This window comes from Manis javanica, chromosome X, assembly GCF_040802235.1.
Source record: "Manis javanica isolate MJ-LG chromosome X, MJ_LKY, whole genome shotgun sequence".
NCBI classification, from domain to species: Eukaryota; Metazoa; Chordata; class Mammalia; order Pholidota; family Manidae; genus Manis; species Manis javanica.
In genome coordinates this window covers 105,630,604-105,774,782 of record NC_133174.1, presented here as the reverse complement: position 1 = coordinate 105,774,782, position 144,179 = coordinate 105,630,604, and the positions used below count along the sequence as shown (strand labels likewise).

Here is a 144,179-nt window from a genome sequence, read left to right as displayed (position 1 = left end):
ATTGAATAAACATAACTTAGTGGCCGGATTACAATTTGGTTGTGATATCATTGCTACTCTCATTTTTTCTGCTGAGTGACATTTGGACTCCTTTGTAAATCCATGGACAGACTGATTGGAAGATTTGTGTTCAGTGTGCATAGCATTTTAAACTTTATTTAAAATGTCAAATTAGAAATCTTAATAACAAATTACAATAATATCTCACTGGACGAACTTTGATATGTTTAGGAATTGGCCTATATTTCATTTATTAATTGCAGTACTATAAAATTAACAAAGCAGTATTGTAAATGTATAATGAAAATGAATAATCAGTATTGCCTTTTTTGAAAACATAAGCCTAACATCAGCATGCTTGACTTGAGAGGACATTGTGTATAACATTGTAATTGCTAAATTACAATCTAGTTGTATTTCTTTTCCTTTTTATTTTTAAAAATTTATTTTTGAGATATAACTGACATATAACTTTGTGTAAGTTTAAGGTATGCAGTGTTTTGATTTGATACACTTATATATTGGATTGTGTTTGTTAAACTTTTCAACATTGTCATAATAATCTACTCTACAGATTCCACTTTAACTTATTTCCTCAAGTGAATAAATATAATTTATATAGAGAGAATCATTGAATTATTGATTTGGAATTTGGAAACTAAGTGCTGTCTTCTAATAACCTGTTCTCTATGCTTGACATGATGTTTTAAAACTTTGGGGGATTTTCAGTATATTTCTTCTTTATTTTATTGGAGTATAGTTGATATACAGTATTATGTTGGTTTCAGGTGTACAACATAGTGATTTAATAGTTAGGACATTATGAAATGCTCACCACAATGAGTTACCATTTGTCACTGTACAAAGATGTATATAATGTAATAATCACTAGAGAAAAGCGTTCCTAAGTTTTCTGTTTCCTCACTAAGTGATTAAGAGTACAAAAAAGAAAACTAGCATTAAAATGTTTAAGAATTAAGTTTTCAAGATGTGATGTCAGGCATAGAGAGGTTATGGACTCAGCCAAGGACACACCTTTAGTAAACAGTAGAGCCAAGCTATGAACCCACATGCTCTAACTCTAGAACCCACCCTCTAACTTGAATATTTCTATTCTTTCACGTAGAAGTAAAGACAGTCCAATAGACATCAAGCATCTGCTTGATACAGTAGGGAAAGAGGAAAATTAGGAGGGTTTTATGAAAGCTATTCTACTTTACATGCTCTTAAGAGTCTTCTCTCTCCAGCTTGTTCTAGGGCAGGGTTAGTGCCCCACACATGCTCACCATAGGGATAGCAGGGAGGGACCCATCATCAATTCCCATTTTCAAAACTCTCTGCTACTGATAGCAAGGAAGGGAAGCTTCATTTTTAGCTTCAGTTTGGTTTTCCCTGACATGTAAATGGTAATATATAGTCAACTTTTTATTTAATTTTTTTCATTTTATACTTTCATATTTTAATAGCTTTATTGAGGTATAATTGACATACAGTAAAGTGCATATAAAGTGTAAAATTTGATCTGTTTCATACACCATGAAATCATCACCATTGTGAAGAGAATGAATATGTCTATTACTCCCAAAATTTCCTTATGTCCCTTTGCAATTTTTCATTCCCTAGGCAACCACTAATTTGTTTTCTGTTATAGTTTAGTTTGCTTTTATCTAGGTTGTATGTAAATGGAGTGATAAAATGTGTATGATTGTTTCTGGCTTCTTTCACTCAATATAATTAACACATAAATTTTGTATAAATAGGTCATTCCTTTTATTGCTGAGTAGTATTTCATTATTAATATACCAGAATTTTTTGGTCCACTGGCCTGTTGATAACAATTTGGATTGTTTCTAATCTTAGGGACTTCTACAAATAAGGCTGCTGTGAACATTTATGTACAAATCTTTAGATATATACATTCTTTAAGTTTAGGTAGATACTTAGGAGTGGGATGACTGGAACATATGGTAGGTATATGCTTAATATTATAAGAAAGTACAAAATTATTTTCCAAACTGGTTGTACCATTTTACATTCTTAGCAGTGTATGAAAGTTCTAATTCTTCCATATCCTCAACAATGTTTAATATGGTCAGCATTTTAAAAAATTTTAGCCATTCTAGTAGGTATGTACTAGTTTGCCACTTTAGTGTTAATTTGCATTTCCCTGAAGACTAATGATTTTGATCAGCTTTCATGGTCTCATTTGCCATTTGTATGACTTGTTTATGAAGTATCTATTCTGATTTTTGGTCTTTTTAAAAATTTGGTTGCTTATCATTGAGTTTGAGATTTCTTTATAAATTATGGATAAATTCCTTTATCATATGTGTGATTTACAAATATTATATCCCAGTCTTTAGCTTGTCCTTTCATTCTAATTATGGTATCTTTCAAAGGCCAGAAGAGTTAAATATTTTGAAGTAAAGTTAATCACTTTTTAAAATTAATTGTGGTTTTAGTGTCAAAGAGAATTGAATAACTCAAGGTCACAAAGATTTTCTCTGTTTATTTCTGGAAGTTTTATAATTTATTTTACATTTATGTCTATGATCAAATTTTAGTTAATTCTTATATGTTGAAAGATATGGATTCAAGTTCTTTTTTCTAGGCCTGGGATTGGGCACACTTTGATTTTCTTTAAAAAACTATTACTGAGATATAATTAATGTATGGAGTCCATGGAATGCACTCATTTAAAGTATATAATTCAGGAGTTCTAGAGGAGTGGTAAAAAGATGGCAGAGTAGGATGGCAAGGTGAAAACCTCCTTGTAGGAATGCACTGGGGAAGCAACTGCAACTAAACCTGAAAATGACCTGAAGATTGCAGAAGAGACCATCTACACCTGGTGAAGAAGAGAAGACCACATTGAGAAGGGTAAAGGGGAAGAGCTGGATTGATCAGGACCCAGATCCTACCCCTACGCTAGCCCACAGGTGGGAGGGAGAGGAACAAAGTGGGGAGGGGATAAGTGCTCAGGAATCTTGCACACCTGGTCTTGGAGATGTGCTCCAGGAATACAAGTCCACATTGTCTTGGGCTTTGGTGATGAATGGGGCTGGATGCCAGGGAGAGTTGGAGCGCTTGTGGAGGAGGAGTACACTCTGTTGGTCCTAGTGAGACCCAACACAGAGGTGGCAGTTTGAAAGGTTTACCAGCATCAGAAAGTGTACCAGAGGGGCTGGGGTTGGAACTCTGGAGGAGAAAGAGCAGGCAGATGACACTTTACCAGCCACCCTCAACCCAACTGTTTGGGCACCTGTGGGAGCCAGCTCAAAAATACTCCATCTCCCTTGCTGGCATGTCAGCCCTGCAGCAGCATTCCCATGTACCCACCCTTCCCAGCATCCTCAGCCTGGCAGTGGTCCAATATTTCTGACTGTAGGCTGAGGGCAGACTATACTTTCCTGGCTATCCCAGCACTCCCACAGCTTAACTGGCCAAAACCTTCCAGGAGACAACTCTTAAATCTCGACCTTTCCACCTACCTCACTGGCTCTACTCCATTGCCCCACTCTGTACCCACTCAAGCTGGCATGCTTGACCATTGCTGACCAGTAGGCAGAGGATGGCCCCACATGCAGTGAATCCCAGCAGAAGTGCCTCACATCAAACAAAGGGTATGCAGAGGGTAGCTGTGGGGATCAGCCATTGTTGACAGACAGCCAGAAAGGTGGGCATTGCCCACAGCCCACCAACTCCAATTGTGGCTTAGCTGTAAAAGAGAATCAGACTTTGGAAAGCAGAGTGTCTTGAGCTTTTGGGCACCACAGGACACCCACTTCATAAAGCCATTACTTTAGAGACCAGGAGGCATAGCTGATCTGTCTGATACAAAGAAACACAGAAAACCCAATAAAATAATGAGACAGAGGAATATGTTCCAAATAGAACAAGATAAAACACCAGAATGATGGCTAAATGAAATAGAGTTTATCAATTTTTGTGATAAAGAATTCGAAGTAACAGTCATAAAGATGCTCACTGAACTGGGGAAAATAATTCATGATCTCAGCGAGAACTTCAACATACAGAAAATATGAAAAAGAGCCACTCAGAGCTGAAGAATACATAACTGAAATTAAAAATACAATAGAGGGAATGAATTGCAGGCTGCTGTAAGTAGAGAAAAGAATCACTGTGATGGAAGGTAGAGAACAGCAGAGTAACCAAGCAGAGGAACAGAGAGAAAAAGAATTTCTAAAATGAGAAGATGCTAAGAGAGCTGTGTGACAGCCCCAAATAAAACACTATTTGCATAATAGGGGTCCTAGAAGAAAAGAGAGGTAAAGGATTACCAAATCTCTTTGAAGAACCAAGTCTCAATGGCTGAAAACTTTCCCAGTCTGGAGAAGGTAATAGACATCCAGGTCCTGGAAGCCCAGAGAGCATCTAATAAGATGAACTCCAGGAAGAAAACACCGGTACACATAGTAAATAAAATTGCAAAGATTAAAGATATAGAATCTTAAAATCAGCAAGAGAGGCAGGTTCCATAAGGCTATCAGCAGATTTTTCAGCAGAAACTTTAAATTGAGTGACCATCAACTTAGTACAGACATATATATTTAAGAAACTATAAACTTAGTAGACCAATTCCTTATAAAGATAAGGGTAGTAGATCAATTACTTACAAATCAAGCATGAAGTTCAAAAAACAAAAGTAGTAAAAGCTATACATAAAATTAGTCAAGGTATAGACAAAAGATGTGGATTTTGACATGCAAAGTGTGGAGGAGGAAGAAGAATAAAAGTGTAACACATTTAGAATGTGTTCAAAGTCAGGCAACAATCAACTTAATATAGTAGACTGTTAAATATCTAGGAAATGATCTATGAATGTAATGGTAATCCCAAAACTAAAGCCTATAATACATAAACACACACACACACAAGGACTCTAAGCATAACACTAAAGAAAACCATAACAAGGGAAGAGTGTGATAGAGGAAGAAAGGAAGAGAGTGGAAATAGAAAAACAACCAGAAAAAAATTAGTAAAAAGGCAGTAAAATTTGATAATGTGGGTGAATGTTGTAATCATAGTGCTGCTCAGGTAAAACTCATGAGATTGTTTATCAAGGATACCTTAATAGAAAAAAAAAGACAATGTGTACATACCTATCAGTAATTACCTTAAATGCAAATGGACTACATGCACCAAAGGATATAGGGTGGCAGAACGGATAAACAAGACCCATCTACATGCTGCCTACAAGAGAGTCATTTGAAAACTAAAGACATACATGGACTGAAAGTGAAGGGATGGAAAAAGATATTTCATGCAAATAAAAGGGAGAGAAAAGCTGGAGTAGCAGTAATCGACAGAATAGATTTCAAAACAAAGTAATAAGTGACAAAGAGGGACAAAACATAATGATAAAGGGATCAGTCCAGCAACAGGATATCATAATTGTAAATATCCATGCAACCAACATAAGAGCACGTAAAGCATAAAGCAGATGCTGATAAACCTAAAGAGGGAAATAGCAGCACAATCACATTAGGATATTTTAACACCCCACTTACATTAAAGGATAGCTCATACAGACAGAAAATAAATAAGGAAGCACTGACATTGAATGATATATTAGACCATATGGACTTTACAGGTATATACAGAATATTCCACCTCAAAGCAGCAGAATACACATTTTTCTCAAGTGTACATGGAATGTTCTCCAGAATAGATCACATATTAGGATACAAAAAAAAAACCTGTCAATTAAAAAAGATGAAAATTGTATCAAAGCATCATTTTAGACCACAATAGTATGAAACTGAAAATTAACTACAAGAAGAAAACAAACAAAAAAACCCCACAAGCACATGGAAGCTAAACACATACTTAAAAATAATCAGTCAATGACCAAATCAAATAGGAAATCATACAATACATGGAGACACGTGAAAACAGAAACATGGTTCAAAATACATGGGATGCAGCAAACGTGGTTCTAAAAGGGAAGTACATTGCAATACAGGCCTACTTCAAAGAACAAAAACAATCCCAAATAATCTGACCACATACTAAAGGAGCTAGAAAAAAAAAAGAACAAAACCTAAGCCTAAAGTTAGTAGAAGGGACATAAAAAAGGTCAGAGCAGAAATAAAAAGAATAAAACAACAGAAAAAAATCATTGAAACCAAGAGCTGGTTCTTCTTGAAGACTGATGAAAGACAAACCTGAAGACAGCCTGACCAAGAAAAAAGAGGACACAAAATCAGAAACAGAAAAGAAGTTAGAAATAAAAACAATTATTAGATAATTCTGTATAAAATTATATACAATAAATTGAACAACCTAGAAGAAATTGACAAATTACTAGAAAAGTACTACCTTCCAAGACTGACCCAGGAAGAAACAGAAAATCTGAACAGACCAATTACCAGTAACAAAATTGAATTGGTAATCAAAAAACTCTCAGCAAACAAAATCCAGGACCAGATGACTTCACAGCTGACTTCTACCAGATTTAAAGAGCTAATTCCCATACTTCTTAAAGTATTACAATATGTAGAAGACAAAGGAATATGTCCAAACTCATTGTATGAGGCCAGCATCACTCTAATACCAAAACCAGACAAAGACACTACAAAAAGGAGAATTATAGACCAGTATCTCTGATGAACATAGATGCAAAAATCCTCAACAAAATATTAGCAGACCAAATTCAAAAACATATCAAAAGGATCATCCATCATGACCAAGTGGGATTTATTCCAGGGATGCAAGGATGAAACATAATTGATAAATCAGTCAATGTGATACACTACATTAAAAAAAGGAAGAATAAAAACCATATGATCAAGAAGAACCAGCTCTTGAAAAAGCATTTGACACACTTCAACATCCATTTATCTTAAACTCTCAACAAAATGGGTATAGAGGGAACATACCTCAGCACAATAAAGGCCATATACAACAAAGTCACGGATAACATGATACTTACTGGTGAAAAACTGAATGCTTTCTTCTAATCTCAGAAAGAAGACGAGAATGACCAGTCTCACCACTTTTATTCAACATAGTCCTGGAGGTCCTGGCCGCAGTAGTAACACAAGGAAAAGAGATAAAAGGCATCCAAATTGGTAAGGAAGAAGTTAAACTGTCATTATTTTCAGATGATTTGATACTATGTATGGAAAACCCTAAAGACTCCACCAAAAAACTATTAGAACTAACAAGTGGATTCAGCAAATTCGCAAGATACAAAAAACAATCTCCAAAATATCTTACGTTCCTATATACTAACAGTGAACCATCAGAAGAGAAACCAAGAAAACAGTTCCATTTAAAATTGCATCAAAGAATAAAATACCTAGGAATAAACCTAAAGAAGCAGGTGAAAGAACTGTACACTAAAAACTGTAAGAAACTGATGAAAGAAGCTGAAGAAGACAAAACTAAAAAGGTGATCTTGGGAAAACTGTACAACTACACACAAGAGAATCTTGATCACTGTCTAACACCTTATACAAAACTCAAAATGGAATAAAGAGCTAAATATAAGACATGAAAACATAAAATTCAAAAACACTACAGATGGCCAACTGTACCACATTGCTAATCATTAGGGGGATGGAAATCAAAACCACGATGAAATACCGGCTCATACCAGTCAGAATGGCCACAATCTGAAAGATAAATAACAAGTGTTAGTGAGGAAGTGGAGAAAAGGGAACCCCTCCTATAGTGTAAATTGGTGCAGCTACTGTGGAAAGAAGTATGGAGGTGCCTCAAAAAACTAAAAATAGAACCACCATATGACTCAGTAATTGCACTTCTGGGAATTACCCAAAGAAAGCAAAATCTCTGACTCAAAAAGATATATGCCCTTCTACATTGACTGCCACATTATTTACAACAACGAAGATACAGAAGCAACCAAAAGTACCTATCAACACATGAATGGATAAAGAAGAAGTGTTACATGTATACAATGGAATATTATTCAACCACAAAAATGAAAGAAATCTTGTTGCTGGGGACAACATGGATGGAACTAGAGGGTATTATGCTAAGTGAAATAAGCCAGGTTGAGGAAGACACATACCACATTATTTCACTTACATGTATAATCAAAAAACGAATGAAACAGCAGTGGATTCTCATAGACACTGAGAAGTGACTGGTGGTTATCATAGGACAGGGATTCGGATGGGTTGGTTAAATAGGTGATGGAGATAAAGAGGCCCAAAATCTCAGCCACAATACAAATTAGTCAATAGTATGAAAGTACACCATAGAGAATATAATTGATAGTTCTTTAACATTTTTCTGTGTTGAGTGATAGTAACTACACTGGTTTGGGTGAGCATTTAATAATGTAGATAACATATTTGAATCACTATGTTGTGTATTTAAAACCAATAAAACAATTGTCTATCAACTATACTTCAATAAAAAAATAAAATACATATGTAAGTGGTTTTTAGTGTACTCACAGAGTTGAACAATAATCACAAAAATCTAAGTTTGGAATATTTTTATCATCTTAGGTGAAATCTCTTACCCAATAGCAGTCCTTGTTCTGTGTCTAGAGATTTTCCTATTGTGAACATTACATATAAATGAAATCCTATAATATATGGGTCCTGTGTGTCTGGCTTCTTTCGTTTAACATAATGTATTCACGGTTTATCCATGTTGTAGCATAAAGCATTACTACATTTCTTTTTTTTATTAAGCTATTATTGATATACACTCTTATGAGGGTTTCACATGAAAAACAATATGGTTACTACATTCACTTATATTATCGAGTCCCACCCCCATACCCCATTGCAGTCACTGTCCATCAGTGTAGTAAGATGCCATAGAGTCACTACTTGCCTTCTCTGTGCTACACTGTCTTCCCCATGATCCTCCCCCACACCATGTGTGCCAATCATAATACCCCTCAATCCCCTTCTCCCTCCCTCCCCACCTACCCTTCCCTACCCCTACACTTTGGTAACTGCTAGTCCCTACTTGGAATCTGTGAGTCTGCTGCTGTTTTGTTCCTTCAGTTTTGCTTCATTGTTATGCTCCACAAATGAGGGAAATCATTTGGTACTTGTCCTCTGCCTGGCTTATTTCACTGAGCATAATATCCTCCAGCTCCATCCATTTGTTGCAAGTGGTAGGATTTGTTTCTTTCTTATGGCTGAATAGTATTCCATTGTGTATATGTACCACTTCTTCTTTACCCATTCATCTACTGTTGGACACTTAGGTTGCTTCCATATCTTGGCTATTGTAAATAGTGCTCCAATAAACATAGGGGTTCATATGTCTTTTTGAATATGAGAACTTATATTATTTGGGTAAATTCATAGGAGTGGAATTCCTGGGTCAAATGGTATTTCCATTTTTAGTTTTATGAGGAACCTCCATATTGTTTTCCACAGTGGTTTGAAGTAGCTTACATTCCCACCAGCAGTTTAGGATGGTTCCCCTTTCTCCGCATCCTCACCACCATTTCTTATTCTTAGTCTTTTTGATGCTGGCCATCCTAACTGGTGTGAAGTGATATCTCATCTCATTGTGGTTTTAATTTGCATTTCCCTGATAATTAGTGCTGTGGAGCATCATTTTATGTGCCTGTTGGCCATCTAAATTTCTTCTTTGCAGAATTGTCTGTTCATATCCTCCACCCATTTTTTAATCAGGTTATTTGCTTTTTGGTTGTTGAGGTGTGTGAGTTTTTTTATATATTGTAGATGTTAACCCCTTGTCAGATATGTCATTTACAAGTATATTCTCCCAGACTGTAGGATGTCTTTTTGTTGTGTTGATGGTGTCCTTTGCTGTATAGAAGCTTCTTAGTTTGATGTACTCCATGTGTTCATTTTTGCTTTTGTTTCCCTTCCCCAAGGAGATGCATTTAGGAAAAAGTTGCGCATGTTTATATGCAAGGGATTTTGGCCTATGTTGTCTTCTAAGAGTTTTATGGTTTCATGACTTACAGTCAGGTCTTTGATCCATTTAGAGTTTACTTTTGTGTATGGGGTTAGACAATAATCCAGTTTGATTCTCTTGCATGTAGCTGTCCAGTTTTGGCAACACGTCCCTTTAAGGAGGTTGTTGAAAAGGTTGTCATTTCCCCACTGTATGTCCATGGCTCCTTTATCATATATGAATTGACCATATATGCTTGGGTTTCTATCTGGGCTTTCTAGTTAGTCTATTCCATTTATCTATAGTTCTGTTCTTGGCCACTACAAAATTGTCTTGATTACTGTGGCTTTGTAGGATAGCTTGAAGTTGGGGAGCGTAATCCCCCCAGCTTTATTCTTCATTCTTAGGATTGCTTGCATTGAATCTGTAGACTGCTTTAGGCAGGATGGCCATTTTGGCAATATTAATTCTTCTTATACATGAGCATAGGATGTATTTCCATTTGTTTGTATCTTCTTTAAATTCTCTCATGAGTGTCTTGTAGTTTTCAGAGTATAGGTCTTTCACTTCCTTGGTTAGGTTTATATTCTTTTTAATGCAATTGTGAATGGAATTGTTTTCCTGATTTCGCTTTCTGCTAGTTCATAGGTAGTATGTAGGAATGCAACAGATTTCTGTGTATTAATTTTGTATCCTGCAGATTTGTTGAATTCAGGTATTAGATGTAGTAGTTTTGGAGTGGATTCTTTAGGGTTTTTTATGTACAATATCATGTCATCTGCAAACAGTTACAGTTTAACTTCTTCTTTACCAATCTGGATGCCTTTTATTTCTTTGTGTTGTCTGATTGCTGTGGCGAGGACCTCCAGAACTTTGTTGAATAAAAGTGGAGAGAGTGGGCATCCTTGATTTGTTCCCAATCTTAAAGGAAAGGCTTTCAGCTTCTCACTGTTAAGTATGTTGTCGGCTGGGGGTTTGTCATATACGTACTTTATTATGTCGAGAGACTAGCCCTCTGTACCCATTTTGTTGAGAGTTTTTATCATGAGTGGATGTTGAATTTTGTCAAATGCCTTTTTGGCATCTTTGTCCTTCTTGTGGTTTTCGTCCCTCTTTTTGTTGAAGTGGTGGATGATGTTGATGGATTTTTCTAATATTGTAATATCCTTGCATCCCTGGAATAAATTCTACTTGATCCTGATGGATGATCTTTTTGATGTATTTTTGAACTTAGTTTTCTAATATTTTATTGAGTATTTTTGCTTCTGTGTTCATCAGGGATATTGACCTGTAATTTTCTTTTTTTGTGGTGTCTTTGCCTGGTTTGGGTATTAGAGTGATGCTGGCTTCATAGAATGAGTTTGGAAGTATTCCCTTCTCTTCTACTTTTTTGAAAACTTTAAGGAGGATGGGTATTAGGTCTTCACTAAATGTTTGATAAAATTCAGCCGTGAAGCCATCTGATTGAAGAGTTTTGTTCTTAGGTAGTTTTTTGATTACTGATTCAATTTCATTGCTGGTAACTGGTCTATTCAGATTTTCTGTTTCTTTCTGGGTCTGTTTTTCTAAAACGTTGTCCATTTCTTCTGGGTTATCCAGTTTGTTAGCATATAATTTTTCATAGTATTCTTTAATAAGTTTTTGTATTTCTATGGTGTCTGTAGTGATTTTTCCTTTCTCATTTCTGATTCTGTTTATGTGTGCACTCTCTTGTTTTCTTAGTAAGTCTGACTATGGGTTTTTCTGTTTTGTTTATTTTCTCAAAGAACCAGCTCCTGGTTTCATTGATTCTTTCTATTGTTTTATACCTCTTGATTTTATTTATTTCTGCTCTTACTTTTATTATGTCCCTCCTTCTACTGACTTTGGGCCCCATTTCTTCTTTTTCTAGTTTTGTTCATTGGGAGTTTAGACTGTTCATATGGGATTGTTCTTCTTTCCTGAAGTAGGCATGTTTTATAATATACATTCCTCTTACCATGGCCTTTACTGTGTCCCACAGATTTTGCAGTGTTGAATTATTGTTGTCATTTATATGTCCATATATTGCTTGATCTTTGTTTTTATTTGGTCATTGAGCCATTGGTTATTTAGGAGCATGTTGTGAAGTCTCCATGGGTTTGTGGGATTTTTCATTTTCTTTGCGTAATTTATTTCTAGTTTCATACCTTTGTGGTCTGAGAAACTGGTCGGTACAATTTCAGTCTTTTTGAATTTACTGAGGCTCTGTTTGTGGCCTAGTATATGATCTATTCTTGAAAATATTCCATGTGCACTTGAGAAGGATGTGTATTCTCCTGCTTTTGCATATAGAGTTCTGTAAATGTCTGTCAGGTCCATCTGTTCTGAAGTGTTTTTCAGTGCCTCTGTGTCCTTACTTATTTTCTGTCTGGTTGATCTGTCCTTCAGAGTGAGTGGAGTGTTGATGTCTCCTAGGATGAATGCATTGCATTCTATTTCCCCTTTTAATTGTTAGAATTCGTTTCACATATGTAGGTGCTTCTGTGTTGGGCGCATAGATATTTATAATGGTTATATCTTGTTGGATTGACCCCTTTATCATTATGTAATATCCATCTTTGTCTCTTGTGACTTTCTTTGTTTCAAGGTCTATTTTGTCTGATACAAGTACTGCAACTCCTGTTTTTTTCTCCCTATTATTTACATGAAATATCTTTTTCCATCCCTTCACTTTTAGTCCATGTATGTCTTTGGGTTTAAAGTTAAGTCTCTTGTATGCAGCATATAGATGGGTCTTGTTTTTTATCCATTCAGTGACTGTATGTCTTTTGATTGGTGCATTCAGACCATTTACATTTAGGGTGATCATCGATAGGTATGTACTTATTGCCATTGTAGGCTTTAGATTCATAGTTACTGAAGCTTAAAGGTTAACTTCTTTACTATCTAAGAGTCAAATTTAACTCACTTAGTATGCTATTACAAACACATTCTAAAGGTTCTTTTTTTCTCCTCTTTTTTCTTCCTCCTCCATTCTTTATTAGGTATTATATTCTGTACTCTTTGTCTATCCTGTGACTGACTTTGGGGGAGTTGATTTAATTTTGCATTTGTTTAGTAATTAATTGTTTTCCTTCTTTACTATGGTTTTATTACCTGTGGTGACAGCTATTTAGCCTTAAGAACACTTCCATCTATTGCAGTCCCTTCAAAATACACTGTAGAGATGCTTTGTAGGAGGTAAATTCTCTTAGATTTTGCTTATCTGGCAATTGTTTAATCCCTCCTTCAAATTTATATGATAACCTTCCTGAATAGAGTATTCTTGGTTCAAGGCCCTTCTGCTTCATTGCATTGCATTAAATATATCCTGCCACTCCCTTCTGGTCTGTAAGGTTTCTGCTGAGAAGTCTGATGATAGCCTGATGGGTTTTCTTTTGTATGTAAGCTCTTTTCACCCTCTAGCTGCTCTTAATAGTCTGTCCTTATCCTTGATCTTTGCCATTTTAATTATTATATGTCTTGATGTTGTCCTCTTTGGGTCCCTTGTGTTGGGAGATCTGTGGGCTTGCATGGTCTGAGAGACTGTCTCCTTCCCCAGATTGGGGAATATTTCAGCAATTACCTACTCAAAGACACATTCTATCCCTTTGTCTCTTTCTTCTTCTTCTGGTACCGCTATAATGCAAATATTGTTCCGTTTAGATTGGTCACACAGTTCTCTCAATATTCTTTCATTCCTAGAGATCCTTTTTTTCTCTTTGTGCCTCAAGCTTCTTTGTATTCCTCTTCCATTTATCATCTCCTCCACCATATCTAATCTGCTTTTAAAACCCTCCATTATATTCCATAGTGATTGGATCTCTCTGTCTCCTGATTTCATCCCTGAGTTCTTGAATATTTTTTATACCTCCATGAGCATGTTTATGATTTTTATTTTGAAATCTCTTTTGGAGAGATTGGTGTGTTCAGTGTCACTTGCCCTTTTTCTGTTGTTGTGGGATTTTAGTTTGAACCAGGTCCCTTTGACATTTCATATTTTTATATCTTGCCCTATAGTGCCCAGAAGCTCTACTCTATTGCTGCTTAGCCCCTGGAGTGATATTGGTGGTCTTAGGGGAGCAGTACTGTTGCCTGGGGGGAGGAAAGAGCTGTTTCCTGCTGCTCAGCTGCTAAATCTGTCTCCACTGCGAGAGCCAGTGGGCTGACCACACAAGTGTAAACCTCTATGCTTTGCATGTGTAGTTGCCATAGTCAGGGCTTCTCTCTGGCTGGCCTGACGCCAGGGCAGGGGCTGCAGGTTTGGGAGCCAGGTGCAGAATGTCCAGTAGGAATGTGCTACAGGCTGCGTATCCGGGCGGGAGGCCTTGGAGCTGCGTAGCCAGCCAGTGGGATGGAACGCCTAAAGCTCCTGAAAGTTCCCAGCCTGCTGGGCAGAGTGAACCCGCACAATTTGGCCTACCTGTCCTTTCTCCTGAGCTGCAAGCTCTGTACAATCCTTGCCCCTTTAGCAGCCCTTTCACTGTTAGGAAGTCTCTCAGACTGCCTACCTTTCTTTTGTCCCAGAGCATCTGAATATGGATCCCTGTTTTCCACAAATGCCTGGAATCTCAGTCTCTCCAGGTATTCCACCTATTTTAGCTTTCCACCCCCACTAATCTCCAGAGCACCATGCAGTGTGGTTCGTGCTCCCAGAGCACATCTCTAGGGCTAGTTGTTCAGCAGTCCCAGGCCTCTTCTCCCTTTCCGCTCATTTTTTCTTCTGCCGGTGAGTTGGGGTGGGGGAAGGGCTCGGGTCCTGCCAGATCACAGCTTTGGTATGTTACCGTGTACCATCAGGTCTGTTCTTTTCTCCAGGTGTATGCAGTCTGGTGCCGCCTTCTTTCCTGTTCCTCTTCAAGGATTAGTTGTATTAATTATATTTTCATAGTATATGTGGTTTTGGGAAGAGGCCTTTGTCTCACCTCTCACGCTGCCATCTGTAATCTCCCCTACTATACTTCTTTTTATCATAACAATCTGTTGTATGTATATACCATAATTTGTTTATAAGTCATCATTTGATAGCCATTTGGGTTGTTTCCACTCATTTTTATTTACTACACTGCTGTGAACATTCATGAGCAACTTTTTGTTGGAATGCTTGTTTAAGTTCTCTTGGTTAAATTCTTAGGAGTTCAGTTGCTAGGCTATATGATAACTCTGCTTATCTTTTTGATAAACTGCCAAATTATTTTCCAGTTTAAGTTGCTACCAGCAATATATGAGGGTTTTATTTTCTCCACTCCTCACCAACAATGATTATCATGTACCTTTACACATCATTGTAGTGTGAAGTGGTAACTCTTTGTTTTAATTAGCATTTCCCATATGGGTGATGATGTTGGGCATCTTTTTGTGTGCTTCTTGTCTATTAGTATATATTGTTTCATAAATATCTTTTCAAATCCTGTGCCCATTCATTAATTGGATTATTCACCTTTATTGAGTTGTATGTGTTCTTTATATATTCCAGATACAAGTCCCTTTTGAGTATGATTTACAAATGTTTGCTGTTGTTTTTTCATAGATGATGTGTATCAGATTGTTGAAATTCCTTTCTATTCCTAGTTTGCTGAGAGCTCTTATCAGGAATGGATGTTTAATCTTGTCAAATGCTTTTTCTACATCGACTGTGATGATAGCATTTTTTTTCGCATGTATTGAATTACATTGGTTGGTTTTTAGATGTTAACTCAAAACTGGATTCCTAGTATAAACCCTACTTGATCATGATAGATTTTGTTTTTATTGTTGTTATGTTGTTGGATTCAATTTGTTAAAATTTTGTTCAGACTTTTTGCAGTTGTGTTCATGGGAATATTGGTCTTTATTTATTTTTTGCTTTTTTTATTTTTAATATCTTTGCCTGGCTTTGGTGTCAAGTTAACAAAGACCTCATGGAACATGTTAGGAAGAATTCCCTGCTCTTTATTTATTGATGATTTTGTGTGGAATTTATATTTAGTTTATAAAATTTAGTCAAATCCATTAGTGAACCCATCTGGGCCAGTAGTTTACTCTGTGGAAAGATTTTTAACTGCAATTTCGGTGTCTTTATATAGGACTATTCTGTTTTTTTTTAATTTCTTGCTTGAGCTTTGGTATAATACAGCTTTCACAAAATTTTTCCATTTCATCTAATTGTTCAAACTTACTGTTATAAATTTGTGTTTGTGTCCCCTTATTAATCATTTTAGTATTTGTAGAATCTCCTGTGAGGTCACTTTTCTTCTTAATATTGGTAATTTGTGATTTTGTCTTTTTCCTGATTATCCTAGCTAGAGGTTTATAAATTCTTAAATTCTGCTTATCATAAGTTTTATTTCATTGTGCTTATCACTAGTTTGATTTCATTGATTCTTTATTGTTTTCCTCTCATCTTTATTATTTTCATCTTTCTACTTGCTATTGGTTTAATTTGCTCTTGTTTTTCTAGTTTCTAAGGTACGTGCTATGGTCATTTATTTGAAACCTTTTATTCTTTTCTAACATATACTTCAGATGTTATTTCCATAATTAAAATATTAGGAGGCCAACAAGTCTTAACAGTGAAAATGGAGATAAAAAGATAGATTCTGAGAACTCTTGATAAATGGGAAATTATCAGTAGTATTTGGTGAATGAGTTATGGGAATAAGGAAGAAAGCCTATTGTAATTCCCAGGTTTATGTTGAGAGACATTGACTATTGTATTACTGACTGAGGTGTAGAATACAGAAGAACAAGTCTATTTAGTGAGGAAGTCATTCTGTTGTGGACATACTGATTTTGATATGTCTGTTGGACATCCTTTTGGCTGCATCTGGAGTTCAATAAAGAGATCTTGATAGAAGGAAGCATTTAAACATCATCAAGATGGAGGAATATTAGTTGTTGCTATTTGGGAATAGGGGCTCAATCTTGCTAAGGCTTCAAACACTGGATTTAAAAAATGCAGTGTTCCTAGATTTGTAAACCACTGTGCTAAAACACAGTTGTGAAGTAGATGGGGCCTATAGATGTTCTGTTTGTCACTGACTCTATTCATTACTAGCCTATTTTTTTGAGGTGAATGGGCATCCCAGCTGAAGCAGGGACTGCAATGTTTATTCAAAAATATGTGCTGAATTTATTTGATGTGTACATGGATGAAAACCTTCAGTTAACTCTTGCAGTTTTGATAAGGCTTTGAGAATACCAAGGAGGAGGATGTGTATAAGAGAGAAGGAGGTGAAGGCAAAATCCTTAGAAACATTAAAGATGTAAGAAGAGGATCTGCTAAGGCTAATGAAACCTAATGCAAAGTTGTCTCTAAATCTCTTCCTCATAGAATTGTGAAAATCAAATGACACTTGTGATGTGCTTAGAAGAGGAGGTAGTTGTTACTTATTGAATTTTAGACTAATTGGAACTATGAAGCAACACAACACCACTACCAGCTGGATGGAAGTCACCTTAAGACAAGAAAAGTACCATGGCCTTTAGATCTGGCTTGAAATATAGTGTGGTCTCTACTCCAGCATAGGAGTTTAGAGAACATCCAGCACAACTGTCTCACTTTAAAATATTTGCTTATTATTTGGATCTTACCATCCTCAGATCAAAAGAGAGTCTGCAAAATATAATACCACATCATAAAAGTCTATTGAATCATTCATTTTAAAATTAGAATTTGCACACTAAAATAGCATCTTACACCTGTTAGAATGGCTATAATCAAAAAGACAAGAAATAACAAGGGTTGGTGAGGATGTGGAGAAAAGGGGACCTTCATGTACTGCTGGTCAGAATGTAAATTGGTGCAGCAACTATGAAAAAGGTGTGGGAGTTCCTCAAAAAATTAAAAATAGAATTACCATATGATGTAGCAATTCCACTTCTGGATATTTATCCAAAGAAAACAAAAACACTAATTTGAAAGGATGTATACACCCCTGTGTTCATTGCAACATCACTTACAATAGCCTAGATATGGAAACAACCTATGTGTCCATTGATGGATGAATGGATAAAGAAGATATGGTGAATTTACAATGGAATACTATTCAGCTGTTTCATCTTGCCATTTGTGACAACATGGATGGACCTTGAGGTTATTATGCTAAGTGAAATAAGCCAGGTGGAGAAAGACAAATCCAGTATGATTTCACTTACATGTGGAATTTAAAAAACAAAAGAAATGAACAAAATGAAACCAATCCAAAATTATAGATACAGGGAGCACAGGGATGGATGCCAGAGGGTAGGGGTGTTGGGGAGTGGGTAAAAATGAGTGGAGGATTAAGAGGTACAGACTTATAGTTATAAATGAGTCATGGAGATGTATTGTACAGCATAGTGACTGTAGTCATTAATACTGCAGAGCATACTTGAAAGTTGCCAAGAATAAACCTTAAAAGTTAACTTTATATGGTGACAGATAGTAACTAGAATTTTGCAATGTATGCAAATGTCAAATTATTATGTTGTGCACCTGAAACCAATGTTATATGTCAGTTACACCTCAGTAAAATGTGTTTTTTTAATGGAATTTAATTTAATTAGAATTGTATACTTTTTACTTCAAGTTTTACAGAAAACATGTTGTAAAAATCTTATTCTGACTTATTTAGGCTTTATTGACCTAGTAGAAAACATATTCAGATGTTACTTATTTTGCTTTTCAGGAAAAACTCTGTTTGCCTCATCATATTTTGGAAGAGAGAGGTCTTGTGAAAGTTGGTGTCACAGTTCAGGCTCTTCTTGAATTACCTACAACCAAGGCATCTCAGCTTTCCACAGCTTGATAGAACATATGAAAATCCTAAGTGTGTAGTTTCATTTATTTGAAGTGATTTCAGATATCTCAAATTAATGAATAAGAATGTCTAATCAAAAAATATTTTTATTAGTTCAAACCTTCAGTTTAAAAAAAATTAGGTTAAACTATCAAAATTAAATTTTGAGTTACCCAAACTTCTCTTGGGGAAAACTCGATTAACCTAACAAGAGTTTCTGATAAATTCAAATTCTTATTTTACCAATCAGTTGATAGCCTTGATTATTTTTCAGAAATCAGATTGATACTAAATTTAAAGTGGGGTTTCAATTTAATAATCACATTAGGTTTATTTTTTTTTATATCATAGCATACTAGTAAACACCTGGATAAGGTAATCATTTTTTACCAGTTTAAGACAATTCTATGTTTGAGTTATTTAATATACTTTTAATTCTAGTTTATATACAACTTCTTCAATCTTTGGTCTTAGTTTTCTAGAAAAATATGAGTAGCAAATAAAGAACTCTGACTTTATATTAAATTCCTTTAGTAGTATAGGTTGGTGCCAAAATATTTTCAGTTGTACTTTAGATTGTTTACATGTGAAGTGCCTGTGTAATTGATCACTCTTATATAGTCTTAAGCATTTTTGCAATTTCTTTTTATGTAATAATGAAATAAATGGAACTTTAAAATATTTTGGTAGATTTTGTAAGGTCAGTAATATGTGAGGATTTAAATATGCCTCACATTGTGACATTTGTGGTTTTTTATTTAGTCCATTGCAGTTTTCCTTAAATTGGTTATTTCATGTTATCAAAAAGAAATTAATATGCTTAATTTATGCTATTTAATTTTGCAAAACTTAATCATCTTTTAAGGTGTATTATTTGAAGAGTATTTTATTTCTGTATTGAAAAATGATACACAAAGCAGTAAGGTTTTTGAGAACTAGTAAATTTGGCTTTATGTCATTCTTGACTTTCAAGGACATTACATTAGAGTTGCTGCTTTCAGTTGCATTCATGTTCAGGGAGCAGCAATGGAGGAACAGATTTTTATTCGAAATCTGGCTGTTTGTGGATCCTGTAAAGATTATGCTCCTCAGTTAACATGATGTTGAATCAAACACAGACCATTCTATAAATATTTTCATAAGTACACTGTGTTACATAAAGTCCTTGTTTAATTTAGAGATGAATAAATTTACATTGGTAGTAGTGGAAATTTTTCAAAAACATTACTGTAATGAATAACTTTGTTTCCTATTGAAGAATCTTAGTATAATTACTTTTGTAGTAGCTAAGCAAGTGTTATATCTTAAATATGTGATTATTTGCACTTGTTACCTCTTAATATGGATGCAACTTATTAAAAATGTTAGCCTGGGTATTTCAAAGGGTATATATAAAAGGTAAAAACTAGTGTGCCAAATGGTATAATAAGGGTTGGTTTAGTAACAACTCTACTTTTTTTCATCAGTTGGCATGAAGCCATATAATTACATTTTGGTTTTAGAATAGAGATGTGTTCTTCATAGTCCTCAAAGGTCAAATTGGAGCTTAAACAATTAAAGCCTCTTATGATGACATGGTTTACAAATTAAATTATTAGTAATTTATTACTTTAAATATTTGAGCTAATTAGTTACTGTTTTTCAGTTGGATCTAAAAAAACTCTCATTGACATAATCTCCCTAGTGAAAACTTGGGTAATAAAGGTAAGGAATAGCAAATAAATATCTTAAGTTACTAGTTTTTATGTAGAAGTTTCACAATGTTAAAAATAAGTGACCATTAAAAACTATAGCCATCATTCATACTGCTTTCATAGTTATCATGCTATAGGATTCTTCTTATTAATGAATCTAGATGTTAATTATTTTACAAGTATTTTCCTGTTTCATGTCATTGAAATATTAGTGAAAATATAGGTCATTTAGTTACTGCATTTTTCACTTTCTTGACACTTAATTATTATTTTGAAGAGAACATACACCAGAATCTCACTCTAACATTGTTTACTGCAAAGCAAAATTAACCATTTAAGTTGGGTCCATCTGAGGTCCATACAATGGCAGTTTACTATAGTGCCAAAAGACAGTACCACCTCTAAGGCAGTTTCATACGTAGTCCCCAAGGACACATTATATCAAGAGTCTGATGTATTTCTTTTAGTAGTTTTAAAAGTGTAAATTTGATTCTCAATGGTTTTTATGTATCTGCTTCATCAGTTATTGAGTTAGGAATGATTACAGCTGCTTGAATTGGGTTTGTGCTTTGAAGAGGGTTAAATAATTAAACTAAAACATTTCATTAGGCCCTTAAAAATGCAGTAGGAAGTTATTTCTGCTAAATTTTATTGTTGTATGGCACAAGAGAGAAGTGATGTTGGATATGTTAGAATTCAAACAAGTGAAAATGCATTACCATTTGTTTAATAATTATCTTTACAGAATGCTAGTTTGTTGACTTTTCTAACTGAATTTTTTGAATTCAGAAATCTTTGTATTGGTCACAGGTCTATTATGATTGATTTTCTGATGCATTTAAAAATAAATGGAACACTAAATGTATATTACCGATGCAAACTGTGGATAAAGTTGAACGAAAAATTTAAAGTGTGTGATTTATTTTCTCTCTCTCTACCTCTTCTGTCAACATCCCAGTATCCATTTTTTGTAGGTATTTTGATTGCTTGTGTTTGTTTTTTACTGTGGAAAAGTAGACTTCAAGAAGATACTCAAAGGTAATGTTTTCTTTAAAAAACAGTAATTTCCTAGGATATCTTAACAAAATAAAGCCACCTTCACATAAGGTAAACTCTGTATAACATAAATGTCAGGTGAACCTTTACATAAAATAACATTTAGGATAGGTCAAATTGTGATTATTGTAGATTTTGTGTGCAGTATATGATTGAATTACCTTAAGCTGTTAGATTAAAAAATTTAATCTTTCATTTTCAAGTAATCCTAATTTTTTTAAAAGTCTACATATTACATTAAAATGGTGTTATTTATTTGTTATTCTTATTTATCCTAAAAGTAGAAAGTTGTTCAGTAAATGCTATTAAAAATTTACCTGTTTTACAGTTACTCACCTTTAAGTCTCAGATTTAAAGAAGTACTTAAGTAAATATTTGGCATAAGTCGTTTGAAAACTATTCTGTGTTTTTCACAGAATTTGAACTGTCTTTAGATAATGGTATTAAACTTGTTATTTGTTTTAATAAATTTTGATATTCTACATGCAATGGTCCTAAGATTCTCAAGAACCTATTCCAGCATCCAGAATGCTCCAATGACTGGGTTCCCTTTGATAACATTACTATATATTAGATTAACTTGGAAATGTCTAGATATCTTTTGTTCTTTAAGGTATATTAATGTTTTCTATTCCTGTATTTTAAAACATGAAGAAAAAAAACAACCTATGCTTATGGTGTTTAAATAGCTTACATTTTCTGCAGAGGTGTGTGTGTGTGTGTAAGTGTATGTATGCACGTAATGCAAGGTTTCAGCAGTTTTAGCAAAGAAAGTCTTACTGCATTGGCAAACCAGAGTTTAGAAGTTTGAGAATTTTGACGTCAGTAGTTTAGGTTGGGAAGTTTATGATTTGAATCATTTGAAAGTTACCAAAATTTGTAAAAGGAGAAGATTCTTTAAAATGTGATCTTTAAAAAGTTTGAATTATTGCATACTATATTCTTGGCCTCAAATACCTAATTTAGGATTAAGCAATTTTAGATTTTAAAAAAAATTTATTTTTACTCTAATCCATTGATGTGCATCAAGTATCCACCTGAACAGGTGAGAAATTTATTACGTCTATACATATGTAAATACATAAATTGAAATAGATTTTTCAGATATCAGATCAAATTTTCTGAAACTTTGTTCAGATATCTCAGCCACTTCTAATGCAAAGAAATACAAAACTATTTTATAATTTATAAAGCAGTGATTAAAATTATACCTTAGAGCAGTGATTCTTAAACTTGATGTGCATGTGTATCACCTGAAGGTCTTACCAAATACCAATTGGTTCAGTAATTCAGGGATGAAGTTTGAGGTTGTGCTCCCAAGTGATGCTGATCCTGCTTGTCCAGTGACCAACTTAGTAATAAGGCTTTACGGTTGTTCATGCTTCATATTAATAACAGTTTGCTGTACAGTAGTTTGATATGTTAAGGGATGCTTCTGGGTCTTTAAAATAGTACTTAACATTTTTTAAAGGTTTCTAATTCTGGACTGTGTTCTACATTATTAAGAACTTTTGGATTTTCTTTTATGATTTGAAATGATTCTTTATGCTCTGATCCAATATTTCATATTTTTATTTTCTTTTAAAAATTATTTTAAACTCAAATGGCCATATAATTTTAAGGATAAGATGTGATTATAAAATGGTCATTTATATCCAGAGAAGTTAGTATAATGTTAAAGTAGCAAATATTAATGCATAACACCTCCCTTTTTGTAGTGCTTAGAAAACTACATTAATTTTTTATGGTGTCAATGTCAGTTTATTTTCTACTTGCCAGGCAGCAACTCTTTCCTTAGTTTTCAGTTCAGAGCACACTTATTCTTTCAGGCTACCCCAATAAATGTAAAATTGAGGCCATATACAAATATATATTTAATTGTAAGTATTTATGATTTTTGATCAGAGCTCAAACTTTCAACTAGAGCTTATCTCACCTCCCAATAAATGAGTAAAAATATTTATCTATTTCATTCCTATTTATAAAGTTAATTGTATAGATTTAAAACATTTGGAATCATGTTACTTATTTTAATGCCTTCCTAAGCATGTGGCTAAATTGTTAGTTAAAAAACAAATTAAAATCCAGGTTGGCCTGAAATACTAGAAAGTCAGCCAAATGTCTGCCATGGCAACATAACTCATTTACTTGGTGAAAGTATGGGAAGAAAATTAAGTATATAAAAGGGAAGGCAGAATCATGTGAAACATTGAAACTAGTTGCTTTTATATAATTGAATTATAAACAATGAAATTTATATATTTTCCCTCGTTTCTCACTCATAATCTTCAAAATCTGAGATTAACTTGATAATAGTAGAAATTACTATTGTGCTTAACCCAGATTTTAAAATGGCATTTAATTGTATGTAATTGTGCTTATTAATGAAAAAAAAAATATATATATATATAATACACATTTAAAAATATTGGTATAATTTGTTACATTGTACCATCAATATTTTCAGTTTTTCTATATGTAAGATAAGGGAAGAAAGAGTTCATAATATGCTCCTAGGTAATTGTAAAAATATTATGGATTTAAAATTTGCGTATTGCCACTCTCATTGTTCAGACTAGGAAGCTGAGGCCCAGAATTATAGTTTGAACAAAATGAAATTCTTTGTAACCACCTCTGGATTATTTACCTACTGTGCTAAGACTTATTATGCATATAAGATTTTTGTTTGATTCCTAGTCCTTTGGAAAATCATTATAAATTGGTTAATTTAAAACACTTGTTTAAGCACTTACTACATACCAGGGATTAGTTTTGCCGGTTAGTGGCATGAGGATAATTAAGACATGGTATTTTTGTTCAGAGTTGTGCAAAGTAAATCTGTTGCTGGTTTCCGGCTTTTGCGTTAAAATAGATACTTAATCTACATTTATTATATTAAATTTTGCTATTGAAATTTATCATTCTTCATAGTCATATTTTGTACGTAATTTTTAACTTACCTCTCAGTACCATATTTGTCATGGAGTATTCATTTGATGGGTTGGTCCCAGAAATATTTATTTTTGAAAAATAATCTTATTTATTTTTAATGATTGTATATTATATTTGCATGGAAAAAATGAATGTATCTGTTCCACAGATTTATAAAATAGTCTCTATATAAAACAATGTATTTCATAAAATTTTATATTTTCCTGAAACAACTTATTTCTAAAACAATTACTTTTGAAATCTTCCTCAGTGTGAAGTTTTAGAATATTTCATGGTATTTTAAATGAAATGCTTTTATGTCCATGTCTTGTTCTATTGTAGATATAACATTAATACAACTCTGAAGCTCTGGTAGTTTTAGCCTATGGAAATGTTAATCAAAAATAATTTTTTAAAAAATCATTAAAAAAAATAAATTATAGCTGTAATTAAACTACCAGAAGAATTTCACTACTTTCTGGACTTGTTTCTAGGTGCTTCTCATATTATTTCAAAACCTTAGTGATAAGATTATGTCAGTAGGGATCTGATTCTTTGACTTTTTATTCATTTGACCTGTCAGTTATTTCCAAATTGTTTTCATTTTCTTTCTCCTACATCTTTTCATAATTGAAGGTGTCTCTTTAAAGTTGCTTCTGTAATTGCAGCCTAGTTAATCTTACAGGAATGAAGAAGGGAATACCACAGATGATGATGTTTTGCCTTGTGGCCTAGACCCAAGTATTTTTAGCTGGACTTGATCAAATTAAGTTTTGTTGATAAAGGTATAAAGTGATGCTGCTAAATAATAAGACCTATTATTTATTGAATTCTTACTATGTGCATATATTGTATTGTGTCTTTCCAAGTATTATCTAATGTAATTCTCAGAATAACCCTATGAAATGACCTGTAATTATCCTACTTTTACAGATGAGGAAAATTAGGCCGGAGATTAAGTAATCTGCCCAAGTTTACCCATGCTGTAGGTAGAAATGTAGGACTTTAAGTCTTTCCAACATCAGAGAAGGTTTTTTCTACCACATCACCTGTTGGAAATAAAGTTCTGTGTTCTTCCTAATGAACTGTTTTATATCCTTCACTTGTTTATTTTGTGAACTATATTTGCTCTGTGGCATATGTATATATCTATTTTCTGTGTATAACTATACAGGATACTAACCCATATATATATTTGTATTTTTTAATTATTTTTCTTGTATTGAGAAATTAGACACCATCAAATGTCTCAACACTTGAATTGTAAATCATTCAGGAAATACTGAGTATCTATTATATGCCAAGCATTGTATACTGGGTGCTGGGTATGCACTGGTGAATAAGACCTCAATAGGCTCACAATCATTGTCCTATTCCATATATAGTGCCTTTTTAAATTATTCTGCTTTCTAAGCCTTCTATGACTATTAAAAATGTAAATATACTTCACAGAATTTATCACTTACTATTTGATTTATACCACACCTTCTCTTAAAACTGGCTTGCAATGAAAATCGTGAAAACTGTCATACATCCAGTTGGTAAAGAACAAGAGCCAAGTAATGAATGGGATGGGGTAACAATTATTGCAGAAAATCTAGATGCAAATCAGTTACTGCAGTTTTATTCTAGATGCAAATCAGTTACTGCAGTTTTGTCCAAAACTTTACTCTGAGCCTTCTGCCAGATAAGGATTATATTAAACATCAAGAGAGTTGTTTCCCTAGGTTTTGAAGATCATTTAATACTACATTCACTGAGCCTGAAGTTCACAATAATCTGTTAGGTATTGTTCACAGATCATAGGCTTTGTAGGACAGACCCTTTAATTCCCATTTCCTTTACTAGCTGTGGAACTTTGTATGTGCTCACTTTACCTGTCTGTATGGCTGCTACATAGCATTGAGTAGATGAAATGGGAATTGTGTAGATTGCCTAGCACCTCATGTGAAGTAGGTCTCCTCTATTGGGACATTAAATGTACAGAGCCAGAGATACTTTGTTGTGAAAATGGAAGCCTTATGTTTGTTGGCCACAGGATTACATAGGTAGGAGCCAAACTTCTTTATAAATATCTTCTATTTGAAAGTCTAACAGTTGCTCAGTTGAAATTGCAGATATCTCCCATAATGCAGAAGAGATGGCTTTAAGCCAGAAAATATTATCTTTCTTAGCAACAAAATAACTTTAATATGGTTCCTACAGCATACTTAATTTTTGAGCTGGAATGCTATCTTAATGGGCTAACTAGAAGGAATTTATACCCTTTCTCAGATTCATCCCCACATTCTCTTTGGTTGACAAAATTGCTTTATACTACATTGAGAAAATGAAAACCATCAATTGGGGACTCCCTAATCTTGCCACTTGTGAACTTAATTATCCTACACCTGTTGGATTACTGAGTTAAAATGGAAGATGTGTCTTTCCTCTTATCAAAGGCCACATATTCTCTTAAAAACAAACAAAAACCCTCCTGTGTACTTCAGTTTTTGGTTGTTTTTTCTTTTTGTATTGTTGATTTCTGCCTCCCACCTCCATTGTTACCATCAACATAAAAGCACGCGCTAGTGTTTTCCATTTGAACAACCACAAAATTCACATAATCCTCAGTAATTGACCGGTTTTACTGCTTGCCTACAAACCAGATCTCTTTAAGAACAGTACTCTATGCTGTCTTCCTTCCTTAACTCCTAGTCATCCTCAAACCAGCCTATTCTAGCTTCCTTCCTCATTGACTACCTACTGACATTGATTACTCCTATCAAAATCACAATGACTACATTGCCAGTGGAAATCAGTTCTTTGTTAACTCTTTTCACCTGCTTTCATCATAGTTGACCCCTCCCTCCTTGAAATACTGTCCTTTCTCATCTTTTTATGGCACTCTATTTTCTCAGTTTGCCTTCTTATCTCCTTGCCTACTCCTACAGTACTAATAAATGAGTGGTTGTCAAACTTTACTGTACATTAAAATTACCTTGAAAACTTGTTAAAAATATAAATTTATGGCCCTTATTCTCAAATTATGATTTAATAGCTCTGAATTAAGTTTAAGAATCTGTACCTATGACTAGTATTCCAAAAGATCATGATGTAGATGGCTCATGAATCTCGTTTGAAAACCTTTGCTTCTGAGGTCTCATTTCTGTACCTCCCCTCCGTCTACCCTTTCTCCTTTGGAGAGCTTGTCCATTTCTGTCTATGTCAATGCTTCTTAGTCCTAGCTGCATATAGAATCACCTAGGGAGCTTTTGAAAAATGTCAATGCCTATTCCAGACCAATTAAATCAGAAACTCTGGGAATGGAACCTGGGCTTTAGTATTTTTAAATGATTCCCAGGTTACTTACATTGGCAGTCAGGTTAAGAACCACTATTCTATAGACTTAACAACTTTTATCTTCAACTTTTTCCTCAGTTTCAAAAGTATATATCCAATTACCAATTTAACATCACTTTGCTATTTCTTGGACATCTCAATCCTGAAAAGACCAGTAAAGAAATATTGATTCTGTACCCTGACCTCAGACATGCTCAAACCCATAGATGTAAATGTTAATGTTATTCGTTTAGTTTCTTATGACTGGAAGCAGGAGTCATCTTTGATTTTTTTCATATTCAAGTCATTAGTAAGACTTGTCAGTTTTAGAATATGTATAAACTCTGTCTCATTCTCTTCTTCTCCACTGAGGACTAGCCCAAGTCACCACCATCTGTTTGGACTGCTGCAATAGATTTGTAGCTAGCTTTGCTTCTGTCGTTGCTTCTCCAGTCCATACTCTATGTGGCAAACTCAGGTGACCTATTAAAGACATGCATTATCATGTCATCTCCCTACTTAACATCTCTCAATAATCCCTGGCTTTTTACTCTCCAACTTCAACTCTACTAATCTCCTCATGCAGTTCACCATACTCCAGCCACATGAGTCTCCTTTCTGTTCGCTGATCCTCACAATTTATCAGGACCTTTTGTATATGGCCTAAAATGTAATTCCCGCATGGCTGGCTGGCTTATCCTTTAGCTTGGAAGCTGCCTCTTCAGAGAGTTCTCTATTATTCTATGACATAACATGCTGTTTATTTCTTTCATAATACTTATTAATATGACAGTTTGTGCTTAGAATATTTTCATACTGAATTGTATTATTAGGGCAGGGATCTTAAAATGTCTTGTTCATTATTGTATATTCAGTTAACAATGCCTGGCACCTAGTAGGAGCTCAGTATAAATTTTGAGCTATGAATAAATCAGTTTGATATCCCCAGCTAAGTAAACAAAATGAGTCCTTGAACCTTGTCTCCCTACTCAATTCATCATTCAGGTGCAGGATTTCTCAGGCTCTCTTTGCCAACTGCCCTTCCCCCCATTAGATTAAGCTCCCTTTTCCACATTCTTCTGCAGTATTTAAAAAATTATTTCCATAGTATTTCTTCAATCAAGGAGTGATATGTTAAAATACTCTTAAGACTATACCAAGTTACTTAGAAATGTTAGACATGGTATTATTCCTACCTATTCCAATTTCAAGATAGTATTACAATAAAGACTGAAGAAATACTAAATTCTGGGAGCTGTATCTAGATTATTTAGCATAGTTCATAGAAGGCTCCATTCTATATTCACAGGTCAAAAGTTTTTCCTTAAATTCTGTAAAATTCTTACATAGTTGTTAACTTCTCAGTTGTACGAAAATAGATAATAGGAGACAATTTGTATTTTTAAAAGCATTTTAGAGGAGGGAAGGAAGCAAAGTTTGGAGGAAGAGGAGGGAGAAGACATTTCTGAGTAGATACATAGAAAATTTATGAAGTTTAGTTTTGGAGACAGCATTAAGAAATGGCCTGAACTGTACTTTGATTCCATCCTGCCTAAGTTATTACTGACAATTAAGAGTAAAATGTTTTCCAAAGATTGGACTATTCAGTGATTTAAATAATTCTATGACAGCAGATCGTCTTCACGGTTTTTAAACTTAAGCATAAAGTTTTTAAAATAGTTCCAACTTTAGACTTAAAGTGAACTGTAACTGGTGGATTGATGTAATTTTCTGGCAGGGGTAATTCTGGAATTTGTGAAACATGGGGCTATAAAACCAGAAGAAATAGCTTCCAGCCTCCAACAGGCACTGGATTCTGATACTGAATGAGATCAAGGGACATGTAATTATAGTAATGATCAGTAGAAGACTAATTACTAATAATTTTTGTCATTTGATTAAAAATGTGAGTGAGCTTTCTCGACCTAGTCCACAAATTATCACTTAACAAGATTAAGTTGTGATTAGCTAAATACTGTATCAAGCATCTACATCTTTTTTTTTTTAACTTGGAAGCCCTCTGAGCCATCAAAGAAGTTGTGTTTTGTTCACATTAACTATTTATTAAAATAGTACTTTCTGTAAGCAATTAACACTACTCTGTTCAAAAATATTAACCAATGGTGGTAGAGTTTCCAGATGCTGTAACAGAAGTTGTGACATTGCAAAGAAGGTTATTTGCTAGTTGCAGAACAGTGGTACAAGAGTAGACCTTGTACTGTGCTTATGGTTATATTGTACTTTAAAATGCTTTATGTTTAACATGCATTTTAAATGGGTTGTGATTAGGGAAATACTATTGTGTTTTTATAAAGACAAATTCTTTAAAATTGGAAAGGATTGGTCAGAATGGAGTTCTCAGACCTGCTTTCGATTACAGGGACAAACTTGGGAGGCAGAGACTTTATCATTGCAACACAATGACAATGATTTTTCTTCATATAGAGAACATGTTTTCTCAACACCCACTACTAAATAACCCATTTTTCCTTTGATTTGTGGTGCCACCTTCCTTATATTTCAAATTCTCATTATACATATTTGTATCCCTGAGCTTTCTCTTTCGTTCTATAGGTCTACAGTTGTGCAAAAATATCACAGCTTTTTAAAAAGTGAAATTATTATGGTCCTTTTCTTCATCTCACAGTTGACACAGCAATTTGTGGACCTTTTACTGTATCCAATCTTAGCACTTTTATTTACTTTTTTAAAAAAGCTGGAATTTTTGTTGAATTTAAATATTAATTTGGGGATAATTGATATATTTATACAGGTACACCTTGTACTTTCTACTATTCACAGATACTGTGCTTTTTTTACAAATTGAAGATTTGTAGTAACCTTGCATTGAGCAAGTCTATCAGCGCCATTTTATCCAACCACATTTGCTCAGTTTATGTCTGTGTCACATTTTGGTTATTCTCACAGTATTTCAGACTTGGTCATTGTATTTGTTACGGTTATCTGTGATCAGTAATTTTGCCTCAAAACCTCAGATGATAGCATTTTTTGGCAAAAAAGTATTTTAAAATTACATATATATATTTTTAGAAGACATACTGCTATTGCACATTTAATAAACTACAGTATAGTGTAGGCATAACTTTTTTTGTGTACTGGAAAACTACAAAATTCATTGGACTCACTTTATCACACTATTTACTGTATTATGGTAGTCTGGAATAAACTCACAGTATCTCCAAGGTATGCCAGTAATAAGTAACCCATTCAAGAACATGGACAGTCTCTTTTTAGCTCATCTGTGTCAGCTATCATAATTTACCATTTTCTCCATAGAGGTCTTGGGCTTTCTTGATTAAGTTAATACTTAGATATTTTATTATTTTAATGCAATTGTATTTTTTAAATTATATTTGTGTTTACTGCTGACATGGGAAAATGGTATTTTGTATCTGAAAATCTTAGTAACTCCTCTAAGCTTTAATTGTTTGCTGATTGTTTTACATAAATGATCATTATCATTTTCAAATAATGATGGTTTTAAGATTTCCCTTCTATTTATTAAACCTTTCATTTCTTTATAACATTGACTAGGACCAGAAATACTATGTTAAACTGCAGTGATAGCTGACTGCTTTGTCCTTATTTCGGTCTTAACAAAAATGAAATTAGTATTATATTCCATTAAGTATAATATTTTCTGTATGTTTTTGAACATTTATGAAGTATCCTAGTTTTCTAGAATTTTAAAATAATTAAACAGATGTTAAACCTTTTCAAATATTTTCATCAATTATAATTTAATCCAGTAGCCTATTATATGGTGATTTGTATTAATAGATCTTCTGATGTTGACTCAACCTCATATTGCTGGGATAAATCCCACTTGATAATGATTTTTTCAATAGCTCATACTTCATTTGGCTGCCCTGATATTAGCCCTGTTGTCATGTAGGTGCTCTCATTACTGTAGTTTAATGATTAACTCAAAGACAAGCAGAGCAGAGGGAAAAAAACAAAACATAAAGCTCTTTTTTCCTAACGATTCCTTTTGCTGCTCTTTCCAGCTAACTTTTTTATTTTTTTATTTTTTTAATTTTGATATCATTAATCTACAATTACAAGAAGAACATTACGTTTACTAGGCTCCCCCCTTCACCAAGTATCCCCCACATACCCCTACACAGTCACTGTCCATCTGTGTAGTAAGATGCTATAGAATCACTACTTGTCTTCTCTGTGTTGCACAGCCCTTCCCGTGCCCCCCACGCACTATACATGCTAATCGTAATGCCCCCTTTCTTTTTCCTGCCCTTATCCCTCCCTTCCCACCCATCCTCCCCAGTCCCTTTCCCTTTGGTAACTGTTAGTCCATTCTTGGGTTCTGTGATTCTGCTGCTGTTTTGTTCCTTCAGTTTTTCTCTGTTCTTATACTCCACATATGAGTGAAATCATTTGGTACTTGTCTTTGTCTGCCTGGCTTATTTCACTGAGCATAATACCCTCTAGCTCCATCCATGTTGTTGCAAATGGTAGGATCTGTTTTTTTCTTATAGCTGAGTAATATTCCATTGTGTATATGTACCACATCTTCTTTATCCATTCATCTACTGATGGACATTTAAGTTGCTTCCATATCTTGGCTATTGTAAATAGTGCAGCGATAAACATAGGGGTGCATCTGTCTTTTTCAAACTGGAGTGCTGCATTCTTAGGGTATATTCCTAGGAGTGGAATTCCTGGGTCAAATGGAATTTCTATTTTGAGCATTCTGAGGAACCTCCATACTGCTTTCCACAATTGTTGAACTAATTTACATTCCCACCAGCAGTGTAGGAGGGTTCCCCTTTCTCCACAACCTCGCCAACATTTGTTGTTTGTTTTTTGGATGGTGGCGATCCTTACTGGTGTGAGGTGATATCTCATTGTGGTTTTAATTCGCATTTCTCTGATGACAAGCGATGTGGAGCATCTTTTCATGTACCTGTTGGCCATCTGGATTTATTCTTTAGAAAACTGTCTATTCAGCTCCTCTACCCATTTTTTAATTGGATTATTTGCTTTTTGTTTGTTGAGGTGTGTGAGCTCTTTATATATTTTGGATGTCAATCCTTATCTGTCATTTATGAATATATTCTCCCATACTTTAGGATACCTTTTTGTTCTATTGATGGTGTCCTTTGCTGTACAGAAGCTTTTTAGCTTGATATAGTCCCACTTGTTCATTTTTGCCTTTGTTTCCCTTGCGAGGGGAGATATGTTCATGAAGAAGTCACTCATGTTTATGTCCATGAGATTTTTACCTATGTTTTTTCCCAAGACTTTTGTGGTTACATTACTTACATTCAGGTCTTTGATCCATTTTGAATTTACTTTTGTGTATGGGGTTAGACAGTGACCAGTTTCATTCTCTTACATGTAGCTGTCCAGTTTTGCCAGCACCATCTGTTGAAGAGACTGTCATTTCCCCATTGTATGTCCATGGCCCCTTTATCGTATATTAATTGGCCATATATGTTTGGGTTAATGTCTGGAGTCTCTATTCTGTTCCACTGGTCTGTGGCTCTGTTCTTGTACCAGTACCAAATTGTCTTGATTACTGTGGCTTTGTAGTAGAGCTTGAAGTTGGGGAGGGAGATCCCCCCCACTTTATTCTTTCTTCTCAGGATTGCTTTGGCCGTTCGAGGTCTTTGGCCATTCCATATGAATTTTTGAACTGTTTCTTCCAGTTCATTGAAGAATGCCATTGGTAATTTGATAGGGATTGCATCGAATCTGTATATTGCTTTGGGCAGGATGGCCATTTTGACAATATTAATTCTTCCTAGCCAGGAGCATGGGATGAGATTCCATTTGTTAGTGAACTCTTTAATTTCTCTTAAGAGTGTCTTGTAGTTTTCAGGGTATAGTATAGGTCTTTAACTTCAGTGGTTACGTTTATTCCTAGGTATTTTATTCTTTTTGATGCTATTGTGAATGGAATTGTTTTCCTGATTTCTCTTTCTATTGGTTCATTGTTAGTGTATAGGAAAGCTACAGATTTCTGTGTGTTAATTTTGTATCCTGCAACTTTGCTGAATTCCGATATTAGTTCTAGTAGTTTTGCAGTGGTGTCTTTAGGGCTTTTTATGTACAATATCATGTCATCTGCAAATAGTGACAGTTTGACTTCTTCTTTACCGAACTGGATTCTTTGTATTTCTTTGTTTTGTCTGATTGCCGTGGCTAGGACCTCCAGGACTATGTTAAATAACAGTGGGGAGAGTGGGCATCCCTGTCTTGTCCCCGATCTCAGAGGAAAACCTTTCAGCCTCTCGCTGTTCAGTATGATGTTGGCTGTGGGTTGATCATATATGGCCTTTATTATGTTGAGGTACTTGCCCTCTATACCCATTTTGTTTAGAGTTTTTATGATGAACAGATGTTGAATTTTGTCGAATGCTTTTTCAGCATCTATGGAAATGATCATGTGGTTTTTGTCTTTCTTTTTGTTGATGTGGTGGATGATGTTGATGGGTTTTCGAATGTTGTACCATCCTTACATCCCTGGGATGAATCCCACTTGGTCATGGTGTATGATCCTTTTGATGTATTTTTGAATCCGGTTTGCTAATATTTTGTTGGGTATTTTTGCATCTACGTTCATCAGGGATATTGGTCTGTAGTTTTCTTTTTTGGTGGGATCTTTGCCTGGTTTTGGTATTAGGGTGATGTTGGCTTCATAGAATGAGTTTGGGTATATTCCCTCCTCTTCTATTTTTTGGAAAAACTTTAAGGAGAATGAGTATTATGTCTTCTCTGTATGTCTTGATAAAATTCCGAGGTAAATCCATCTGGCCTGGGGGTTTTGTTCTTGGGTAGTTTTTTGATTACTGCTTCAATTTCATTGCTGGTAATTGGTCTGTTTAGATTTTCTGTTTCTTCCTGGGTCATTCTTGGAAGGTTGTATTTTTCTAGAAAGTTGTCCATTTCTCCTAGGTTTTCCAGTTTGCTAGCATATTGGTTTTCATAGTATTCTGTAATAATTCTTTGTATTTCTGTGGGGTCTGTCGTGCTTTTTCCTTTCTCATTTCTGATTCTGTTGATGTGTGTTGAGCCTTTTTCTCTTAATAAGTCTGGCTAGAGGCTTATCTATTTTGTTTACTTTTTCGAAGAACCAGCTCTTGGTTTCATTGATTTTTGCTATTGTTTTATTCTTCTCATTTTTATTTATTTCTTCTCTGATCTTTGTTATGTCCCTCCATCTGCAGACCTTAGGCATCATTTGTTCTTCTTTTTCCAATTTTGATTATTGTGACTTTAGACTATTCATTTGAGATTCTTCTTCCTTCTTTAAATATGCCTGGATTGCTATATACTTTCCTCTTAAGACTGCTTTTGTTGCGTCGCACAGAAGTTGGGGCTTTGTGTTGTTGTCATTTGTTTCCATATATGGCTGGGTCTCCATTTTAATTTGATTGTTGATCCACTGATTATTTAGGAGCATGTTGTTAAGCCTCCATGTGTTTGTGAGCCTTTTTGTTTTCTTTGTACAATTTATTTCTAGTTTTATACCTTTGTGATCTGAAAAGTTGATTGGTAGGATTTCAATCTTTTTGAAATTACTGAGGCTCTTTTTGTGGCCTAGTATGTGGTCTATTCTGGAGAATGTTCCATGTGCACTTGAGAAGAATGTGTATCCTGTTGCTTTTGGATGTACAGTTCTATAGATGTCTATTAGGTCCATCTGTTCTAGTGTGTTGTTCAGTGCCTCTGTGTCCTTACTTATTTTCTGTGTGGTGGATCTCTCATTTGGAGTGAGTGGTGTGTTAAAGTCTCTCAAAATGAATGCATTGCATTCTATTTCCTCCTTTAGTTCTGTTAGTATTTGTTTCACATATATTGGTGCTCCTGTATCAGGTGCATATATGGGTATATCCTCTTGTTGGACTGAGCCCTTTATCATTATGTAATGTCCTTCTTTATCTCTTGTTACTTTCTTTATTTTGAAGTCTATTTTGTCTGATACCAGAATTGCAACACCTGCTTTTTTCTCTCTGTTGTTTGCATGAAATATCTTTTTCCATCCCTTTTAATTTGTGCATGTCTTTGGGTTTGAGGTGAGTCTCTTGTAAGCAGCATATGGATGGGTCTTGCTTTTTTATCCATTCTATTACTCTGTGTCTTTTAATTGGTGCGTTCAGTCCATTTACACTTAGGGTGATTATTGAAAGATATGTACTTATTGCCATTGAAGGTTTTAGATTCGTGGTTACCAAAGGTTCAAGGTTAGCTTGTTTACTACCTTACTTTCTAACTTAACTCACTTATTGAGCTATTATAATCACAGTCTGATGATTATTTCTCTCCCTTCTTATTCCTCCTCCTCCATTCTTCATATGTTGGGTGTTTTGTTCTGTGCTCTTTTTAGGAGTGCTCTCATATAGACAGTCCCTCTAAGATACCCTGTAGAGGTGGTTTGTGGGAGGCAAATTCCCTCAACTTTTGCTTGTCTGGGAATTGTTTAATCCCTCCTTCATATTTTAATGATGATCGTGCTGGATACAGTATCCTTGGTTCAAGACCCTTCTGTTTCATTGCATTAAATATATAATGCCATTCTCTTCTGGCCTGTAAGTTTTCTGTTGAGAAGTCTGATGATAGCCTGATGGTTTTTCCTTTTTAGGTGACCTTTTTGCTGTCTCTGGCTGCCTTTAATACTCTCTCCTTGTCCTTGATCTTTCCCATTTTAATTATTATGTGTCTTGGTGTTGTCCTCTTTGGATTCCGTCTCTCGGGAGTTCTGTGTGGCTCCATAGTCTGAGCAACTATTTCCTCCCCCAGTTTGGGGAAGTTTTCAGCAATTATTCCTTCAAAGAGACTTTCTATCCCTTTTTCTCTCTCTTCTTCCTCTGGTACCCCTATAATGCAGATATTGTTCCTTTTGGATTGGTCACACTGTTCTCTGAATATTGTTTCATTCCTGGAGATCCTTTTATCTCTCTCTGCATCAGCTTCTATGCGTTCCTGTTCTCTGGTTTCTATTCCATCAATGGCCTCTTGCGTCTTATACATTTTGCTTATAAATCCTTCCAGAGTTTGTTTCACTTCTGTAATCTCCCTCTGGACGTCTGTAATCTCCCTCCAGATGTCATCCCTTAGGTCTTGCATATTTCTCTGCAGCTCTGTCAGCATGTTTATGATTTTTATTTTTAATTCTTTTTCAGGGAGACTGGTTTGGTCTGTCTCTGCAGATCCTCTCTCAGGTGTTGTCTGAACTATCTTGGACTGGAGTAAATTTTTTTGCCGTTTCATGGTGATAGCGGTGGCTGTAGGCAGGTTGCAGGTGTCTTAGATGGGAGAAGAAAGTCCTTTCCTACTTGCTGGATGCTTTGCCCTTCTCCGCTGCCTGTGTTGGTTACCTGCACTCCTGGAGCAGCCACCGGGTTAGTCCCCTAAGCTGCTGTGGGGGGGTCTCCGTCAGAGCAGCACGGAGCCCTGCAGGGAGTGGCAGGCATGCCAGGTGTGCTCCTCCATGAAAGCGGCGCCCCTGCCAGGCAGCTGTGCACCAGCAACAGCCTTTTGGTCTGGCCCGGGTGGCTGTGCGTTGGGCTGGGATTCCGGTTGTCTGCTGGGAGCATGCCTGCTCCCTCTGGCTCTACTTCAGGTGCATGCGGGGCTCTCCTACGCATGCCTCTACTGGGCTCCTCTGGCTCCACTGCTGCCGGTGCGCATGAGCTGCACCCGGGCTGTTCAGTTGCCGCCGCTGCGGGCTTGCACAAGCCTCTCCTGGTCCCCTCTGCTGCCATTGGTGCACACGATCTGCTCCCAGTCCCTTCCAGTGCCACCACCCCAGGCACCCACTGCCACTCTCCCACTACTGGGCCAGTGCATCGGGGTCTGCACCAGTTGGAGGAACGACTGGCAGGCTGCTTAGTGCCATGAGGGGCTTCAGAGCTGTGCTGCCTCCCCGGGGTTTAGAGCGCCTAAGGTTTCCCGGGATTCCCAGTGGCTGGCCAAGTGTGCCGGGATGACTTTGTGCAGCTAAGGGGTCCCTGTATCTTTAAGACTTGCAGAAAGCGCTCACTTATCTTTTGTCTCAGGGGTGCTGGTTGCGGGGATCTGCCCACAGGTTTTGCTTTTCCATTTCTCTAATATCAAGCACCCCGTGCACCTTGTGTCTGTGCTCCAGGTGCGGATTTCTAGAGCTGGTTGTTTAGCAGTCCTGGGCTTTCACTCCCTCCCCATTCCGACTCCTTTCTTCCTGGTGGCTTCTGGGGTGGGGGAGTGTTTGGGTCCCGCCTGGCTGCAGCTTGTATCTTACCCACTTCATGTGATGTTGAGTTCTCACAGATGTAGATGTATCCTGGCTGTTGTACTGCATCCACTGGTGTCTTTTTTAGGAATAGTTGTATTTATTGTATTTTCCTAAATATATATGTTTTGGGGAGGAGATTTCCTCTGAACTACTCATGCTGCCATCTTCCCGTGATCCCTCCAGCTAACTTTTGCATCTGTTCTATTCCATGTACATAATTTTGTGTCTTCACAGGGGGTTTTCAGGGATTTTCAAAATTAGTTTTTGGGGTCTATGTTTCCTCCTATAGTGTCTCTAGAATTAATTTCAGGGAAGAAACTAGTTATTGTGCTAGTTTTCCATCATTGACAGGATCTTTAGAAGTCTTGATTAAGTATTTTACGTATGAACTGCTATTGAGCCAGATTTATCCTCTTCTCTATTTGTATAATTTAGTTTTTGAACCTGTACAGTTTTTCTCAATGTATTTTATCTTGTCAGAGCTTTCCAAAATACTTTTGAGTCTTGACTCTACAGCCTAGCATATTAGCAATTGTAACTTCAGATTTCATAAGTGGATAGTTCATATCTTCATCTAAGTCTTTATACATTGTGGTTTTCATCATTTAGTCAGTGTAGTGTTCTGGTTGAGAACTAATTTGCTATTGATAGTTCTCAACACTACAAATGTAGTTTGTCAAGCAGCTGTGAATGTACTTAAGTCATCTAGTCCAGTGCTTCTCAAACTTTGATGTGCGTATAGATTACCTGGGAATCTTGTTAAAATGCAGGCTCTGGTTCACTAGGTCTGGGGAGGTGGCTGAGAATTTGCATTACTAACAAACTTTTATGTGTAATTGATGCTGATGGTCCTTGGAATACACTTTCAGTCATGAGGACCTAGGTATATTCTCATTCTCAACTAAAGTAATCATATACAGCTTTATAAGTAAGTTTTTCAGAAATAAGATACATTAACAGTAAAGTTTTTCACTTATTTGCCTTACTGGTAAGACCAATAAAAAGAAATAAGCTCTCTCTATAAACTGTCATGCAAGCTGCCTGCTGATCTGCTTGTATGTTGCCCAGGCTCCTGAACACACTGCTTTGAAGATGCAGTTTTTGGTAACAGTGATATTAGTAATGAGTCCTATTTTGGACCAGTTAGGTTTCTGCTAAGTCTTCAATAAACTCAAGCTACAAATTAGACCAAAATACTTCAGAATTCTCATTCACTTCTTTCCATCTATTTACCTGCATGTTTCTAGGCTCCTGGTTGTGATGGAAATGTGGAGAAATGCATGATATTCAGATAAGATTGATTAAAAATCATCTAGATAATGGTAAGTAGGTGCTTCTAAAGTGTGTTAGGGTACTTATAAACAGTTTCCACATATTTTAAACATTTCATGAAGGGCTACTTTTAGTTAGCCTAATTCATTTCAGTTATTTATAGGAAAATATTTGTTAAACAAAGACAGAACAATCAAACTTTTGTCTGGAATATTGGTATCAGTACAATCCAAATATCTTGATAAGATTTAAATATTAAGAACAGTACTTTAAGATATCTTTTTTCCTATCTTATAAATGAATAACATGAGAATCATCCTCCTCCTGAAAGTAATTAGGAGTGCTGGATTAAAATATAATGTATCTATATATTGCTGAAGACCTTGCTGAGCTGATACTAAGGAACCCATAGGTGCAAACCAGCCTGAGGGTTTCTGACAAAATTTGCCAGTTCATAGGACTTGGGGATAGGAGATAAAACCTGAAGTTCTTCAGAGTTGACATTCTAAAGGGAGAATGTGCATGAAGCTTGGACTTCAAAGGTTGTGTGATGTACAAAAGAAGATAAGGAAACTTGTCTTACTTGACTTTGACATTGAATGGAAAGAAAAAATATCTCCCATAAGTATTTATTTATAACCTTAAATTAACCATTTCCAGCATGGGTTAGTGCCTTATTACACATTTTTTGTGTATATTCTATAAACCTCAAGATAGAATATAGTAGGTATACCTAGATTGTTAGTATTTCCAGGTGATTGAACAAACGCATATGCCCTTTGGAGGAGAGCATCTTCAACCTCAAATTCCCACAGCTTGGGTTCTATAGAATATGAGCTCACAAATTTCAGAACAAGCCACAAGAAAACAGAAGTTCATCGGAGATGCAGAAACATTGTAAGACATGAAGACTTAGATATTGGATTTACTGGGTACAAAATAAAAGATTTTTAAAAATGTTTAAAGAAATTAAAAATGTAAATTGACATGAATAAAGGACAAGTGACTATAAAGAGGATAAAGCAGATTGTGAAAAATCATTTAAATGATCTAGAAATTAAAGTTATAATCACTAAATTTAAGACTCAGTTGAACAGACCTGGGAACATAGTGAAGGCAGCTGAGGAGAGGAGTTAATGAAGAAATTCCTGGGAATTCATCATAGTGAGACAAAGATAAATTAAGACATGGAAGATAAAAACAAAAAGATCTAATCTTTATATAATGTGATTTCCAAAAGGAGACATGAAACATTTGAATTGAATAGGTGGAACCTGGAATTTTAAAAAATGGAAGAAAGAGTACAATTTCCTAGATTAAATGAGTCCAGTAAATCTCCAGCAAAATAAATACAAAGAAATCAACATCTAAATTTGTGGCAAAATACAGAACACGAGAGGAAAAGCAAAAGACAAAACACCTAGTGTGAAAAGAGCTACAAAGCATCAGTGATTAGGCTGATTATTTCTCTAAAACGAATGAAAGCTTGAAGATAGTAGGATAATATCCTTAGAATTACATAGCCAATGAGATCATTTATTAAGACCTAGAACAAAACATTTATAGACATAACAACTAAAATTGTTTACCACCCATAGAGTCCATATTAGTGAAAATTGTAAAGGAAGCACTTTTGGCAGAAGAAAAATCACCTGAGATCATTTAAACAAATGACAAGGATAGAGATAAATGTATGGGTAAATTACAACATTCACTATATTAAGTGATAACAACAATGGCTAATTAAAATAAAATGCAGGGTAGTACTAAAATGCCAGACCATATTAACATACCTTATGAGGAAGGTGTGATCTTAGTTAATGTACTGTGGTTTTTGTCTTTCAGGAGGAGGTAAGATGTTTAACTTTAGACTTTAAGCATGCATGAGAACATACCTAGGCTAACAACTGAAAGATCAAGGAAAAAGTATTCTAAAATTAGAGGGGTATATGGCATGAGAAAAAAGTTAGTCAAAATGGAAGGATGATGTGAGAAGCACTCCCACATTGGTGGAGTAAGAATTTTTCAGAAGTCTATTCCTTTATAAAGAAAATGAGAATACTATCAAAAATTGTCAAAATTAACTTTCACAACTCTGAAAATTTACTAAAGGCCTGCAACAATCTGAGGAGCTTTAAGGAAATTTGTTGAATCTCAGTAAAAGAGCATTATGAAGTTTTAACTTGCCCTTTACCCACTCTCCTCTCCTGACAGCTCTGGTAGCGAGCCTTGAAAACCAACAGCTTCCAGGTCATGTGTACCTGTGAATAACTGCAGCCTAGCAGACATAGAAGGGGACACAATGGGGTTGGAGCTCCCAAAAGAGCCTCATCCCCAGATATACGTCACTGTTTAACCTCTGTGCCCGCAGAAAATGAAGGCTGAGGCAGAGTTGCAAATTGCCAGAGCATTGAAGGCACCAAACAGAGCACCTCAGTAAAGAGTAGGGGGCTGACTAGTTTGAGGCATTTGAGATAATCTCTGTTCAATGATTAGCTGACTGCTAAGCTATCTGAGCAGAGATAGACTTCAGTTGCTACAAAGGCCAATGAATATAGGCTGTAAAGAATTAGATCAGGGAAGTCACTAAACAAACAGCAGCAGCAATAAACAGTGACAGTAACAAACCCTGGGGAGGGGAGATCTGATTTCTAGTGTTGTCCCATTATATTATTTACAATGTCCAGTTTCCTACAGTAAAAAACTGTAAGACAAACAAAGAAACAAGGAAGTTTGGTTCGTACACAGGAAAGAAAAAATGTAGTCAATAGAAATTATCCCTGAAGAACTCCTGATGTTTGATGTACTATACAATGACTATAAATAAGCAGTTATATGTTCAAAGAACCAAAGGAAACCATGTCTCAGAAATAGAAGTATGAGAATGGTGTTCATCAAATAATATCAATAAAGAGAACTTATAAGAGAAAACCAAATAGAAAGTTTGCAGTTGGAAAGTACAGTTCATTAGGGGGAGGCTCAAAGGCAGATCTAAGCTGGCAGGAAAAAAACCAGGGAAGTTGAAGGGAGGACAATTGAGATTATCCAATCTGAGGAACAAAAATAAAAAGATGAAAGATGAATAAAGCATCTTGGACACCATTAAGCATACTGACTTACACGTAATGGAAGAGTAGAGGGAAAAGAAAGAGAAATAAGGTCATTACATAATCTTGAAGAAATAGTGACTGAAAATGTCCCAAATTAGATGAAAACATCAACCTACACGTCCAGAAAGCTCAACAAATTCCAAAAAGGGTTAAACTCAGAGATCTACCCCAAGATAAATCAAGTCAGACTGTCAAAAGGCAATGAGAGAAACCTGAAAGAAGCAAAAGGAAAATGATCATGTATAAGAGGTCCTTAATATGATTAGTAGCTTATTTCTCATCAAAGTAATGGAAGCCAGAAAGCAGGGGTGACAAAGTGCTGAAAGAAAAATTCAATCAAAAATTCTATAGCAAAATTATTCTTCCAAAAAGAAGAAGAAATTAAGATATTCTGAGAGAAAAACAGAAATACTCACTAGCTAAGCTGCTGTACTAAAGCCTGAAATAAAGGCACTGGCCAGGAGCTTGAATTCACATGAAGAAATAAAGAGCACCCTTAAAGGTAACTATATAGATAAGTATAAAACTCTTTGGAAATGCGATTTTGTTTGTAACTTTTCTTCTATGAGGTTTTAAAGACTCTTGTATATAGCAATAATTAAAAAACCACACTGATGGGCTTATAAGGTATAATATATAACTTGAATAACAATGACAGAATAAAGGATGGTGAAAGACAGTAATATTGGAGCAAAGTTTTTGAATAGTAATTCAATTTGAATATTTGAGTAGTAAGTTGGTATTAATCTGAACTAGATTGCTTTAAGGTTAGATGTTAATTTTAACTCCCATGATAGCCAATAAGAAAATAATTTTAAAAAATGGATTAAAAACTACAAGGGAATTAAAATGGTACACACACAAAAATCTAAAAGAAGGCAGTAATTCCAAAAAGGCATGACATAAAAAAGATTATATTTACATTAATAAATACAAAACAACAGTAAGATAACACTTTGCTCCCACTAGGATGCCTATAATTGACAATAACAAATGTTGGTGCAGATATAGAGAAACTGGAACCTTCATATACTGCAGGTGGGAATATAAAATAGTGCAGATGCCTTGGAAAACTTTAATTCTGACAGTTCCTTAAGTGGCTAAACATAGAATTATTGTATAACCCAACAATTTGACTCCTAAGTATATACCCAGGAGAAATGAAAATATGTCTATACAAAACGTTGTACATGGTTTAGAACAGTATAATAACCAAAAAGAAGATACAACCCAGAGGTCTATTAAATGATGAATGAATAAACAAGAAGTTGTAAATCCATACAATGGAATATTATTAGGCACTGAAAGGGAATGAACAGGTACATGGTGTAATACGGATAAACCTTGAAAACATGCCAAGAAGGCAGTCACAAAAGACCAAATATTACATGAATCCAATTATATGAAATGTCTAGAATGGGCAAATCTATAGACATAGACCCTAGATTAGTGGTTTCCTAGGGATGACAAGGTGGGGAAAGAGGTGTATGTTTACATGCTTATGTGTATGGAGTTTCATTTTGGGGTGGTGAAATCTTAAGTTCATAGTATTGATGTTTGCTCAATTCTATATCCAAACTTATTGTACACTTCAAAAGTGAATTTTATGATGCGTGAATTATCTCAATATAGCTTAAAAACATAAATATAGAGAAAAGCAAGACAAAAGGTATAAAATAATTTTAGACAATAAATGTAGGCAGGGCTAAATTTCTAGTTAAAAACTCAGATTGCCAGACTGAATCAGTATATAAAATGCAAAAATGCATAAGTATATGTTTATAAGATACACCGAAAGGTTGAATGTAAATCATGGTAAAGTTAGGCAAATTTTGACAAAAAAGAGTTTTTGTATTATACTGAAGCAAAATAGACAATGACACATTTCTAGAAAGTTACATAATAAAAGTTTCAACTCATCATGAAGATAGAATAGATCCAAACGTGTGTACCCAGTATCTTAGCTTTAATATCCATAAAGCAAAATCTGTAGGTAGAAAATAAAAAGTTAAATCTACCACCATAGATATTTTAACATATCCTTCTCAGTGTTTGATTCATCAAGAATGACTCCCAAAAGTGAGTAAGGTTGAAGAAGATTTTAACAGCACAATTAATATACCTGATTAAATGCACTTTCTCTATAATTAAGGTATCATTGATACACATTCTTAAGGAGGTTTCATGTGAGCAGCATTGTGGTTTCAACATTCACCATATTATCAAGTCCCCCCACACACACCCCATTGCAATCACTGTCCATCAATGTAGTAAACTGCTATTGAGTCATTACTTGTCTTCTCCATGCTATACTCCCTTCCCCATGACCTACCTGTGATGTGAAGGCTAATTATAATGCCCCTTAATACCCTTCTCCCTCCCTCTCCACCCACCATCCCCAGCCTTCCCTTTGGGGTCATTCCCTTCTTGGAGTCTAAGTCTGCTGCTGTTTTTCTTCCTTCAGTTTTGCTTCGTTGTTATACTCCACAAATGAGTGAAATCATTGGGTACTTGTCTTTCTCTACCTTGCTTATTTCACTGAACATATTACCCTCTAGGTCCATCCATGTTGTTGCAAATAGTAAGATTTGTTTTCTTCTTATGGCTGAATAATATTCCATTGTGTATGTGTACCATATCTTCTTTATCCATTCATCTATGGATGGACACTTCGGTTGCTTCTATATCTTGGCTATGGTAAATAGTGCTGCAATAAACATAGGGGTGCATATGTCTTTTTCAAACTGGGTTGCTGTATTCTTAGGGTAAATTCCTAGAAGTGGAATTCCTGGGTCAAATGGTATTTCTATTTTGAGCTTTTTGAGGAACCTCCATACTGCTTTCCACAATGGTTGAACTAATTTACATTCCCACCAGCAGTGTAGGTAGGTTCCCCTTTCTCCACATCCTCGCCAGCATTTGTTGTTGTTTGTCTTTTGTATGTTGGCCATCCTAACTGGTGTGAGGTGATATCTCATTGTGGTTTTAATTTGCATTTCCCTGAGAATTAGTGATGTGGAGCATCTTTTCATGTGCCTATTGGCCATCTGTTTCTTCTTTGGAGAAGCGTCTGTTCAGATCCTCTGCTCATTTTTTAATTGAATTATTTGCTTTTTATTTTGCACGTAAGCTCTTTATACATTTTGGATGTTAACCCTTTATCAGATCTGTCCTTTATGAATATATTCTCATACTGTAGGATGCCTTTTTGTTCTGCTGAAGGTATCCTTTTCTGTACAGAAGCCTTTTAGTTTAATGTAGTCCCATTCATTCACTTTTGCTTTTATCTCCCTTGCCTGAGGAGATGTGTTCCGGAAAAAATTGCTTATGTTTTTATTCAAGAGATTTTTGCCTATGTTTTGTTCTACAAGTTTCATGGTTTCATGCCTTAATTCAGGTCTTTAATCCATTTTGAGTTTACTTTTGTGAGTTAGAAGGAACTGCCTGTCTTTTGGTATATGTCTCTCTTGTTCTCTTTAAAAATTATAGTAGTAGTTACTGCATACAACCTATAATCAGGCAATATAGGAAGCATATGGAAGGCATCTCAAGCCACAGCTACCAGGACTGTGACTAAATGCCAACAGGCAAAAGCAAATCTCAATATTTGTCTTAATATTTTCATAGTGAGCGCCTAATTGCAGGGCATGACTTCTACTGAAATCAATGGGACTTGCCTTACCAGTCACTGAAAGAAGAATCCTACCTGAATATCATATCCTGTTGGACAAGGAAATGGTGGGAACTGGGAATTTTATCCGTGTATTCTTCCAAAATTCAACTTGAAAATTTGCTAAAATGACCCAGAAAAGTGATACCTGAAACAGATGTTATCAAGGAGGCTAATCAAATGTCACCCTTCCAATCTAGATTAACCCAAGCAGAAACCTTGATGCCAAAGCCAAGTGGAGGGCAGCCAGTTTTAAAGCAGAAGGATGTGTTTGGATTGTAATAGTGACGTCTCCCTAGCTTTAACTTATAGATAATAGACCCCTAAGAAAGCACATGCCGTACCCAAGCCTATGCCGACCTCAGCACCCAGGCAAATATAGAGCCTATGTAATAACTGTAACTAGCAAGTATCTGTGCCCTGTATGCTCTGGGCTCTGGCCAGAGGGTGTCTGCTTCTGGCATCTTTTCTAGGTTCCTGTCGTCCCCTTTCTGATGTTTATTCATCACAATGCAATATTGTAACAATATCAAAGAACATTTTGAAAGCAAAAAAAAATTTCACATCATCCCACCACCCTAACACAACTGATTTCAATTATCTGTGTTCCCAGTCTTTGTCCATATGCAAACTTATTTTACATGGTTGTAATCCCTATTTGTGTTATTTAAAAGTGATTTTATAGATGCTCTCTGAGAATTGGCAGCCTCATTAGAAATGAACAACCCATTCAGCAAAGGAATTTAATTACATGATTTTTGAGCTGAGAAATATCCTTTATAGACAAACATCTCAAACTATCAAAACAGCTATACAGATGACAGGAAGCAATTTCATATTTCTTTTTCCCTTAGCAATGGAATATGCTTTACAGGGGAAGGATAGATGTGGGGATCAAGTGGTTAAACTCAAACACTGGGGTGCAATTCACAAGCCTGAAAGGAATCTGAATAACACAATTAAGGAATAAATACTTGAGTTAAGTCTTCTTACATGACTTGGCCATCCAGTAGCCAAAATGGAACATAGACACACAAATATTTATGATGGCACATGGACAAGATCAGCAAGAACAAAGTCATTACCCAACATGGTGACTGATTTAAGAGGATTATGTTATCTGAAAATCCTCATGGGATTATGACAATGCACCAAATCCTTACTACAACATTAATGTTCTTTCTTCAATAAGTAATCTCTACTGTGCTTCCCACCCTTCCCTGACTTTCCCATGGGCCTCTCCCTATCTCAGGACGTTTTAGATTTAACATTCGACTATGTGCTCCCATTATCTCAGGGCACACCAACTTTAAAGATCTGGGTAAACTCACCTGTGTCAAGATGAGCTTAAAAAAAAATCCAGGCAAAGGGAATAAACTATTAACCATGGTGGGGGAGGGGAGAGAAGAAAGGAATATAAAGAAACTCTTGGGAGGAATGATTATATTCATTATTTTGGAATCTCTCTGTATCTTGATTGTTAATTTGGTTACACAACTATGTGCATTTTTCCAAACTCAATCAAGTTTCCTGTAAATAAGTTTTTAAGGGCTGAGGCCTTATAACCCCTTCACCCTCCTCCTCTAATCTTCTAAAGTTTTCATAGGTATCATATCTGAATACATTAAAAGTGCCTCAAGACCATGTTATACTTTTTGCTGTTAGCAGTCATACATATTTTAAAGAACTTAAGAGAAGGTAAATAGTCTTTTATATTTACTATTTCTGTTTTTCTTTATTCCTCAAGTTCCAAGATTCTCTCTGGTATCATTCATGTTCAACATGAATTTTCTGTAGTATTGCTTGGAGAGATGTCAATGAATTCTCTTAAGTTTTTCTTTATTTAAGAATGTCTTTATTTTAACTTCATTCCTGAAGTACATTTTTTACTGGATATACAATTCTGGTCTGGCAGTTCTCTCCTTACAGCAATTTAAAGACATTGTTCTCTGACTTCTGCCCTCCATGGTTTCTGATGAGAAATCCACAGTATTTCATTTTTTTTATCATGTATGCTATGTTTCATTTTCCTCTAGCTTCTTTCAAGATTTGTCTTTATCTTTGGTGTTAAGCAGTTTTATTCTCTGTCTAGGAGTGATTGTCTTTAAGTTTTTGGGGTTTAGAGTACTTGAATCTGTGAATTGACATTTTTGATAACATTTTGGAAAGTTTTCAGCAATTATTTATTCCCAAATGGCTTTCTGCAGCAATCCATTTTTCTGCCCCCTTTGGGCCTTTAAAAATGACATGAATTTTCCACCTTTTGATATTGTTCCAGAGATCTCAGAGGCTCTGCTCAATTCCTTTTTTTCATTTTATAGTTGGCACTCACTTTTTTAATTTTTAATTTCAAAAATTTACATGCAGTGAATGATTTGATAGAAATAAACGCACAGAGCTATTAGACACAAAGGATAAACACCAAATCCCAGGGGTCAGGGAAAGTGGTGGAGGTGATATCTAAGAGAACTGTGATGGATGAATACAATTAAGCAAGAATGGAGGGACCAACAACTGCAGACCTGAGAATGATGAGTGCAAGTGTACAGACATGTAACAGAGCAGGGAATGTTTGGAGAAAAATGACTGGTTTGTTACAGCTGAGACATATGGTGCCAATGGGAGAATGATGAGAGATGGTAAAGTAAATGGAACAAACCATGAGATTTTACATGTAACAATGAAGATTTTTGACTTAATCAATCCTGAGGAGAATTGGGAAGCAACGTTTTTTGAAAATGTGAGCTTTTTCTCGTTTTGACTCTTCTAAGTTTTCTGTTTTTATAATGGACACGTATCACTTTTTTCTCAAAAAAGCTTTAGCGAAACATAATTCACAAGCCATACAGTTCATCATTTTCAAGTGTTCAATCCAGTGGTTTTCTAGTGTATTTACAGAGTTGAACAACAATCACCACAATCTATTTTACAACAATTTCATTACTTCCAAACAAAATACAAAAAACCCTGTGCCCTTTAGCAATTACTCCCTACTTCCTCCCAGCCCTCTTCCCTTTCACCCTAGGAAACCACTTATCTGCTTTCTGTCTGTATGGATTTGCCTATTCTGTACATTTCATATGAATAAAATTATAAAATACGTGTCTGGCTTCTTTCATTTAGCAGAACATTTCCAAGATTCATTCATATTGTAGCATGAATCAGTACTTCATTCATGTTTATTGCCAGATAATATTGCATTGTGTAACTATACTACATTTTATTTACTCACTCGCCAGTTGATGCAATCTTGTGTTGTTTCTGCATTTTGGCTGTTATGAATAATGCTGCTGTGAACATGTGTGTACAATCTTCTGTGTGAACATAGTTTTCAGTTTTCTTGGGTGTTTACCTACAAGTGGAATTGTGGGATCACATGATAACTCTATGCTTAACTGAGTAACTGACAGATTATTTTCCAAAGCAGTTGCCCCACTTGCATTCTCACCAGCAATGTATAGGGTTCCAAACTCTCCACATCCTTTCCAATATTTCCTTTTTTTTTCATTTTAATATCATTAATCTACAATTACATGAAGGACATTATGTTTACGAGGCTCCCCCCTTCACCAAGTCCCCCCCACATACCCCTTCACAGTCACTGTCCATCTGCGTAGTAAGATGCTGTAAAATCACTACTTGTCTTCTCTGTGTTACACAGCCCTCCTCGTGCCCCCCCCAACACTATACATGCTAATCGTAATGCCCCCTTTCTTTTTCCTGCCCTTATCCCTCCCTTCCCACTCATCCTCCCCAGTCCCTTTCCCTTTGGTAACTGTTAGTCCATTCTTGGGTTCTGTGATTCTGCTGCTGTTTTGTTCCTTCAGTTTTTCTTTGTTCTTATACTCCACATATGAGTGAAATCATTTGGTACTTGTCGTTGTCTGCCTGGCTTATTTCACTGAGCATAACACCCTCTAGCTCCATCCATGTTGTTGCAAATGGTAGGATCTGTTTTTTTCTTATAGCTGAGTAATATTCCATTGTGTATATGTACCACATCTTCTTTATCCATTCATCTACTGATGGACATTTAAGTTGCTTCCATATCTTGGCTATTGTAAATAGTGCAGCGATAAACATAGGGGTGCATCTGTCTTTTTCAAACTGGAGTGCTGCATTCTTAGGGTAAATTCCTAGGAGTGGAATTCCTGGGTCAAATGGAATTTCTATTTTGAGCATTCTGAGGAACCTCCATACTGCTTCCACAATGGTTGAACTAATTTACATTCCCACCAGCAGTGTAGGAGGGTTCCCCTTTCTTCACAACCTCCCCAACATTTGTTGTTGTTTGTTTTTTGGATGGTGGCGGTTCTTACTGGTGTGAGGTGATATCTCATTGTGGTTTTAATTCGCATTTCTCTGATGACAAGCGATGTGGAGCATCTTTTCATGTGCCTGTTGGCCATCTGGATTTATTCTTTAGAAAACTGTCTATTCAGCTCCTCTACCCATTTTTTAATTGGATTATTTGCTTTTTGTTTGTTGAGGTGTGTGAGCTCTTTATATATTTTGGATGTCAATCCTTATCTGTCATTTATGAATATATTCTCCCATACTTTAGGATACCTTTTTGTTCTATTGATGGTGTCCTTTGCTGTACAGAAGCTTTTTAGCTTGATATAGTCCCACTTGTTCATTTTTGCCTTTGTTTCCCTTGCGAGGGGAGATATGTTCATGAAGAAGTCACTCATGTTTATGTCCATGAGATTTTTACCTATGTTTTTTTCCAAGACTTTTGTGGTTACATTACTTACATTCAGGTCTTTGATCCATTTTGAATTTACTTTTGTGTATGGGGTTAGACAGTGACCAGTTTCATTCTCTTACATGTAGCTGTCCAGTTTTGCCAGCACCATCTGTTGAAGAGACGGTCATTTCCCCATTGTATGTCCATGGCCCCTTTATCGTATATTAATTGGCCATATATGTTTGGGTTAATGTCTGGAGTCTCTGTTCTGTTCCACTGGTCTGTGGCTCTGTTCTTGTGCCAGTACCAAATTGTCTTGATTACTGTGGCTTTGTAGTAGAGCTTGAAGTTGGGGAGGGAGATCCCCCCCCACTTTATTCTTCCTTCTAAGGATTGCTTTAGCTATTTGTGGTCTTTGGTGTTTCCATATGAATTTTTGAACTATTTCTTCCAGTTCATTGAAGAATGCTGTTGGTAATTTGATAGGGATTGCATCGAATCTGTATATTGTTTTGGGCAGGATGGTCATTTTGATGATATTAATACTTCATAGCATGGGATGAGTTTCCATTTGTTAGTGACCTCTTTAATTTCTCTTAAGAGTGTCTTACAGTTTTCAGGGTATAGGTCTTTCACTTCCTTCATTAGGTTTATTCCTAGGTATTTTATTCTTTTTGATGCTATTGTGAATGGAATTCTTTTCCTGATTTCTCTTTCTATTAGTTCATTGTTAGTGTATAGGAAAGCCACAGATTTCTGTGTGTTAATTTTGTATCCTGCAACTTTGCTGAATTCCGATATTAGTTCTACTAGTTTTGGAGTGGATTCTTTAGAGTTTTTTATGTACAATATCATGTCATCTGCAAATAGTGACAATTTGACTTCTTTACCAATCTGGATTCCTTGTATTTCTTTGTTTTGTCTAATTGCCATGGCTAGGACCTCCAGTACTATGTTGAATAACAGTGGGGAGAGTGGGCATCCCTGTCTTGTTCCCGATCTTAGAGGAAAAGCTTTCAGCTTCTTCGCTGTTCAGTATGATGTTAGCAGTGGGTTGATCATATATGGCCTTTATTATGTTGAGGTGCTTGCTTGCCCTCTATACCCATTTTGTTGAGAGTTTTTTTCATGAATGGATGTTGAATTTTGTCAAATGCTTTTTCAGCATCTATGGAGGTGATCATATGGTTTTTGTCCTTCTTTTTGTTGATGTGGTGGATGATGTTGATGGATTTTCGAATGTTGTACCATCCCTGCATCCATGGGATGAATCCCACTTGGTCATGGTGTATGATCCTCTTGATGTATTTTTGAATTCAGTTTGCTAATATTTTGTTGAGTATTTTTGCATCTATGTTCATCAGGGATATTGGTCTGTAGTTTTCTTTTTTGTTGGGGTCTTTGCCTGGTTTTGGTATTAGGGTGATGTTGGCTTCATGTAATGAGTTTGGGAGTGTTCCCACCTCTTCTATTTTTTTAAACCTTTAAGGAGAATTGGTATTATGTCTTCTCTGTATGTCTGATAAAATTCCGAGGTAAATCCATCTGGCCCGGGGGTTTTTTCTTGGGTAGTTTTTTGATTACCGCTTCCATTTCATTGCTCATAATTGGTCTGTTTAGATTTTGTGTTTCTTCCTTGGTCAGTCTTGGAAGGTTGTATTTTTCTAGGAAGTTGTCCATTTCTTCTAGGTTTTCCAGCTTCTTAGCATATAGGTTTTCATGGTAGTCTTTAATAATTCTTTGTATTTCTGTGGAGTCTGTCATGATTTTTCCATTCTCATTTCTGATTCTGTTGATGTGTGTTGATTCTCTTTTTCTCTTAATAAGTTTGGCTTGAGGCTTATCTATTTTGTTTATTTTCTCAAAGAACCAGCTCTTGATTTCATTGATTTTTTTCTATTGTTCTATTTTTCTCAATTTTATTTATTTCTTCTCTGATCTTTATTATGTCCCTCCTTCTGCTGACTTTATACCTCATTTGTTCTTTTTTTTCTAGTTTTGATAATTGTGATAGTAGACTATTCATTTGGGATTGTTCTTCCTTTAAGTGTGCCTGGATTGCTATATACTTTCCTCTTAAGACTGCTTTCGCTGCGTCCCACAGAAGTTGGGGCTTTGTATTGTTGTTGTCATTTGTTTCCATATACTCCTTGATCTCTATTTTCATTTGTTCATTGATTATTTAGGATCATGTTGTTAAGCCTCCATGTGTTTGTGAGCCTCTTTGTTTTCTTTGTACAATTTATTTCTAGTTTTATACTTTTGTGGTCTGAAAAGTTGGTTGGTAGAATTTCAATCTTTTTGAATTTACTGAGGCTCTTTTTGTGAGCTAGTATGTGGTCTGTTCTGGAGAATGTTCCATGTACACTTGAGAAGAATGTCTATCCTGTTGCTTTTGGATGTAGATTTCTATACATGTATATTAGGTCCATCTGTTCTATTGTGTTGTTCAGTGCCTCTGTGTCCTTACTTATTTTCTATCCAGTGGATCTATTGTTTGTGGTGAGTGGTGTGTTGAAGTCTCCTAAAATGAATGCATTGCATTCTATTTCCTCCTTTAATTCTGTTAGTATTTGTTTCACATATGCTGGTGCTCCTGTGTTGGGTGCATATGTATTTATAATGGTTATATCCTCTTGTTGGACTGAGCCCTTTATCATTATGTAATGTCCTTCTTTATCTCTTGTTACTTTCTTTGTTTTGAAGTCTATTTTTTCTTATACTAGTACTGCAACCCCTGCTTTCTTCTCTCTGTTGTTTGCATGAAATACGTTTTTCCATCCCTTGACTTTTAGTCTGTGCATGTCTTTGGGTTTGAGGTGAGTGTGTTGTAAGCAGCATATAGATGGGTCTTACTTTTTTATCCATTCTATTACTCTGTGTCTTTTGATTGGTGCATTCAGTCCATTTACATTTAGGGTGACTATTGAGAGATATGAACTTATTGCTATTGCAGGCTTTAGATTCATGGTTGCCAAAGGTTCAAGGTTAGCTTCTTTAGTATCTTACTGCCTAACTTAGCTCGCTTATTGAGCTGTTATATACACTGTCTGGAGATTCTTTTCTTCTCTCCCTTCTTATTCATCCTCCTCCATTCTTTATATGTTGGGTGTTTTATTCTGTGCTCTTCCGTGTTTCCTTTAACTGCTTTTAGTGGGTAGTTGATTTTTTGCCTTTAGTTAGTATTTGGTTGCTCTGCTTTCTTTGCTGTGATTTTATTTTCTTTGGTGACATCTGTTTAGTCTTAGGAGTGGTCCCATTTAGAATAGTCCCTCTAAGATACCGTATAGAGGTGCTTTGTGGGAGGCAAATTCCCCCAATTTTTGTTTGCCTGGGAATTGTTTAATCCCTCCTTCATATTTAAATGATAATCGTGCTGGATACAGTATTCTTGGTTCAAGGCCCTTTTGTTTCATTGCATTAAATGTATCATGCCATTCTCTTCTGGCCTGTAAAGTTTCTGTTGAGGAGTCTGATGATAGCCTGATGGGTTTTCCTTTATAGGTGACTGTTTTCTTCTCTCTAGCTGCCTTTAAAACTCTGTCCTTGTCCTTGATCTTTGCCATTTTAATTATTATTTGTCTTGGTGTTGTCCTCCTTGTGTCCTTGCTGTTGGGAGTTCGGTGTACTTCTGTGGTCTGATTGATTATTTCCTCCCCCAGTTTGGGGAAGTTTTCAGCAATTATTTCTTCAAAGACACTTTCTATCCCTTTTTCTCTCTCTTCTTCTTCTGGTAACCCTATAAAGCGAATACTGTTCCATTTGGATTGGTCACACAGTTCTCTTAATATTGATTCATTCCTGGAGATCTTTTTATCTCTCTCTGCATCAGCTTCTATGCATTCCTGTTCTCTGGTTTCTGTTCCATCAATGGCCTCTTGCATCTTATCCTTTCTGCTTATAATTCCTTCCAGAGGTTGTTTTATTTCTGTAATCTTCCTCTGGATGTCTGTAATATCCCTCCAGACTTCATCTCTTAGCTCTTGTATATTTCTCTGCATCTCTGTTGGCATGTTTATGATTTTTATTTTGAATTCTTTTTCAGGAAGACTGGTTAGGTCTGTCTCCTCAGGTGTTGATTCTGTGATCTTTGTCTGCCTCAGATTTTGCCTTTTCATGGCGATAGAGATAGTTTGCAGAGCTGGCACAAGTGACGGCTGGGAGAACATCCCTTCTTGTTGGTTTGTGGCCTTCCTCTCCTGGGAGAACAGCGACCTCTACTGGCTTGTGCTGGGAAGCTGCACATAGACGGGGCTTCTAATTCTTTCCCGGCAGCTATGGAGTTTATCTCCGCTGTTGCGGTGAGCGTGGCCTGCCTCGGGCTGCTGCTCCAATATGGCAGAGCTGCGTTTGAGGGGAAACGTCCGGGAGGCTGTTTATCTCCATGGGGAGCCTCTGAGCTGCCCTGCTATCCAGAGGGTTAGGGTGCCTGGAGTTCCCTGGTTTCCTTGCCGCTGGGCTAAGCATCCTGGGACGCTTCTGTCCAACTTTGGGGTCCCTGTCCCTTTAAGATGTTCAAAAAGCACTCGCTTTTCTTTGTCCCTGGGGCACCCGCTGCAGGGACCCACTCACAGTTCTTACTGTTCTGTTGCCCTGGTTTTCATCACCCCACGCATGCACTGTATCTGCGCTCTGGTGCAGAATGCTAGGACTGGGTGTTTAGCAGTCCTGCACTCCCTCTCCCTCCCCGCTCTGACTCCTCTCCTCCCGCCAGGAGCTGAGGTGGGAGGTGCTCAGGTTCCGCTGGGCCGGGGCTTGTATCTTACCCCGTTTGAGAGGCGCTGGGTTCTTGCAGGTGTGGATGTATTCTGGCTATTGTCCTGTGTCTTCTGGTCTCTCTTTTAGGAAGAGTCGTCTTTGTTGTATTTTCAAAAATATATGTGGTTTTGGGAGGAGATTTCTGCTGCTCTACTCACACTGCTATCTTGGCTCCACCCTTGGGTCTTGCTATTTTATCCATTCCATTACTCTGTGTCTTTTGATTGCTGCATTCAGTCCATTTACATTTAAGGTGGTTATTGAAAGATACATACTTATTGCCATTGCAGGCTTCAAGTTTGTGGTTACCAAAGGTTCATGGTTAGCTTCTTTACTATCTTACTGTCTAACTTAATTTGCTTATTGAGCTATTATAACCACTTTCTGATTATTCTTTATTTCTCTCCCTTCTTATTTCACTTCCTCCATTCTTCATATGTTGGGTGTTTTGTTCTGTGCTCTTTTTAGGAGTGTTCCCATCTACAGCAGTCCCTCTAAAATACCCTGTAGAGGTAGGTGGTTTGTGGGAGGCAAATTCCCCCAATTTTTGTTTGTCTGGGAATTGTTTAGTCCCTCCTTCATATTTAAATGATAATCGTGCTGGATACAGTATTCTTGGTTCAAGGCCCTTTTGTTTCATTGCATTAAATATATCATGCCATTCTCTTCTGGCCTGTAAGGTTTCTGTTGAGGAGTCTGATGATAGCCTGATGGTTTTCCTTTATAGGTGACTGCTTTCTTCTCTCTAGCTGCCTTTAAAACTCTGTCCTTGTCCTTGATCTTTGCCATTTTAATTATTATGTGTCTTGGTGTTGTCCTCCTTGGGTCCTTTCTGTTGGGAGTTTGGTGTACTTCTGTGGTCTGATCGATTATTTCCTCCCCCAGTTTGGGGAAGTTTTCAACAATTATTTCTTCAAAGACACTTTCTATCCCTTTTTCTGTTTCTTCTTCTTCTAGTACTCCTATGATGCGAATATTGTTCCATTTTGATTGGTCACACAGTTCTCTTAATATTCTTTCATTCCTGGAGATCCTTTTATCTCTCTCTGCATCAGCTTCTCTGTGTTCCTGTTCTCTGATTTCTAGTCCATTAATGGTCTCTTGCATCTCGTCCATTCTGCTTTGAAGTCCTTCCAGAGATTGTTTTATTTCTGTATTCTCCCTCCTTAGTTCTTGCATATTTCTCTGCAAGTTCATCAGCATGGTTATGGCTTTTGTTTTGAATTCTTTTTCATGAAGATTGGTTAAATCTATCTCCCCAGATTCCTTCTCAGAGGAAGATGTGGAAGATGTCTGAGTTAGTCTGGTCTGGATCAAATTTGTTTGCCTTTTCATGTTGATAGATGCAGTGCTATGCTGTTGACTCGTCTGTCAGCTGGGAGAGCCAAGACCCTTTCCACTTGCTCCTGGCCTTTCTTTACTGGGACAACGGTGACCCCTAGCGGCTTGTGTTGGGTAATTGCATGTAGACTGGGTCTCTGTTTTTTGCCCAGCCACTATGAAGGAAGCTCCCTTGCTGTTGGTTTGGCCAGCCTCAGGCTGTTGCTCTGCTATGGTGGGGCACCGGAGGGGGAATGGATGGGGGGCTGTTTTTCACCGTGAGGTGTCTCAGAGCTGCTGCCCAGGAAGTTAGGGCACCTAGAGTTCCCCGGGATTCCCAGCTGCTGGGCTAAGTGTCCCGGGACACTTCCATCCAGGGATCCCTGTCCCTTTAAGACTTTCAAAAAGTACTCACTTTTCTTTGTACCAGTGGCGCCGGCTGTGGAGTCCCGCTCACTGGTCTTACTGTCCTGTTTCCCTAGTTTCCAGCACCCCACGCATGCACTGTGTCTGCGTTCTGGTGCAGATGTGTAGGGCTGGCTATATAGCATTCTTGGGCTCCCTCTCCCTCCGTGCTCTGACTCCTATCCTCCTGCCGGGAGCTCGGGTGAGGGGCGCTCAGGTCATGCAGGGCCGCGGCTTGTATCTGACCCCCTTCACCAAGCACTGGGTTCTCGCAGGTATGGATGTAGTCTGGCTGTTGTCCTGTATCTTCTGGTCTCTCTTTTAGGGATAAGTTGTATTTGTTGTATTTTCAAAAATATATATGTTTCTGGGAGGAGATTCCCACTGTCCTACTTATGCTGCCATCTTGGCTCTGCCCTGCCAATATTACTTATTATCTCTCTTCTTTGATTACCAATATTACTGAGAAATAACTTACATACATCACTGTATAAGTTTATGATGTACAACATGATGGTTTGATTTACACATATTGTGGAAATGATTACGACATTATATGTAGTTAACATCAATCATCTCATATAGACACGGTTAATAGAAAAAAAAGATTTTCCCTGTGATGAGAACTCTCAGGATGTACTTTTAACAACTTTTTTGTATGTATCATATAGCAGTGTTAACTATAGTCATCATGTTGTACATTTCATCTCTAGTACTGATTTAACATAACTGGAAGTGTGTATCTTTTGACCTGCCTCCCAATTTTTCCTACCCTCAGCCCCACCCCACCTCTGGCCTCTGGTAACCACTATTCTGATCTTTTTGTCCATGAGATCTACTTTCTTGATTACTTCCATCCTATTGGGTGTGAAGTGATACCTCGTTTTGGTTTTGTTTTGCTTTTCTCTGGTGGATAATTATGTTGAGCATCTCTCTATGTGCTTATTGGCTATTTGTATACCTTATTTGGAAAAATGTCTATTCACATACTTTGCCATTTTTTAATTGGGCTATTTGTCATTTTATTATTGAGTTCTAGGTGTTCTTTATATACTCTGTATCTAAGTCATTTAACAAATAAGTGATTTTGAAATATTTTCTCCCAATCTATGGGGTGTCTTCTATTTCCTGATGGTGTCCTCTGAACACAGAAGTTTTTCATTTTGATTATCTCCAATTTATCTTTGTGTTTGTTTTTTTATGGTTTTGGTTTGATAGATAAGAAACCATTGCCTAGTCCAAAGTCACAAAATTTATACCTATGTGTTCTAAGATTTTTATAGTTTTAGATCTTATGTATAGATCTTTGATCCATTTTGAGTTAATTTTTCATTAACTATGTCAATATGTTATTATTATTATGTGCATAAGGCAAGGGTCCAGATTCTTTTGTTTGCATGTAGATATCCAGTTATCCCAGCATCATTTATTGGAAAGACTATCTTCTCCCGACTAAATGGTCTTGACACTCTTTTTGAAAACCAATGGACCACAAATGTGTGGGTTTATTTCCAGGCTCTCAGTTCTATTCCATTGATCTATAAGTCCATCCTTATGGCAATATCACAGCTTCTTAACTACTGTAGCTTTGTAATGAGTTTTGAAATCAGGATGTAGGAGACTTCAGCTTTTGTTATTCTCTTTCAGCATCATTTTAGCTATTCTAGGTCTCTTGTGCTTCTGTATAAATTTTAGGATAAGCTAGCAATTTCTGCAAAGAAGCCAGTTAGAAGTTTGTTAGTGATTGCATTGAATTTGTAGATCAATTTGGAAAATATTGCCATCTTAACAATACTAAATAGCATGTAACTTAACAACATCAAAATGAAGATGGAACATGTATTACATTTTTAAATTTATTTTTTATTTTTCTTAAAACACTTTATTAAATGTCAACAACTTTGCCCAAGGCACCAGCCAGTCTGGGACTCTGCTGGCTGTGAGCGGACCTGGTACCTGTTGGCCCAGGCCCAGGGACCCAGGTCGTGTTGAGCAAGCTACTGCCTGGCTGAGGCCACATGTGAGAAGGTAGTCTCTCTGAACAGCTGCTGAGTAGCCGGTTGCTGTGGAGCATCATGGCCACGATCTCTGGTGTGATGCACCTACTGCCCTGTGTCTGGGCCTTGTTGCCTGCCAGCTCCAAGACCTTGGCTGTCAGGTACTGGATGACGGCTGCTAGGAAGACTGGCATGGAAGGGCTCATGTGCTGGACATAGTGGCCCTCCTGCAGGATGCATTCCACATGGCTCATGGAGAGCAGCAGCTCTGCTCAGTTGGTGCGAGAGCGGGTCATCCTCTGGCCACCAGATGATGCTTGATATCTCCTATGCCTGTGCCATGGCATGTTGGGCATTGGTTGTGCTTTCTCCAACCAGCCTAGCTCTGCAGTGTGGCGGGGTGTGATGCAATAAGGTGCAATCTGGTGTGGTGTGATGCACTGCGACGAGGTGCAATGCAGTACAGTGCGCTGGTTGGCCCAAACCTCTCAAGACAGGAGGTACTCAGGAGGCAACTCTGTATCCTAACAACCACAGACTGGCCCCTCATTCCCTCATTGGTCAAGGAGCACGCTTTGTGACGTACATCCCATGAGGTCACTGCTCTCATTGGCCCCTGGTGAGCCTGGGCCTGCAAGGGTAAGGTGCAGACATGAACCTTTGCATCCTGCTCCCTGGCACCTCTCTCTGAGAGAACTCTCACTTCCCGCTGAACAGGAGAAACTCAAACAGGTACGGTCCGGTGGCACCAAGTATCCACCTGCAGTGTTGGGCATCCATCATAGCTATCTAGTCCTGAGACATCGGCAACACCCCAAAAAGAAACCCCTGTACTCTTCAGGCAGTCTTCCTTCTGCCGTCTCTTCCCCAAGGCAGCCCCAAACCTGCTCCCTTTCTGTAGAGGTTTGCCTGTTCTGGAGACTTCCTACAAATGGCCTCACACCGGTAAATAGGTGGCCTTCTGTCTCTGGCCACTTTCACTCAGCATAATGTTTGCCTTGTGGCTCGTGCATGCTGTACCATGAATCTGCTTTCTGTTCCTTTTAATGGCTGAATAATATTCTCTGTACCAAAGGTTGACCTTGTGTTGTGTATCCGTTCATCACCTGTTGACGTTTGGATTTCCACCTTGTAGCCATCATGAATAGCACCACGGTGATGATTCCTGTACAAGGTTCTGTTCCAGCACGTGTTTTCAATTCTTGTGGGTATATAGCTAGGGCTGGCATTGTGAGATCATACAGTAATTCCATGTTTACCTTACTCGGGAGCCACCCAACTGATTTCCCACAGTGCCAGTACCATTTTGCATTCCAAGCAGCAGTGATGTGGGTCCTGGTTTCTCCACATCCTCAGCCAAACTTGTTAATTTCTGCTTGCCTTGCCTTGTGGATAATAGCCCTCCCATTGGGTGTGAAGCACTATCTCATGGTGGTTTTGGTTTGCATTGGCCTATCTGTTAATGATACTGAGCATCTTCATGTGCCTCTTGGCCATTTATAACTGCTTTCCAGGAACACCTATGCAAGGCCTTTGCCCATTGTTTCACTGGGTTGCTGGCCATTTTTTTTTTTTTTTTTGCTGTTGTAAGGGTTCTTTATGCATTCTGGTATATAGACCCTTATCAGATACATGATTTGTAAATGTTCTCCCATCCTGTGGGCTGTCCTTTCATTTTCTAGGTAGAGTCTTTTGTTGCACAAAAGTTTTTGATTTGGATGGTGTACAATTCATCTTTTTTGTTTGTTTGCTTTTGGTGGCTGTGCTTTTGCTGTCATAGTCAAGTAACCTTGCTGTAATCCGAGGTCATGGGGAGTTACACTTATGTTTTATTCCAAAAGTTTTATACTTGCAGCCCTTACATTTAGGTCTGTGATCCATTTTAGAGTTAATTTTTGTACATGGTGTGAGATTGGGAACCAAATTTGTTATTTTGTCTGGATATCCAGTTGTTCCAGCACCACCATTTGTTGAAGAGGTTGTTTGCTCCTCCATTGAATGGCCTTGGAACCCTTCTTGAAAATCAACTGCTGATAGACATATGAGCTTATTTCTGGTCCTAATTCTAAAGCATTGACCTATGTGTCTATAATTATGCCAGTATCACACTTTTCAGGATTGCTGTAGCTTTACAGTAAGTTTTGAAATTGGGAGGTATGGTTCCTCCAACTTTGTTCTTCTTTTTCAAGATTCTTTTGGCCATCTGTGCCCCTTGCATTTCCATATGACTTTTAGAATAGGTTTGTCCATTCTTTTCTTTTCTTCTTTTCTTGCAGGGGTTGTCTGGCCCTTACTCCCCATACATTCAGAATCCCAGTGTGTTACCCAAAGTACCTGTTGAGACAACTCTCTCTCCTTCACTTCTTTTTTTTTATTAAGGTATCTTTGATATACACTCTAATGAATGTTTCACATTAAAAACAATGTGCTTACTACATTCACCCATATTATCAAGTTCCCTCTATACCCCATTGAAGTCACTGTCCATCAGTGTAGTAAGATGCCACAGAGTCACTACTTGTCTTCTCTGTGCTACACTGTCTTCCCCATGACCCCGCCACACCATGTGTACTAATCACAAAACCTCTCAATCCTCTTCTACTTCCTTCCCCACCCACCCACTCCAACCCTCCCTTTTGGTTACTGCTAGTCTTTTCTCGGAGTCTGTCAGTCTGCTGCTGTTTTGTTCCTTCAGTTTATCTTTGTTGTTATACTCTGCAAATGAGGGAAATCATTTGATACTTGTCTTTCTCTGCCTGACTTATTTCACTGAGCATAATGCGCTCTAGCTCCATCCAAGTTGTTGCAAATGGTTGAATTTGTTTCTTTCTTATGGCTGAATAGTATTCCATTGTGTATATGTACCACTTCTTCTTTACCCATTCACCTACTGATGGACGCTTAGGTTGCTTCCATATCTTGACTATTGTAAATAGTGCTGCAATAAACATAGGGGTGTATGTGTCTTTTTGAATCTGAGAACTTGTTTTCTTTGGGTAAACTCCTAGGAGTGGAATTCCTGGGTCAAATGGTATTTCCATTTTGAGTTTTTTGAGGAACCTCCATACTGCTTTCCACAATGGTTGAACTAATTTACATTCCCACCAACAGTGTAGAAGGGTTCACCTTTTTCCATATCCTCACCAGCATTTGGTGTTCCTGGTCTTTTGGATGTTAACCATCCTAACTGCTGTGAGGTGATATCTCATTGTGGTTTTAATTTGCATTTCTCTGATAATTAGCAGTGTGGAGCATCTTTACATGTTCTTGTTGGCCAACTAAATTTCTTCTTTGGAGAATTGTCTTTTCATATCCTCTGCTCATTATTTAATTGGGTTGTTTGCTCTTTGATTGTTGGGGCATGTGAGTTCTTTATATGTTTTGAATGTTAACCCATTGTCAGATATGTCATTTACAAATATATTCTCCCTTATTGTAGGATGCCTTTTTGTTCTACTGATGGTGTCCTTTGCTCTACAGAAGCTTTTAAACTTGATGTAGTCCCATTTATTCATTTTTGCTTTTGATTCCCTTGCCCAAGGAGATGCGTTTAGGAAACTGTTGCTCATGTTTATATTCAGGAGATTTTTGCCTATGTTTTCTTCTATGAGTTTTATGGTTTCATGGCTTACATTCAGGCCTTTGATCCATTTCGAATTTACTTTTGTGTATGGAGTTAGAGTAATACAGTTTCATTCTCTTACATGTAGCTGTCCAGTTTTGCCAACACCAGTTGTTAAAGAGGCTGTCATTTCCCCATTGTATATCCATGGCTCCTTTATCATATATTAATTGACCCTATATGCTTGGGTTTGTTTCTGGGTTGTCTATTCTGTTCCATCATCTATAGATATGTTCTTGTCCCAGAACCAAATTGTCCTGATTGCTGTGGCTTTGTAGTAGAGCTTGAAGTTGGGGAGCATAATCCCCAGCTTTATTCTTTCTTCTCAGGATTGCTTTGGCTATTCGGGGTCTTTTGTGGTTCCATATGAATTTTAGAACTATTTGCTCAAGTTCATTGAAGAATTATAGGGATTGCATTGAATTTGTAGATTGCTTTAGGCAGGATGGCCATTTTGACAATATTCATTCTTCCTATACATGAGCATGGGATGTGTTTCCATTTATTGGGATCTTCTTTAATTTCTCTCATGAGTGTCTTGTAGTTTTCAGAGTATAGGTCTATCACTTCTTTGTTTAGGTTTATTCCTAGGTATTTTATTCTTTTTGAAGCAATTGTGAATGGAATTGTTTTCCTGATTTCTTTTTCTCCTAGTTCATTGTTAGTGTTTAGGAATGCAACAGATTTCTGTGTATTAATTTTGTATCCCGCAACTTTGCTGAATTCAGATATTAGATCTAGTAGTTTTGGAGTGGATTCTTTTGTTTTTTTATGTCCAATATCATGTCATCTGCAAACAGTGACAGTTTTTCTTCCTTACCAATCTGGATGCCTTTTATTTCTTTGTATTGTCTGATTGCCATGTCTATGACCTCCAGAAACTATGTTGATTAAAAATGGATAGAGAGGGCATCTTTGCCTTGTTCCCAATCTTAAAGGAAAAGCTTTCAGCTTCTTGCTGTTAAGTATGATGTTAGCTGTTGATTTGTCATATATGGCCTTTATTATGTTGAGGTACTTGCCCTCTATACCCATTTTGTTGAGACTTTTTATCATGAGTGGATGTTGTATTTTGTCAAATGTTTTCTCGGCATCTATGGAGATGATCATGTAGTTTTTGTCCTTCTTTTTGTTGATGTCATGGATGATGTTGATGGATTTTCGAATATTGTAACATCCTTGCATCCCTGGAATAAATCCTACTTGATCATGATGGATGATCTTTTTGAAGTATGTTTGAATTCAATTTGCTAATATTTTGTTGAGTGTCTTTGTATGTATGTTCATCAGGGATTGTGGTCTGTAGTTTTCTTTTTTTGTGGTGTCTTTGTCTGGTTTTAGTATTAGCATGATGCTGGCCTCCTAAAATATATTTGGGAGTATTCTCTCCTCGTCTACTTTTTGGAAAACTTTAAGGAGGATGGGTATTAGGTCTTCACTAATGTTTGATAAAATTCAGTGGTGAAGCCCTCTGGACCAGGACTTTTGTTCTTAGGTAGTGTTTCGATTACCAATTCTATTTCATTGCTGGTATTCAAAATTGGTCTGTTTGGATTTGCTGTTTCTTTCTGGGTCAGCCTTGGAAGCTTGTATTTTTCTAGAAAGTTGTCCATTTCTTCTAGGTTATCCAGTTTGTTAGCATATCATTTTTCATAGTATTCTCTTGTAATTCTTTGTATTTCAGTGATTTCTGTAGTGATTTTTCCTTCCTCATTTCTGATTCTGTTTATATGTTTAGATTTTTTTTTTCTTGATAGGCTGGTAAGGGACTTAGCTGTTTTGTTTATTTTCTTTTAGAACCAGCTTCTCGTTTTGTTGATTCTTTCTATTTTTTTATTCTCAATTTTGTCTATTTCTGCTCTAATCTTTATTATGTCTCTCCTTCTACTGACTTTGGGCATCATTTGTTTTTCCTTTTCTTGTTTCATTAATTTTGAGTTTAGACTGTTCATATGGGATTGTTCTTTCCTGAGGTAGGCCTGTATTGCTATATACGTCTGTCTTAGCATGGCCTTTGCTGTGTCCCACAAATTTTGATGTGTTGAATTATTGTTGTCATTTGTCTCCATATATTACTTGATCTCTGTTTTTATTTGTTCATTGATCCATTGATTATTTAGGAGGATGTTGTTAAGCATCCTTGTGTTTGTGGGCTTTTTTGTTTTCTTTGTGTAATTTATTTCTAGTTTCGTACCTTTGTGGTCTGAGAAGCTGGTTGGTACAATTTCAATCTTCTTGAATTTACTGAGGCTCTTTTTGTGGCCTAGTATATGGTCTATTCTTGAAAATGTTCCATGTGCACTTGAGAAAAACGTGTATCCTGCTGCTTTTGGATAAAGTGTTCTGTAGATGTCTATTAGGTCCATCTGTTCTGATGTGTTTTTCAGTGCCTCTGTCTCCTTACTTATTTTCTGTCTGGTTGATCTGTCCTTTGGAGTGAGGTGTGCTGAAGTCTCCTAAAATGAATGCACTGCATTCTATTTCCCCCTTTAATTCTGTTGGTATTTGTTTCACATATGTAGGTGCTCCTGTGTTGGGTGCATAGATATTTATAAAAGTTATATGCTCTTGTTGGACTGACCCCTTTATCATTCTATAATATCCTTCTTTGTCTCTTGTGACTTTCTTTGTTTTAAAGTCTATTTTGTTTATACAAGTACTGTAACTCCTGCTTTTTTCTCTCTATTAGTTGCATGAAATATCTTTTTCCATCCCTTCACTTTTAGTCTGTGTATGTCTTTGGGTTTAAAGTGAGTCTCTTGTCAGCAGCATATAGATGGGTCTTGCTTTTCTATCCATTCAGTGATTCTATGTCTTTTTATTGGTGCATTCAGACCATTTTCATTTAGGGTGATTATCGATAGGTATATACTTATTGCCATTGCAGTGTTTAGATTCATGGTTACCAAAGGTTCAAGGGGAACTTTCTTTCTATGTAAGTGTTTAACTTAACTCAATATGCTATTACAAATACAATCTAAAGGTTCTTTTTTTGTTTTTCTTGTCCTTTTTCTTCCTCCTCCATTGTTTATATACTAGGTGTCATATTCTGTACTCTTTGTGTATTCCTTGACTGACTTTGTGTATAGTTGATTTAATTTTGCATTTGATTGGTAATTAATTTGTCTACTTCCTTTTTAGCAGTTTTATTTTCTCTAGTGACAGTTCTTTAGCCTTAGGAGCACTTCCATCTATAGAAGTCCCTTTAAAGTACACTGTAGAGATGGTTTGTGGGATGTAAGGTCCCTCAAGTTTTGCTTATGTGGAAATTGTTTAATCTCTGCTTTAAATTTAAATAATAATCTTGCCAGGTATAGTATTCTTGGTTTGAGGCCCTTCTGTTTCATTGCCTTAAATATGTCATATTAATATGCTATTCACTTCTGGCCTGTAAGGTTTGTGCTGAGAAATCTGCTAATAACCTGATGGGCTTTCCCTTATACATAGATTTTATCCCTCTTTTGTAATACTCTCTCATGTCATTGATCTTTGCCATTTTAATGATTATTTGTCTTGGTGTTGTCCTCCTAGGTTCCCTTGTGTTGGTAGATCTGTGCACTTCCATGACCTGAGAGATTGTTTCCTTCCCCAGATTGGGGAAATTTTGAACTATTATTTCCTCAAAGATCCTTTCTTTCCCTTTTTCTCTCTTTTCTTTTTCTGCTTTCCCTGTAATGTGAATACTGTTCTGTTTGGTTTGTTCACACAGTTCTCTTATTCTTTCATTCCTAGGATATTTTTTTCTCTCTTTGCTTTAGCTTTGTTTTCCTGTTCTCTAATTTGTATTTCATTTGCTGTCTCCTCTACCTCATATAATCTACTTTTAAATCCCTCTATTGTATGTTTCATTTCAGATACTGTATTTTTCAAAGTTTCTTTCTCTTTTTTGAAGTCCTCCCTGATAAATTGAATATTTTTCTCTGGTACTGTTAGCATGTTTATGTTTGTCAAGAATTTTTTTTTTAAATCTTTATCAAGAATATTGTTGATTTTAGTTTCACTTATTCCTCTTTCTGGTGTTTGTATTTTTGTTTGTACAAGTTTTTTTGCCTTTTCATTCTAGTGATTCCTATGGAATAATATCTCTGTGCAGGCAGCGCCCTCTAGTGCCCTGAAACTCTCATCTCTGGAGGTGTCAAGCACCTGGACTAATGGCGGATGTCGCAGGTGAGCAGCACCAGTGCCTGCTAGGTGGAAAGGGCTCTTTTCTGCTTCCCGGCTGCGGTGCCTGCCTCCACTGCCAGGTGCTGTGGGCTGTGCTTGCAGGGAGGAACCTCTGCATTACACCCCTGTAGCTACCATAGGGCCCGCCCTCTCCTGACTGGGCACAATGGGGCCAACAGGTGTTCCACACCAGTACCTGCTGGGAGGAAGGAGCGGTAGGAAGGAGCGGTAGGCTGTGTATCTCAGTATGGGTCTTGGAGCTGCATTGCTAGCCAAGGGGTTGTAGCTCCTGTAGCTCCTGAAAGTTCCCAACCTGCTAGGCTGAGTGTGCCAGGATGATTTTGTCCACCTGTCCTCTCCTGAACAGCAAGCTCGTGTAATCTTTGCCCCTTTAATGCCCCTCTTGCTGTTGGGAAATCTTTCAATGTGCCCACCTTTCTTTTGTACTGGAGTGTCTGGTTGTATGTACCTGTTCTCCACAAGCAGCTGGAATTTCAGTCTCTCTGAATATTCTGCCTGTCTGCTTTCCAACCTTACTAATCTCTATGGTACCATATAATGTGGGTTTGTGCTTCTGGAGCAGAACTTCAGGACTGGATGTTTAGCAATCTTGGTCTTCTACTCCCTTCCTGCTTCATTTCTCTTCCTCCTTTCCATGAAATGGAATGGTGGGAGGGTATGGGTCCTGCCAGATCACTGCTTTGCTACTTTACCCTTTTCTGTGAGGTCGTCTCTTTTCCCCAGATGTAGGCAGTCTTTTGCAGTCTTCAAGTCGCTCTTTCAGGATTAGTTGTATTTGCTGTATTTTTGTGTTATATGTGGTTTGGGGATGATGTTTCTGCCTCACTTCTCATTCTGCCATCTTTTTCCCCTTCTTTCTTTCTTAAGTTCTCTTTTATATAGAACAGTGCATCAAGCAAGTGTTAGGCCACAAAACGTGGGAATTGATAGTCAACAGAGGGTTGAAGTGATGGACTATGCAATCTAAAGTTGATAAGGAAAGGAAAGACAAAAGTTCATATGGTGAAGTAGACGGGTCTGTTAGATGGTGATTGAAGAACTGATGCCTTGAGATTGGTAGAGTGAGAATCCTGAAGATCCTCTCAAATGGTATAATGACAAAATTTATTTCAGTTAATTATTGCTGGGTGAGTGTAAGGTCCGGAATATTACTATGTATTTATGTGGCTATAATGGGTGTAGAAGTCAAATGATATACAGAATAAGGTAATGAAAAGTACAGAGTGATGGATAAATCATTGACCTATATTTGAAATACCCTAGGATGTTGGGACTTGGAGTGAAAAAGAATATTGAACTATGAGTCAAATCTTTATTGAATCCAGGAACGTTAGAAGCAACTTAAAGTTCTGCAACCAAAAGATGTGTGGTTAGAGATGAATGGCATAAGCCACATTTTTCACAGGAAGCCAGATGTGTGAAGCTCTCACAATAGTATGAAATGAAGAGGACACTGATCTCATCACTTCATGCATCGCTGAATTAAATGTGGGAGAAATAGCCTCTACTTGATCATATGTCAAGAGAAGTGTTACCCAGAGACAAATCTATTTAAATTAAGGTCAGAGGAGAAAGTTAAATTGTAGTCCAGTTAAGTGTAATGGATGTTTAAAAGGAATAATGAAGACATAAGAGAGAAAAATATCAGTGGTAGATTTAGTCAGATGAAAAGAATCTGAGAATAGATAGCTAAATGAATTTATGTTCTGGTTGTTGATCAAGGATGACAGAAATGAATGGATTAAGTTGTTTCACAGGTACAAGACATCCTGGCTTTCTCCTAAAGGATGGAAGCAAACAGGTATAGGTCCATTACACTTCTGAGAGGATTTGAGTCTTTGCTGGATTCATGGGAGGGGTCTACTATTCAGCTTGAATGGTGAGGAGTCTGGCTCATAGCTCTAAGGATTCACAGAGTAGATGTGAGGTTCCCATTACTTTTCTTCTTTTTCATTTCATTGAATCTTTTGAAATAGTCCAAGTTAGATGTTCTATAGAATGTCTCACATTCTGGATTTATTTGCATGTTTCCTTATCATTAGCTTCTTGTGAAACATCTAACAGAAAGATCACATGAGTGGTATACATAATTCCCACAGTATCACTTCAAGGAGCACATACTGTCAAGGCATTTCAATATTGTTGAGGTCAAACTTGATCACTTGGTTAATAATGTTTACCACTATGTCTGTCCATTATAAAGCATTATTTCCCCTTTGGTCCAATGATCCATAGCTTAAAGGGGAACAGATCATTCGGTATAGACAATGATACATACTCAGCAGGGATGTGAGAAATAGGTAATAAGCTAAGACTAGTATACACTTTTAATCCATGTATTACAATGGATTATAGTGTATAGTGTATAGAGCTCTTATAGCTCCAATCAATGTTATACATTAATTAGAGCTATAAGAGAAGTGCTTGCAGGACCATACATGAGGGAGCAATTATTTCTGTGTGCCTAGAGCAAGGATGCTGTTAGAGGAAAAGAATAGGAAAGATTTGGAGCTAAGGTGGTACTGGAGAGTTGGAACTTTTAAAGTGAGTGAGAGTTTATTAGTGGCCAAAAGTGGTGAGGGTTTCCCAGCCAGAGAGAAAGGATGTGAGGGAAAGCAAAAACAGGTGCATGGAAATGAGTGACTAGATATGAGATTGGAAAAGTAGACTAGGATAGGTTATGAGAAATGCTGAACTTTGCTGTAATTCTGTAGTAATGATTGCTAATGAAGGTTTCTATGCAAAGGAATATTCAGTTTGAGCACCGTGGCAGATAAGACAAGGTGAAAGATTAGCAAAAAGTCAGAGGTTTTTATGAGAAATGAGGGCAAAGACTAGGTCAGTGGCAGTGGAGTAGGAAAAGAAGGGACTGATAGGAGATTTTTTTAGGGATTAGAGCAACATAATTAGATGAGTGGCCACATGTGAGCACTGGAGAATTTAAGAATATATCTGTGCTTTCTGACTTGAATCATACTGATGGTGATGCCATTACCAATTTAAGGAAGATATGAGAAGCAGATTTGGGACAGGGGAGGTAAGTTTTACTTACATTGAATTAGAGTTACCTAAGGCATACAATGTCCTATTGTAATTTCATTTGATTTTTTCCTCTTTATCTAATGAATCTTTTTTCCTCTATATATTACATATTACTACTTCAATCACAGAGAGTAAACTAGAGTGATATGAACAACACAAGTTCCAGGTAAAAATATGTCTTTTGACCTAAATATAACTGGGAAGGAATCAATCATTTGTTTCTTGGGCTGCACATTGGCACTCTGACTTTGTGATAGCTGAACAAATTTGGATTAAAACTCTAGAGAAGAACTGTTCTCAAAGGATTTTGTACCTAACTCTTCCATATGCTTTGTGAAGTGACTTAAGCCATTTATTTTTCAGTCAAATGAGAATAATCAACCCACAGATGGACTCTTTTAACTTTTAAAGATTTGAAAGTTAATTAGGTAAAATGTTTCTCTTTCCTTAGAAGCCAAGCGTTTGTTATAGTGGTCCCAACCAAGACAAATTATGTGTTTTCTTTTTCTTGAATTTCTTTTTCTGACAAAGCTGTTTTTGTTTATTATATCTAATTCCACCGAACTCTCTAATTTCAATAGATACTAAAAATAAAACCCCTAGAGCAGAAAAAAAATGGACAAAGAGAAAATAAGCCAACAATATGACACAGAGTTCATGCACAGCTGGCTACAGTCTAATAAGCAACGTCTAAGAACACTGGATTCTTAAGAACATTTCCCTGATTATGGTCATGATCTGTTCCTTCCAAGAATAATATAGCATGTGCAGTATTTTAATAAGGGTGGAGAAAAACACTGGTAACAAGATCTCTATTTTCATTAGTATCTTCAGGTCATGACATGTAACCAAAGATATCTATCTTATGTATTCGTTGGAAAGTAACTTAAGAAATCTTTAAGCTATAAAAGGTTGATAATTTTGAAAATATATTTAAACAGAAATGATAGATCTGTGAAACTTTAAATAAAACCTGAAGATTTCTAGGATGCCTGGGAGTTTCAAGTTGTGGGTGTTTTTTCCCCCTCTAATCCAAAGCAAGTTTCTCCTTGGGGAAATTCGACTGCCAATTTCCTTGTTTAGGTTATATTCTCTACTGGGCAGGGTTTATAACTCAGTCTTCCCAGATATATTTTAATGTTTTCTCTCCAAGTATCTCATAGTTTTTTTCTAGCCTAAAGAGTGTGTAATGTAGTTTTTGTTCTGCATGTCACTTGGGATGAGAGGAGAAACAAATTGAAACACTGCATTGGGAAAAAGAGTAAGAGCCATATACCTATTTGCCTATACTTCATATTTTCCTGCTTATAACTTGGCTTTCTACTGTTGTATACTTCCACTTTTTGTACCCAGAAATTTCACGCTGATTCTTTATCTTCCAGTCTGCTAGATCAACCCCGTCCAGATTAGAAATTAAAGAACAGAGATTAGGAAATGAAGTATAAGAATAGAATGAGGAATCTGCAGGAAAAGAAATACAAGGAACCAGAAGATCTGGAGATGAATGTAATCAAATATATGAAGCACACATGTACTTGTCTTTGGTATCTTCTATTTTCTTTGTTCAGCCTTTCTCTCCACCTCCACCATCCTTCATTTGCTCATTCATCCCCTTCTTGCCTGGTTTGAGTTTCTTTTCTGTAGAGCTTTGCCCTTTTCTATCTCATCAGCTGTTTCCTCTAAGATATTAGTGGATACATCTAAAAGTATTATCTTCCCTGCATGCATTTGCATTTACTAAAACTCTGTTACAAACTAGAATTCTTTCTAGGCCCAAGAATGAATTCCTAATGGTTTAATGGAATTTGCTTCACTATTTGTATTAGTGTGTTCTTTGAACCCCTACTTCCATATTTATCAGTTTCATACTTCCTTCCCTCCAGAACTTCATTCTTCCAGCTACTGCAGTCCACTTTGTACATGCTCAGTTTCAAGATTAGTACTTCACCCAGATAGCCAAAGTGAAGTGTTGTGGATGTGTGTATAAGGAGAGTGGACAGTACCTAAATGTAGACACACACACACACACACACACACACACACACACACACACACACACACACAGACATTTGAAAGCTTTACTGACAGCTATAATTCCAGTCTAAGGAATGGAGACTCTTCCAATCAAAACAACAGCATAAGACACTCTCTAACAGGGATCTGCTTCACCACTGCTTTTAGGAAAAGAGTATTTTATCTTGGGAAACTTGTATCTATGGTCACTTAGTTGCTAGGTTCTTCTTGGACTTTCTAGCAGTGAAATATCAGCTATGTGATTACAAGCTTGAAAGTAAAGTTTTTTTAGTTACTCAGAAGCTATTTAGCAAGTGTGTGTGTGTGTGTGTGTGTGTGTGTGTGTGTGTGTGTGTGTACATTCCCTTTGAATTAGCTTTTCTCTTTTCCAAGGGAACAGTCTGTTGCAGGGGGCAGATACTTATGCCCTATTGCTCTAGGAAACTAATGGAGGCAGCCAAGTTGGCTTTGGGGAATACAGGTGCTTATTTCTTTTTAAGGACACTCAATATAAATGTAGACTGGAAAAAAAAGAGAAAAAGGCAATATAAACTTTGCCAGACCATGAGGAAATCACCTGCCTTAATATGATGTTCTTTGATTCCTTTGGAAAATAATAGTTTGAATGAATAAAGGTACAGATAGGATTATAATAAATTGAAAGATAGGTAAACACAGTGATCTGGTTGTGAACCTTTTCTACAATAGCAAGAGTGTGAATATGTTCCCCCAGCCTTTCTATAAACTGATAACCTATGCATATGGACATTGTTGTCTTTCTAATATCTTTTCAAAAATCAGCTGCAGACTGATAGCTGTCTACCAATCTCTGTTCTCCCCTTCCTCCTGTGCACATAGCTAGACTACATTTCCCAGCTTCCCTTACAGTAAGGTTAGACCATCTAAGTTCTCTTCAAAGGAATGGGAGCATAAGTTGTATGTTAATTCCAGGACTTGCCCATAGAACCTCCACACATGTACTTCAAGCTTTATTTGCCTCCCTATGGGAAGGAATGGTGGCAACCAAAGCAAGATTGGACACCATGTGCAAAGTAGAAAGTCTACTTAGGGACCTGACTACCCACTCTGGATTGTTCCATGGCTAAGAATTAAGGCTTTGTTGTGTTTAAGTGTTACACACTTGTATTTATTTCTTAACAGTTTAATTTACCCTACTACATTATAGTAGGAGAGCACTGTATCCCCACAAAATCAGACTTTGTCGAACATAGGGTAGGTACTTGGGAATTGTTGAATGTACAAGCCGCTACACTAGCCCATCCACGAGAGATCTCCCAGAAGGTATAATTACCATGGGACACTAAGCTACAATATTCCCCTACTTGCACATAATCTCATTTTAAGTGGTTATTGATATTCCGGTATTGAGCACTTACTTGCAAAAAATCCTGTTGAGGGAGATGATGTTACTTCCATTTAATACATGAGGAAACTGAGGTTCAGAGAATTAAACCTCTTTAGCAAGGCTGCACAGTTCCTAAATGGCTGAGCCAGGATTAAAATTCAAGACTGAGTTCAAAAATTTTTCCATTACATCATGCTTCCTTAAATATGTGTATGGTATAATATGCCATGTTTCTTTAGATTTGTAATCTTGAGACTATAATACGATTCAGAACAAAGTATGATCACTTGGAATTTAGCAAATCTCTCAGTAAAGTAATAACACAAGAGATATGTAATTGTAACCAGTTAATAGAGCCATTTAATTAGTCTCATAATCAGCTTATGATCACCTCTTATACTCTTTCTTCCTAAGTGACTTTTAAACCTACAGAGTAAATACAGTAAAAACTCAGGTAGAAAGTATGTTGGTTGAATTTGAGACACCATGATTAGATTATTTCCTGGTTAGAGATCAGAAAACAACAGACAACATTTTTTATTTTAGTCCTTACTTTATGGAAAATCTTAAAAAATTTAGAAATTTGTTTTCTGACCATTGAACAGACTGGTGCAGTGGTATCCCAAATTAGAGTAATGTACTCTAGGGGTTGTTTTAGATGGACTTTGGGTATTGAGGGGTTGAGTACACATATAAGAATGTCTATTTATTTTAATAAAAAATCTATATATAATAGCAATATATAATTACATAAACATATATATACAAAAATAATGTTATTCTTTTTGACAGTAGAGGATCACATGTGATGTCATATGAGTTATGCTGGAGCAAAAGTGTGGAGGACTGGACAGGTATTTATTAGTTTAATTTTGCCATATTACAAGATATTGAAGTTTACAAGTTCGTAGTTAGATTTCTCAATCACATTATCAAGATTTTTAAAAAACAACCTTTGCAAAATGACTAAAAGATTCCTGCAAAGAATATTGATGATATTGCTAATAATGTAAGCACAAGTGAATAAGAATTTCACAGCATTCTTTGTCAACTACATTATTAATGTAGATGCAAAACGAATAAAAAAACCATCAAGGTCTAATTAGACCAGCCAAAATATCCTACAAAGTTCAAAATTAACAAGAAGACTTCGATACATGATTTACATCCTGTGTAGTAACAGTAAATTTCACCTTAAATGTTTTATGCCTTAGGATATTAGCGAATTATGACACTACGTATACATAATTTCTAGATATATATCTGCTGAGAGCATGTGTTTAAAATAAGAAAACACAATGAAGTTTGTTTGGGGACCCTTACTACAACCCTTTATCGTACTGCATTGGCAATATTCATTTACATGTCTGTTTTCTATACTAAATACTAATTTCCTTGAGGCAACAGGGACTATGTTGTATGTTTGTATCTAGAGTATGTAGCCTTTGACTTTGCAGTGGCAGTTGCTCAGTGCTAAATGGAAATAGAAGTTCACAGCCAACATTAAAAGGTGAAAAGGACTAAAACCACCTGCATTCTCTCACCAAATATTGTAGACAGTTTTTGGTCATGTGATCTGGAAAAACGTAGTTTTACTTTTCTCATCTAGAAACTAGGGTGAATACTTGCTCTACCTATCTTGGTGGTTTCTTATGAAACTCAGATGTAAATATCAGTGTAAATTTTAAAGCCATGTACAGCTGTGATATGTTTATATTTTTGAAATACAAACTACTTTGGAGGCTTAATGTCTGAAAAACTTAAGAAAATGACCGAGGAGAAAAATGTCGATGTCCTGAAAATTAAATGCCTTTTAATATGTTCACCCTTTGTAATGCTGACACTTTCTTTCAACTGTTCAAATAAATTGAATGTACATGCTATTGTTAATGGAATTTTTTGAAAAAGAGATGGGAATGTAGACATTGCTTAATGTTTCCAAGTGCAACCTATGATTCATGTGGTTTCAGCATTCCCTTTGTTCTTGCTTTAGTTAGTTATGCTTAAAAAGAACTGATACAGAGATAAAAAATGGAAATAGAAAAACTAAAGGAAAACCAATGGGCAGCTTCCCTGTTCTGTTTGAGAGCTCATTTCCTAAGAATATCAAGATTTATAGTCACATATGAAGGCAAGTCTAGTACTTCATTTCTATTTTGTTATCTAAGGTAACTGAGTATCTTTGGATTTTGTCTTTTTTTTTTTTTTTGATTGTGAGAAAACGCACTATAACGGTTTAATGAAACCAGGGACATATGGCACCTTGGGAGAAAGGAGTTTGGCATTAAAATCTCAGGGCTTTAATAGGTAGGGATCCCAGGAGCAAGGATAAAAGGAGCGAGGTTTGTGTGGAATTAGGCTGACCTGTGCTACTTGATCAGAGTTAAAATGCTTGAGACTTCAAGTGAGACATTTCCTGATTATGTTCTGATACCACCTCTCGATGTTTTCCTGAACATGTTTGTACTCTCTTCATTTCCCCACAAACCATTTGCTGTCCTTCCCCTACACAAATCGTCCATGGTTGTCTCCTTTTTATGTTAACTTGCCTTCTACTATTCTTCTCCTTTAGTCCTTTTGTTTCTTGCATGTGTGGCCTTGTCTAAGTGTTTATATATTATGCGTATGTGATTGTGATATGTGAATAGATTTGTTTAAATGATGATGAAGTGCAACTTGTAAGGTCTGAAGAAATGTTTTGAAATAGAAGCAACATCCACTAATAATTTGCAACTGTATGAATTATACTTGCTATTTCTGTTTTCACCTTAATGATTTAACTGGATACCTTCACTAGTATATCAAAATAGAGCATCTCACAGTGACAGTTGTTATGCTAGCTGTCCCTCATAGGGATTGTTCTACTCATTCATTGATTTAGAACATACTTATTGAGCACGTCATGTATGTCAGGTATTATTTTAGGTACTTGGGCATCATCAGTGAACAAAATAGACAAAAATATCTTGTATAGAGTTTAAAGCCTAGAGGAGAGAGACAGCCAATAAATGACAAAACCAACGAATTAATTAGCTAGCTAAATAGATGATACTGTATATTAGAAGGAAATACATGCTTTCAAAAATACAGAAATAATAGGTGTACTGGGGGTGGGGAATGGGGGCAGGTATTGGTACAGATTGCAATTCTATATAGAGTGTTGACAGTGTTGGTTTTATTAAGAATGAGACATTTGCAAACCCAAAGGAGCAAATCAGGAGCTGGACCAGATGGATCATTTAGGGCCCCTAAAATCTCACTACAAATGTGATACCTATTCTGCCTAAGTGTAGGGTTGGTCCCAGTTTAAGTCACAACAGGGTTAAATCCAGAGGACACCATTCATTTCTCTTGGCTGTGTGATTCAGCAATAGAAGACAGAATCCTTAGAGAGGCATTGGTTCTCATGCTAATGTGTAATATATAGGAAGACAAATTTTATATTGGTAATACCTTCATACATTCCACAAATTCAAATTTCAAATATATAAAATATGGCAATTAGGCCATAAAAATGCACCTTGGGATACACTGTGTAATTCTCCAAAGAATCTAACTTCACAAAATGAAGTGGTCTGGAAATAGGACAAGTATCTAGTGCTTAGCCAAAATATTTCTCTGGTGACATAAGAACTGGGGGGCCAAGAACGGCATCACCCACTCCAGATTTCTGGCTTCCTCCCAGGAGTCTAAATATTTGTTTCCTGAGAAATACCACTTGAATAATTTTTTGACCTCTGGACAGGATACCACAAAGCTAAAGCTGCATTGCCCTTATTTTGTTAGCTGGAGTCAGGACTTAATTTTTTTTTTTTGTGTGTGTTTTTTTGCACTGTGGTAATGCAGCTATATTTTGGATAATCTGGGTAATACTGCTTACTATTATTCTGGGAGATAAAATCCTAAGGAAGGAGCAGAATCTGTAGACCCCATGGAAATTCTAAATACATTCTGAAGAGTTTGAGTGCAAAACATAAAAAGAGAAACTCAAATCCAGGCAGACCTTAGCAGAATCCTGATGCAAGACATTTACCTAAAGAAACAGAAGATAGGTCACAGCATGAGTTGTGCCCTGAGGGGGAATGTTGAACTACAGTATTCATTAACCCAGTATGAGAGAAACCTGAGACGTTGTTTAAAAATATCCATGACTCAGATCAGAAGGTAGTCAATAAATACACTCTTTCTTCTTAGATGATTAAATAGACCCAAGAAAAGTCATGGGAGATTTTGGAGAGACTTTAGGAAGAATCTTATGAAACATTGGAAATGGTTCATGAGGAAAGTTGTGGAATCTTCTCTCGAGAGGTTTATAAGTAGGGGAGAGTCTCATCTGTCTGTGATGGTTTGAGTGCAGCAGCAAGATGTAGCAACCCTAAGGTTTCCTATGTAGTACTACATTTGGTACACCAGCTTATTGGGAATCATGTTGTCTTTATATAACATTGGAGTGTACTGGCATTTGCACTTAATTTATTGGTTAAGTGATATGTTTTTTAAAAATGAACAATCTATAAACAAATTCTAACTTTTAATAGCTTCCTCTCTTTTCCAGACATAATATCATGACAGTCTGAGTATGTTTTTTTACTGTGTCAATCATAATTATAAAATTTGTGATGATTAATATTAACATCACCCATTCTTCTTAGAAGGAGGGAAAGTAATGTGGACTATGCCAGTCCTCATAAGCCCTGTTACCTAAACCATTTTATAAAAGAAAACAGTGTTTATTTAAATAATTTTATTTTCATTGATATCAGGAGGTTACCACATTTAATGCTCTTTTGCTGTAAGTTCATTTGCTTTTAACCAATATTACTCTCCTTACATAGGGCTTGTAGAGACAATTTATAAGAAGCAGCTGGATCTCACATTTGGAAAGGTAAGTTTTAATTTTATTAAACTTCATAATAAAATCGCATAAATGTATTTGTAATAAAACAAAAATTTAAAGTATTTTTCAGGGAATAATTAGAGCTAGACTGGGAAGGTCATCAAGCTGATTTTGGCTATTGAGGAAATTAAGATCCTGAGAAAGGGAAGTTTGTATCTAATATTACAGTGGTGGCATTAGGGCCAAAACTCAGGTCCCCTAACTCACAGTCTAGTGCTCTTTACAACCCACATCACTCAGTCTTTCTCAGTACTGGTGGTTCTGTGTCTGGTCGGGTAGAATGAGATGTAACATCTGTTAGGGCTAAGAATCTGTTGGCTCATAGAATCATGATAACCATATGAAAGTGTAGCGGCAGAAACATGTTCCTCTTCCTTGTAGGTTCTTTGGTCTAATAATCAAACTGCCATAATACAGATTAATAAGAGAAAAAATTTCATACATGTGGGGAGCTCCATAAAAATGAGGCCCAAAGGACAACTGAGATAACTGAGGCTTATAATAACATCCTGAGGAAAGGAGAGCGGGCTGGGGATACAAAAGGGAGGAAGGCCTTTCAAGGAAGGTGAGAGAAGATGGTTGGAAAACAAAGGTTACCCTGGTATCTCTGGTAATAGCTCTCTTCCTGGTACATGCCCCCTTTCCAATGTAAATTAGGCAATTGAGGGGGAGATAAAGAGCTTTTCCTGAATCTGCAGTTAAAAAAAAAAATCAGCGTGAAATGATCCTTATGCCAAAGGGACATATTTTGGGGTGACAAATTCTCCTCCCCTTGAAAAGTGAGAGATGACACAGAGTATATTCTTTGAAGAAGAGGCACACAGGAAGGGTACCATGGCAGAGGGAGACTAACACAGAAGTATTTCTTATGAGTTTAGAGATGACTTTGTTCTTTTAGGATTCTTTTAGAATAATGAGTTAGGAGAAAGGAGAGATACTCATTTACCATGCATGGAAATGCAAACAAATTTGGTATCATGGGAATTTGCCTTACATTAAATGTCATAGGCAATAGTTAAGAAATTAAATGTGGCATATATTGGCCACAACAGTATCCCACCAAACCTTAGAAAAATATATATATTTATAGTTGTTGAATTTTTGTTTGTTATTAATCTACAATTACATGAAGAACATTATGTTTACTAGGCTCCCCCCTTCACCAATTCCCCCCCACACACACCCCATTACAGTCACTCAGCGTAGTAAGATCCTGTAGAATCACTACTTGTCTTCACTGTGTTGCACAGACCTCCCCATACCCCTGGCACATGCAAATTAAACATGCTAATCGTAATACCCCCTTTCTTTTTCCCCGCCCTTATCCCTCCCTTCCCACCCATCCTCCCCAGTCGATTTATCTACTGATGGACATTTAGGTTGCTTCCATTACTTGACTATTGTAAATAGTGCTGCAATAAACATAGGGGTGCATCTGTCTTTCTCAAACTGGGCTGCTGCATTCTTAGGGTAAATTCCTAGAAGTGGAATTCCTGGGTCAAATGGTATGTCTATTTTGAGCTTTTTGAGGAACCTCCATACTGCTTTCCACAATGGTTGAACTAATTTACATTCCCACCAGCAGTGTAGGAGCGTTCCCCTTTCTCCACAACCTCACCAACATGTGTTGCTGTTTGTCTTTTGGATGGTGGTGATCCTTACTGGTGTGAGGTGATATCTCATTGTGGTTTTAATTTGCATTTCTCTGATGACTAGTGATGTGGAGCATCTTTTCATGTGTCTGTTGGACATCTGAATTTCTTCCTTGGAGAACTGTCTGTTCAGCTCCACTGCCCATTTTTTAATTTGATTATTTGCTTTTTGTTTGTTGAGGTGCATGAACTCTTTATATATTTTGGATGTCAACCCTTTATCAGAGCTGTCATTTATGAATATATTCTCCCATACTGTAGGGTATCTTTTGTTCTATTGATGGTGTCCTTTGCTGTACAGAAGCTTTTCAGCTTGATATAGTCCCACTTGTTCATTTTTGCTTTTGTTTCCCTTGCCCGGGGAGATATTTTCATGAAGAAGTTGCTCATGTTTATGTCCATAAGATTTTTGCTTATGTTTTTTTCTAGGAGTTTTATGGTTTCATGATTTACATTCAGGTCTTTGATCCATTTCGAGTTTACTTTTGTGCATGGGGTTAGATAGTGATCCAGTTTCATTCTCTTACATGTAGCTGTCCAGTTTTGCCAGAACCATCTGTTGAAGAGACTGTCATTTCCCCATTGTATGTCCATGGCTCCTTTATGGTATATTAATTGGCCATATGTGTTTGGGTTAATGTCTGGAATCTCTATTCTGTTCCACTGGTCTGTGGCTCTGTTCTTGTGCCAGTACCAAATTGTCTTGATTACGGTGGCTTTGTAGCAGAGCTTGAAGTTGGGGAGTGAGATCCCCCCCACTTCATTCTTCCTTCTCAGGATTGCTTTGGCTATTCGGGGTCTTTGGTGTTTCTATATGAATTTTTGAACTATTTCTTCCAGGTCATTGAAGAATGTTGTTGGTAATTTGATAGGGATTGCATCAAATCTGTATATTGCTTTGGGCAGGATGGCCATTTTGACGATATTAATTCTTCCTAGCCAAGAGCATGGTATGAGTTTCCATTTGTTAGTGTCCTCTTTAATTTCTCTAAAGAGTGTCTTATAGTTGTCAGGGTATAGGTCTTTCACTTCCTTGGTAAGGTTTATTCCTAAGTGTTTTATTCTTTTTGATGCAATTGTGAATGGAATTGTTTTCCTGATTTCTCTTTCTACTAGTTCATTGTTAGTGTATAGGAAAGCCACAGATTTCTGTGTGTTAATTTTGTATCCTGCAACTTTGCTGAATTCCGATATTAGTTCTAGTAGTTTTGCAGTGGTGTCTTTAGGGCTTTTTATGTACAATATCATGTCCTCTGCAAATAGTGACAGTTTAACTTCTTCTTTACCAATCTAGATTCCTTGTATTTCTTTGTTTTGTCTAATTGCTGTGGCTAGGACCTCCAATATTATGTTGAATATCAGTGGGGAGAGTGGGCATCCCTGTCTTGTTCCCAATCTCAGAGGAAAAGCTTTCAGCTTCTCGCTGTTCAGTGTGATGTTGGCTGTGGGGTTATCATATATGGCCTTTATTATGTTGAGGTACTTGCCCTCTATACCCATTTTGCTGAGAGTTTTTATCATGAATGGATGTTGAATTTTGTCAAATGCTTTTTCAGCATCTATGGAGATGATCATGTGGTTTTTGTCTTTCTTTTTGTTTTTGTGGTGGATGATGTTGATGGATTTTCGAATATTGTACCGTCCTTGCATCCCTGGGATGAATCCCACTTCGTCATGGTGTATGATCCTCTTGATGTATTTTTGAATTCGGTTTGCTAATATTTTGAGTATTTTTGCATCTACATTCATCAGGGATATTGGTCTGTAATTTTCTTTTTTGTAGGGTCTTTGCATGGTTTTGATAATAGGGTGATGCTGGCTTCATAGAATTAGTTTGGGAGTACTCTCTCCTCTTCTATTTTTTGGAAAACTTTAAGGAGAATGGGTATTAGGGGTATTAGGTCTTCTCTATATGTCTGATAAAATTTGGAGGTAAATCCATGTGGCCTGGGGGTTTTGTTTGTGGGTAGTTTTTCGATTACCACTTCAATTTCATTGCTGGTAATTGGTTTGTTTAGATTTTGTGTTTCTTCCTTGGTCAGTCTTGGAAGGTTGTATTTATGTAAGAAGTTGTCCATTTCTTCTAGGTTTTCCAGCTTGTTAGCATATAGGTTTTCATAGTATCTCTAATAATTCTTTGTATTTCTGTGGGGTTCTTCATGATTTTTTCCTTTCTCGTTTCTGATTCTGTTGATGTGTGTTGAGTCTCTTTTTCTCTTAATAAGCCTGGCTAGAGGCTTATCTATTTTGTTTATTTTCTCAAAGAACCAGCTCTTGGTTTCATTGATTTTTGCTATTGTTTTATTCTTCTCAATTTTATTTATTTCTTCTCTGATCTTTATTATGTCCCTCTTTCTGCTGACTTTAGGCCTCATTTGTTCTTCTTTTTCCAATTTTGATAATTGTGACATTAGACTATTCATTTGGGTTTGTTCTTCCTTCTTTAAGTATGCCTGGATTGCTATATACTTTCCTCTTAAGACTGCTTTTGCTGCGTCCCACAGAAGTTGGGGCTTTGTGTTGTTGTTGTCATTTGTTTCCATATTTTACTGGATCTCCATTTTAATTTGTTCATTGATCCATTGATTATTTAGGAGCATGTTGTTAAGCCTCCATGTGTTTGTGAGCCTTTTTGCTTTCTTTGTACAATTTATTTCTAGTTTTATACCTTTCTGGTCTGAAAAGTTGGTTGCTAGGATTTCAGTCTTTTTTAATTTACTGAGGCTCTTTTTGTGGCCTAGTATGTGGTCTATTCTGCAGAATGTTCCATGTACACTTGAGAAGAATGTGTATCCTGTTGCTTTTAGATGTAAAGTTCTATAGATGTCTATTAGGTCCATCTGTTCTAGTGTGTTGTTCAGTGCCTCTGTGTTCTTACTTATTTTCTGTTTGGTGGATCTGTCCTTTGGAGTGAGTGGTGTGTTGAAGTCTCCTAAAATGAATGCAATGCATTCTATTTCCTTCTTTAGTTCTGTTAGTATTTGTTTCATATATGCTGGTGCTCCTGTGTTGGGTGCATGTATATTTATAATGGTTATATCATCTTGTTGGACTTCCCCCTTTATCATTATGCAATGTCCTTCTTTATCTCTTGTTACTTTCTTTGTTTTGAAGTCTATTTTCTCTGATACTAGTACTGCAACACCTGCTTTTTGCTCCCTGTTGTTTGCATGGAGTATCTTTTTCCATCCCTTGACTTTTTAGTCTGTGCATGTCTTTGGGTTTGAGGTGAGTCTCTTGTAAGCAGCATATAGATGGGTCTTGCTTTTTTATCCATTCTATTACTCTGTGTCTTTGGTGCATTCAGTCCACTTACATTTAGAGTGATTATTGAAAGATATGTACTTATTGCCATTGCAGGCTTTAGATTTGTGGTTACCAAAGGTTCAAGGTTAGCTTCTTCAGTATCTTACTGCTTAACTTAACTCACTTATTGAGCTATTATAAACATTGCCTGGTGATTCTTTATTTCTCTCCCTCCTTATTCCTCCTCCTCCATTCTTTATATGTTGGGTGTTTTATTCTGTGCTGCCCCGGCCGGCGGGGAGTTCAACAAGGGCTCAAGGGGAAGTTAACCTGCATGAGAGACAAACCAGACACAAAGGAGACCAAGTCGAAAGTATGATCAAGGTCTCAAAGTTTATTTTTACAAGGTAGATTATATAGGAGCTAGGAGGAGGAAACAACCCCAGCTGAAGTGGCAAGAGTTATCTAGGTTGCTAGGATACCTTAACTGAAGAATGTTCTCTGGAAAAAATCATGGGTGGGGGATTTCTGAGAAAAGACAAAATGTTTTACTAAGGAGGAGATGTTATCACAGCAACTGCTTAATCTCTACCCCAGCGGTCTAATAGCAAGCTGGGTCAATTGATCTTTGTAAACGGGGCAGGCTTGAGAAATTAGAGACCTAGGCGAAAAGGGCGAGACCATTGTTTCTATGGCCTATGGCTCCCGACATCTCCTCCCTTCTTTTATACAAAAGAGGGGGAGGCCCACTATTTAGCGGTGGGCATTAACCAATTGGGGGAGTAGTGACCTGGCTCCTCCGAGACTCCCCAGTGATGTGGGTCAATGTTGGCCCTTGGTGTCTTTTGTGGAGGGGAGGAAGGGCGTATTTATTTTATATACCAACCTCCATGCAAGCCAGGTTTTTCTCTCAGGGAATTCAGAGGCGGTTCATGGACCTTCCCTTGTGATGCTTAGATTCACACCCACATTGGTGCCCATATCGCACTCAGTTTATTGTGAGCCGATATGCATAGGTCTGAATCTTATGCAGCCTCTAAAGGAGGGGAGTCATCTGGCACATCATAGCCTTGGTCCGCCAGGTCAAGCCAGTGATAGTGGACTTGTATCTGTCTGCCGAGGGCAGTATTGATCTGTTCTCTAATGAAGGTGGTAATTCTCTGGAAGGCCCAAGGGCCAAGGGAGAGCACAAGCATGAGACCAAGGAAGGGTCCTAGTATAGGGAGAAGATAAGGAAGAAACCCACTCTTCCCAGTCTATAGGGGATTTTCAAACAGTTTTTTCTTTCTTTGCACAAGATCTTCTTGGAGTCTTTTTATTTTGTCATGAACTACTCTGGACTTGTTTGCGTAGAAGCAGCATTTCTCTTCTAAGGCTAAGCAGATGCCACCTTGTTCCGCGGTGAGAAGGTCTAGGCCACGCCTGTTCTGTAAGACTACTTCTGCAAGGGAATCTATTTGGTCTTGAAGATCTTGTAAGGTTCCTGAAACAGCTTCAATATCATTAATTAATTGATGGGATAGTTGGTTATATTTGTGTATGGCAACGCCCATTCCTGTGGTACTGGTCGCCAGATTGCCTGTGACTCCAAGAGCAATTAACAGAGGAAGGACAGTAACTGCTCTTTTATGCCTTACGGGGTAGTAATCAAAGGTTGGCAAAGGGACCGGTTCTTTTCCGTCAACTAAGGACATATCAGGTAAAGGGCTAGCAGTGGTGCACTGCCCTGTCCAGTTGGTGGGTAGAGAGGTGTATGCCATGTTAGTCCCACAAACAAAGAGTTGGTCTTTGGGGGGGCATAGGACACTGTTTGTAACATTAATGACAAGAATTTCTGAGCAGTGGCCGAAAGAAATGTTCCCTAGGTCAATATCATAGGAATTATTTTGAAATCTTTGGTACAAGCAGGTTATGTTATCTAATGATACTGGTTGTACTTTAAAAGGAGAGGAAATGAGCAATTGTTATTATTTTGGAGATTTTGTGTGGTATTGGGTGTGAGAATAGCTAGAGGCATGGGTGTTCCCCAAGGCAGACAAAGCTAACAATCGGACGCAAGGTCAGGGTTGGTAAGATTAAGGAGTTTGTGAGTTTCTTCAAGCAGGTTGCTCATAGGTGAATTAAGATCGATTCCTCTGGGTTTTGGGAGAGCCAGGGGATGATAAAGAGGAAAGGAGTCTTGTATGATTTTCTCTATTCGTTTTTGAACATACTGCTCACGAGCCTTATCTGTTGGGCCTCCTCCATCAGATACGTGGATTGGCACTGTGGTTTTCTAGCAGACATTTTTACCTACCTCTCCTCTGCAGGAGGCTTGCACAAGTGAGTTTGTGTCATCAATTTTTCCTAACATCCTTTTTAGCAGAATGGCTTGGTAATATGTCTTCCCATTATACTTACATAGATGGCTATCTGTATAACAGCTGGAATGCATTTGATCATAAACTACAAGTGATCTGCATTCAAAACATTTACAAGGAGAGCCATCCAGAGATTGCATAACCTTTTTTACACATTTCCAGTTTCGTTGTTGCCAACCTCCAGCAAAATGGCCTTCGGCAGTGAGGTAAGCTGTTTTATCTCCACAATCTATAGGCCCCTTGGTGGTAATTTGGGAGGTAAACTTAGGTGGCACATTTATGATTTCTTTACAATCACAAGGTTCCCCAAACAATTGTTTATAAAGTTGAGCTCTTGAAGGTGGTGGCTGAAAACCCCCTAAGCAATGATTAATCAACAAAGGGCTTACCTGGAAGAGGAGGAGAAAAGGGCTGGTGGATTTCATTTGTGGGCAGAGTTTTTTCTAAAGGAAGCAATTAAGCCAGGCAAACACGTTGATGAGGAGCTGGTAGAGAATTATGAGGATGGCTTGCTGCCAAGGCGTCCACTGCTGCGGGGTGAAGGCGGCAAGTCCTATGCCTAAGATAAAGGCAAGGAGTAAACCGGTGGCCAGAATCTATGGAGAGAAGAAGAAAAAGGATGTCTCAGGGGGTGTCACCACCCTGGACAGTTGGATAAGATTTTTTAAAATCTTCTGGTAAATCTATTGGTTTAATCAAACGCTCTGTCGAAAACACAGGCAGATCCCCGGCCCCATATGAGTATGGGGTCGGGGCCATTCCAATGGGAAGTGAGGGGGTCTCTCCACATGACAGTGGCATAATTTTTATCAGTTTGTGGGTGCCAAAGGTGATCAGCTGCAGATTTGCCATGAGCGTCCAAAGTTAGAAAATTAAGAACAAACAAGGCATGATGAAGAATATTTCTTGGAGAGTCTTTCATGGGATATAAATCCCCCATTTTTAATTTGTGAAAGGTATGTTTAATAGTTAGATGGGCTCATTCGACAATCCCTTGACCCTGGGGATTGTATGGTATGCCTGTAACATGCTTAATTTGTAATTGGCGACAAAATTCTTGGAATTTTTTTCCAGTATATCCAGGACCATTATCAGTCTTGATAATCTCAGGTTTTCCCATGACACTAAGGCAATTGAGTACATGAGCAATAACATTTTTTGAAGCTTCTCCAACATGGAGGCTGGCAAAAATAAATCCACTAAAGGTATCTACAGTAACATGAAGATATTTAAGATTTCCGAATGAGGGGACGTGTGTTACATCCATTTGCCAGATCTCATTGGGAACTAGGCCCCTAGGGTTCACACCCAAGTGAGGAACAGGCAGGAGAGTGACACAATTTGCACATTGTTTAACAATCTGACGGGCTTGTTCTCTAGTAATTTTAAAAAGAAGACGTAAGGTTTGAGCGTTAAGGTGGTGTAAAGAGTGAGCTTCTTTGGCTTGAGCCACAGGATCGAGCTCAGCGAGAAGGGCAAGTTGGGTGGCTTTATCAGTCACAGCATTGCCTGTGGCTAGAGGTCCAGAAAGACCAGAATGGGCACGAATATGGCTTATATAAAAGGGATGTTACCTGGAACGTATGCACTGCTGGATGGAAAAAAACAGAGGGGTGGCATTCATAGTGGGTTTTATATAGGGCACGGTCTCTAAAAGGGGAATGGATTGAGCAATATAAGCACTATCAGAATATAGGTTAAATGGAGTATTTGGGAGTTGTTGAAAAACTTGTAAAACAGCAAAGAGTTCAACCAATTGAGCGGAGTGGAATGGGGATTGTAGGGAAGTGGTTTGATTATCTATGGTGAAGGCTGCCACTCCGTTGGAGGAGCCATCGGTGAAAACTAGAGGGGCATGAGGAAGGGGTTGGGAGGAGGTCAATGTAGGGAAAACAAATGGTTGGGTCCTTAGAAAATGGAGAAACTTGTTAGCAGGGTAATGATTGTCAAGGACTCCCTGGAAAGAGGTGCAGGATGTTGCCTATTCATCGTCATTCTCTATCAACCACTGGATTTGGGTAGGGGAATAGAGTAGGACAATTTTGTCGGAGTCTTTACCGAATATTTTCCTGCTGTGGTCTCCTCCGATTTTTATCAGCTCAGCCACCCAGGAGGTATAGGGGATAAGGACTTTGGGTGGCAAGACAGGTAAATGGACCCAAAAAAGGGGCCCCCCTTGTCAGAATACTCCGGTGGGTGTAAAATCAGTAGCACAAATGACTAGGAGAAGAGGCTTCTCATAAGAGATAAAGGTGACCCTTTGGTTTAGAATTGTGGCTTCCACTGCTTTTAGGGCTTCTAGGGCGGGGGCTGTTAATGAGCAACTGGAAGTAGGATCTGGGTCCCCTTTAAGGATATCAAACAAGGGTTTAAGCTCTCCAGTAGTTAGCTTGAGATAAGGCCTGAGCCAATTGATATCTCCTAGAAGTTTTTGAAAATCATTCAAAGTTTTTAAGCAATCGGTTCTAAGTTGAACCTTTTGTGAAAGAATCTTATTATGAAAGAGTTCAAAGCCTAAAAACAAGTAAGGGGGTTTTAATTGAATTTTATCGGGGGCTATCTGAAAACCAGCTCTGGTAAGGGCCCTAGAAAGCTCTCGGGAATAAGCAAGGAGTTCAGTGGGGTTAGGACCAGCCATGAGGATGTCATCCATGTAATGAATTAAATATGTAGAAGGCCATCCTTGTCTAAATGGGTCTATAATTTGAGCTACAAATTTTGGCACAGCGTAGGGCTGTTTGCCATTCCTTGGGGCAGAACTTTCCATTGGAATCTTGGCATAGGGCCTTTAAAATTAATCACCGGCAAACTAAATGCAAAATGCTTGCGGTCTTTAGGATGTAGGGGGATTGTGAAAAAGCAATCTTTTAGGTCAATAATGATTTTACAATATCCCGCAGGAATCGCCACAGGAGTGGGGAGGCCTGGTTGAAGGGCCCCCATAGGTATCATAGCTTTATTGATTTCTCTAAGATCTTGAAGTAACCTCCATTTTCCTGATTTTTTCTTTATGACAAAAATAGGAGTATTCCAGGGAGAGGTGGTGGGCTCGATATGGCCTGCAGCAAGTTGTTCCTGTACTAACATTGTGGCTGCAGCCAGTTTTTTAGAAGTTAAGGGGCCATTGATCAACCCATACAGGCTCTGTTGTTTTCCAGGATATTTTATCTGCATGGGGTACAGGTATGTCTGTTAGGGTCCAGGAACTCAGGGTTTTCCTGAGAGAACAAAGCACACAGGCATGGAGATGTAAGTACAGGCAAAGTCTTTATTCAGCCAGCAAGCTGGGGTCGACAGCACCTCCCCTGACACGCAGGCCGAGTCCGAGCTGCCGACCCCCAGGCAACTTTAGGTATTGCTTATATAGGATTTCCACAGCTGTTACACCGAAGCCCGCGCATTTCTACAACCAGTAATTTTAAAACACATTCTATATTGTAACCTTTTAGGGAACACTCCAGTTGCCTGACCGCTTCAATTGTTATCTCTTGCTTACCCAAGCGTGTCTATGTGACTTATCACGGATCATGCCCCCAGGCTGTTGCCCACTTCTAGTTATCTAACTTAAAGCAGGTGCATTTCTAAGCTTAGCCTCGGGTTGTTTATTCAAAACTGGGTGGCCCATGCTTTAGGCAGTTAGGTTAAATGTTATTAGTCCTTTTTCCTGACTCTTGATGCCCTCCGCCCTCCTTTACAATGGGTTCCAAAGACAGGGAGAATGAGGTATATATGTCATCCTAAACCAAGGAGAAGGGGTTAGGGATCTGAGACTTAGAAGGAAATTGGAAGTAATTCACAGGAATATGAGAAGAGTAAATGTTTGGTAAACAAAATACTTGATGGGCGACACAGAAACAATGGGACACAGAGAGAAATTTTAACATATACTTCTGGCATTCCTTCCTGTTTGTCACCTGTAGTTTACATTTTAATATAGCTCTCCTTCTGGAATAGTTCTTGCAGGATAGGACGTCAAAGTTATCTTCCTGAGTCTTTTGAGCTTTGATGGTTTCTAGCTCAAAATAATCTGCATGTCAAAATGGCACATCTTGGGGTGGCCTGCCCTTGGTCCCTACAGCTACCTCACCACTGAGGTCATTCAGTAAAAAAATGACACTTTAATACTTACTAAAAGGGGCAAAGGATATTTAAATCTTTATAAATAGCTATAGATAACACAAATCAGGTTTACATGTGTGACCAATTTTACTTGAAAAATTTGTAGGGTAGTCTCCACTAGCCCTTTCCCCTAATTTAGGTATTCCAAACTTCAGGAAGAAGTGGAAATGATACCTCATTTTCTACATTGGCTTCCTTAAAAATCCTTAATTCCATCTTCTGGTTCCCTGAGATTCTGCATATGGAATTGATAATCCAGAGAAGGGGCCTGGCCATTGTTACTTAATGTTTGGGAACTTAAAAATTATATGTGGATATTTGTGTAGGGGGAGCGTTGTATATTTTCCTTGGTCCTTGTCCCCACCACCACAAAGAATTGAAGGGCAGAGACACAGTAGTGAATCAGAGTAAAAGTTTAATTTAAAGTTACTTAAGAAGAGAAAAAGTGCAGCAGGCAACCTCAGTGAGGAGAGGCGGCCTGAAAGGTTGGAGAGAGAAAATTTAATATTAAAAGGTTACACACTTACAAAGTGTGGGAGACCTCAGAGAGAGGGATGCCCCGAAAGGTTGGGTGTTCCCCCTTTTAAGGATTTTTCAGGAATGTAACTAAGGCCTGGGGGTACAGACCTGTTAAGTGGCCTTTGAATACTTAGAATTAACACAATCAACTTCCTGCTCTGATTTCTCTGGAGTCTTGGTCCAGGAGCTTATCAAAGAAGGCTGCCCGCCCAACCCCCAAGGTGGGTTGAGTTATTGTCTCTTTGCAAATAAATTAAGAACCTTACTTCTTAACTTCTTGGGTATTAAAATACAATGTTCAAGATGGAATCCTTCCTGCCTTTTACTATGTTGTTTACAGCTGGGCCTGCATGCTAAATTAGTAGCCTAGGTTACAAACTACTTGATTAGGGCAGGAAGAAGGAAAAAAACAGCATTTAGGTAAAGTTAAAAAATAAGCTGGGCCTGCATGATTAACACAATAAAGACATGGGCTATGCTGAGGTACCCTCCTTTATGTGGGGAATATTCAAACATTCCAGGCCAAGTTGCTCCTGGCTTTTTGAGCTTTAATTGATTAACTTTGGTTCTTTTTAGTGGACTTTCCTGGCCTTTTTCTCTTTCCTCCCCACTCATATGTATTTTCCTGCCTAACATTTGTATCCTGAGACACTTTCTGCTTCATTTTTCTCCAAAGGAGGGGCCTCTTTTGTATCAACAATGGAACTTGATGGATTTCTGTTAAGCATTTACAGAAAAGGGTTCTTGCTACTTAAAAAAAAAAATTGAGGAGGCTTAGGCTCACTCACCAAGTGTGGGAAGGAGGTCTTCAGTGGTTTAGCAGTTCTTGTTGTCTCATTTCCCTCCCTTTTGGTCATTTTTCATTATGTTTACCCTTCCTCTTCAAGGATTTTTTTATTCATTTATGCATACAACTGTGTATTCACACATTTATTCTGTACACATCACTAAAATTTACCAGTCTTAGTCTCTGTACTTTGCAAAATACTCAAGAATTAGTCATGCTGTGCAAATGTGAAAGAGTAACACATACCATGCTTCTTTCTCACACAAACCTCTTGAGTATTTTATGTGAATATCAATGAATTTTTTTAGAGAAAATAATTCCTCTTTTGGGAGGGGGGGTCAGAAAGGAGGGATGTCAATATTGGGACTTATAATTGGGATGCCAGTATAACCTCAGGAGGTGGCAGGGGGTAAATCTTGGCAAGTAAATGGTCAGGTAGAGCTTTATTTCATTCACTGTCCATTCCAGTTAAAACCTTCCATCACCTAATTCACACATAGACTTACTGTATGCCAGGCACGTAGTAGGTGCTTTGTATATATTCATTTCATTCTCACTACAGTCCTTTGAAGTAGCCCTATTACTATCCGTATTTTAAAGATAAGGAAACTGAGGCATAGAGATGTTCAGTACATTCTCCAGGGTCACAGAGTAAATGATGGTGTTGAAGTTCTAAACCATCCAATCTGACTGCAGATTTAATGCTCTTAGACACTATACTAAGATACAGAACTGGTATGATCAATGTAGTATGTAGTCTACATTTCTCTCAGCTATTATGTGTCTTCTAAATGTTGTATTCATATGCTAGAGAGCAGCTTAGAACTACCGTATACAACTTTGCTCTTTACATTTAAACACAGCACACAAGGATTTATGGAGAATCTACCAAGAACTTCAGCTGAAACTAGCAGTAACAGGAAATCAGTGTAACAATTTGGTGACACTGAAAGAAGGAAGATTTAAAGCAAAATTTTTAACAACTTAATAAGGTATAGTTGATATACAAAAATTGTACATATTTAATGTGTACAATTTGATGAGTTTGCAGGATTTTTTTAAAGGTGTGTTTTGAGCCCTGGAATTATGAGTTTTGAACAGCTTTCTCTTCAGGAAAATCTTCAGTTATTGTCTCCTAGTTGTCACTAGGAAGCTCCTCATGCCAGGAACTCTGTCCTCTCGCTGTATCTCTCAATGAAAGTCTCCCTATCTCTCCTACCTTGACTGTTTGCTAAGTTCATTCTTCCACTCTGCAAACAAGAACCCCGGCATCACTTAGACTAGAATTCTTGGCATCATTTTCGATTATCCTCTCTCACATATACCATATCCAGTCCTTTAGAAAATTACACCAGCCCTACCTTCAAAACATATTCAGAATATGGCCATTCTCACCATCGTGGTGTAACCCGCCATCATCTCTTGGTTAGACTGTTGCAAGAGCTTCCTAAGTCATTTCCCTGTTTCTGTTTCATACCTGTGCAGTTTATTGTTTACTTAGCAGCCAGCTATCTTTAAAACATAACTAATTTCATATTCTCCCCTCATCAAAACCTTCCAAAGGCTCACCTGTCTCGGAACAAAAGCCAGTCAAAAGTGGCTTACTAGGCACCCCACAAACTACCCCCTCTACCTCTCTGACTTCTCCTCCTCCTTTCTTCCTTGCTTATTCTACTGCAGCAACACAGGTCTCCTAGCATCAACCCATCAGTCATAGTCCCTTCTCAGGATCATTGAACCTGCTATTCCATCTGCCTGAAACACTTTCCATGCAATTATCTTCATGATGCCCTCTGGCCTTTTATTCAGGTCCTTCCTCAAAGACATTCCTGATCATCCTTTCTAAATAGCTTCTTTCCCTCACTCCACCTATCACTATCTAGCCTCTCACTCTGCTTTTTTTTTTTTTCATGGCATTTATCATTACCTAACATTTCTGCTCGTTTCTCTGTGGACTATCTCCATTACCTCAGTGTGAATTCAGTGAGGGTAGGAATTTGTTCACTTATTGCTGTATCCCAATTACCTAGCCCAGAACTCAGTAACTATTTGTTGAATAAATGACTGAGTGACTGAATGAATCACTAAATGGCAGTAGCCTATGAAAAAAGTAGGTCATAGCCTGAGGAAAGAAAAAAATCATTTCTTCAAAGATATGCTGCCAATCTAAAATATAGTTCACAAGATCATCTCAATATTGCTGTAAAATATCCAGTTGTTTTCTTCTCTATTCAGGCGGGATAGCCACTTTGAAGTTAAATGTTTATATTCAATGAATATGATCCATAAAATTTGTGTTTTTTTCTAAATTAAATGTACAGAGTAATAGATGTGATGGTTTTTGAAACCCTGTATAGTAACCCATTTAAGCACTTTAAAACCAATATGCCACTAAGAGAATGGTAGCTTGAGAAAATGAATACGTATTGCTGATCTTTATTTTTCCTGAAATTATGGTGTGCCCTGGCTGTTAGGAATTTTCTGCTGCTTGTCCAGTCTCCAGCTGGGACTTAACTTCCTAATTGTATTAAGGCTCAATCTAAGGACACACACATGTAACACTCTGGTTTTCTGTTAACAGTTCATTAACAAGTTCATTATCTGTTTGTTCCTGTCTCAGCATTGTCAAAAGACAAATCAGGAAAGATCAAAATGTCACGGTAAAATTCTGTATGATTTTTCTCTGAACTATTTTGAATGAATAGCTGTTTATTTTATAACACATTTAGACATTAAAGGGATAAATGGCAGAGTGTTTTGTAGTTTGTATTCTTGGAAGACAATGTAGGTAGAAAAGACTCATATCTGGAGAATAACCTAGTCTGTTTTAATGAATTTTTGGAGGAAAAGCTTTACCATATATAATTTGCAGTATTTCCAAAGGATTCAAATCAATTAGGGTATTTGACACTAAATAGTAGTGTGATATAATGGAAACTATTGCTTATATAAACTGTTACTAACTAAATGACATTGATTGGATAATCTCTCCATTCAGGGCCTTGGATTCCTTGGCTATAAAAAGAGGATGTTAGACTAGAGTTTTTAGAATTGTTTATTTTAGAATTTTGGTATTATTTAAGCATTAACAGTTTAAGATTCTGTGAGCATGATACTTCCTGATCTTTGATAGTAGGAGTATCAATAATCTCATGATATGATTAATAAATATTTTATCTTGATAATCACTGGTAATTAGGTGTATCAAATAATGGGTACATGTGATTTCATTTTACTATTTCTAGTTTTATTTATGTTTGAATATTCTTATGCAGTAGCATAATTTATAAATATAATTGATTAATAAAATGCTTGATAGCAGATAATAGACTACATTCAAATGGACCTTGCATCTGTTTGGTGTCTATGTGGATTTCTTCCATTGGCCTCTGAAACATTTACACAAAACAGCAGTCTCTCTTATGATCATTACAGGGCAGTTTTCTTCAGTTTTTAGGTAACTGTCAAGGTTCAGACCAGATTAAAACATTTCCCCAGGAACAGATTATCAAGGTGAAGGCAGTTATTGATCAGGAAACTAGCAAAAGAGTCTTATAAACATGATGTAATTTATATTGGTCTGGCAGCTCACAACATGTAAGTTAGGTTGCCTTAATTATCTGTAACTCACTCTTAAACCCAGGTGATTTTTCCCCAAGCCACTCTACACACTGCCAGACCATTTCTGGAAGATAATGTGGCAGATTACATTGCAGCTGACATGTTAAGCAATTCTGGGTTCAGTCCCTATGTCAACCATTTCCTAAATGTGAGACCTTAGGAAAGTTTTTTTTTACTTCTCTGAGCCTCAGTTATTTTCTATGTAAAATGGAAATGTCAATAGTAGTAGCTACATCATGGGGTTATTGTGAGGACTAAAGAACATGGGTGATCATTAAACACACTGACAAGCAGTTTAAAGCAACAATATCAGCCTATTAGGTCATTATTATTTTTGTCATTTAGTTATTTGCATTATTAGATTAAAAGTTGTATGTGAAGGAATTTAAACAGAAACAAAGGGGTTAATATGCCTGGTTTGATTACCCTAACTAGAAGCAGTCAATACATATTTATTGAACATATGTTATATTCTAGGAACTGAGTTTATAGAGGCAAGTGACACAGACTTCCTGCTCTTAAGAAAACCACGTGCTAAGGGGGGAAACAGATACTTGAGAGCTTAGAATCAGAACTGAATTTGAAGGAGTAACAGTAGACAATTGCTAGATTGCTGAGATTTAAGGGAGGTAAAAACAAAACAAAACAAAACCTAAAAGAAAAGCCTTTGGCCTGTCAGTAGATCTGAAACACCATTAGAGTATTTTTCCTTTGGACTTTATACATTCTTTAAGTTTTGGATTCCATGTGCAAATTCCTTTGGGAGGAGTAACACATTTATGAATATCAGTTGCACTTTCATGAAGATTTATTTCTATATTATTTAGATACAAGGTAAGTTGCTATAATCAAGAGACTGCAACAGACCCAAGATGGGCAGGCAGCAAGGGCTATAGGAAGCCATCCAAGGCCCAGGGGGCTTTTACCTTGTTGCTTTCCCATCTCCTAGTATGTTAACTTTGTCTATGTGGTCTAATATGGTTCCCATTATTGTGGCTGTGCTGTAGCCTGCTGATTGAGTGAGGGGAGACAAAGAAGAGGACAAGATTTTCTTGTTAAACCATGATCCAAAATTGCAGATATTACTGCTGCTTGCATACCGTTGTCTAAATTTCTGTCGTATCTTCTTGCCAAACTGCAAAGGAGTCTGGAAAATTTAGTTTCTGGCTGGAAGACTATGTACACAACCAAAACTCATGGGTTTCTATTACTAAAGGGAAGAGTAGGAGAATGGATACTGAGAAACAATTAGCAGTCTCTGCCATAGTTTTATCAGACAACTTTATCTTGATAAACTGCCTGAAAGACCTAGTTTCCAAATAGGTAGATTATATGACTGACTCATAACGAAATGGTTATAAGAAAGGTTGACTCGTTGGGGGTGTTTTCTGACATCAACCAATTATCTGGTCTCAGATTCTCTGACACAAACTGGGTATCCTACTATTCAATTCAATTCTGACATTAACTATCTGTAGTTAGCAAAGACCTCACAGATTAAGGGATCAGTCCCACAAGCTGTTCCCATGTCAGATGCCAGTTGAAACTCCCAGTACTTCTGATCAACCAGCTATAAATTCAGGAATTTCTGTGACCGCTTTCAGGTTCAGTAATTCACCAGAACTACTTATGGAACTCAGAACAGCCAAACGGAAGTGATGCATAGGGCAAGATCGTGTGTGTGTGTGTGTGTGTGTTGGGGGGATGAGGTAATGCAACTCAGGACCTTCCATTGTCTGTACATGCATGTTACCTTCCAGTACCTCCATGTGTCCACCACTACTCAGGAATTTCCATGGGTTTTAGGAACTCTATGCCAGGAACTGGGGACAAAGACCAAACATTTTTTTATTGTACTGTAACTTGATGTTATCAGGAGCAGAAATAGCCCCCAAAACCATCTCTGCCTGAAGATCCTTGCCCTTTTCATCACAAAGCAGGTAGAATGAGTTTTCTCCTCTGAACTCCCTTACTTGCCCGTGATTCTATCATAATGTGCTGTTCTTACCACACTATACTGTAATCAGCAGTTTCTAGGTTCTACAGCTCTAACTGGAAAGTGAGCTGCATGAGATAGTATCTAATTCATTTTTACCCCGAGTATCTAGCACGATGCTTGGCACCTTGTTGCTCTGTAAACTAGTGAATGAACATGAATGAATAGAAAGCATAGTCTGGCACTGATGACCGCTGTGGTCTCTGGGTCTGTTTAAGCCTGTTTGGTGTTAATCTGGGCACTGGATCATGATGTTGCTAACTGTATTTCCCAGCTCATGTGAGTTTCCTGAGACTCTCAGCTCTTGTGTACTGCTGTGGAATCTGTGCTAGTCTAGAGGGGAATTCAGAGTTCATAAATTGGTTTCAGAATCATCAAGACTGGATTTCAGGGAAAGCAGACAGTCTAGATGCATTCAGTCTCACAGAGTGTGTTCCTAATAGGAAACTGCTTTTCTTTGTAATATGCCAAGTTTGCAAGTCATTTTTCTGGGGTGTTACGATTTTTAAAAAAGCCTTTAGAAACTTATAAGTTTGGCATTTGCCTTAATGTTTAAAAACTGTTCTCAAATCCAGAGAATTTTATTAAGAACTATGTCAGTATATATGCATGTTGTGTGTGTGTATACATATCAATCAGTGGTTACTTTTTTTTTCTTGTTTTTGCTTATTTGATGTCCTTTAACCTTACAAAGGAAATAACACTTTGGGGCATTAAATGCAGACTTTACTGATTGCTTTATCTGAACAGCAGTTCAGGAATACCCATTTCCTGTTTTGATGTTCAGCAGAATGGGAGTTATAGAGCTTCACACAATGAGAGAGTGACCATGATCCTGCCAGTCAACTATTTCAGTTTCTGAGGAATCAGAGAAAATCCCATCAGTAGCGTGATTTTCCTTCTCCACAGGAAGAGCACTAGAGTAGGTGGCAGGTCCACCTAGATTTTCTTTCTCTTGAGTTTTTGACTTCTGGAAAATAATTTAACCTGTGAAATTTGAGTGATATCCATTCACAAAAATGAAATAGTATCGACTTAGCTATCTCAGGGGATAATAGGTAAAATAAAGTAATACATATGATTCTTCTGGAGAGGCCAGGACTAGTACTTGTCTACCCTAGGTCCAACCTAGCTGCACTTCGGGGTGTCAGCCTAGAAAGTCTCAGTTATGACACAACCCTGGCCCAATGAGAACTATTCTCTTTTAGCAGGGAGAAGTCTGTAAATAGTCTACTGTGTGGTAGTCCCCTGGGAATGATTTGGGCCTCTGGGAAACTATGTAAGCATCAGGCTTAGCTTTTATTATCTCTTACCCCACCGTCTGCTGTTGGCTATTTAATTGGGCCTTGGCTCAGATCTAGAAGCTCAATTTTTCCTCTGTTTCTGTTGAAATTAGGGCCCAGGCCTAAGTCTTTTTGTTTAGTTTCTGCTGCCCCATTCCAGGAACTGACTGTTGACTACTTGCAGAGTCATTTGTACCGTTGTGGCCAAATTTCTCAGAAGAATGACCTGATCCTGGAGAACTTCTGTACCCTGAGGCTTTGATGTATCTCTTCATTCCATGTCCCTTGGGTGATCATGTCCCTGGCCTACATCAAATGTGGGTTTATACCTTTTCTTAATTTTGGTGTAGACCAGCTAGCTTCCACCTAGGTAGGACTGTTCCAATTAGTCTTAACCAGCTTCCTTTCTCTGTACCAATCAGGTTTATGCCTAAATTCTCTTTTTCTTAGGAGTTGTGGTATGCCTTGTACCTGGGGCAGAGTAATGAGTACTAAGGTACAAATACACAAGTATCATTGGCAACATCTATTGATGTCACTAGAAAGCCATCAAATAAAACTTTTAGTGTATTAAAATGACTTCTCTTTTTAGTGTCTTTCTCTTCACACCAAGAAGCAAAGCTTAGCCTATGCTTTCACTAATGAAGCTGTCAAATCAGGGTGCAAGTTCATATCTAATGAACTTAAACATCTGAGGTATGGTGTACTATTGTTTCCAACTGCATCTTAACTGTACTTACGGTTTGCAAATCTACAAATTTTCTGTATCATTCTAAGATGTTATTATACTTCTATTTCTTTGAATTGTATCTCTCCATTGTACTACATGGTATATACAGTACAATGAAATATTTGCAAGGGCCAGAAGACTTGGAGGAAACAGGAATCTTAAAACTTCCTGGAGAGTTTTTTTTTCTTTTTTAAGAAGATAAATGAGTTAATTGGAATTGCAATCACAGGAAAAGGGAAGAAGATTTTTGAATCTTGGTCTCCTTTTTCTTACCATCATGTCAGCAAATTCTGACCATAAAATTTCTCACGTAGGCCTGATAAATAATTCATGACAAAAATGATTGGGAAAGAGCCAAATTAGCTGACATCTAAAAAGCAGATACCAAATTCCCTAAATCTTGTTTCTTCCTGCCTTCCAACTTCAGTTTAGGGTGAAGCATTAACTATGCAAATGAATAGAAAAGAAAAAATTCTTAGGGGTAAAACAAAGTTAGTAATGGAGAGAAGACTGTACCATAGTCACGTCTTTATTTAGACTCCTTGCTTTTTATTTGTTTAATCACATATTTAGTGTAAAGTACATCTTTAGTATCTGGGAGAAGTTATTAAATCTGAACCTGTGTTCCAAAGTGAGGAAGATACTTTTTATCCTCTGGAATATTAGGTGGTATATAGACTGGATCCAATCTCAATTCATTACTGTTTTGGAATAAATCACTGACTTCATCTTATCTACCTTAGGAAAGCAGTAAAAGTATTCTGGCTTCTTAGAGCTTCTTATATTTCCTGGACATGGAGATTAAATCAGGGTGGACAGAAAGTCTGTAGAGATTTGAAGGATTAGGGACAATTTGGTGGTGATCTGAATTTCTTTATTTTATCTGAGCTGAAATAAAACCTTGTTTGGTTATGTAAAGATATATTTGGAAAAGTTTTAGTGGAAAAAAGACATATATATAACACTTAACTAAATTTAATTACAACATCAAGGATTTTAGAAATCAGAGAAACCTTAGGTGTCTTCTAGTTCTCCTAATTTTACATAAGAGAAACCAGCCATTTCTTAGGGAAGATGCAGAGATAATTTCTATTTGGAATTGAAGCTTAGATGACTTCTGAGGTTCCACTCAATAAACTTAAGGAAATTGCCCAAGATCACCTAGCCGATTGTGTAGGAGAGAGTCTAGAGTAGATGCCAGGTTTCTAGATTCTTTCTCCGTTTATAACTCTTTATACTTAGGTATTTGAAACTCAAAACAGTGAAGCACTTTGGATAGTACACTGAGAAAACAACATAGACCTGGCACAATCAAATACTTACCTTTGAGTGTCTTTTAATTCCTAGTGTGGTGAGTCACATAGTAAAATAATATTGGCATACTGAAATGTCATATCAGGAACTAACTAAAAGGGAAAGAAAATTACTCAGATTAATTTTGTGATTTCCTCCGAATCTTTTGACAAATGTAACTTTGAATGCTGACCTGCTTTTTGCAGATTCTCTCATGACAGTTGATATATTTGGTGGATAAAGCAGAGCTCCTCCTACATAAGGACTTCAGTTCTGAGGTTGTTTAAAATCCATTAAGCTAAGAAGCTGTTCATTGAGACATTTCAGTGGTATTGCCAAAGAATTTGATTATACTGGACACATTATTCACTTATAGTAAGTCTGGAACATAAGTTTTGGGGAGGGAGTCTGGGGGTGAGAGGTAATTTGTTTTGAATAATTATTTCACTTTATTCATCTTTATAAATGAGCTCATAAATCTTTTTTGTGGCAAAAATAGTTTGACTTGATATAGTATTAACTTGGGGAGATGCTATTTGTTTTGCATGAAGCTGATTAATAGGTGCTGGATAATCAGTATGAATAACACTACTGCTTTTAATACTTGTTCTCTTATTAGTCTTTATTTCCTATAAAATTGTACCTCTTATAAGCAAAACTAGTCCTTTGGAAATGGTAAAGATAGTTGTATTTTAGAGTTAAGATGTTTTCTGAGATAATTTTCTCTGTGATTTTTTTCTATAAATAAATAGTTGTCCTTTTTATTTTGGACTAACTTTTCTCTCTTAACCTCTGAAATAACTATAGACCAACTCTAAAATTAATGATTTATATGCTGTTTTGATTTAATTAATGAAATATGCATATCCTCTGTGTGGTGATTTCATTTATCTGTACATTATGATTATAAATATAATAGAGTTATTGAAATAACAATTCCAGTTTTCACTGTTTTTGCTCTGAAGTGAACTAGGTCTTACACACTTGATGCTTGTTTTCCTCTGAAAGAATACATAATTAAATAAATCTGACCATCATTTTACATACTGCATTCCCTTGGGATCCTTCCAGATGAGTCTTTTTTTTTTTTTACTATGTAAGAGAGTTTGTAAAACTAGGACATGAATACAGGGGATTACCAGCTCTTTTTGATAGAAATTTTAGTAAACTATAGAATATTTTAGAGAATTCAAATAAATTGCATGGACTTATTATTGTTGTTCTTATTCTAAGTAGAGAATAATAAACTAAAGATGAAGAGATCTGATTTTCAGTTGTAGGTCTCTTCCATATAGCCATGTGACCTTGGGATGGACATCCTATCTCTCCCCCCTTAGTTTCTTCTGTATCACGAGCCAGATGTCCTGACTCTACCTAATGTAATGAAAGGCAATATAAGTGTTAGAAATGGGTTTTTAAAGAGTAGGATTAAACAAAGGAGAGGCAGATCAACTCTTGGATCCTTTTTTTTTAATACTAAGATCTTACCTGTGAAAGAAAAGCTGCTTTCAGAATATTTTTAGAAAATCAGAAATATCACCTGTGTTTTGCTACAACCTGGAGGAGTTGAGGGTGGGGGATGGCATTGCTTGTTTTGATGTATTTTTCAGTGTCTTGAAGATACTGATTGAGGGTGGCTCCTGGATGTGGGAGAAATAGAAGGCCAACTGAGAACAATTCAGTTATTACACCCACTATGCTGCAGACATTTCACTTGCGGTATCCCATTTAATCATTTCCTAAACTGTGGTGGCAAGTATTGTTGCCTTCATTTTATAGATATGAAAGTAGAGGCATAGAGAGCCGAAATGTCTTTCTCAGATCTGTGTGGCTGCAATGTATATACTCTTTCCATTATTCCATCCTGCTGCTAGGGTCTCATTGAGCCAAAGTGGAGAAGATACACTCTTTGGAATTAAGTCTTCCATTGTTTCTGTGGGATTAAGATGTGTATGCTGGGGAGATGAATAATGAATAGGGTCATAGAGTCGTTTGGCAGGTGCCTACATGGCATGATTTGGGAGGTAATTAACAGAAGCCTGCCCACAAATATTACCTTCATTGGCCTGTCACAGTCACTTTGCCTGAGAGTTTACCAGTAAAGTCACGGCTTTGGGTGTAGGACAGTTTTTAAATTTGTTTTGTTTTTTGTTGGCAGTGGGTAGGTTGGGGGGGCTTTCAAATGCACATATCCCTAGGAGGGCCCACATATTAAATCTTTTGTCACTTAGTACTTAATCAGGCAATGTGGAATAAAAGAAAGAGCTCAGATTTTGTAGCCTTAAAGACCTGAAATTGAATTCTGATTCCACCACATTCTACTGTTTGACTTGCATGTGATAACTGGAACTCACAGCTTCACTTTCTTCTTGAGTAAAACAGATAATAATGCATATGCATAGGCCCTTATTATGATAAGCATAATATATTTAACATCTGGTATGGGTCACTGTGGTATAGTGGGAAGAGCAATGGATTGGAAAGCAGGAGACTTGGTGTTCTGCTATATCTGTTTCATTCATTGAGGTAAATATTTATTGAGCATCTACTATGGGTCATATACTATGCTAGGCACTAGAGATATAACAGTGAACCATTTGAAGTCCCTGCTTTCTTATATTTTAAATTGTAGTTTGTTGCTAGCCCAGCTGTACCCATACCTTGTCATTTAGAGAAGGATTAATGTTCTTCACATTTTAGAGATTGGAAACTAAGGGGTAAATGATAGAATAGTAAACAAAATAAATATCCCTGACCTCACTGAGTTTATAGTCTAATGGAGTAGAATTTAATCAGATAATCCCACAAATTAGTGTAAGATTCAAGCCACTGTAAGTCTTTGAAGGAAAGGTAGTCATAACTTTAAAAGCATGTAACTGGGACCTCATTTCAACTTCTCTGAACAATTGACATCTGAGCTGCAATCTGAAAAGTGAATAGGCGCTAAGCAGATCATCCTCTACACGTGCTTACTCAGTCTTCTGAATTTCCCTCAGCTCTTTCAGACCTTCTTTGATGGCTGTTACAAACTTTCTCCTCTCTTTTTAAGCCTTCTGCTTAGCTATTACACATTTATTATCAGGAGTATACTTGTCTATGAGACTGTCCCTTTTACTAAACTGTGAGTACCTTTTAATGTACTGCAGAATTTCATTCCCTAGTGATTTCAGTAAAAAGTACAGAGAAGACTCACACAAGCCAATCTGGAGAGGGAGTATAGAAAGCTTATAGAAGGGAGGTACTATGTGGTCTAAATCTCAATGAGAAGATGCAGTCAATGACAAGGCTAGGTAAAGCAGGATGGTATCACAGGACCTGCATATGGAAAAGCTTAAAACAGGCCCTGGTCATTCAATCCTCTCTTCTCCTCTCCCTTGCACCCCCAACTCAGCACATAACCTTCCCTGTTGAAAAACAACTTCAAAGAATCAGAATCAGGCCACTTGACATGGTGTGGTCATGTAACCTTTTCAAAACACAAATACTTCCACTGCAACTCTTTCACTGGATTCCCATGATTATTTACTACCAAAATTTACTACTTTTGGTAGTAAGTATCAAGAAAACCTGGGAGCCTAGGGACTTCTCAAGAGTATCCCACCCACTTCTAAGGAATGAAATGGGGTGGACGGTAGATGGTAATAGTCACTATAACCCTCCCATGAATGCTCAAAGGAAGACAAAACCATGTTCTATAGGTGTGATTCAACAAAGGTAGTTCTCTTATTTATTTATTTATTCATTTTTATTTTGATATCATTAATCTACAATTACATGAGGAACATTATGTTTACTAGGCTCCACCTTCACCAAGTCCCCCCAAAAAACACCATTACAGTCACTGTCCATAAGCATAGTAAGATGCTGTAGAGTCACTACTTGTCTTCTCTGTGTTGCACAGCCCTCCCCGTGCCTCCCCCTCATTATACATGCTAATTGTAATGCCCCCTTTCTTTGTCGGCCCCCCTTATCCCTTCCTTCCCATCCATCCTCCCAAGTCCCTTTCCCTTTGGTAACTGTTAGTTCATTCTTGGGTTCTGTGATTCTGCTGCTGTTTTGTTCCTTCATTTTTTTTTTGTTCTTATATTCCACATATGAGTGAAATCATTGGTACTTGTCTTTCTCCGCCTGGCTTATTTCACTGAGCATAATACCCTCTAGCTCCAACCATGTTCTTGCAAATGGTAGGATTTGTTTTCTTCTTATGGCTGAATAATATTCCATTGTGTATATGTACCACATCTTCTTTATCCATTCATCTACTGATGGACAATTAAGTTGCTTCCATTTCTTGGCTATTGTAAATAGTGCTGCGATAAACATAGGGGTGCATCTGTCTTTTTCAAACTGGGCTGCTGCATTCTTAGGGTAAATTCCTAGGAGTGGAATTCCTGGGTCAAATGGAATTTCTATTTTGAGCTTTTGGAGGAACCTCCATACTGCTTTCCACAATGGTTGACCTAATTTACGTTCCCACCAGCAGTGTAGGAGTGTTCCCCTTTCTCCACAACCTCGCCAACATTTGTTGTTGTTTGTCTTTTGGATGGTGGCCATCCTTACTGGTGTGAGGTGATACCTCATTGTGGTTCTAATTTTCATTTCTCTGATGACTAGCGATGTGGAGCATCTTTTCATGTGTCTGTTGGCCATCTGAATTTCTTCTTTGGAGAACTGTCTGTTCAGCTCCACTGCCCATTTTTTAATTGGATTATTTGCTTTCTGTTTGTTGAGGTGCATGAGCTCTTTATATATTTTGGATGTCAACCCTTTATTGGATCTGTCATTTATGAATATATTCTCCCATACTGTAGGATACCTTTTTGTCCTATTGATGGTGTTCTTTGCTGTACAGAAGCTTTTCAGCTTGATATAGTCCCACTTGTTCATTTTTCCTTTTATTTCCCTTGCCTGGGGAGATATGTTCATGAAGAAGTCACCCATGTTTATGTTGAAGAGATTTTCGCCTATGTTTTTTTCTAAGAGGTTTATGGTTTCATGACTTACATTCAGGTCTTTGATCCATTTCGAATTTACTTTTGTGTGTGGGAATAGACAATGATCCAGTTTCATTCTCTTACATGTAGCTGTCCAGTTTTGCCAACACCAACTGGTGAAGGGGCTGTCATTTCCCCATTGTATGTCCATGGCTCCTTTATTGAATATTAGTTGACCATAATGTTTGGGTTAATGTCTGGAGTCTCTATTCTGTTCCACTGGTCTGTGGCTCTATTCTTGTGCCAGTACCAAATTGTCTTGATTACGGTGGCTTTGTAGTAGAGCTTGAAGTTGGGGAGTGAGATACCCCCCCACTTTATTCTTCCTTCTCAGGATTGCTTTGGCTATTCTGGGTCTTTGGTGGTTCCATATGAATTTTTGAACTATTTGTTCCAGTTCATTGAAGAATGCTGTTGGTAATTTGATAGGGATTGCATCAAATCTGTATATTGCTGTGGGCAGGATGGCCATTTTGACGATATTAATTCTTCCTAGCCAAGAGCATGGATGAGTTTCCATTTGTTAGTGTCCTCTTTAATTTCTCTTAAGAGTGACTTGTAGTTTTCAGGGTATAGGTCTTTCACTTCTTTGGTTAGGTTTATTCCTAGGTATTTTATTCTTTTTGATGCAATTCTGAATGGAATTGTTTTCTTGATTTCGCTTTCTGCTAGTTCATTGTTAGTGTATAGGAAAGCCACAGATTTCTCTGTATTAATTTTTATCCTGCAACTTTGCTGTATTCTGATATTAGTTCTAGTAGTTTTGGAGTGAAGTCTTTAGGGTTTTTATGTACAATATCATGTCATCTGCAAATAGTGACACTTTGACTTCTTCTTCACCAATCTGGATTCCTTGTATTTCTTTGTTTTGTCTCATTGCCATGGCTAGGACCTCCAGTACTATGTTGAATAAGAGTGGGGAGAGTGGGCATCCCTGTCTTGTTCCCGATCTTAGAGGAAAAGCTTTCAACGTCTTGCTGTTCAGTATAATGTTGGCTGTGGGTTTATCATATATGGCCTTTATTATGTTGAGGTACTTGCCCTCTGTACCCATTTTGTTGAGAGTTTTTATCATGAATGGATGCTGAATTTTGTCGAATGCTTTTTCAACATCTTTGGAGATGATCATGTGATTTTTGTCCTTCTTTTTGTTGATGTGGTGGATGATGTTGATGGATTTTCGAATGTTGTACCATCCTTGCATCCTGGGATGAATCCCACTTGGTCATGGTGTATGATCTTCTTGATGTATTTTTGAATTCGTTTTGCTAATATTTTGTTGAGTATTTTTGCATCTACGTTCATCAGGGTTATTGGTCTGTACTTTTTTGGTAGGGTCTTTGCCTGGTTTTGGTATTAGGTTGATGCTGACTTCATAGAATGAGTTTGGGAGTAGTCTCTTCTCTTCTATTTTTTGGAAAACTTTAAGGAGAATGGATATTATGTCTTCTCTGTATGTCTGATGAAATTCAGCAGTAAATCCATCTGGCCAGGGGGTTTTGCTCTTGGGTAGTGTTTTGATTACCGATTCAATTTCGTTGCTGGTAATTGGTCTGTTTAAATTTTCTGTTTCTTCCTTGTTCAGTCTTGGAAGGTTTTATTTTTATACAAAGTTGTCCATTTCTTCTAGGTTTTCCAGCTTGTTAGCATATAGATTTTCATAGTATTCTCTAATAATTCTTTGTATTTCTGTGGGGTCCGTTGTGATTTTTCCTTTCTCATTTCTGATTCTGTTGATGTGTGTTGATTCTCTTTTTCTCTTAATAAGTCTGGCTAGAGATTCATCTATTTTGTTAATTTTCTCAAAGAACCAGCTCTTGGTTTCATTGATTTTTTTCTGTTGTTTTAGTCTTCTCAATTTTATTTATTTCTTCTCTGATCTTTATTATGTCCCTCCTTCTGCTGACTTTTGCCTCATTTGTTCTTCTTTTATAATTGTGACGTTAGACTATTCATTTGGGATTGTTCTTCCTTCTTTAAATGTGCCTGAATTGCTATATACTTTCCTCTTAAAACTGCTTTCACTGCGTCCTACAGAAGTTGCGGCTTTGTGTTCTTGTTGTCATTTGTTTCCATATATTGCTTGGTCTCTACTTTAATTTGGTCATTGATCCATTGATTATTTAGGAGCATGTTGTTAAGCGTCCATGTGTTTGTGAGCCTTTTTGCTTTCTTTGTAGAATTTATTTCTAGTTTTATACCTTTGTGGTCTGAGAAGTTGGTTGGTAGAATTTAAATCCTCTTGAATTTACTGAGGCTCTTTTTGTGGCCTAGTATGTGGTCTATTCTGGAGAATGTTCCATGTGTACTTGAGAGGAATGTGTATGCTGTTGCTTTTGGGTGTAAAGTTCTATAGATGTCTATTAGGTCCATCTGTTCTAGTGTGTTGTTCAGTGCCTCTGTGTCGGTAGTTCTCTTTTGACTTTGGTCATCCAGCAGTGAGTAATCTCTAATTATGGACTCACCCATCTCCCTTATCTAGCACTTTTGCAGGACGAACTGTACATTTGTGTTAGAATTAGTGTTGACTCATTGAAAGGAAACTTGAACTCCAGGGCATTTTGATAATCACCACTCAAAAAATATGTGAGGTGAGCTGTAAACTTCTGGAAAAGATGAAGTAGCATAGGATTACATATGTGTGAGTGCACCAGCAGAGCATCATTCAGAAAACTGGCAGCAGGTCATGATGGTGGAAGAAATGTCATGGTTCCCAATAGCAGCTCATACTAGAACCTTCAGGCTGCCAAAGCAGGTCCTCCAGCACTTATATCCTCTTGTTTATGACAGTCCGGACTTTAAAGGCTTCAAAGGGGGACAATGAAGTGTCACCATGTAAAGTTCCTATCAGTATTTTGTGGTTGCAATATTTTAAGTGGGGAGGTTCAATGTGTTTTTTCCCCAGGTATCTATCTAGTCAGAGACTTTAACCAAGGAAAGTGCTTCATAGCTTAAAAGTGATCCTTTACAAGAATGAGATTCTAACTAAAAGGCTGTAGAAAATGAGGGTTGGCTTGTATAAATACATACTTCGACTACTTAGAAATTTGGACTTAAAATATTTTAATACACAATGCTAAATACTACTCTCATTAGGTTACAGGTTCTGCTTAAACAAGTGATTTATTTTACCCTCACGAACTGTCTGCAGGTAGCTAATCCAGGGCCGCATGAATATACAGCTTTACTGCATGAAGTCAGGGGCCCTGGGCTACTCCAGACTTGCTGTTCTGCCACCCCTAGGGTGTTTCCCTCATCTGCTTGATCCAGGGTGGCTCACTATCAAGACCACATTCAAACAGCAGGATGGAGAAAAAGGGGAAAGGGAGAAAAGATCCAGTTCCATTTACATCTCTTAGGTCAGAACTTAATCACACCATATATAACTGAAAGGATGTTCAGAAATATAGTCTTCATTTTGTATGACTGTGTGCCTAGCTAAAACCTGGGGGCTCCATTACTACTAAACAACAGGAAGGAGTATTAGGGAACAGCTAGTAATCTTAGCTGTACCATCTCCGAAAAACGTCCGTACCAATTCACATTTCTACCAGAAGCCTGAGAGAAGAATCAAACTTTATTAATTTTGCTCATATAATAATTTATTTAACTTTAAATTTATGTAATCTAATTTTTAAAGGTATTTTTTAGAAAAGTTTTAAGTTCACAGCAAAATTAGGAGGAAGGTAGAGAGTTCCCATATATCCCCTGCTCTCACACACAGCCTCCTTCATTATCAGCATCCCACACCACTGTGGTACATCTGTTAACAACTGATGAGCTTATATTAACATAATCCTTATTCAAAGTCTATAGTTACATTAGGGTTCACTCTGGTGGTGTACATTCCATGCATTTGGGTAAATGTATAGTGGCATGTATCCACAATTACAGTATCTACAGAGTATGTTCACTGCCCGAAAAATCCTCTGTGCTCTACCTGTTCATGCCTCCCCCTCACTCCAGCCCCTGGCAACTACTGATCTTTTTGCTGTCTCCATAGTTTTGCCTTTTCTAGGATGACATATAGTTGGAATCATATAGTATATGGCCTTTCAAGATTGGCTTCTTTCACTTAGTAATGTGCATTTAAGGTTTCTCTATGTCTTTTCATGGCTTGATAGCTCATTTCTTTTTAGCACTGAATATTTCTCCAGATGTACCACAATTTATCTACAGGTCATCTTGGTTGCTTCCAAGTTTTGGCCATTATGAATAAAGCTGCTATACATATCCATGTGCAGGTATTTGTGTGGACATAGTTTTCAACTCCTTTGGGTAAATACCAAGGATCATAATCACTGGCTGGTATGGTAAGAGTATTAGTTTTGTAAGAAACCACCACACTGTCTTCCAAAGTGGCTATGCTATTTTTACATTCCCATCATCAATAAATGAGATTCCTGTTGCTCTACGTCCTCTCATCTTTTGTCAGTGTTGAAGATTTTGGGAATTCTAGTAGGTGTGTAGTGAGTAACTGTATTGTCTGCTCCTTCAGTAGACTTGAGAGCAGGGGACACTGTGTCTTGCTTACTTTCCTATCTGTAGCCTATCTGAGTACAAAATTGGTGCTCAGGAAAAGTCTGTGAAATGCAGATCTGGATGGATGCCTATGACCATGTCAGCACCAATACAGCAATCAAAGGACAGGTGATAAAAGTAGAAACTACATTCTATTTTGTTGAGAAGACTCTAGAATCACTTAGGAAACATTGTCTAACCCAGGCTCAAGAGAAGCTATCAAAAATAGAATGTGGGTGAGTAGGCAGTCCTACCTCTTAGGATTATGAAGTGGATTTAGAGCTTTTAAGCAAATGATTATAAAGAACCTTTAGTCTTGAAGCAGGAAATTCATTTTTATGAATGGCAGCCAGTTCATTGAAAAACAATAAAGTTCTGTCCACACATAAGTAAAAAATAACTTCTTTTTGTCTAAGCACTTTACAAAAATAAGCTTACAAGGTCACAAAACTGGTTTATTCTTCAAGTAATACATGGAAAACATTATTCTGAAGTCAAAGAACTAATGAAAATATATTAAGAAGAGACTGCTCCTATATTTTTAAAATGACAGGCAGTGAACCAAAAATGTACTAATTTCCAGTTAATAGAAAAAAGAAACATTGATAAGAAGGAAAACGGAAAAAGAAGAGAGAAGAAAAGGGTTCCAGGAGAGAAAGGGGCATGAGGGAGAAGCAAATAGCAAGAACCTGAAATGATGAAAAAGCTACCCTCCACACACAGTCTTGAGTCTCAAATAGGCCACCTAAGCCAGAGTGCAAATCCTCCTGCCTAGAGATTTGCATGATTGGAGCCCTTAGGGAATATATACAGTTGTATTGTTTGGTCCCTCAGCTTCAAAGTTTCCAAAATAAAATAAAGACTATATGTTACTATTCTGCATTTTTAAACCAGGTCTAGAACCAGAATTTCTGTTATTTCTAGATTCAGGTCATCAATCATGTTTCTGACTAACAGCCAAGTTCTTCAAGTGCCGTGTAAAAATATAGTCAAAAATGTTTCTGATTACTTTTGCTGCAGAAGACAAAACTAGAAGAAGAAAAAAGGGAAATCTCAGATTGGATGTAGAAAATAAAGATGTTCTATAGTCTAGAGAAATGACAGATTTTAAAAATAATATTTCATTAGAAATGCAAGAAGTTGGAAATAGCTCTGCAAAACAATTTGAGCAGATGGAAAATATTTATTAAAGTAACCACTAGTGAAACTAAACGAGTAGTTTCTAATTGTCAGAAAAATGTTCTGCCATGGTATGGTATTCATTGATAAAAATACCCTGGCCTGTGTCCCTCAAATAAGAACACCTGCTGTTACTAAGGAGGAACAGTAAAAATCTAAGGAAGAGCAGGATCAAGCCTTTACGTGAATGTGAGATGTTCTCCATTCGTGTTTTCAAGAGGGAAGAAATGAGTGATTTCCCCCTAGCAAGAGCATCTTATATCCTTTCATAACAAATTTCTCAAAAGAGTTACTGTACTTATTGTGTACAGTTTTTGCCCTTCCCCTTTGCCTAAACCCATTTTTCTCTGAGTTTCATGTCAGGTATCCCACTTACTCCCTTATCAATGTCACCAGTTATCTCCAGTTTGCCAAATCCATTGGAGCATTGTCAGGCCTTATCTTACTCAGCCTGTAATCAGTTTTTGACATTGTCTGTCACTCTATCTTTGAAACATTTCCCTCACCTGATTTCTAGGACACCGCAAACTGGGTTTTCCTCTTTCTCCCTGGCCTCCCTTAAGTCTCCTTTGTTGGTATCTCTTCATCTTTGACCTTTCCATATTGGAGGGTCACAATATGTCCTTGGTCCTCTGTCTCATCTATACTATATCCTAGGTGATGTTAGTTGATCCTGTGGTTTTAGATAGTGTCTACATGCTGATGACTCTCAAATATATATCTTTAGCTCTGGTCTTCTCCTTATCTCCAGAGTCAAATATCCAACTACCTAATGTCATCTTCTCCCCTTGGATGTTTAATTAGCTTAAACTGAACCATCCAAAACCAAACTCTTTTTCCATCATCCCTAGGCCCCATAAACAGTTATTCAGTTGCCCATTACAAAAATAGAGGCATAATCCTGTGATACTTCACAGTCAATCCATCAGTAAATCCTATCAGCATCTCCACTGCTATATCCACTTGGTCCAAGTCATCAACTCTAGCCTGATTATTGCTTCTATCCTTTCCTTCTAAACAGAGTAGCCTTTTAAAATGTAAATTGCATCATGTCATTCTACTCAAGATTGTCCAGTTGCTTACTCTTCTACTAAAAATAAGTGGGAAATTCATTACCATGACCTACAGTCTTCCTGTCTAAGTGGGATCATCTAAACTTTTCTGTTTCCTGTCTCACTGGTCGTGTTATTCCTAGGACTAGTAAGCTGATTACCACCTCAGGGCTTTTGAATGTGCTGTTCGTTCCACCTGGAAGATTCCTCCTATCTTCACCTGGTTCATTCCCTCATTTCACTGATGTCCTTAATGTCACTTTTTTTAGAGAGGCATTCCCTGACCACATTATCCCAAATGAACCCCCATTACGCTCGTATTATCCTGCCTTATTTTTCTTCATAGAGCTTATAATTATCTGATATGTTGATTGTCTCTCTTCCATACCAGTAAGTTAGTTCTGAGAGCGCAGGTTCTTTTTTTTGTTCAGTGCTGTATCCCCAGCTGCTGGAACTATGCCTGGCATGTAGTAGGCTTCCAAAAAAATTGTTGAATAACAGACAGATGATAGAAATGCATGTATGTTTTTGTTAATATTCTCTTCCAAAATTGATGGTACTATATATGATACAATACCATATTTTGATGTATTTATAGTTTATACTTCATGGACATGAAAGAGCATACTGTTGAATAACCTTGAAGTAATATCAAACCTGCTATTGTGCATTTTGTGTTCTGTTTTTACTTAGTATGGAGGGGGTGGGGCACACTGTGTTACTTACTTTTGAAGTTACATGAAGGGAATGTTTTCAGTACACAGTGTTTGCTTGCTAACAAGTATCTGGGAGCATCTGGGAGTGGGGAGAAGGGTGTTGAACAAAAGAGATTATTTTGCTAGTTCCAGAGAAGTGCCTTTGAAAATACTGCATTGCTCTTCAGCTGTGAATTCATTTGACTAGAATGTAAGGTATGTTAAAAAATAATTTGACCTATTTTAGGAAATTGATAATTGATGACCTGGGGGATTTTTTTTAAAGGGTTGTAAAAGCCTATTGGTGGTTTTTTGAATGTGATTATAAATGTATAAAGTTCTGATCTGTTCAGATTAGAGACAGATTCTGAAATGTGTAAACTGCTCCTTGAATTAGCACTGTGTACCTGGCAATAGCTATGATAGCTCAAAACCTAATTGTCTAGCTTTGACAGTGCTTCAGGAAATTTTAGCTGGATAAACTCAGGATGTCATGTAGAAAACCATCTAAAAAAATCAGGGTGTAAGATGACTGTGTTTCACAAGATTTACTGAACGTATTTCATAAAAATCAATAAACAATCTTAGTATGTAATGTTGGCAGGGACACAAATATAATCATGTTTTATATAACTGGATGATAAAGTGATAACTGTTAAAAAGAGATCCTACCCGTATTTTGTGTCTACAGTGATTTTCATCATTCAGCACATGCCTAACTTCTTTGTGTACTTTTGTGGAAAATGGCTTACATTAGACTGGTCGCAAGCATTGTGAATCTGTCTAATTCAAAGTCGTACTGTGTTTGAAAGTACACAGTCATCTTCAGCATTCTTTACAAACTCCTCCACTTCAGGGCATATTATTTGCTAGTTATTATCTAAATTAGATTTGACTCAGCATGGATTCATAGGCTGTTTGTAGTGCTACTGAGCCACGTATTGATCACAGCATGTTGTCAGGCCTCAAGATCTGGCAGGCCAGAGGTTATGATGCCGAGTCATGGCCAGGAATGGACATTTGTTCACATGGATGGTCTCCTTGAAACAAGATTAGTTACTCAGGAAATCAGTTCTTTAGATTCGCATCCTGAAACCACGGATGCATACACAGCAGATTAACAGATGACATAGGATGATATCTCAGGGATAATGTGTGAGAAGAAATTGAGCCTCACTAAAGTGAGGTTAGTTGAAAGATAGGCTGATATATTAAAAGGAGCATGGTCTTTAGAATCATATGTACTCATTTTTTCTTAAGTTGTATGACCTTGAGTAATTTACTGAACCTTTCTGAGCCTCAAATGACTCATTTGTAATATTGGAATAATAGTAACTATCAACTTTTGTGAGACTTAAGTGATCTAATCCATATCAAGTATTTGGCACAGAATTTGATAACTGGTAAAAGCTTAATAACTACAGTATCTATCTATCTATCTATCTATCTATCTATCTATCTATCTATCTATCTATCTATCTATCTATCTGTTTATCTATCTATCTATGTATTTTTTTTCTAAATTCCCTGGCAAAGTTTGTGCTAGAGCCCAGATTTCCTAATCAATATCTCCTTGTGTAAGACCATGATACATTTATCATTTCTCCCATTAGACAACACTCAAGCCTTTGCAGTAACCCTACTGTTCCATCTTTCTCTTCTCAAGCTCTGCTTCTTCTCTTTTTTTTCCATTTTCTTTTTCTCCAAGTGCTATTCTAATTGCTTTGGTTGATATTCGTAGGTATTTTAAATAATGTGAATGGAATGTATCAAATTTTATAGCACTGATTTTTTTTAACAATGGCAACAGAAATGACATGGCCATACTTCTTTTAGGTGGTTGTGTTTTTTAAGAAGCCACTTTAGTGACACTGCAAAACTCCATTCAGCAGTTTCCAATAAAAAATTGTTTGTCTGCAACCTGGTCACTGCCTTTATGAACAAAAGAAGAACTTGTGGTCATTACAGATACTTTGGACAAATTTTTTTTTCTTTGTCAAGGTAGAGAAGGAACTTTTCTACAAAGCCATATTATTATATAAGTGACTGCATTCTTGGCCTTGCAACATTTTTCTGTCCCTTAACTTCCTTTTTACCTTTCCTTTCAGTACAGGCTGTACCAGCTATAGGATCTTTTGCAAGTCATATCACGTCTCTAAGCCCCGGTTTTACCTATTGTAAATATGCAATACCAACCTTATACACCTGCAGATTTGTTAAAATAATCCAATAAATTCTTTGTAAACTATAAAAAGCTAAACAAATGGAATCAATTATTGTTATTAAGACAAAGATCAGTAAAGGATCAACAAGGGTGGTGGAAGTTGGAGGTTAATAGTAAATGCTTGGTTATCAACTGCAGACAGGTCGATTTTGCTGAGTTAGTAGGAGCAGATGTGTAGGTTGAGAGAAGTTATTTTCAGGGTTTTTCTTAGTAACAAGGTGCTCTGAAGCAAACCCCTCTTAAGTTGATAGAGCAATTTCCTATTCTCATAACACTTTCACATACATTATCTCATTTAATTTTCAGAAAAAAACCTGCCAGGCTGATGTCATTACCTTCATTTTATAGATGGAAATTCAATTATACTTTAACTCAAGAACATAAGTAGTTGAGGCAGGGCTGTAATCCAGGTTGGTATTCATCCCATTATGCCTTTTTTTTTATGTGACCCTTTGGGAACTAGATTTATTTTTTGCTCAGCATAATGCCTTTGAGGTCCATACAAATTGTTGTGTGTATGAAAAGTCCATTCCTCCTTATTGTTGAGTAGTATTCCATGGTATGGAGTGCCATAGTTTCTTTCCCACTGTGCCTTTTTATTATACAAGTTCCTCAGCTATACATGTTAGTTAATCCAAAGAATAATTAGTCCTGTCAGCTTTTACTGTACCTTGCTGTGATTCTAAATTTGCTTTAAGTGGCTTTTCGCCCAACCCATAACCTCTCCTATCTTGTGATTTGTAGAATCAATACCTGGCCTGCTGGCTGTTTCAGGAACACCTGTCTATTTTTTTTCAGTGTGCTTGATTATCAGACAGGAAGGGAAGTATTAGAGATTCTAATTAATGCCTCTAAAGTGGAGAGGAGAAAAAAGAGGGCCTGTGATAATTGCCTATGATAATTCATTTCTTGAGAAATTGTGTTATTGGTAAGTACCTGGAATTTCTCCAATTATGCAAGGATTATCCCAGCCAATTCTTAGAACAAGGGGATTATGTAGTTTGTCTTTAAGGAGGTGGGGAAGTGGGTCTGAAAACAGGAAATAGCTTTAGGCTTGCTGTTCCAGAGATCCTCAGTGGGAAACTGTCTGAGCAATAGTGTTGTGTGAAACTGAGTAGTTAGAAACAGGAAGCTGCTCTCCACATTAATCTTAGGCATGGAAAATGCCTAATGTAGTTTTCATCAAGGGCTCTGGTACTAGATGTCTGGATTAAAATCCAAGATTCACCATTTATGGTCTATGTGACTTGTGGGAAGTTATTTAATTTCTCATATGTCTCAGCTTCTGTCTTTAAAATGGGAATAAAAATAGTTTGTATGTCCAAAGCTGACTCTGGGTATTATATGAAATAATGTATGTAGAATGCCTAGCATAGCATAGTGCCTGGGATGCTGTGAATGCTGAATAAATAGTAGAAAGTATTGTTTCTGTTATGGATATGACTTATCACTTATACCTTATATGTTAGACAAGATTTAGCTGGAATGGTATTTGGCAGAAAAAATAAGTGCTCAGTGAAAGCTTATTGAATTATTACTCTGCCAAAATGTCATGATAATAAAACTCTGTGGTGGGGCCAATGGTTTGGGTGATGACAATAGGTTGAGAAAGGTTCATGGGGAGGCTTCCAGTAAGATAGCTGCAGGATGGACACCTTATAAGAAGATGATATATTTCCTAGTCAGTGGAAAGGGCTCAAGAGAGCTGGTTTTCAGTCCTAGCTCTGCCACCAATAAGTTGTATGAGCCTGGGCAATTCACTTTCCTTTCTGGGTATTTCCTCATTTTAAAAAATACAGAGTTAAGACCAGATGAGCGATTAACTGTGGGCTGGGGCTGGGCATATCAGTATACCAAAAACTTTTCAAATTGTGTATGTCCTCATTTCCTCCCCCATCTTCCCTCTGTCTGCAGGTCCCTGGCCCTTCATGTGAAAACCTCTGTCCTTCCTGGTAATCATATAGTAGATAAAGCACCTCACTGCACTAGTGACAATCCTGTAACCTAGAAGCCAAGTAAAGAGTGGTCTTCGTGTTTATTTGGGTAAGAAAGTCTAGGTGGGACCCTAGGTGTAATTCAGGAACTCCTTTTGTGGGTTTATAGGTAAGTGACTCAGAAAGGCAGCTATCCCATTTCCTACCTTTGCTTAAATGTGTTGGGTTGATCCAGGAAATGTTTGGTACTGAGTCAAATTTCAGTAGCCTATAAATAGAACAGAAGCAAGTGATTTTTAACTGTTTACCTAGAATTTATGCTGTACATGACATGGGGCTATGAAAAATTAAGGACAGATTGATAGGGGAGAGAGTACTTTAAGATCACTCTGAGAGCATTTTAAGGGAAGCCTGCTTGTCTTAGACCTTAGAGGTAACATGAAAGGATTTCTCTTTGTGAAACCTATTGCCTTGGATCCAGAAGTAACCAGTATGTTCAGCTCTGTGGAAGGTCTGTGGCCTTCTGCTATAACCAAACCTACGTACTATTTACAGATGCTTTAGAGGGCAGCAGTTGGCTGGTGAGCAGGGTGGGAGAAATTGAGGACAGAGCTTTATTGGACCTCAGTAAGGGAAATGGTATCCTCTTATGATTTTATGAGACATAGAAAAATAGCATGGTGCTGATTCAGCCTGGCTAGCTAATTGAAGGAAGACTTAAATGCTGGCGTCCCAGAGGAAAAACTTTCATAATCCTGAGTCAAATGTGCAGGACTCAGCATAGTAAGGTAGAAGTGAACTGGATTGGGAATCATCTCTCTGTCTTAATTCCAACTCTGTTACTAACTCGCTGTGTAATCTTGGGCAAGTATGAGTTTTACTTCCCAATATATAAAGGAGAATGGGTTAGCATTGTCTTCAATATACCTGCTAGCTCTAACAGTTTAGTCCTAAGATTCTATTATGTAATAATTGAAGCCTATCAACATTAGAACATTGCAGATGGACCAGGTAGGATGAAGAGGGTGGGGAAAGAGAATCTGTCCTGCTTAATTTATGTAGAGAAAAGAAAGGTAGTCCATGAATGTTGGGGTAAGTGGCCTTTAATCCTTAACTTTCTGTGAAATTGTTGGTTTCAGGAATAAAGACTCAAAGAGAAGTATAGAACTGGGAGCAGTGATTTTTCTTTAGAAGGAGAGTAAGTAATTTTTGATTGAGTAGGTAGGGGAGACATGACTTTAAAGTTTTGATCATAAAACTAGTATTCCTCAAGAATACAAAGATGATTAAATTGTATTCTGTGGCAGTGAAGCACTCTTTTAAAAAGGGGTGATAAGTTCAGATTTGCCCTTTAGAAAGGTCATTCTTGCTGTCTGTGGTGTGGACAATGGTGTGGAGGCAGTAAAGACTAGATAAAGAGATTCCTGGTAAGATCCTCAATTTAGGAAAGGGTAGTGATAATGGAGAGATTGGATCAGAGAGGGAGGAGTTCAGGAAGACTCCCAGGTTTCTAGTTTGGGCAGCTGGGAAGAAGATGGTACCATTTACTGATACAGGAAACACAGGGAAGAGTGGAACAGATATGAGAGTAGAAGATGATACTTAATATTTATAAAAAACAGGAAAGTTTTGTTTTATCTGAGGCTTTGGTCTAGGTTCTGAGCTTTCTCATTAGTCAGATAGCTTTAAAATACTTTTTCTCTCAAAAAAGAGGATATGTATTAGCATATTTTCTTGGATGCTGGGGAAGAGGATTGCTATGGACACTAATGATATAACTCCCCCTGTGAACCGACAGAACACATTGGTGGGTCTGGCCTAGTCTTCAGGCTGAAAGCTATTTGAAGTTATCCCATACTGGCCATAGCATGTGATAAGTGGAAAAGTATGGGGGTGGGGGTGGGAGAGTTGGGGGGTGTGCTGGGAAGTGAAAGGATACAGATTTTATGTTTGTTTTGCTTTTATTTTACTCTTATAAGAGGGATGAGACTAGAATCCTCCCTTTCTAATTATATTGGTTCCAAACTTGATTTTTCTGTTTCCATGGTTCAAAGGGGCAGTTTTCCCAATTACAGGTAAAAGCATGCAGAGAGTTCCAAAATGTATTTTGTCACATTTAGTCATTTGGTTACTTCAAGTAAGATGAAGTTAAAATGTTATATTTTTCCTTCTTAGAGTGGAAATTTCAGGGTATTAAATCTTGGAGAAATGGCTTTCAATCATTTGGATACCAGATGCCTATATATTCTTCTTCTTTGCACAGCATTTGGCTCTACTTCGTCTTCAAATGCTGAGATAAAAGGTAAACCTACAATGGAGTAGTTTTAAAATTAGGGATATTAACTGTCTTTTTAACCTACCCTGTGAAAGTGCAAAACATGTGCATGGATTGTTAGAGAAATATTTTCAGGAAGTTCATGTACAAAAGATTTGTCAGCCTCATGTGTAAAGGTAATTGATGTTAACAAATATTTTGTGGAATAAAACTAAAATACTTTCCATATTTTTTGTATAGTCTTTTCTAGCAGATAGGTTAATTCTCTGAAACCTCATTGCCTGCTACCCAACTGACTGGAAACATAATTACTATCCTTAACCTTTGAGGCAATTAGATAAATAAGAAAAAATATGCAGAGATTTAAGTAAAAATAATTACAGAATTATTGAATCATGTCTAATGAACTTTTCTTATTACACAAAGTATTTAGAACAATGCAGCTGACAAAGATTTCTAACCATAAGAGTCCAACAAAGGATTATTTCATCCTCAATAGAGACCTTCTTTATTGGTACATAGGAGTCCCATGTCAAATCATAATTTGTGCCATGACTTCTTACTGTGGATTCTTTTTCTCACTTCATTAATATTATGAAATGGCATATTGAAATATGAACAACAGAAGAAATGAGAGCAAATTATGAGTAGAAAGGCAACATGAGGACAGTAACTATACTACTGCTAGATTTGCTAGTAAAAGTTTATAGTATGGTTTTTGTTGCTTTTTAAAATCACCAGATGAGGGAGCCATTGCCTTCCACTGCCCCTCCCCCAAAATAAAACAGGCAATTTCCTGATGCCACTCTACTCAGCTACTTGCCAGTTTTTCTTGTGTCCTTTGAGAGAGAGTAGCTCTGGTTCACCATATTCTAGGGATAGCTCTGAACTTTAGTTAACTAGAAAATTTGATTAACCAGATTGAAGTGGCAAGATCTATCTGTTCTCTTAATTATTAAAGCACTTAGCCACAGTAGTCATATTTTATATTTTCTGGCCGTTTTTTGTATGTTCCATGATGTTACATGTGTGCAGTAAACACTGAATTAATACTGATTGGTTCTTGCTATTAGAGAAATTTATGTAATAAAGTGTTTCCATCCTAGACCAAATTCTGGTCTGTATGACCAAAGAGATAACTCCATGTTGAATTTCTTGTTTCTATGAAAACTTAGTACCTTGCTAGACAAAGTCACATTTTGCATATGTGATTTCTTAAAGAGGGGATAACTATATAGCAATAATCTAGATTTTTTAATAGTTTTGAGATATAATTTATATAACATAAAACTCACCCTCTTAAAGTGTACTGTTCTATGGTTTTTAGTATATTTGCAAAGTTGTATTAACAGTCAGCACTACAAATTCCAGAATATTTATATCACTTCCAGAAAAAAACCCATATCCATTCAGCAGTCACATCTCATTCTCCCTTCCCCTCTAGCCCCTGGCAACCACTAATTGGCTTTCTGTCTCCGTGGATTTGCCTATTCTGGATATTTCATGTAAATGGAATCATATAATATGTGGTCTTTAGTGACTGGCTTCTTTTCAATTAATGTTTTAAAGGTTTGTCCATATTGTAGCATATGTCAGTACTTCTTTCTTATGGTTGACTAATATTCACTGTTACTTACCCATTTATCAGATTACATATGGAAGTAATCTAGATTTGGCAATCTTTGTCATAAAATACAGGAAAAGAGTAAAAATATTTTATTGATTTTATTTCAGTTAATCCTCCTCAGGAATTTGAGATAGTGGATCCTGGATATTTAGGTTATCTCTGTTTGCAATGGCAACCTCCACTGTCTTTGGATAATTTTAAGGAATGCACAGTAGAATATGTATTAAAATATCGAAACATTGGTAATGAAAACTGGAAGGTAAGTAGAGCATACACTTGCACTAGCAGAGTGATTATTGGGAATTTTCTTGTGATTCATGTTGTCAGTATCCACTCTAATTTCCATACCTCAAGAGCTATTATTAAGGTACAACAGGCTGCCATGCCTGCTGCTATTTCCTGTGCTTCCTGCCACATCTGTTTTCATCCTACCCAGTATTAAGACTGTCATTGGAAGTACAAGAAAAAAAATACTTGGTACCATGGAATATAGACTTGAAGAGTACTTAAACATTTTACCATATTTTCCAGTTCCTTATAAACCTTCATATGCTAGATTATGAGCTTTATCTCTGTAGGAATCAAGCCTTATTTATCTTTGTACTCTCCCCACAGCATAGTTCTTTGCATATATTTTAGTAAGCACTCAAGATTTATTGAATTATTAATTACTTACATAGTCAACAAGCATGTTCAAAGATTTCTGTTGTACAAGGCATTCTGTTACGTTCCTAATTCAGTTAAGTTGTTTAAAGGGACAATTCAGATCAATGATTTATTGGGCAACTTTTTGTGCCAGGCACTCTGTAGGTATCAAGAATATAAGGATAAATGATATATGATTGTAGTTGTCCAGGAGCTCACAATTTGTCTGGCTTACTCCACTTACTTCCAAGATTTTCCTTTATATGATTCCTGAAGAGTTCCTCTGATATTTGAAAGATGATAAGTCATTTCTTATGTAATATACATATGGTATGTGAAAATAATCTCAATTTCAAGTTGGTTATAGCTCAAATTCCTGCTATAGCCTTTTTTTCTCTTCTAGAATATTTTGGGTTTTTTTGAATGAGATGTTAAGATTAAAATCAAATGATAAACAGCTGTGAGCTATGCCAGAAATTTATCTGTTACATTGTATCAGATAATCATCAGTAATTTCTTAGATATTGGGAACTCTCTGGGATATTAATGACTTCTAAGCCTTTTTAATGTGGTTTATGATGTCATCAATTTCTAAGCTTTACTTTGTCTCATCTTTTATCAAACAGACCATCATTACTAGGAATCTACATTACAAAGATGGGTTTGACCTTAACAAAGGCGTTGAAGCAAAGATACACACACTTTTGCCAGTGCAGTGCACAAACGGATCAGAAGTTCAAAGTGCATGGTCAGAAGCTATTTACTGGATATCACCACAAGGTTAAAACAAAGCTGTCTTTTATTAATACTGTCAGAACAACCCATGTAGGGAACAAGTCCCTTAATTTTTCTACACCACATTGTATGTACAAGTGAGAGTGTGCCACAAAATAGAATCCTTAGAAGTGGGTGACTAGCTTTTTTTAATTCTCAAATCAGCAAACACATTTGGCAAAATATACATTTTATTAGATTAATAAAGTTACCAACTTTTGCATCATATTAGTAAATATGCATTTATTTGCTCAACTGCTCAGAGCAGCTACATTAGTTCACTACTTTTGCATATGCTTACACTAGCATCAGTAATGAACCCTCAAAGGTTTTTGATTTTGCATGTTCCACTTAACAGTGATTTCCAACAGCTTCCTTTTGAAATAGTCCTGATTATGTTGATTGCTAAGCGAAATGGAGAGGTCAAAAGAAATGAAATAAAATTACGTAAGGATTTCACAAATGGTTCATCACCATGCCTCTCAAGTATTCACAGGTCATTCATTTCTTAGGAAATCTGGAAACTAAAATTCAGGATATGGATTGTGTATATTACAACTGGCAATATTTATTCTGTTCTTGGAAACCTGGCATGGATGTCCATTTTGATACCAATTACAACTTGTTTTACTGGTAAGTATTTTTATAATAAGAATTCTGTATTAGGAAAACATTTATCAAAATTAATCCACAGTATGAGTAACTGTATTTTCACAAAATTAAATTCATTGTATTTTTCAGAGTTGTAATCATGATAAAGGTTGTCTACTATTATTTGGGCTTTTCGATGGTAGCAAATAGGTTCAGGCTGTAGCTACTGGAAGACACTGGGTAAAAAAAGGAATGCAATTATTGTTTCTATACTGAATTAAATTTTGTATCCTTTAGATAGATGGAGTTATAACCTAAAATTTTTTGCCATATTTTATATTCTTGCTTTTTAAAAAAGCAGGTACCTATTAAAACTGGTCCTTTTTATGACTTTCTTACCTGTTAAGTGTCACTGACGTTTTTAAACTTAGAGCCATCTTCAATCTTCTATCTCCATTTATAATTGTTTCATGGTAATATTGATTACCATGTTCTAACACCCCTTTTGCAAGGTTGCACATCTGTTCTTTATTTCCCATATTTATTGTAAGAACTCTACTTCAGGCTCACCTCATTGCCACTCTTCTGCCCAAAAACCTCCCATAGCTACTCATTGCCTTTGAGATAAAATCTAGGCTGGCATTCAAGTCTCTGCCTCACTGTATCACTGCTTTTCCAATACTGTTTTCTACTATCACTGGCGTGAATATTCCACTCCATTTAGATCCATCTCTACATTTCTTTCTCACCCATGTTATAATTTTTTATGCCTGTGTGTGCACTGCAGTCTGGAATGGCCCGTCTCTCTCACCAACTCTTATCCATCTTTCAAGGCCCATCTGGTATTCAATTTCATGAATCCTTTACTAATCACATCAGCTTTTCTTTCAGTTTTTCTCTGAACTATTACTTAAAATAGCTCTTAATTACTTATTGTCCAGATGGCATTTAAATTTTTGTTATACATATATGCTTTGACTCCCCTCATAAACTTTTAAGACATTGGTGGGTATGAACTATTTCTTGTATTTCTCTTGACTATCTGTTCTGTGCTATGCCCATAATAGATTGTCACTAAATATTCATTAAATGAATGAAACGAATGATAATGGCATTGGTAAATTGGTAAGTACCAGAATTTATGCATTTGTTAAAAAACAGAAAAAACAAGATAGGACAAAGTGTTACTCTTCATGAGTTTCAGGTCCAAATTATCATGGTGTTTTTCTTTAGAAAATTGTAATATGTAAGTGATAAGGTATAAACTATGAACAATCTTAAGAACTGGGTTCTGATCCCTGCTCTGGCGTCATTTAACATGGTAGTCTTGAACAAGCAGTTTCCCTTTTGTGGGGGTCTCAGTTTCTTCATGTGGAAGTGGATGGACCATTTTCTAAGGTCTAGCTTACTTGTTCATTAATTCAACAAATATGAAGCAATTGTTAAATGCTAGGCAGTGTTCTAGATAAAAAGAATGAAAGTGTGAATAAGACAAAGTCCCTGCCTTCTTATACATTGTAGTTCATGTTTGACATAACTTTACCCGCATCTTAGTAAAGTAGTGAGGGTGAATATTAACATTTTAGAGACTGGAAAATAAGGGTAGCATGAGATTTCTCACTGACACAAAGTAAATCTTTGTAAAAGTCAAGTCTAGAACTCAAGTCTCCCAAATTTGAGTAAGGTGAACTAACCAATAGACTACAATTTTACAAACTCTGCCCAAAGTAAATACTTAGCATAGAGTGAATTCAGTCCAGTCCAGATATTTATACCAGCACTTTATCAGCTGTGAGACTGACCTCATTTCAAAAGGGATTTTGGCTGCTTTACAGAGAATGTCACATTTTGTATTTGCAATCTATTGTTTAGGAAAATAAACCAGGCATTTTGTTGCTTGGAAATAGGGAGAGAAATCCCCCCTAATTCCCATTAGCTTTATTACTGGAAAGAGGTTAACTTTCAATGATATGGCAACATTTCTTGTCTAAGAGAATGGGAAATTAGATATTTATTTGCCAAACAGCTTCTCTTTTTCTTTTTGGCCCCATTGGCTTTTCTGAGGTTTATCTCTTAGTGTGTATTTTACCCCCAGAATTTCATTCATTTTATTAAACACTAGCAGTATTTTATAAGTCTGCTTTCTTTTAATATAAGCTAATACAATATTAAAAAGGCAGTATCATCCAGGACTATCTATATTAACCCCAGATTTTCTTAATGGGAATCTTAGTCTTTATTCACAATTCTACTAAGTACATTTGTAAGAAACCTTGCCTTATTTCTAGATTTTGTAAAGACTCCCACCAGATCGTAAGCTCATGAAATCATGGACTATGTTTGCTTTCCTTACTGTTGTATCCCTAGCACTTAGAGGATCTGGCACATAGTGCTCAATAAATATTGCATGTTCTTAAATGATTTTTTTTTTATTCACTTGGTATTTTAAATTAATTGAAAATTGAGCACCATGATACTAGAAGATAACTGGTAGACACAATTCTTACAACACTTCTTTTTACAGGTATGAGGGCTTGGAACATGCATTACAGTGTGCTGATTATGTCATGGTTAATGGAAAAAATATTGGCTGCAGGTTTCCCTATTTGAAGTCATCAGACTATAAAGATTTCTACATCTGTGTTAATGGATCATCAGAATCGCAGTCTATCAGATCCAGCTATTTCATTTTTCAGCTTCAAAATAAAGGTGAAGTAAACAACTTCAATAGTTTAGGCCATTTACAACCACATGGAAGAGAAGAGATACAGATACACATAGATACTTGTGGGAAGGCAAAACCAGAAAAAGGAAGGCTGACAGGGCAGAGCATATGAGGAAGTGTTTATTAAATATAAAAGCATGGAAGATGAGGAATTGAATGAAGGGAAAAACATCATTTTCATTTAGAACTTATAATTTATTTCCCAGCTTCAAAGAGTTAGTCTGCTATATAGTATTTTTGTCTAGTGTTATTGATAGAGTATGGAATCATTTATTCCCAGGCCTCAATAAGCACATGTTTCAATATTTTCTCAGTCTGTGTTAGTTCTAACAATTACAAGAATGATGGGTTCTAGAGTCAACCATATCTGTGTCTGAATCTTGGGATTTACCACTTTCTAGCTGTATGATTTTGGCCAAGTTACTTTTAGCTTGTTTCAATTACTTTATCAGTAAAATGAGGATAATAAGAGCACCATCTCACAGGTTCATTGTGAGACATGAATGAGTTTATGATATAACATCCCTGATTCCATGCCTGACACATCACAAGCTCTAAATAAGAGTTAGTTATTAATACAAAGAGTAGTTATGATTGTGGTAGTTGTTTCTAATGCTACAAAATCGAAAAATGACTAATAATGATTGGGATCTTCTAACTTCTCCCTTGGGTTTAAATATTTATCAACATTTGACTTATCAAAAAATTAGTATCCAAAATAACCAAGTTTCTTAGGTTAATCTTGGTTGGTGTGGCTTGGGGGGCAGGGGGTCCACCTCCTGGAACAAACTCCCCTATGAATTTGGTGAAACCAAGTAAGGCAAAGGGAAGGGTAGGTTGGGAGAAACCATTGTTATTGCTTACAGCTTGCTGGAATTTGCTAGCCAGGCCTGGCTCTGTCCCCTCTGGCAGTGACATGTATGCTCCCCAAGTCCTTTCTCCCCAGTCCCTGCTAGCAAAACCTGCTCTGTGCTCCATTTCTCTAAAACCATGGCATGCTCTCTACTCCCCACCCTGCCCCTTCCTGGAGGAACTCCATGGGCAGGTCCTTGGTGACTGGCAGGCGCCAGACCAATTATGTACCAGGAACAAAGGGGAGGAGAGAATGGCCGTTTTCTCTTTACCCCTTGCTGCAGATCTGCCAAGACAGCTGGAGGCTGCAGTAGTAAACACCCATTATGTAAACGGACTAAGGCCAGGTTAGAAGATTCTGAAAACTATGCCATTTACCCCACAGTTGGCAAGCAACTTTGATTTTAATTTACATTATGAGAATAATAATTATAGAGGAATTATCCTGGAGGATTCTATTACCAGATGTCCCTAGCTTTTGGTAAAGGCTATTGCTAAACTCCAATAACTTCCTGTTGAAGTGCTTTTCTTTTGCTTTTCAGTTAAACCTTTGCCACCAAACTTCCTTAGTCTTACTGTGAAGAACTCAGAGGAAATTAACCTAAGATGGAGCATGCCTGAGGGACCCATTCCAGCAAACTGTTTGATTTATGAAATTGAGTTCACAGAAGATGATACTACCTGGGTGGTATGGACATTGCATTTATTTGGGAAAGCCATAAATGTTACTTTTTAAATAAAATAGCAAACATGAAAACCAAAGTCAGTTGCTATCCACATGAGGAATAGAACCTGACAGTATCTTAGTTTAATTTCCATAAACCAGATAATCTAGCAGATGAAAGAAAGATTCTTGCAGTCTGAAAGCATAATCAATCATACTAATTTTAAAGCAACATAGGACCTTAGAGATAACCAAGTCACTTCATATACAGATGAGAAAACTGGGAGTTGAATTGATTTGAATTGATTTACAATCAAATAACACAGCTAGAATGAGAATCCAGGTCTTATTTCCAGTCCACTATGGTACACTGGTTCCCAAGAAAAGTTGCAACGAAAGAAAAGCTGTTATCTTGGATAAGAAACACTCTTCAGCTCTTTGAAATGCAAAATTGAAGTAATTGCTTCAGTAATTTATATTTCCCTTGAGATAGTCCAGCCTTATGTGTTCTCATATCTGAAGGGGTAGTTTCATGCCAAGCCCTGAGCACTGTTACACAGATCATGGGGCAGTTAACAAAAATAAGAATGAGAGAAAAAAAGCTCTGTGTGTATAAACTCTATAGTTTCCATAGAAACAGTATTCACATGATAGCTCTGTCTTTTTGCTAATTTAGTATGTGTAGCATTTTCCAGTTTATGGAATCTGGGAAATTTGACACTAATCTAAATACTGGGTATCATAAACAGCAAAGCTACCTAGGAATTTTGCCCTGTCACACATGCCGTTTACTACAAGTGATCCATTATCAGTATAGAAAAAAATGTTAAAATACAGATAAGGAATGGAAGAAAAATGAAAAAGAACCCACCATATAGAGAGATAATCACTGTTAGGATTTTGGAATGTATCTTTCTAGTCATTTGATATATTTTATGTAACAAAACCCACTATGAAAGTGGCAAACCAAGTGTGATCTGTCTAGCCTACAATTAGATCAAATAATGGCATCTTATTTTTTCCTTGGCTTTCAGACTACCGCAGTTGAAAATGAGGTATACATCACAAGAACAGCAAATGAAAGCCAGCAATTATGCTTTTTAGTAAGAAGCAAAGTGAATATTTATTGCGCAGATGATGGAATTTGGAGTGAGTGGAGTGATAAACAATGTTGGAAAGGTAGGAGATAAAAGAACAGTGACTAAATAACTGGGGCTACTTGCTAGCAAAATTAGTTTTCTTTCAGTGTATTTTGTAATTGTGGAAATCAAAAGGCTCTTGCATGTGGTCTACAGAGAAGATAAATTAGCAAGCACCTCCATCAAACATAGATTTATAGAAAATCTGATATTCAGTTTTAACTAGAAGCTAAACTAGTTGAACTAAGGGTCTTGTCATAGTTCTCTTATCAACATTCTTGTATTTTTGACTGATAGTAAAGAGAATATGCTAGTTCATTGTTGGGAGTGCCTATCTCAGTCAGTATTTTCCTATGCTTTCAATTCCCCAGAGAACAGAAATCTTAAAGTGAGGATAGGTCAGCATACACTTACTTTCAAGCATCTAGTACTGTAAGCAATAAATGTTTTTCCAATTAAAATGTCATTTTTAGTAAAATGCATATTCCATTCACTTCCAACACTGATTTAAAGTGACTTATAAAAAGACATCTTTAAATTAAATAACAATATAAACTAAAAAGCCTTAAGAGGCAAAATATCAACTGTATTTCACTATATACTACCTTTATCAATCGAAATGCTAATAATTGTTTGAAATGAAAGGAATTAACATTGCTTTCAAGTGTATAGATATGGAAATACATATACAGATGTAGATACAGACAGATTCTGGCATTTCTATCAGTAATTCATCTTCTCTCATGTTGTTCTGTTGTAAGAGAATCCCTGCTTGACTATTACCACCCTACTAATACACTGGTGTCATTGTTCCCTTTCATTCATCAAATATTTATTAAGCACCTCCACAGAATTTACATTTTTTTCCCAAGTTGAGTAGAGATAGGCAATAAACAAAGCAGCTAATAAACAAAAAATATACCATGTAATCACTAAGGGCTATGGAGAAAAAATAGGCAGACAGTGGGAGAACTCAATTAACCAAGAGATAAGTGGAATCAGAAAGAACACTTACTGGTTCTAAATTTTTCAGTTTTGTCACTGCTATAAGAAATCTGGAGACTCTATGGAACTGACAGTGAGTAAGTAATATCCTGAATTATATCCTGTCATTAGTCAAAGCATAGTTTAAAGTGGATATGGTGAGTTTTTAACCACATCCTCAAAATATACATCCTTTAAAATATTTTCCATACGATCTTAAACATGATATTGATGACTACACTGAGGTTTCTTTTGCCCTGATGGGTACCTCTTAGTAGAATCTTACTTTCAGACTAGGAACAATTTCCTGAGATGCATGTAGCCTTAGTTATTCAGGACGTTTATTATTAGATGTTTCAAGTCATAGAAAAATAGGACAATAATTTTTTTGGAAATGAAAGTATGTCTTCTTCAGGATTGACTCTGTAGAGGGAAGGTAACTGGAACCTCTGGAAAAGAAGCCTGCTTTCCCACTCAATGTTGTATGCCAAAAAGCTTACATTATTAGTTGTTTCTCCAGATTATATTTTTGCAAATCTTTACTGAGCTGAGCTTTTTAATTTGACAGGTAATTTTCTAGTAGAAAAGAAGATCCTAGAAATTAGGACAAAGAAAAGGTGGGGTAGGGAGTAGATTTGAGTGTTCATATGGACCTAGGATTCAATATGCTCTATAGTAACTTCAAAACAAGTAGGAGGTAGTAGTTCTGGAAGGACAAATTTTGTCTGCTTTGTAAATTTGTCTAGTGTTTGCTCGTTTCTGGCTATGCAGAAGAACCATTAAGCCTTCACCCTTAAAGGAAAGAAAGAAACATCTCTTTAGTCTCTAGAATGTGAAACAACTTCAAAAACATGACTTTTAAAGGCTAGCTCCATTATTTACACAGTGACTTTTATTGAAGATCCAGTGTAGGGGAGTATCATTTTAGGTTCTTTGGCTGGTCTAATAATTACATTGACATAAGACATATTAATAGAAAAATTTAATTTCATATGTATGGGAACCCCACAGAAATATGAGACCCAAGGGCAAGTCGGGCAGGTAAGGTTTATATGCCATTCTGAGGTAAGGAATGGGATTGGGGTCAGAGGCTTCAAATGGAAGGAGGGTAATTCACAGAAGAAAAAGAAAAGCAGATGTTTGGTAATTAGATGTTTGTCCTGCTATACAGATATGTCATTCAGATAAAAGTTATGTCTGCTAATTAGCTCTCTGTCTATCTAAATTCTTTTAGGTAGTTAAGGGAAAGGTAAAGTTTTTCTTGAGTCTGCTGGGTCTTGATTGCCTTCAGCTCAAAATAATCTACTTGCTAAAGTGGCATATTTTGGGGTCATGTATTCTGGTCCTCTTCAGCCTCTTCTCCAGCCCCATCCCTAGAAGTTTCATAGTCCAGAAGCAGTTCAGGTACAGTTGTATCTCATTTTAGGAGGTTGGCTTCCAAGTCTAGTGCATGCAATCAGGTATTTGATAAGAGGCATTTCTATGGAAACAAAAGTAAAAGAAAGGTTAATTGTTGGAGCAGATTATAAATTGCTGTGTTCTGACAGTAACCAGTTGAGAAGACTGACTGGTATGAAGCATCTTAACAAGGAATGAAGACAGGGACTAGCAGTCTGATAGATATTCGTGGTTTGCAGTTTGAAATTTGATATTTCATCTGGTGATCTTTCTGAGTGGCCCACACAGCACCAGGCACATAGATTGTCTGTACATGAGCTGCTGTGATTTTTCTAAAGTTCGTATCAAGTCGTGCACCTTTGGCTTGCATGACTTCAGGAATAGGACAGTTTTAGCTCTCAATGATTCCAAGTCAGAGGGTGGGAAAAAATGGGAAATGTCAGTTTTAAGAGTTATAACCAAATATGGGGGAAACTGGAAGACTTCAGGATCTAGTCTAATTTACAGTTAGAAACCCAAACCCCAATGACAATAGCACTTGAATTTGATATCCACAAAGGTGTATTAATGAAACATAACTTTTCTATCTACAGTCCTCCCCATTTTTATAAAAAGTAACCACAGTAAGATTAATTTGGTTGCAAATTAAGCCATTTCAATAAACTTGGACTGATTATTTACATGAGTTAACAAGAATAGTGATTGATCATATAGGCTCTTTTAAATCTGCTTTCCTGAAATTTTTCATAAAGAATCTCAGATTGGGCTATAATTTTTTGTTGTTGTCTAAGTATAGTTGATATACAATATTATATTTGTTTCAGGTGTACAACATAGTTATTTAACAATTACATACATTACAAAATGCTCACCATGATAACTGTAGTTATCATCTGTCACCATATAAAGATATTATAAAACTGACTATATTCATTATGCTATACTTTTCATCCCATGACTTATTTATTTTATAACCGGAAGTGTGTGTGTCTTTATCCCCTTCACGTATTTCACCCATCCTCCCAACCCCTTCCCTATGGCAACCACCAATTTGTTTTCTATATTTGTAAATCTATTTCTGTTTTTTGTTGTTGTTCATTTGCTTTATTATTTTAGGTTCCACTTATAAGTGAAATTAAATGGTATTTGTCTTTCTCTATCTGACTTATTTTACTCAGCCTAATACCCTCTTGGTCCATCCATGTTGTTACATATGGCAAGATTTCATTATTTTTTATGGCTGAGTAGTATTCCATTGTGTATATCTAACACATTTTATCCGTTCATCTCATCATAGACACTTAGGTTACTTCCATATGTTTGCTATTGTAAATAATGCTCATTGAAAATGGGGGTGCATATATCTGCAAAGTAATGATTTTGTTTTCTTTGGATAAATACCCGGAAATGGAATTACAGGGTCATATGGTATTCCTATTTTTCATTTTTTGAGAAACCTCCATACTGTTTTCCACAGTGGCAAACCAATTTACTTTCCTACCAACAAAGGGTTCCCTTTTCTCCATATCCTCACGACACTTGTTATTTCTTGCTTTTTGCATAGTAGCTATTCTGACTGGTGTGAGGTGTTATCTCATTGTGGTTTTGATTTGCATTTCCCTAATGAATAGAGGTGTGGAGCATCTTTTCATTTGCCTGTTGGCCATCTGAATTTCTTTTTTGGAAGACTGGCTATTCAGGTCCTCTACCCATTTTTTAATTGGATTGTGTGGGTTTTTTTTGGTGTTGAGTTGTATGAGTTCTTTATATATTTTAGATATTAACCCTTTGTCAGATATATCATTGCAAGTGTCTTCTTCCATTCAGTAGGTTGCCTTTTCACTTTGTTAATGGTGTCCTTTGCTGTCCAGAAGCTTTTTAGTTTGATATAGTCCCAAATGTTTATTTTTGCTTTTATTTCCCTTGCCTGGGAGGCATATTCTGAAAAAATTACTAATGCCAATGTTCCAGACTTTACCACCTATGTTCTCTTCTAAAAGTTTTATGGTTTCAAGTTTTATATTTAGGTCTTTATTCCATTTAAAGCTTATTTTTGTGTATGATGGATGACAGTGATCCAGTTTCATTCTTTTACAGGTACCTATCCAGTTTTCCCAGCACCATTTATTGTAGAGACCATCTTTTCCCCATTATGTATTCTTGCCTCTTTTCTGATATGTTAATAGACCATATAAGCATGGTATTTTTCTGGGCTCTCTATTGTATTCTGTTCCATTGATTGATGTGGTTTTTTTTCTGTTGTAGTCCTATGCTGTTTCGATCACTTTGTCTATTTAAGGTTCAGATTGAACTTTTAAAGCCTCTCAACTTTAAGAAGCCAAGCCAACGTCTTGCCATCAGACTGCTTGCACTGCCTATAGATTTGGGTAAAATTCCTCTCTTCTTGAGGTGCCCAAAACATCTGAGCAGGCCAGGAAGTGACCTTTCTTACTCACCTAGTAAGACTGCCAGGAACCTTATAAGCACATTATCATGCTGATTTTTCCAAAGGGCTTTATTGGCTTTATTAATGACTGATAATCATTATACCAGGATATGTCATTTCTAAGAATTTCACATAACATTTTTATTAATAAAATATATACACACAAATATAATCTAAGAACATTTAGCATCACTTATTTGACAGTGCTTCCCATGTATTTAACATGTCATGAAAGCCTAATTAGTTTAACATCTCTTTAAGGAGTGAGAACAAATCTTTTGAGATGTTTCCAGGCCTCTGGAAAACCCAACATTAGTTCTAACTCAAATGACTTCATTTAGAATTAGATTTTGGGAAGTTTTTCAAAAATATCAAAAGATTTGGACACTTGACAAATTAAGATCACGTATCATTATAAAACAATACTTAATTATCTGTTTGACCAAGTTGACCTTTAGTAAGCTTAGAAAGAATAAAAGTATTATGTTTACTGCTGATAACTCAGACATGTCTGTTTTAAGTAAACCAACAAATCTAACTAGCTTTAATAACAAATATTTTCCCATATATTTATATATATATTTCCTACATATATATACATAATATGTATCTTTATATCTGTTTATATTATGTAAATGTGAAATTTGTTTGGGTTAATTTGTATTATATTTCTGAGAATTCACCTTATATAAATGTTTAATTTTCTTTAAGCCAATTAAATAGAGGTCTTTTACAAATTAATTTTGGCAATACCATTTGGAGGTAGAAAAATGCCATACAACACACACACACATATAGACACAAGCTTACAGACAGATGCAAACAGAGAACTTACAGCTTCCATTTTTAAAATGACTGCCATGAATCAGGTAGAATAATAAAAATTAATATTCATAGATAATTTCATGAATTCATAAATTCATAAATAATTTCACCTAAGTTGCAAATCCCTTTCCCCTTTTGGTTCTCCTTGTGATAAGAATTACCTCACTGATGTTTTTACTTTAAAGAGATAATCTAGATGAGATTTAATATGTACATCTCAAAGGTATAGGGAAAGAATGCAAGTTCCTCCAAGAGGGACTTTGGTTTCCTAAGGCCAGGGTTTTTACAATATTTTCAAGCCTTTTGAGATAAATAGGGGAAGTTTTAGGATTGGTTGAAAGGTGTAGGTGAACTTTGAATTGCCTCTTGAGCTTCATTTCCAGTTTTGCAAAGATTTGTAAAATAGGGAGACAGTTACTCTCAATTGCTCAAAGAATTGGGTTGCAGCTGAAATGCTATAGGTTGATCCACCCATTATCTTCAATTTGCTTTATTTATATCTAGCTTTGAAAGGTCTTAGTAAATCCTTTTAAAAAGGCTTCACAAGGGTTTTCTTTCCTTCTGTGTAGTTTCATTTTGGCTTAGGGAAGGAGGCCTAAAAGAAATTTCCATCAGGCTTTCAATTTCTGGCCAACTTCTGACCATAGACCTACTAAAATAATCCTTTTAAATATCTTGTCATTTTTTTAGTGGGGACAAACAATAAATATTCCTGGCAGTATTACACAGTACCCCTTGGATATAAGAGGGGTCCCCAAAGAGGGTGCAAAGACTATTACGTTCCTAAGATCCAGAATCTTTCCCAAAGGCAGCCAGAAGAACCAACAACCTAACCTGCATGACCCAACCAGGCAGAAAATCAAGCCAAGTTCTTAGAACACAAAACAAGACAAGCAAGAAGGCAAATATCTATCCCTGGGAGAGAGGATCAATAATCAATGGGTCCAGATTTGGAAAGGAAGGAACAGTGTGAAATTTTATTTTCCTCTCTTGACTAGGCATTACAGACAGAGATTTTGAAGCGTTGTTTCTACTAAGAATTCTCACTTATTGCTGGCTTCTGCCAGTTTTCCCAGGATCCCCTCTACAGGTTCTGGTATCTACCAGAATTTGGCAAGGTTTTCATTGATATTAATTTGTTTTGCTTGGCTGTTTAAGGGAATAATGTAGCAGTTTATGAGAAAATCCCTCAGTTTCATCAACTCTGGAAGGGGCCCATATGGGAACCCTCCTTTGAGGGTAGATATGAGGGCATTCAAGTTGATGATAAAGAATTTGCATAGGGATATTATAAAAGTCTATATGAACCATTTTAATAAAGGTCTTCTTACTGAGTGCACAATTTAACCTTGGACTAATTCACCTTTGGGGGGGGAAAAGCCTCAATTCCTTCTGTCAGCTACTAACATCAACCCGCAGCTGATTCTTTGCAGGAAGGCCTAGGAAAAAATCGCGTTATTTCTTTTCTCTGTGAGGGGAAAGTTGCCATCTGTCTTGTCTGATAATTACGGTATAACTGTGGGTAGAAAGAATATGCCTTAGCAGCTAATATGGTTGCTGTGAGTAGGGTTCCAACTCCTCTCAAAATCTGGTGTAGATCGTCTGACAGTGGAGGGAAAAGAGCTTTATACTTTAAAAGATCTGACCAGAGAACATGAATACTTTGTGGTGTCGGGGGTCCACACAGGACATTGCATAGGAAGGCCTAAAGTTACCAGAGCCTGATGGTAGAACCCTGGAGAGTAGGAGGAGTTAGAAGGGACTGCAAAGCAAGCCTACTACCTTTCTCTGGTACTTCTGCTGAAATCACTTCCTGACTTTCAGTATTTACATGGCCTGGAGGTCAGGCTGGAATGCTTTCTGTAAATCTTGTAGGTAAAGGGAAACTAAGACAGACAGGGCTAATTTTGAGAGGGGGAATTTACATTGAATGTGAACTTTAATTTCTGCCTTAAGTCTGATTCTGCTTTCATCTTGTTTAAGGGAGTCCTAACGCTTAAATTCCTTTGTGTCCTCTTTTTAATTTGGTCTTTTCATAGGTGCCAGTTAAGATAACTGTTTAGGATGATGAGAGTTTTCCAAAAATTAAATTTTCAAGCTAGAAATCCAATTCAAAGGATCCATTGTCTGACCATTGACAAGTAGGGTCTATCAATTTTAATAGTGACTCAAACCAATAAGCCTCTTATGGCCTAACCATGAATGCAAGAGGCATCCCAAAGGAGAGTGCAAAAAATGCAGTCCTCACAAGATCCAGCCTAAGAAAGCAAAGTCCTTTGTTATAATGAGGTAACTGGTTGACGTGACAAAGGCCCCTTATGGCCTGGGACACATTATGACAAAACTACCCTGAGAGTTGGCACAAAGAAGCTTTACACTGGATCCAGTACAGCCCAAGTCCTGTTTTTTTATTTTTAACTTTTTAATTTTAATTTTTATTAACGTATCATTGATATACTATCTTATGAAGGTTTCACATAAGCAACTTTGTGGTTACTACATTCACCCATATTACCAAGTTCCCCTTCACACCCCATTGCAGTCACTGTCCATCAGTGTAGTAAGATGCTACAGTCACTACTTGTCTTCTCCATGCTGTACTGTCTTCCTCATGAGCCACCTACATTATGTGTGCTAATAATAATGCCCCTTAATCCCCTTATCCCTCCCTCCCCACCCACCCTACCCAACTCCTTCCCTTTGGTAACCGCTAGTCCATTCTTGGGTTCTGTGAGTCTGTTCCTGTTTTGTTCCTTCAGTTTTGCTTCATTGTTATACTCCACAAATGAGAGAAATCATGTGGTACTTATCTTCCTCCACCTGGCTTATTTCACTGAGCATAATACACTCTAGATCCATCCACGTTGTTGCAAATGGTAGGATTTCTTTCTTTTTATGGCTGAATAATATTCTATTGTGTATATGTACCACCTCTTCTTTATCCGTTCATCTAGTGATGGACACTTAGGTTGCTTCCATTTCTTGGCTATTGTAAATAGTGCTGCGATAAACATAGGGGTGCATATGTCTTTTTCAAACTGGGCTACTGCACTCTTAGGGTAAATTCCTAGGAATGGAAATTCCTGGGTCAAATGGTATTTCTATTTTGAGTTTTTTGAGGAACCTCCATACTGCTTTCCACAATGGTTGAACTAATTTAGATTCCCACCAGCAGTGTAGGAGCGTTCCCCTTTCTCCATATCCTCACCAGCATTTGTTGTTTGTCTTTTGGATGTTGGTCTGCTAACTTGTGTGAGGTGATATCTCATTGTGTTTTTAATTTGCATTTCCCTGATGATTAGCGATGTGGAGCATCTTTTGATGTTCCTGTTGGCCATCTGAACTTCTTTGGAGAAGTGTCTGTTCAGATCTTCTGCCCATTTTTTAATCAGGTTATTTCCTTTTTGGGTGTTGAGGCATGTGAGTTCTTTATGTATTTTGGATGTTAACTCCTTGTCAGATATGTCATTTACAAATATATTCTCCCATACTGTAGGATGCCTTTTTGTTCTGCTGATGTTGTCCTTTGCTGTACAGAAGCTTTTTAGTTTGATGTGGTCCCATTTGTTCATTTTTGCTTTTGTTTCCCTTGCCCGAAGAAATGTGTTCAGGGAAAAGTTGCTCATGTTTATATTCAACCAAGTTCTGGTTTTTAAGTTGGACTCGGTTCAACTCCAGTCAGCTCAGATCCACAGCCTGTTCGTCTGTCCACCAGATGCATGTTGATGCACGCTCCTTTGGTTGGCAGAGATCAGAAGGAATATTCTGCCAGCTTTTGTCAGAGGTTCCAGGATCTCTTAGCTGCAGCAGTCCTGAGGCAAGCAAGGGTCCAGCTAATTGACATTTATCCTGCCCAGTATGCCAGCTTTTGGGGAGGAAAACTTTTTCTTTTATCCTTCTAGGTTGTTTGGCTGGTCTAGTAATTACTTGACATAGGCCAGATTAATAAGAGAAAAACATTTAATTCCATATGTACAGTAGCCCCATGGATTAGACCCAAGGGCAAGTTGGGCAGTCGAGGCTTATATGCCATCCTGAGCTAGAGAATGGGATAGTGGTCTGGGGCTTCAAAGGGGAAGAGGGACAGGGCAGTAAGAAAAGAAGATGTTTGGTTTGTAGTGCCCACTTATCCATGGAGGATATGTTCCAAGACCCCAGTGTATGACTGAAACTGTGGATGGTGCAGAACCCTATATATTACTGTTTTTTACTTTATCTATGATAAGGTTTAACTTATACATTAGGTACTGTAAGAGATTATCAACAATAACTAGTAATAAAATACGACAGTTATAACAATATGCTATAATATTGTTATGTGAATGTGGTCTCTCTTTCAAAATATCTTACTGTACTGTACTCATCCTTCTTGTGATGATGTGAGATAATAAAATGCCTGCAGGATGAGATGAAGGGGTGAATGGCGTAGGCATTGTGACATAGCATGGCTGCCATTGACCTTCTGATGATAGGTCAGGAGGATCATCAGCTTTCAGACTGCAGTTGACAGTGGGTAACTGAAACTGCAGAATGCAAACAAAACCATGGATAAGTGGAGACTACTGTAATTTGATGTTTGCCCTGCCATACAGATAGGTCACTCAGATAAAAGTTGTCTCTGGTTTAGTGCTCTCAGAGCCAGGCTTCCTATGTAAATGCTTATAGGTAGTTAAGGCAAAGGTCAAAGTTCTTCTTGAGTCTACTGGGTCTTGACTGCCTTCAGCTTAAAACAATCCACATGCCAAAGTAGCATATTTTGGGTTATGTGTTCTCCTCACCAGCTCTTGTTCTTTGCCGCATTATGTAATGTCATTTTACTACTTGAAAGTGAAGAGATACACAAGACATGTTTATCTAATCACTTGGCTATTATTTAATCATTTTCTTACTATGAAAAATTCACAAGGTCAAATTTTAAACAAAATCATGTCAGAAAATAAGAATTAGGCTTTGGGGAATTTTTTTTAATGAAATGAAGCAGTTCTATAAAGTAGTTGTTTATATAAAAAGTGCACAAGTGAAAGGAATGCTATACTCTTACCTGTGGCACCTAAGCACTGGCAAATATGGCAGAAGTTGCTGGATTTAACTCAGTTCTTCACCATTTACTAGTCTTCTTATAAAATAATTCTGCTTCAAAATAATTGTTAACATCTAACCTTTCCCCTCTTTTGTGATTTTTAATCCTAGGTGAAATACTGAAGGAAACCTTGGTATTTTTATTGATGCCATTTGCTTGTATCTCATTATTTATTCTGTTAGTAACTTGTCTGCTTTTGTATAAGCAAAAAGCTTTTAAGAAAATGGTAAGTTGTATAACATTATGATGTTTAGTCTGAGATAGTAGATAACAAAAAAATATTCTACATTTAGAACTGATAGCCTACATTTTATAATTTTTTCTGCACACTGTGGGTGTATAATTGATGTTGTATGGATTATGATGATTTCAGAAAATACAGTGATATAAAAAATTAACCCTACAAAGCTACATTTTGGGCTGTATTGACTTTTGTTGAAATATAGGAATAATGCTGTAGATCTTTAAACACTGTTTACCTTTAGACTAGGGGAAAATACAAAGAAAGATTTACAGGTGAAAAGAAGGATTGGGAGAAAGAAAAGAAAAAGAGTGACTAAAAATGAACATAGACTGAAATATATTATGTGTGTGTCACAGGCAAAAGATCACAAAAATTTTTTGATGCCTTCCCTTCAAGAGCATACATTCTAGTTGGAGATAGAATCTATAACAAATGTATCACCTGCATTATGGGTTGATTTTAGATGATTGCTATTTGAGTTGTACTAATGTTCACAGAATTTCACAAAATCTAGAGATCACTGTGGGTTAGGGAGGAATTCTGACTTGTAGAAATATGTCTTAATGCCAGGTCTTTTAAAAATAAAGAACTGTGAATGTATGAAATGTTTCACTTTATTTCTCTGCTGAATACTTTTTTGCTATTTCTTTGAGTTATTACTCTTAAGTGCAATAATTTCTATTGTTGATGATTATTTGTTAATAATGGAGCTCTTTCTTAATTTCAGATTTTTCATACAAAAAAAGAAGTCTTTTCTCATCAAGAGACACACTGCTGAGTCAGTAATTTCCAGTCTTATGGCCAACTGTTAATTATGAATCATTAAATTGCACTTTTTCTCAAATGTTGAATAAATATTACTTTAAATGCATTGTTGTATTTAATTAGGCTCTAGCATACTCAAACCTTCAATTAGTAGCAAATATTCTGGATTCTATTAGCAGGTTTTTTCCCTCATTAATCCATGGTGAGAGTGCTGCACATCAAGGGATGGGCCAGATTCTATTCAGTGATGTATTAATAAAACAATGTGATTTCACAACTTGCACTAAACCAAAGAAATAATTGGTGAAGCTTGGAAGATGAGATTCTAGTTTTTTTTTTAAATTGTACTTGAGATGAGAGTATTCACCATGGATAAGGCTGTTTGGCTTTAAAAGTATCCTGTGGAGAGGATTAATAAGAAGCAGGAAGTTTTAAATACATTCATAGTCTAAATGTGTGCTTCACATTTCTTGAGAAAGGTGAGAGGAATGCAGTGCTTAAAAGGCTAAAAATAATGAAGTGACTAGAGATTATATTTGAAAAATTAAGATGGCACAAACTACCCCGTAAAAGCTTGGGATTTTACTATACTGACTGGTAGACAATGTTTCCTACTTTCTGGTGGCGTGATTTTTTTTTTAAATTCAGGAACCAAAAGGCACAAGCCTCTGAAATTAGGACGAGGTCTTTTTAAAGTACATCTAACCTTCAAACTACTACTGACAGTTTACTTCTGGGAGAGAATGTGGCAACCTAGGTGTAGACAGTTGCTTTAAAATTTAGGAAATAATGACCTACAGATTACAGTCTAGAATCAGGTTTTGATTTGGACCAATTTCTGTTTAAATGTGGGCACTCATTACCTTGGAGCTTACTAGAAATGTAAAATCTCAGATCCTAAACCCAGACCCACTCAATTAGCAATCTGAATTTTAACAAAATCCCCAGGTGATTCATTTGCATATTGAACTTGAAAAACACTGATATTTAGAATGAGAAAGATTAAAATAATATAATGGAGAGGTAAGCCCATGGGCAGGGTAACTACAGCCTTGACTATCATTGTCACTGATCATCTATCTTTAAGAGGGGAAAAAGAGCTAAAACGTGTAAACTAGAATACCATCCTCTATTGTTACTTGTAATGAATGATAACAGGCACCATTTCCCTATGTAAACCTCTTCTCATTAAACATTGAAACCTCCACCAGGAACAAAGAAGGACATTTTATAACAATAAAAGGGTGACTCCGTCAGGAAGACACAACAATTATATATACACCTGACAAGACAGCCCAAACATACATGGAGAAGGAATCTGATAGAATTGAAAGGAGAACTACTACATGATAATAATAGATTTCAGTAACCCACTTTCAGAAATGGATAGAATAAGTAGACACAAAATGAATTAGGAAATAGAGAACTTGAACAATAAACAATGTAGATCTAACAGACATCTATAGAACAATATCCAACAGAAGCAGGATACACAGTCTTCTTAAGAGCACGTGGAACCATCTGCAGGATATACTGTGTGCTAGGACATAAAGTTAAATAAATATAAATAGTTGAGATCATATAAAGTATGTTCTCTGAATATAAGAAATTAGATAATGATAAAAAAAATTGAGAAACAAATATGTAGAAATTAACACACTCCTTAATAACTAATGGGTCAAAGAAGGAATCACATGGAAAAGTAGAAAATACTTCAAGAATGAAAACAAAACCAAAACATACCAAACTTATGGGATGCAGCCAAAGCAGTGCTTAGCAAGAAATGTGTAGCTGTAAATTTATATATTAAAAAAAGAGAAAAATGAATCAATAACTTAACCTTCCACTTACAATACTGGAAAAGGAGAGCAAACTCAATCCAAAGTAAGCAGAAGATAGTAAACAGTAGAGCAAAATAAAGAGTATGAAAATGAGAGATAACAAACCAAAACTTGGTTATTTGAAAAGATCAATAAATTGATAAACCTTTAGCTATGTTGATTAAAGGTAGAGAGAAAACTCTTCTGAAAATTAGCAATGGAAAAGGAAAAATTACTAACCTTAGAGAAATAAAAATCATCATTAGGGAACATTATGCCATAAATTTGAGAATTTAGGTGAAATGGACAAATTCCTAGAAAGACACAAATGACTGAAATTGACTCAAAATTTTAAAAACCTTTATAATAAAGAAAAATCACATTAGTGATTTTTGAACTTCTTCCCCAAAATCCTAGTATAGATGGCCTCACTGGTGAATTCTACCAAATATTTAAAGTAGTTCATGCCAGTTTTCCACAAATGCATTCTAAATATTGATGGGGAAGAAACATTTCCCAATTCGTTCTATGAGGCCAATATTACCCAAATGATGTACTATCTAGATGCCAAAACTAGAGGCAAGTTATTTTGTAGAATTCTGTTTGGTTTGTCCAGTGTTTCCTCATGATGAGTTTCATGTTGTGCATCTTTGACAGGAACATCACAGAAATGCTGTGTTCATCTTGTTGATTTCTATCAGGTGATGCATGGTTTCAATGTGTCCTGTTATTGATGATGTTCATTTTGATCGCTTGATTAAAATGGTTGCTATCAAGTTTCTTCCCTGTAAAATTATCCTCTCCCACCTTGTAATTAATAAGTATTTTGTATTTTAAAGCATGTAAATAGCCCGTTCCTCATGAAACTTTAGATTTATTACTTTATTTATATCTGATTAATTGTCTCGGTTTATTCAGTGAATTGCAATCTGTCACTATCATTATTTGTTTTAATGTTCACATTGTTCCAGATTTGGACAGCAGGAGCCTCTTTAAACTGGCTTCTCTTTTCTTTTGATATATCCCTATCATTCTTCGAGCAATTCCATGCTTTTGGTGCAAGATATTCTGGGCCCATCTTGCACTTTACCTGCCATAACCATGCAATGAACTATTTCTCCAAGAAGTCTCAATTCCTTTCATTGGAAAATGGAATTTAAAAGCCAATATGAGGGCTATATGTAATCATTATTTTCCAGCTCCTCTCACTGGACAGAGTTGGGGAATTTATATGTGTGTGTGTGTGTATTTGTGTACTTACACTGCTCAGGCTCTGATATTACAAATGCTGGACTTCCCCCAACGCATGTACATGTCTTTCTCAATGTGCTCAGACTCTGACAGCCTACTTCAGGCCAATCTTTCACAGGCATGCCCTCCTTACCTTGTTTGGGTTCTGACACCCTGCTCTAGAACTCCCCATGTACAGATAACCTCTTTACTCTGGTCTCTGACTGCCCACACAGGGTTGTGTCAACCCATGCATGTATGCCCTCCTCACATTGCTTGGTCTCTGACTTTCCATGCCAGCCTACCCTGTGGATTTCCTTCTCCACTCCACTCAGTCCCTGACTATACATGCCTGCCCAGTCTCCTATTTGGATGCCCTCCTGACTGAGCTGCTCCCTTGTGCAGAAGCCTGCCTTTCACTCTTGGGCACTGACAGGTCCTAGCATGTCCAGTAATGTAGAATCACTATGTTGTACACTTGAAACCAATATAATATACTTCAATAAAAAAATTATGCAAGGAAAAGTTGCATGAGAAAATTTCTGTAACTGAAGGATTCAGGAATGAACAGGTATTCCTACAAAAAGTTAAAAAAAAATTTTTGTCAGGTTGGGACTACTTTAAATTCGTGGTATGATGTTTTGTGAGACAACTCAGTTAATGTGAATTGAACCTTCTGACCAAAATGAGGCTGGCTATGATTATGAATTCTCAGGGAGGTTTCTTCTATTCACTATCAATGTTCAAATAGGTAATTTAACTTGTAGTCCTTCAATCTCATCTTTCTAGGGGACAAGAGGTTGGGGTGAGTTTAATTCTAGTTTGCCCTTATGCTCGAAATAAACTCTGCTCTCCTGTTTTTTTGTGTGGTCTTCTATTGGATTTTAACCACTTGGTTTTTGCTTCAATTGAGATTCCCTTGATTCTGTAGATGCACATGATCTCATTAATTTCCCTCAGCAATAAAGCCAGCTTTAGTGCTCTGGGTTTATACCCTTGCTCATTCCTTGGCCTGAATATTCTTTAAGTTTTGGCAAATTTTTGATACTTATATAGTACAACTTATAGATACTTAATATTTTTTCAGTATTTTGACTTGTTTTTATTTGAAAGTTCAGTGAAGTCATCTAATTCTCTTTTACTACAAATGACCTACAACTGGACCCATCAACACTACCTCTGAATTCAGTATTTCCCCCAACTCTTTATATTTAATAGTGAAATTCATATATTTTCAGTTTACAGTTTGTATTCTGTTTTATAAAGTAAATACTCTTGAGAAGGTTTCCTGGGCATCTTGCCTTTATTAGTCTTTGGTATCTTAGCATTAATTAATAATGATTTATTTTCTTCTCTCCTTAGCTGAGTACTTTGTACTGAGGGAAAGGAAACTCGGTGGATAGGCTATAGTGGGGCAGCAGATTGGGTGCTTCTGGATATTCAGGAGGTAGTGTGTGGTTCCTTTGCTCTTAGAGGGGGTGATGTTTAGAAAGAGGAATTAGGATACTTTGACTATCCATTTTATTTGCTGAGTCACTTTGACAAAAGCCCTTCACTTCTTAACAAACTAATGAGTATAAAGATACAGGTGACTGATAGCAGCTTAAAGAATAAATTCACTAACAGGTCCATCCAACTA

The 144,179-nt window shown here is 36.8% G+C and overlaps 2 protein-coding genes across 13 annotated transcripts in view; both read left to right on the top strand.

Moving 5' to 3' along the window:
- LRCH2 (leucine rich repeats and calponin homology domain containing 2) overlaps positions 1-21,508 on the top strand; it is a 161,222-nt gene extending 139,714 nt beyond the window's left edge. For all 5 annotated transcript variants that reach the window (XM_037016984.2, XM_073227560.1, XM_073227559.1 and 2 more), the window contains one exon: positions 18,534-21,508. In XM_037016984.2, coding sequence (XP_036872879.1) covers positions 18,534-18,653 — 120 coding nt within the window. In that variant the 3' untranslated portion in view covers positions 18,654-21,508. The remainder of the gene's footprint in view (positions 1-18,533) is intronic.
- Positions 21,509-77,575: 56,067 nt separating this feature from the next.
- IL13RA2 (interleukin 13 receptor subunit alpha 2) lies at positions 77,576-139,592 on the top strand. Of its 8 annotated transcripts, XM_037016872.2 has the most exons (12): positions 77,576-77,670; positions 78,190-78,239; positions 116,437-116,565; positions 118,632-118,758; positions 120,466-120,617; positions 121,630-121,783; positions 122,290-122,410; positions 124,893-125,077; positions 126,488-126,633; positions 127,644-127,788; positions 138,592-138,707; positions 139,453-139,592. In XM_037016872.2, exons 4-12 carry the CDS (start codon positions 118,665-118,667, stop codon positions 139,501-139,503), a joined length of 1,164 nt encoding a protein of 387 aa, XP_036872767.1. In that variant the 5' UTR covers positions 77,576-77,670; positions 78,190-78,239; positions 116,437-116,565; positions 118,632-118,664; the 3' UTR covers positions 139,504-139,592. The 8 variants fall into 8 exon arrangements, with proteins under 8 accessions (XP_036872767.1, XP_017520294.2, XP_017520299.2 ...); XM_017664805.3 differs by lacking the exons at positions 77,576-77,670; positions 78,190-78,239 and adding an exon at positions 100,086-100,232; XM_017664806.3 differs by lacking the exons at positions 77,576-77,670; positions 78,190-78,239 and adding an exon at positions 112,382-112,514.
- The last annotated feature ends 4,587 nt before the right edge of the window (positions 139,593-144,179 follow it).

Excerpts from the sequence above, each read along its gene's own strand:
- IL13RA2 (XM_073227417.1), top strand. Across the intron at positions 122,411-124,892 it reads AATTACAACTTGTTTTACTG|GTATGAGGGCTTGGAACATG; the intron begins GTAAGTATTTTT and ends TTCTTTTTACAG. Across the intron at positions 127,789-138,591 it reads TGATAAACAATGTTGGAAAG|GTGAAATACTGAAGGAAACC; the intron begins GTAGGAGATAAA and ends TTTTAATCCTAG.